The following is a 144179-nucleotide window of genomic DNA, read 5'->3' as shown; positions in this document are numbered from 1 at the left end:
ATGATATTCCCACTAGTAATTGATGATTCTGTGGACTCACCATATCCGGAAAGAAATTAATTTATCAGGTAAGCATCAATTATGTTTTTTTCCTCTCTTCCTCTAAAAAACAAAGGCCACGATCTGATATACGGCGCAGATTTTGGCGCCAGCGTGGAAACCTGCGCCGCCCGTAGTTTCAGCTCGCAACTCGAGCTATCACATATACGGCGCCGTCAGATGCTAAAGTACCGTAAGTCTGACAAACCAGCGATGTCCAAAAATCTGCGTAAGTACAAATTTCTGGAGTCACCAGTGACTTAAGGCACTTTAGAAACTGCCGCCGCATAAAAAACCTGACTAAGTTATTAAATCTTCCGTTACTGTCTAACACGCCTCCCAAACATAGCCCGACATGTATACCGCTCTATCCGCAATCCCCCCTCTCACTCCTAACAATAAATGTATTAACCCCTAAACCGCCGCTCCCGGACAGCGCCGCCAGCTACATTATCTATATTACCCCCTAATCTGAGCCCCCTACACTGCCACCACCTATTTAAACTATATTACCCCTAATGTGAGCCCCCTACCCCGCCGCCACCTACATTAACTATATTACCCCCTAATATGATCCCCCTACACCGCCACCACCTATTTAAACTATATTATCCCCTAATATGATCCCCCTACACCGCCACCACCTATTTAAACTACAATATAATTAATAATTACATTGTAGCTATTTTAGGGTTTATATTTATTTTACAGGTAACTTGGTATTTATTTTAACTAGGTACAATAGCTATTAAATAGTTAATAATTATTTAATAGCTAACTAGTTAAAATAATTACCAATTTACCTGTAAAATAAATCCTAACCTAAGTTACAAATACACCTACACTATCAATAAATTAAATAAACTACAAATATCTAAACTAAAATACAATTAAATACACTAAACTAAATTACAAAAAAAAACAAACACTAAATTACAAAAATAAAAAAAGATTACAAGAATTTTAAGCTAATTACACCTATTCTAAGCCCCCTAATAAAATAACAAAGCCCCCCAAAATAAAAAAAATTCCCTACCCTAATCTAAATTACAAAAGTAAACAGCTCTATTACCAGCCCTTAATAGGGCCTTTTGTGGGGCATTGCCCCAAAGTAATCAGCTCTTTTATCTGTAAAAAAACAACAACCCCCCTATTACAACCCACCACCCACATACCCCTATTCTAACCCACCCAATCACCCCTTAAAAAAACCTAAGTCTAACCCCCAAGTGCTCCTTACCTGTCCTGAAGACCCGCAGAGAAGGTCCTGTTCCAGGCGGAGAAGTCTTCTTCCAGGCGGCGACCTCTTCTTCTTCCAGGATCCAGCCGGCGCAAAGCGGAGGAGTTGAAGACCGATGACCGCGGAGCTGAAGACCGTCCATGTGGAACTGAAGACCGGCGATGCTGGAACTGAAGATCGGCGATGCTGGAACTGAAGACCGCTGGAACTGAAGACCGGAGCCGGAGCGTGGAGGATCCTCTTCATACGATCGCCGCCGTACACTGAATAGGAATTCAAGGTACGCAATAAAAAATGGCGTCCCTTGAATTCCTATTGGCTGATTTGAGCCTTCAAATTCAAATCAGCCAATCGGATGCGAGCTACTTTTATTCTATTGGCTGATTTGAATAGCCAATAGAATAAGAGCTACTTTAATTCTATTGGCTATTCAAATCAGCCAATAGAATTAAAGTAGTTCGCATCCGATTGGCTGATTTGAATTTGAAGGCTCAAATCAGCCAATAGGAATTCAAGGGACGCCATTTTTAATCGCGTACCTTGAATTCCTATTCAGTGTACGGCGGCGATCGTATGAAGAGGATCCTCCACGCTCTGGCTCCGGTCTTCAGTTCCATCGGTCTTCAGTTCCAGCGTCGCGATCTTCAGTTCCAGCATCGCCGGTCTTCAGTTCCACATGGACGGTCTTCAACTCCTCCGCTCCGCACCGGCTGGATCCTGGAAGAAGAAGAGGTCACCACCTGGAAGAAGACTTCTCCGCCTGGAACAGGACCTTCTCCGCCGGTCTTCAGGACAGGTAAGGAGCACTTGGGGGTTAGACTTAGGTTTTTTTAAGGGGGAATTTAGATTAGGGTAGGGAATTTTTTTTATTTTGGGGGGCTTTGTTATTTTATTAGGGGGCTTAGAATAGGTGTAATTAGCTTAAAATTCTTGTAATTTTTTTATTTTTTGTAATTTAGTGGGGTTTTTTTTGTAATTTAGTTTAGTGTATTTTATTGTATTTTAGTTTAGATATTTGTAGTTTATTTAATTTATTGATAGTGTAGGTGTATTTGTAACTTAGGTTAGGATTTATTTTACAGGTAAATTGGTAATTATTTTAACTAGGTAGCTATTAAATAGTTATTAACTATTTAATAGCTATTGTACCTAGTTAAAATAAATACCAAGTTACCTGTAAAATAAATATAAACCCTAAAATAGCTACAATGTAATTATTAATTATATTGTAGCTATCTTAGGGTTTATTTTATAGGTATTTAGTTTTAAACAGGAATAATTTAGTTAATATTATTAATATTATTTAGATTTATTTTAATAATAATTAAGTTAGGGGAGTTAGAGCTAGATAGGGTTAATATAGTTAATATATATAATAACTATATTAACTATATTAACCCTAATATAATTATGGTTAATATAGTTAATATAGGTGGCAGCGGTGTAGGGGGGTCAGATTAGGGGTTAATATATTTAATATAGGTGGCGGCGGTGTAGGGGGATTAGATTAGGGGGCAATACATTTATTATAGGTGGCGGCGGTATAGGGGGATTTAGATTACAGGCAAAAGAGCTGATTACTTTGTGACAATGCCCCGCAAAAAGCCCTTTTAAGGGCTGGTAAAAGTGCTGATTACTTTGGGGCAATGCCCCACAAAAAGCCCTTTTAAGGGCTGGCAATAGAGCTGGTTACTTTGGGGCAATGCCACGCAAAAAGCCCTTTTCAGGGCTATTTGTAGGGTTAGACTTAGAAATTTTAGTATTTTAGGGGTTAATTAATTTAATATAGGTGGCGGCAGTATAGGGGATTAGATTAGGGGTTAATTAATTTAATATAGGTGACGGCGGTATAGGGGGATTAGATTAGGGGTTAATAATTTTAATATAGGTGGCGGCGGTGTAGGGGGCTCACATTAGGGGTTAATATAGTTTAAATAGGTGGCGGCGGTGTAGGGGGCTCACATTAGGGGGTAATAATTTTTATATAGATGGTGGCGGTGTAGGGGGATTACATTAGGGGTTAATAATTTTAATGTAGGTGGCGACGGTGTAGGGGGCTCACATTAGGGGGTTAGACATTTAATGTAGGTGGCGGCAGGGTCCGAGAGCGGCGGTTTAGGGGTTAAACACTTTATTAGGGATTGCGGCGGGGGATCGCGGTTGACAGGTAGATAGACATCGTGCATGCGTTAGGTGTTAGGTTTTATTTTGAAGTTTGTGGTTGACAGGTAGATAGACATTGCGCATGCGTTAGGTGTTAGGTTTTATTTTGCAGCTAGTTTAGGGAGTTACGGGGGTCCAATACACAGCGTAAGGCTTATTACGCCTGCAATTTGTGGCGAGGTGAAAATGGAGTAAGATTTCTCCATTTTCGCCACGTAAGTCCTTACGCTGTATATTGGATACCAAACTGCGATGTTTTGGTATACCTGTCTATGGGCCAAAAAACTACGGCCAAAGGCAGAAATATATTAGCGTAACTTCTATGTTACGCCGTATATGTGATACCAAACCAGCAGAAAAATTTGGCGCCGCCAGCTTTTGCAGGTGACGCTGCATATCGGATCGAGGCCAAAATTCGGCTTTCCAAAATAATCAATATGCTTTATATTCGTTGAGATGTTGCCAGTATGAATGTATTGTTTACAAGCACATTATTGAGTTACTGTAACTGTTAAAATAAAATAGATTTGTACCTTTTTTTTTTTTTTTTTAAATATTTTTTATTGAGGTTTTGCATGTCAAACATAGAACATAATAAGCCTGTTATGAAAAAAAAAGAAAAAGATACAAACAAAATTGAACAAAACACTTTGATAGTTATACAAAGCATTAATAGTAGGCTAATGAAACCTCGATTTTTCAATAAAATAGCATACCAAACTGACCAAATGAAAACACAGTTGTAGGCCCAATGGACCAGAATTGTAAAAAAAAGAGAAAACTAATGGTCAGGTAAACAGCTCTTTAGGAGCTTCCAGAAGCAAAGGAATATGTATATAGTAAGGGGGGGGGGGATATTCAGCGGGTAAGCACCGCTCTAAATATGGGGGGGTGGAGGGCGGAGCCATAAGATATATTGAAACTAACATACCTCCCAGGTTGCTCCCATTATATCTGTATTTTTTGAGTATCCTTGAGTAGAGACCTAATAAAGGGCTCTAGGCGTTTGTGTGTACAATGAGTAAGATTAACTCCTAATACAGTTATGCTCAAGGAGGGATATTAGTATATATGTAATATGAAATATTAGATATAAGAGCCTTCTGGATGGGCTCCTCTCCTAGGGAAATGCCAGTTATAGGCGATTTGGGAAAAGGGAGTGGGGATATGACCCGCAGGCAAGAAGTACCAGCGGGAAAGGGAGGAGAGGGGCCCAATAGGAAAAGATGATTCGCTCTAGTAATGAAATCAGCATAGGGAGCACCCTTAACTATAATAAGACTGACAGTGTAGGGTATGTAAACTATGCATTAATAGGGCATTTGACTCATATAATAAGAAAAACAGAAAAAGGGATACCAGACATTGCATGTACTCTCACTGAGTAGTATAGGCATTGCAAAGCTTTGTTATGAGCAAGTAACCGTAGCTTCGATATGCAGGTAATCACAAAACACTTGAACATTAAGTAAAACTATAGCAATTGCATAACAATTCCTAACCCTATATATACTAACATTTGTGTTATGAAGTTAATCATAAGTAGAGGTAGGATAAATATGGTAGATAACATATTCATAAAAAAACGTGGTAGCTTATGAAATAGGGTAAGCAATTATAGTGTGCGACAGTTGCTTTAAGTTAGAACTGAAAGGGTTAACCCATACTAGGCATGAGCACATTTTAGTTAGCCCAGTAATCATAAGTTTAGGTTGTTAAATAGTTATGTTATTCTCAAGCTTTTAAAATACAATAACTCAATGAGTAGTAGAACTTAGCCAAGTAGTAGGAATTAAGTAGCGTGTAACTAATGCTGTCCAGTACAGGCTATTCACCAGTTTGCATATTGATAAGTAAATTGCTGCTAAGCCCCTGTAGAGATTGATCTTGATAATCTGATATAAGCGTAAAGCACTATTCTCTTTGCAGGTGAGTGTACATATATACATATATGCAAGCAGACCACAAACAATACAAAAACATTACAGATAACACAGTTCTATGCTAGGGGTTTAGCTATAAAAGAATAACTGATATTGAGATATATAACTCTGCACTGACAGAGTAAAACTATAGCAATTGCATAACAATTCCTAACCCTATATATACTAACATTTGTGTTATGAAGTTAATCATAAGTAGAGGTAGGATAAATATGGTAGATAACATATTCATAAAAAAACGTGGTAGCTTATGAAATAGGGTAAGCAATTATAGTGTGCGACAGTTGCTTTAAGTTAGAACTGAAAGGGTTAACCCATACTAGGCATGAGCACATTTTAGTTAGCCCAGTAATCATAAGTTTAGGTTGTTAAATAGTTATGTTATTCTCAAGCTTTTAAAATACAATAACTCAATGAGTAGTAGAACTTAGCCAAGTAGTAGGAATTAAGTAGCGTGTAACTAATGCTGTCCAGTACAGGCTATTCACCAGTTTGCATATTGATAAGTAAATTGCTGCTAAGCCCCTGTAGAGATTGATCTTGATAATCTGATATAAGCGTAAAGCACTATTCTCTTTGCAGGTGAGTGTACATATATACATATATGCAAGCAGACCACAAACAATACAAAAACATTACAGATAACACAGTTCTATGCTAGGGGTTTAGCTATAAAAGAATAACTGATATTGAGATATATAACTCTGCACTGACAAAGCCATAATCAGTCCATATTGATGTACTTGTCTGAGCAACAGCATCAGTGGGACATTAAAACTTCTATGAGGGAGCCTTTTGTTATAAATTCACAGGAGAGCTTTTCCCTATGGTCCTAGTATGTGTTATGTGTGTTCAGAAGCTTATATAAGGTGGTATATAAGTGGAGAGCCCTGAAGGCATGTAAGAGCAACATCAAACAATAAGAATGTTAGCGACTTGTATATCAAACAGAATAGTTATTATGGGAGACTGAGAGTTCATATAGCTGATACACGTCTGTAAAGTAAAATGTGGACGTGTGAAGGCTTAATATTTAAAACAAAGGGCTATTCAAGACTGAACTAAAGACACATGCGATTAAACTAGCATATTTAAGGAAGTCCATCCAAAAATAAAGTTAGAACCTAAAGACGGAATATATATGTCAGATAAACCCATCTGGATCTAGTACCTGCTATATTTAGCTATTTGTGAGATATTAGTGTCACAGTAGTGAAAATATAATAAATTAGCTATCCAATTAAGGGAATAGAGCCTCAAATTACGTAGGCACTGTTCTTCTAATATAAACAGTACATCATGTATTCTATATCTGAAGATGTGGTAGGTTAATGTAGTTGTCCCTTATTATAGAGTATGCACTAGCAATTGTACATTGAACAAAGAACCTAAAAGGTGTGATAAGTTTGTGTAAGTTGTAAGAGCCTATAGGGCTGCAGTAGAAGCCTAACTGACATGCAGAGTTATAGACAATCTAACCACGTTAGTATCAAGCAATATGCGGCATGTTAAACTAAACACTGACATCATAAATGACATGTTTTATCAGGTAGCATAGAGGCAAATAAAGTTAAACAAAAATAACTTGGCGGTAAATATATGAGGAGAAACTGTTCAAGACTATCCATTAACAGGAGGTCTGCCAGGGCAAAAATTGCTGTCAACGTTAGAAGGGTAGCTTTAGGTCTTTTGCGGCAAACAGCCAGATAATTCCCCAATACCGACTTTCTGAGGGACCTGAACGGTATATATACATACAGTGTACAAAATATTTGGCATCTTAATATAGTTTGTATCACGCAACGCAGAGGGGTCTCATTACATATATCCTCAGGTTCAGCTTGGGCTATCATCTACAGCCCTGGGATCTGTCTTTTAACTAATGCCAATTGCAGGTGTAACTCCCGTCTCTGACAGTCTTACTTGGGTAGAGGAGAAATAGAGCCAGCTACCTAAGTCGTGTAGTATGCTTCCATGACACTTTCTTAGAGAGTTGTAAACATCTAACCACCGATAAGATGGAGAGCCCAGATCAGCTATGCTAGCGTGGCGGTGGCAAGACCAAACTATTTGGCTGCTCATAGAAAGAAAGTCACTCATGGTCTTCTCATATATTGCAGTCAGAAAATCTTCACGATCCTTAAACATTCTGGTAAAGAGGTCATATTGGAAGCAGAGCTCGTGGGTCTGCACACAGAGGGCTGTATGGTCTCCCAAAGGCATCTCAGGCTTAACAGGCTTTGAGGGTCCGGCAAAAGAGAGATCATGCAATTCCATGCCTTGGGTGTTCTTGGTTGCTAGTGTCTTAATGTCAGCGCTCCCCTGCTTATAAATAAACATATCCCCTATAGCTGAATCTGGGGGCGAAAAAAAAACTAAAACAAAAAAACATAAAAATAGCACACTTTCAACTTATAATACCAACGCTAACCCAGAGGAACGCTATTTTTTTATCGCTCATTAATGCTAACTGTGGTCAAGGTAAAAAATGAGCTCTGTTGACTTAGCGTTGGTATTATAAGTTGAAAGTAAAAGTTAGTGCGAGAGCGAAAGACTCAGGCGTGCTAATTTCAGGACTTCAGGGGATATTGCGACCGCATTAACTCTCTCTCCCCATAGACTTCCATGGGGCATGCTAAAGAAAGCCTTTTCCCTTTATCGTTAACCGGAAACTGCACTAAATCAACTGTGCTACAGCTGAAGGTGCCTTAATTATACTTTAAATTCCTATGTTCAACATTTAGAAGAAAATATTCTTTTTAATTTTAAATATATATATATATATCAAAATAACAAGAGTATTGCATTGAGCAATGATACTTTTTTTATTGGACTAACTATACATTTATAAGATGACAAGCTTTCGGAAGAGTTCCTTCCTTTATCAAGTCTGAAGCAATACTGACCAATTCAATGGAATTTACAGATTATATCTTAAAACACAGAATAGCTAAGAAGACAGTGCAGGGAGAGGAGGAGGTGTCGTAAAAATCATGAGGGGGGCTTAGGTAACAGGCAGACAGTGTCCAGTGTAGGAGAACAGACAGGGGAAATATATAGCTTTACATAGAGCATATACTGACATAAAGTTATATATCAACATTAAATCAATATCTATAAAGATGTGAAATTGTATATACAGCCAGGGGAATACAAAAGTTAAAAAAAGACAAAAGTGTGGACATAGGCTTACCTGTGTACCTATGTATAAAGAATGTGGAATATACAATGTAATTGACTAAATGAAAGTACATTACAAAAATTTTTGATAATGTGTTAAGATTCCAGAGTCCGTATTTAGTCCAGAATTAAACAGGTTAAAGTACATTATCATTTTCATTTCAAAGGTTTTTCTTTCCATGGTGTTTTTGAAGTTGCCTCTGAGAATTTTGATTTTGAGGTTTTGGATGGAGTGGTCAGGTTGGGTGAAATGGTGACCAACAGGGGTGCAGTATTTTGTTTCACAGTGGTTTTTGATTGAGTGTCTGTGTAAGTTCATCCGAACGTGCAGTTTTTGGCTTGTTTCTCCTTGACAAAGCATACCAGCGAAACGTACGTCGGAACTGAACTGTTCTATATTGAGTTTTATTGCGTCTCTACACTAGCCAGGACACCTGTGGGCTTAGCGCTATTGTCTTGCTACTAAAAAGGTTTTGGTTTCAGCGGTCACACTCCTGCTGATCCATTTACCTCTTTGCAAGTTTGGCGATTTGAAGCATTTGTTACAGCATATCTGCTTTTGTACCCTTACATTGTGGTGTTATCAAGGCTTATGTGACGCTTTTATATATTTTAAAATAAATTTGTATCCAAGTTTTGCCTAGTGTACTGTTTTCCCATCAGTATAAAGTGGGAGTGCGCATATCCTTGAGCTTAGTGGAAAGCTCCAACAAATGTGAGTAGTCATTTGTTACAAAACAACTACTTCCTCAAAGTGCCATTACAGATTCACACTATGTTGCAATTTTCTGTTTCCTTTTTTATGGGATCTCACTGAGGAATGCTAACAGGCTGAAAAACTCATCCAGAGGACACAGACATATCCTTGATTCAGAACTTTATTTGGTTTTCCTTTTATGATTTTTGTTATCACATTTATTTCACACTTGTTTCTCCAATATAGCATCCCACTTCACATGCAGCGCAATGTATCATGAATATGCCTCTTTAATGTTATAGGATTTATTATTATGATTTGGTGTGCTGCTTTCACAAACGTGTTGGCACAGTTTGCAGAGAGCTTTATAGCAGCACTTGGTTCCAGTGTTCTTTTTCTCAAGTGGTAGCTTCCTATGTATCAGTTTCTGCTTTAGGTTAGGTGGTTGTCTGTATGCCAGGATTGGGGGTTTTGTGTGGGATCCTCTAAGAGTAGTGGCTGTAAGTCTTTTATGTTTTTTCATATCCCTTCCACAGCAGGGTTGTATTTGACTACTAGTGGGATACGTGATATGTTTTTCTTCTCCCTGTATTGTAGTAAGAGTTCACGTGGAGTATTGAGGGTGAGTTATTTTTTTTTATTTATAATCCTTGTTTTGTAACCTTTTTCTCTGAATGATTGGGACAGTGTGATGAGGTGTTTGTCACGGTCCTTGGTATCTGAGCAAATTAGAAGAATTCTTCAGGAGATTGCGGCTAAAATAATTCTTCTATGACAAAGAAAATACCAGCACTATGGAGGACTACAATGGAAGGAAAAAGAACACAATCTTCACACCTGCCCCAGGACGCAACACAAAATCTCTGTTCTAAGTCAGCCATGAAGAGGTTTGCGTACTGTGGTGCCATTTTGGTGCCCATGGCTGTTCCCGTGGTTTTTAAGTAGATGGAGTGGTTGAAGATGAAATAATTGTAAGTATAAATTATGTAAGTTTACTGACTGTAGAAGCACTTTGGGGCCCATTTATCAAAGGGCTTGCGGACCTGATCCGACACTGCGGATCAGGTCCGCAAGACCTCGCTAAATGCGGAGAGCAATACGCTCTCCACATTTAACATTGCACCAGCAGCTCTTGTGAGTCAATTGGCCGCCAGCAGGGAGGTGTCAATCAACCCGATCGTATTCGATCGGGTTGATTTCCGGCGATTCCTGTCCGCCTGCTCAGAGCAGGCGGACAGGGTTATGAAGCAGCGGTCTTTAGGGGTTTTTTTTGGTTACCTTTTGTGGTGTGTGTAACCAAAAAAAACCCCTCTGTTGTATTTCTTAAATAGGGAGCTGACCAAATCCCTCCCCTTTGGTTACTGCACGCCACCCAGCCCAGGTGTGTTCCTGATAAATGTACTCAATAAGCTAGAAAGCTTCACACTGTGTAGACATGACTTGCTGCAGTGTGGAAACTGGTTAGTATAGGACCGGTCTGATGTGGGACACCTTGAAAGTGGTAGACTGGCTTAGCAGAATATGATCATATTGCGTGACTAAGATCCCATTTCATTTAAAGGCATTTTTTAAAAAGCAAAAAAATTTTTGCAGCATAAATATAAGTCAATACTATTGCAAGATGTTAATCTCAATTTTATTTGAACTATGTAAATATATTTAGCAGATAGAAGTATATTTGTTTTTGCAGCACAAATATAAGCTCATATTATTGTGAGATGTTTATCCCAATCTTATTAGAAGCTATGTAAGTATATTTGGCAGACAGAAGCATATACTAATATGCCATGAAAGAGTGGACTTAAGTGGTTGGATGTGCACCAATATATCTTTTGTTGTTTTGTAATTATTTTGGTCACTTTGGTAGCACTCCCACAATATGTGTGTTAAGTTTAAACAGTCCTTTTGTGGTGTGCGTAACCAAAAAAAAACCCTCTGTTGTATATTTACATATATAAACACATAAATAAACATAGACATATACTGTGTATGGGAGTTTGTGTGTGTCTATATATATATATATATATATATATATATATATATACATATACACAGTCGTATGCAAAAGTTTAGGCACCCTGACAATTTCCATGATTTTCATTTATAAATAATTGGGTGTTTGGATCAGCAATTTAATTTTGATCTATCAAATAACTGAAGGACACAGGAATATTTCAGTAGTGAAATGAGGTTTATTGGATTAACAGAAAATGTGCAATATGCATAAAAACGAAATTAGACAGGTGCATAAATTTGGGCACCCTTGTCATTTTGTTGATTTGAATACCTGTAACTACCTAGCACTGATTAATTGTAACACACAATTGGTTTGGTGAGCCCATTAAGCCTTGAACTTTATAGACAGGTGCATCCAATCATGAGAAAAGGTATTTAAGGTGGCCAATTGCAAGTTGTTGTTCTCTTTGACTCTCCTCTGAAGAGTGGCAAAATGGGGGCCTCAAAACACCTCTCAAATGATCTGAAAACAAAGATTGTTCAACATTATGATTTGGGGAAGGCTACAAAAAGCTATAGCAGAGATTTAAGCTGTCAGTGCCCCCAGTGAGGAGCATAGTGAGGAAATGGAAGACCACAGGCACAGTTCTTGTTAAGGCCAGAAGTAAAATATAGGAGAGGCAAAGGATGATAACGGTCAAAAACAGCGCACAGACCACCTCCAAAGACCTACAACATCATCTTGCTGCAGATGGTGTGTATGTGCATCGTTCAACAATTCAGCGTATGGGAGAAAGATGCGGAAAAAGCTTTTCTGCACACAAGCCACAAACAGAGTCGCTTGAGGTATGCAAACGCACATTTGGACAAGCCAGCTTCATTTTGGAAGAAGGTGCTGGGGACTGATGAAACAAAGATTGAGTTATTTGGTCATAACAACAGGCGTTATGCATGGCAGCAAAAGAACACAGTGTTCCAAGACAAACACTTGCTAGCCACAGTAAAATTTAGTGGATGTTCCATCATTCTGTGGGGCTGTGTGGCCATTGCCGGTACTGGGAATCTTGTTAAAGTTGAGGGTCGCATGGATTCCACTCAATATCAGCAGATACTTGAGAATAATGTTGAGAGATCAGTCACAAACTTGAAGTTACGCCGGAGCTGTATATTTTAACAAGACAACGACCCAAAACACTGCTCAAAATCTACTCTGGCATTTATGCAGAGGAACAAGTACAATGTTCTGGAATGGCCATCCCAGTCCCCAGACCTGAATATCATTGAAAATCTGTGGGTTGATTTGAAGCGGGCTGTCCATGCTCAGCAACCATCAAACCTAACTGAACTGGAGATGTTTTGCAAGGAGGAATGATCCAAAATACCTTCATCCAGAATTCAGACACTCATTACAGGCTATAGGAAGCGCCTAGGGGCTGTTATTTCTGCAAAAGGAGGCTCTACTATATAATGATGCAATATTCCTGTTGGGGTGCCCAAATTTATGCACCTGTCTAATTTTGTTTTGATGCATATTGCACATTTTCTGTTATTCCAATAAACCTCATTTCACTATTGAAATATTACTGTGTCCTTCAGCAGGACCGCCATCAGGGGGTGAAAGGAGTGACTCCTGTCAGGGGCCCAATGGGCCAGGGGGGCCCCATGAGGGTACTACAGCAGAGTGCTAATTGAGCATGGGAAATGTTATTACAAGGAGTAAAGTATTAGCATTTGAGAGGATTTCTGAGTGTGCACTAAACCACTATGCACAGTGTGAGACAGACTTGGCACTTTGTTTGTACAGTGTGTGCCTGAGTCAGACGGAAGATCATTTTCATTTGCAGAGGATGTAGGACTTACTTAGTTTTTTATTTCTTTGTGCAATTTCGGATTGTAACTTCAGCGCGGTAGTAGTTGTATGGTGGGCCCAGGGGTCCATAAAACACATTTTTTTAGCAGCAGTGTATTTATGATTATTTGACAATGCTGTAGAAATTCTATATTTAATTTAAAAACCATGCAGAAATGTTTCCTCCTCAATACACAAATGGTAGGTGCCCTTTTGGCAGATATGCATTTTTATATATATATATATATATATATATATATATATATATATATATATATATATATAAAACATTCCAGTTTACTGCCAATTTATGCAAGGACCTTCCAGATGCAAGGAGGCATTTTATCTAAGATTTTTACATCTGCATAAAACGTTATACTCTCAGACTAAGATTGTTCAGTGTTTGAAATGAGACAGGTTAACTTAAAACTGTTCAGTTTACACTACAGCTGACTTAATTTTGAAATACATACCAACAAGCCTAAATCCTGCATTTAACCAGATCTAATGGTATGAGTACCATAGCTTATTGGTTCCACCAAGACCATATAGAGTACAGCATTTTCAAAATCCATAAGTACAGCTGACAGATGGGAACATTTGTACACTATATTTGAAGTGGTGCTCTTGGTTGGGGAAAATGGGTGTGGGGGGGGGGGGGGAACAAACATATGTCAACCTTTCAAAAGTACTTTTCTTCATCTAGCCATCTACCCAGATCAATAATGTACAATTTTGAATTCACAGAATTATTTTTGTTTGCACATTTACAAATATGATTCTTTTTTATCATGCATGTCACACTCTGTTGATTTAGGGGATGCAAGGTGCATACATGTTTCCTACTGTGAGTGTTTCTGTGGGTGTCTGTGTTTATGTCTTTGTGCTTTGGTTTGTGTCTCTATGAGTGTGTACTTTTTTCTGTGGGTCTCTCTGTGAGGGTGGGTGTGTATGTCTTTGTGCATTTTCTGTGGATGTCTGTGAGGGTGTGTGCATATGTCTTTGAGCTTTTTCTATGGGTATCTCTGTGAGGGTGTGTGTATGTTTATCTTTGTGTATTTTCTCTGGATGCCTCTGTGAGGGTGGGTGTGTATGTCTGTGTTTTCTGTGGATGTCTCTGTGAGGGTGTGTGTGTGTATGTATGTATGTCTGTGTTTTCTGTGGATGTCTCTGTAAGGGTGTGTGTTTTCTGTGGGTGTCTCTGTGAGGGTGTGTGTATGTATGTCTTTCTGTGTTTTATGTGGTTGTCTCTCTGTGTGTGTATGTATTTGTGTGTTTTCTGTGGGTATCTCTGTGTCTGTATGTGTGTGTTTTCTGTGGATGTCTCAGTGAGGGTGTGTGTATGTATGTCTTTCTGTGTTTTATGTGGTTGTCTCTCTGTGTGTGTATGTATTTGTGTGTTTTCTGTGAGTATCTCTGTGTCTGTGTGTATGTCTTCATGTGTTTTCTGAGGCTCTGTCGGTGTTTCCTTGGGTGTATGTGCAAGTTTGAGTTTGTGTGTGAGTGTGTGTCCATTGTCTGTTCCTTTTTAGGACATTTTGACCTTACTACTGATTATTCACATCTTTCTACAGACTTTGAGACTAATGAGACCTTTCCGGAAGTCACCAATCCACAATTGAACCTTTAAATTAATGTTTAGGCAGTTCAGGGCCCTTTCTTTTCAGCCACTGCATGCTGTTGTCATCATTTAGTTGGCATCTTCCTTTACAAAAATATAATCAGAACTCCATATTTTGTTTTCGAAATCTTCTTTTTTTATAAAACTGTAGTTTACCTCATTACTTGTCAGGTCAATGTAAACAAGTGCTGAGTGTCTGGGTGTCTGTGTCTGAGTGTGCTTCTTTGCGTGTCTGCTAGAGTGTCTATATGTGAATCCTTATGTGTGAGTGTGTGTGTGTTTCAGTGTATGAGTGTGTCTGTGTGTTTGTATGTTACTACCTTTACAACATTTCCAAGTTTAGATAGACACTTAAGAATAAAGTGCGGGGCTACATGAAGATGTATGACATTGTGCACACTCGAATGACTAGAGAGACTTCCTGTTGGAGGCGGGGCATGCAGGTGGTTGCAGGTAGCTGCAGGTGCTGAGGACGCTCCGTGCCTCTGAGAGGCCCAAACCAATTTCCAGCATATGCACTGGTTTCCCTTGGCCACATTTAGGCTTGGGAACATGGATCACGATCCAGCATGGGAAGTCCGAGTCGCAGCCTAAAAGTGCACGGTGGCTGGTGCACACCATTTCTATAACTATTTCCATCCATCAAGCTATCTCTACTGCAAGATAAGCCCGCTGTAATATTTTGGCTTTACATCAGTGTTTGACAATGCCTATACCTATTACACCTGTCCCCTGAAAGGCGTCTGCAGAGAGGCTTTAAACTCACTTGCACAAAATCTGTCCCCTCGAACGAACATACCTACACGCTGAGATACGCCAATATACAGAGTTCAGTCTGAGGAGTCTGGCACTCACCTGGTTGAGCGTGTGTTGGCGCGGTGGCGATCTCTCCGCCTGTTGGCGGTGCTGTACGGGACTTTTGAAGGTTTCGGTGTAGGTGAGGAGGGTGTCTTTTTCCGGGGTTGAAGTGGAGCGGTGGCGGCTTGGAGACCGGCGCAAGGATCCTCGGGCCCCCTGGTTGGGCAGATGCCGTAGATGACCCCGCCCCCTTCAACCGAAGTCATCGGGGGGCGACGTAGCACATCAGGCCCTGGGTGCCGGCACCGCAGCTGAGAGGGAGGAGTGTCAAGGGTGCACACTGGTCTGGTCGCAAGTTTCCTTGACGTGGGCGTGCAGCACTCCCCCTGCAGAGGATCGCCTATTCGGAAAATCAGCGGGGATTTGTTGTGAGCCCAGGGCCTTGGAAAGGCTGAAGTTTGGTCGGTCATGCAAGGTACCTGAGTGGAGCGACAGTGATAAGGTACTGTGCTTTGTTATTCTTGTACATACTGGCCCGGATTACCCTCCTTGTGGGAACTTTGTCCGTAGATATGCAGCCTGCTTAAGTAGCCTTAAACTTTTTTTCGTCTCACTGGGCTGTGTGTTTGGAGCTACAGAGCGACTTGACAGCGCAAGATCGTCTGAGTAGGCTGGCAGTGAGGCTAGTAAAGACTTTGCTGCAAAACATCATTATTTTGACCTGGACTGCACTATATGAAAAATTATTATTTGCTGAGGCCTGGACTGTTTGATTACGTTGCCTTATCACAAATTTTTCCTATCTAGGCGTTGTGGTGTTACTTATATATATATACCCTGTAGTAATAACAATCTCCCTTTTGTTGCAAGTTATTGTTTTTTTTTATTGCAGGTTGTTGGGGGATACTATAGGCATAAAAAGGTGATCACTGAAGGTTATTAGACAGTAGACTACAGTGCCTACATGGAAGTCTTTCTTATTAGCTAACAGCTGATTGAGCTTTTCCAGACTGAGAAGCATACATATCTGAGTTATACAATATAGAGTAAGTTCCTAGTTGAACTCACGCTGACAGATTTATATCACCAAGGCTCCTATAGTGGTATCCTTGACGAATCAATAGCCCTAAATACTAGGTACTGCTCTATATTGTATCAAAGTAAGTCTAGCATTATATAGCAGAGTGCTCACACATATATATGCTGGGAACTTTGTCCGTAGATATACAGCCTGCTTAAGTAGCCTTAAACTTTTTTTCGTCTCACTGGGCTGTGTGTTCGGAGCTACAGAGCGACTTGACAGCGCAAGACCGCCTGAATAGGCTGGCAGTGAGGCCAGTAAAGACTTTGCTGCAAAACATCATTATTTTGACCTGGACTGCACTATATGAAAAATTATTATTTGCTGAGGCCTGGGCTGTTTGAATACGCTGCCTTATCACAAAAAAATTTCCCATCTAGGCGTTGTGGTGTTACTTATATATATACCCTGTAGTAATAACAATCTCCCTTTTGTTGCAAGTTATTGTTTTTTTTGATTGCAGGTTGTTGGGGGATATTATAGGCAAAGGTGATCACTGAAGGTTATTAGACAGTAGACTATAGTGCCTACATGGAAGTCTTTCTTATTAGCTAACAGCTGAGTGAGCTTTTCCAGACTGAGAAGCATAAATATCTGAGATATACAATATAGAGTAAGTTCCTAGTTGAACTCGCGGTGACAGATTTATATCACCAAGGCTCCTATAGTGGTATCTTTGACGAATCAATAGCCCTAAATACTAGGCACTGTTCTATATTGTATCAAAGTAAGTCTAGCAATATATAGTAGAGTGCTCACACATACATATGCTGTATTGGGTATCACTTATGGTGTTGTTTTAGGTTTGAATTTGAGTACTTACATTGATATACTTTTTTTTTTTTTTTCCTCTCCCTTGATCTTTTTCCTATCTGTTTTTCATTTTATTAAGTTAAAAGGGTCTAGAAGCAAGGAATAATTCACCCACATTTTGGATTAGATTAAATCACAGAGAGTGGTAGTTCAATAAGGATTCTTGATTTAAAATATTGTGTCACTTTTTGAGAATAAATTGTTGTAATTTATTTTTTTTTTTTTATTTTTTTTCTCCCCGAAAATTTCGCACTTAAAGTAGGGTTTCATAAGAGTCTCACTTAAAGATAATCTAGTAAGATACTACCAGGGTAAACCTTTCAGATAAATACCTAGTGTTGTTTAAGATAAACACTAGCTGTTCTCCGTTCATGGATAAGTACATGCAGCAAAGGAGTTCTCCTTCTAATATGGCCCCCAAATCCCGAGAAAAGAAAGGGAGCAGCAGGAACCTGGACTCTAGCACTGTATCCCCTTTGGATAAAAGTGTCTCCAATCCCTCCCCTAGTAATTTGATGGAATTTGCAGCCGAAGTAGCTAAAATATTGACGCCACAATTCGATTCGATCAAACAGGAGATTAGAAATGAGATATCAATCCTCACTTCAGAGGTTAGACAGTTCTCAACCAGACTAGATGAAATAGAAAATCGGATCTCAGATCTGGAAGATAGACTTAATGTCAGTGATCCGATAATGGACACCCATAGCAAATCCATTCTCGCGCTGCAAGCCAAGGTTGAAGACCTTGAGGATCGGTCGAGGCGAAACAACCTCAAAGTAATTGGCTTACCCGAGTCTCCTGAGTTTCAAGATTTGATGAATTTTGTCACTGTTACATTACCACAAGCCCTGCAGATCCCGGCTCCTGCTACTCCCTTCCTGATTGAAAGGGCTCATAGGATAGGCCAAAGACGTGAACAGAACGAGCTAACGAGACCTAGGCCGGTAATTTTCAAGTTTGTTAACTTTCAGGATAAATTAACATTCCTTAAGTATTATAGGAAATGTGGCTCTCTCTCTTTGGATTCACATAAACTACTATTGTTTCAGGATTTCTCTTCAGAAACATTAACCAAAAGAAGAGATATGTCCTTTTTTTATGGGAGGCTACTGAAAGAGAACTACAATATTAGGTTAATTTACCCAGCAAAGCTAATAGTGCAGAAAGATGGTAACACACATACACTTAACAATGTTATGGAGGCTGAGACATTCTGTAGGGAGGCAGGGGTCCCATGATTATGCTTCCTTCACTATGAGATGATAGCTTGGCTCACAGAAGCTGAACATTATATTATGTAGAGTTAATGGAAGGGGGATTATGGGTTTTTGAATTTAAGAATATGATAATTTTAGAAATGGTGTTTTTTTATGTTGTCACGGGACTTGTGTGGGGGAGGGCTGCGCCCCCCCCTTTTCTCCTTACTTTTTTTTTTTTCTCTCTCCCCCCTTCTCCCTCACTCCCTAGGTCCTTGTTATGGCCCACTATGGGGAAGGGTTTACTTTACATTGCTGTGTGAAGAAAGGTGTTGTGAATCCTTTACTCTCCTTGATAGATATGAGTCCAACAAGATGAATAGTATTGAGGATGTCTAATCTTAATTTCTTGTCTTGGAATATAGGGGGCATCAATTCACCTATTAAAAGGAAATCTATAATAAAACATTTGGGTAAATTTAAACCGGATATAGTCTTCCTACAAGAATTACATCTCGAGGCTAGTGAAATACCCAAACTTAAATCTAAGTGGGTGGGGGAAGTGGTGGCGGCTCCATTCACTTCTAGGAAGAGGGGGGTGGCATTATTATTGGATCGTAGGTTAGATTACACGATAGGTAATATTGAACGTGACCCCGACGGGAGATTTTCAATAGTGGAATTAGCAATTAAAGGTATTAAATATACACTCTGCAATATATATGGCCCTAATCAAGTTGACCAAAATTTTTGGTCTGTCCTATTAGTTAAATTACATAGTTTCATAGGAACGAATTTAATCATTGCAGGTGATTTTAACCTAATAGCAGATCCCTCCCTGGATAATGCCAATAATAAGATGCTAAACACCAGAGGTAGGAAAATGAGAATATTTCAGAGATTATGTTTCCATCTGGGAATGGTTGATTTATGGCGAGTTCAGAACCCGGATGTCCGCTCTTATACTTGTATTTCGCATGCGCAGAGATCGTTCTCTAGACTAGATTATTTTTTGATTTCAGAAACCATGCTAACGCAGAATTGGTCCACCAGAATTGAAGATATAGTCATTTCTGACCATGCGGTTATATCATTGGGACTTAGGACCGTAGGCAGACGGCTTGGTCAGAACTATATTTCCTTTCCTAGACATTTGACTAATAACATTAAATTTCAGAACCATCTCCGATTGAAATGGGCTGAATATCTTAATAATAATCATAATTACATAGATAAGGTTGAGATATTCTGGGAGGCTTCTAAAGCCGTCTTACGCGGAGAGATCAAGTCCTATACACTTTACTTATCAAAAAGCAGTAGTCTAGGGATTAGACAACTAGCCAACCGTGTGAAGAATTCATATAGAGCGTATATTACTAGGCGCACGAAAGAACGTTGGGATACCTACGTTACAGCGAAGACACTCCGGGACTCATTCCTGAAGCAGATTAGTGCCCAGGAAGAACTCAGAATGAAAGCAAGGTATGGAGGGTTTACGGGTAGATCAGCAAAGTTCCTAGCAAGGTTAGCCAAAGCTTCCCCTAGATGTGCAATCACCTCTATTAAACAGGGAACCTTGAGATACACAAGTCACACAGATATAGAAAAGGTATTTTTTGACTTTTTCCAGGATCTATATACTCAAGAGCCTATCAATCTACAGACAAAAGAGACATTCTGGAGGAAGATTAAAATCCCACGTATAGCCATAGAAGCCAGAGATGCCATCAATGCTCCTATTACGGAAGAGGAAATAATGTGGGCAATTAAGAACGCGAAACCCAATAAAGCAGCTGGTCCAGATGCTCTCCCTATAGAATATTATAGAATCCTCCAACCCCAGGTGATTCCCATATTAGTTAAGTTATTTAATTTTTACTTTTCCGAAAATAAGAGCTGTTCTACATCCTTTACAGCTGCAAATATCTCACTGATCCTTAAAAAGGGGAAAGATCCCGAATTACCAAGTTCCTATAGACCTATTTCGGTCTTAAATACCGACTATAAGTTGCTTGCGTCCATCATAGCCTTACGATTAAAACCCTATATGGGTGATTTAATTCATGAGAATCAATCTGGCTTTATGCATGGTCGTAAATCGACAAGGAACATAAGGAAGCTATTAATCCTGATTGAATCTTTCTGGAATATATATAAAACTAAGGAATCTTATGGAAGCGTTGATAAGGCTATTCTGACAGTCGATGCGGAAAAGGCTTTCGACAGGGTCAGTTGGGATCATTTGTTCTCCACATTAGATGAATTTGGGTTCTCGGGCTCTTTTAACAATTATATACGTTTAATTTACAGTTCCCCTTCCTCCGCGGTTATTATTAATAATACCTCTACACAGCGATTTAAACTTTTCAGAGGGACCAGGCAGGGTTGCCCACTTTCCCCCTTCCTGTTTAATCTTAGCATAGAACCACTGGCCATTTTAATACGGCAAGAATTGGAGGGGATCGCATTAGCGCGGGAGAAACTGATTCTTCTTCTCTACGCGGATGATTTACTCCTATTTCTATCTAATCTTGCAGTGTCATTACCTACACTACAGAATATTACCCGAGAGTTCGGGGAAATCTCAGGGTTTAAGATTAATACATCTAAATCTGAACTTATGTGGATAGATAAAAATCCTGTACTGCAGCTGGATCATCCCTTCAGGGAGGTCACACAGATTACTTACCTGGGCTTACGATTATCTAGAAACCCGGAGGAATGGTATGGATTAAACTATAGGTCAGTAATGGATTCCTGTAAGAGTAAACTAGATGAATGGACTAGGCTTCCCATCTCACTAACAGCTTGAGTGACTTTGATTAAAACAATCATCTTCCCAAAGCTCCTTTATATTATGCAAAACATCCCATGGTTCCTACATAAGAGAGATATCACCATATATAATAAGGCCTGCTCCAAATTTTTATGGAATGGCAAAAGACCGCGGATTGCTGTAGGTAGGCTCATGAATTCCAAGACATCAGCAGGTTTGGCTCTCCCCGATATCCAGACATATAATCTGGTTATAATAGCTAGATTCGCATTTGACTGGCTAACGGGGAAGGAGCAAATTACGTCGTTTATGTGGGAATCACAGCTTGTGGCCCCATTTAAACTGAAAGCCCTGTTACACTGTCCACTTACTTCACTCCCTTCTAATATATTCTATCTAGACACGCTGAAGAATGTCATTATTGCTTGGCAAAGACTCTGTACAGAAATGGGCAACTCGCCCCATGTTTCACAATACCTACCTATAGTGGGTAATCCAGAATTTATCCCTGGTCTATTGAATCGGATATTCATAGATTGGGAAGATAAAGGTCTCCAGACCTTATGCCAGCTGCGGGATACGGGAGGGCATACATTGTTATTCCAAGATTTGGTGTCCCGGTTTGATATAGGGCCACGGGAGTTTTATGCCTACCTTCAAGTTAGGCACTTTCTCCAAGAGATAACTACGAAATATGGGAATGACTGGTCCCTGGGTGAGCTGCAGACTAGGATCTCAATATATGCAGCAGGAATATATTCAATTTCCCCCTTATACCTACTATTAAAACAAAAATCATCAAAAGCACAAGTAGACGAGATGGTGGTTAGATGGGCTAATCTATTCTCGGATATAGATGAGCAGACTATCATAGAGAGCTTTAAAATAACGCAACAGTCCTGGGTCCCGACATCCTGGAGGGAGTCCCAGATAAAAATCGGGCTACAGAGATATCTTACGCCTGCTGCGTTAGCCAAATGGTATAAAAAAGAAGCCCTTTGCTCTAGATGTTCAAATACCGGTGCTGACCTCTTTCATTGTCTATGGAGTTGTCCTAAGGTATCTCAATATTGGGGGAAAATTATATATTGGATGACAGCTGTCTTGAAGTTGGACTATAAAATATCCCCTATTGAGATCTTCTTCTTGGTAAAATATCGGCACTCAATTAAGAATCATAAGTTGATAAATACTATCATCTTATCTGCACGGAATCTTATATTTAAGATATGGAAAGCAACTGCCTTACCCACAATGGCACAATTTAAAAGGGCCTTGACTGATCAGTTCATAATAGAACAGATTAATCTACCTTATCCACAAGAAAAACATCTAGTAGTATTTTTTAAAAAATGGGAGATATTTCTGAGATCGCTACCCCTATTGCACCAAAAAAAATTAATTAAACCATTTAGTAACTCGGAATATCTACAGTTGAATGTATTAGCAGATCACTTCCCTGGCGAATGGGCAATGGACTTTGAGTAAGTGTTTGGGGGTGAGATGAAGGGGGGGGGGGGGACGGAGAAGAGCGTTTCCCGTTTCCTTTTTTTTGGGTTTTTTTTTTTTTTTTTTTTTTTTTTTTTTTTTGTTTTGTTTTGTTTTGTTTTGTTTGTTTGTCTTTGTGGTGTCCTGTTTGTGGTTTGGGTTGGGGGGTCCGGATACTGGCCATACTGTAATTTTGGTAGCGTACATATAATGTGAGGATAGAAGGCAAGAAAATAACTGAATCGAAGAAAGCATAGCGAGTTTACCAAGGGCCATCTGGTTACACTACACAATTTTAGCTAAATCTGAATGTTCACTTTAAAAGACAGCACTGAGAACTGTTTTCAACCAGTCACGGCCACTGTTGACTCATTGGTTTGGTTCACCTTGATTGTATCTAATTATGTATGGATTTGTGTATAATCACTGTTTCCCATTACCTTTAGTTTAAGAAAGAAGGTAAACTTTTAATTATAAATGTCTTTTCATATTTTAATATACAGACATATGCACTTATGGATAAAGGTTTTTTTTTTTTTTTTTTAGTTGATGTCTATACAGCACATTATTTTCCCCATAAAGGATTCATGACAAATATGTTTTTTTTTATTGGTTCTCAAATAGCACAGTTTATGATGCACTATATTAACTCGAATATTGTATGTATGTGTTTTTTGTTCTTTTTGTCTTCTTTCCACTGTCACTGTATGTGGACAAAGCATTTGTTTGTAATTATCTATAACTTCAATAAAAAAATGATTAAAAAAAAAAAAGAATAAAGTGCATATACATTTTAGTCACTTGGTCAAAAATTGCACATGTCAAAGGGGGGGGGGGGCTGATCAATGGTTAAGTCAGGGGCCCCAACATCGCTAGTGGTGACCCTGTCCTTCAGTTATTGCTGAACCAAAACACCCAATTATTTATAAATGAAAATCATGGAAATTGTCAGGGGTGCCTAAACTTTTTCATATAACTGTATATATACAGTATCTCACAAAAGTGAGTACACCCCTTACATTTTTGTAAATATTTTATTATATCTTTTCATGTGACAACATTGAAGAAATGACACTTTGCTACAATGTAAAGTAGTGAGTATACAGCCTGTATAACAATACAATAACATTTGCTGTCCCCTCAAAATAACTCAACACACACCCATAAATGTCTAAACCGTTGGCAACAAAAGTTAGTACACCCCTAAGTGGAAATATCCAAATTGGGCCCAAAGTGTCAATATTTTGTGTGGCACCATTATTTTCCAGCACTGCCTTAACCCTCTTGGGCATGGAGTTCACCAGAGCTTCACAGGTTGCCACTGTAGCCCTATTCCACTCCTCTATAATGACATCATGGAGTTGGTGAATGTTAGAGACCTTGCGCTCCTCCTTCCGTTTTGAGGATACCCCACAGATGCTCAATAGGGTTTAGGTCTGGAGACATGCTTGGCTAGTCCATCACCTTAACCCCCAGCTTCTTTAGCAAGGCAGTGGTCATGTTGGAAGAAAAAAAAGCTGTATGTTGTTGTGTGTATATATATATATACACACATACATATATACATACACACACACTTTTGAGCCCTCCCCAGTCAAATACCTTAAAAATACAATATCAATTTTAATGTTTTTTTTACTAGAAATACTTTGCATTCCTATGTTCTTCACTTAGAAACATATATTTTTAATATAATAATGTATATATTCATAAAGAAATAGGTATAGATATAACGTTTACAAAAAAGGTTTTATAGGGGTATAATATAAATGCACACAATGTTTTTGACACATATTGTCTGTACAATGTTTGGATTATGCGATCTGTATTATCAATGTTGTATGAATGAATTCTATTCACTGGAAGTGACGTATGGACACTTCCAGTTTCACTGAGACGGTAGAACGCAAGTGTGCATTCCAATGCAGCAGTTTGGCGCCACTGTTTGAGAAAGAGGTATTTACTATGGCTTTAAGTGTTTGTATATTTAAGAGTGAATTTCACATTTGTTTGACATGCTGATGAAGGAGATCATCTCTCCGTAAACGTTACATTAAATTGTGGCTTTGTTTTGTGCAATATATACATAGTTTTTTTATTTATTTATTGAAGCCCTTCCCAGTCAACCACCTTGCCATATGCCAAATACCTTTTTAACCAAATTTAAACTTTTTTATCAATATAAATTTTATGGGCCAAATTACAAGTGGAGCGCTAAATATCGCTTTCATGAAATATATATGTATATAAGCATATATATATATATATATATATATATATATATATATATATATATATATATATATATATATATATATATATATACTGTATTTACAGGGAACACACAGTTCCCATAGACTGCATTATAAAGGCACTTTACAGTGCTGTTTTTTTTTCTAACACCCCCCTTCTGCCAACTTTACCCCCCAAAATACTGCCTAGTGCAGTTATTTTATTAAAAAATAAAGATGCTGCTATCTTTATTTTTTAATAAAATAAACTATACTGTATTTTGAGGGCATTTGGGAACATTTATAAAATTAACTAGAAATCTGATTTCTGGTTAATTTTATAAGCGTTAATTGCTACCGCTGTGCTCTGGTTGCGCTGTGAAAATTTTCCATAACAGTGCAACCAGAGAGCAGCATTATTTGAAGAGGACAGTCAAATATACAGCAGGACCAGCTCTTATGGATATTTACAACCCCGCCAAGCCTTTCCTGGTCTACATTTTTATAAGCAATGCACCTTTTTTATTATTACATTTTACCTTATTGTTATGTGATATTAGACCAAGAGCAGGGGAAACAAATGTATTCAAGAGACTCCTGAAGTCCGGCGGAGAAGGTCTTCTTCCAGGCGGCTTTATCATCTTCTATCTTCATCCGGAGCAAAGGCGGCTCAGAGCTTGATTCCCCCATGCACGGATCCTCAACGGCGGTTCTCATCGGCGGTCCTCAGCAGCGGTCTTCAGCGGCGGCAGTCCAAAGCAGCGTGGATATTTATTGGGGTACCTTGCATTCCTATTGGCTGAAATTTTGAAATCAGCCAATAGGATGAGAGCTACTGAAATCTTATTGGCTGATATGAACAGCCAATAGGATTTCAGTAGCTCTATTTCTATTGGCTGATTTCAACATTTCAGCCAATAGGAATGCAAGGTACCCCAAATTGAATGCGGTACCTTGCATTCAATCTTCAGTGTACAACGGACAATTTTATTTTTTATGTAATTTAAACATTTTTATTTTGTGTAATTTTAGATTTGGGGTTTGTATTTTTTTTTTTTTTTTTTAAATAGACTGCCCTCTGGGCAGGCTTATTGCCTAGTATAAATTAAGTTTCATTTAAAAAAAAAAAATTCACAAAAAAAAATCTCATCGCAGAAAGTGGAAAAAAGTTCTGCTTCTGGGAAATGTAATACTTTTTAAAATTTATTTTACATTTTCATGCACGATGCCTACGAAATCGGTAGCGATTAATTGAATGTCTGGTACTTCCACTTCTGCCATACATCATTACATTACATTTTTGTTATGGAAAATATAACATCTCATTTTTTTTTAAATCTAATTTAAAAATATTGTAGCAAGTAACAAAGCAAATTACTATGCTCACCGTTAGGCTCATCACTGAAAGTCCAATTTTATAATCTTCAGATGAAAAAACTGCTTTGAAAGGGACATTAAACACAAAATACATTTTATTAGCATAGTATTGAGGCTATACCCCGCTATATTCCACTACTGATGTGTTTGCACATGTGAAGTGACTCTCCTTCAGATACCTGCAGTGTATGCTAATGTGTTTGCACATGTGCAGTGACTCTCCTTCAGATATCTACAGTGTATGCTAATGTGTTTGCACATGTGCAGTGACTATCCTTCAGATACCTGCAGTGTATGCTAATGTGTTTACACATGTGCAGTGACTCTCCTTCAGGTACCTGCAGTGTATACTAATGTGTTTGCACATGTGCAGTGACTCTCCTTTAGATACTTGGAGTGTATACTGACGTGTTTGCACATGTGTAGTGACTCTCCATCAGATACCTGCAGTGTATGCTAATGTGTTTGCACATGTGCAGTGACTCTCCTTCAGATACCTGCAGTGTATGCTAATGTGTTTGCACATGTGCAGTGACTCTCCTTCAGATACTTGCAGTGTATACTGACGTGTTTGCACATGTGCAGTGACTCTCCATCAGATACCTGCAGTGTATGATAATGTGTTTGCACATGTGCAGTGACTCTCCTTCAGATACCTGCAGTGTATGCTAATGTGTTTGCACATGTGCAATGACTCTCCTTCAGGTACCTGCAGTGTATACTAATGTGTTTGCACATGTGCAGTGACTCTCCTTTAGATACCTGCAGTGTATGCTAATGTGTTTGCACATGTGCAGTGACTCTCCTTCAGATACCTACAGTGTATGCTGATGTGTTTGCACATGTGCAGTGACTCTCCTTTAGATACCTGCAGAGTATGCTGATGTCTTTGCACATGTGCAGTGACTCTCCTTCAGATACCTGCAGTGTATGCTGCTGTGTTTGCACATGTGCAGTGACTCTCCTTCAGATACCTGCAGTGTATGCTAATGTGTTTGCACATGTGCAGTAACTCTCCTTCAGATACCTGCAGTGTCTGCTAATGTGTTTGCACATGTGCAGTGATTCTCCTTCAGATACCTGCAGTGTATGCTGACGTATTTGCACATGTACAGTGACTCTCCTTCAGATACCTGCAGTGTATGCTAATGTGTTTGCACATGTGAAGTGACTCTCCTTCAGATACCTGCAGTGTATGCTAATGTGTTTGCATATGTGCAGTGACTCTCCTTCAGGTACCTGCAGTGTATACTAATGTGTTTGCACATGTGCAGTGACTCTCCTTTAGACACCTGCAGTGTATGCTAATGTGTTTGCACATGTGCAGTGACTCTCCTTCAGATACCTACAGTGTATGCTGATGTGTTTGCACATGTGCAGTGACTCTCCTTTAGATACCTGCAGAGTATGCTGATGTCTTTGCACATGTGCAGTGACTCTCCTTCAGATACCTGCAGTGTATGCTGCTGTGTTTGCACATGTGCAGTGACTCTCCTTCAGATACCTGCAGTGTATGCTAATGTGTTTGCACATGTGCAGTATCTCTCCTTCAGATACCTGCAGTGTATGCTAATGTGTTTGCACATGTGCAGTGATTCTCCTTCAGATACATGCAGTGTATGCTGATGTATTTGCACATGTACAGTGACTCTCCTTCAGATACCTGCAGTGTATGCTAATGTGTTTGCACATGTGCAGTGATTCTCCTTCAGATACTTACAGTGTATGCTGCTGTGTTTGCACATGTGCAGTGACTCTCCTTCAGATACCTGCAGTGTATGCTAATGTGTTTGCACATGTGCAGTAACTCTCCTTCAGATACCGGCAGTGTATGCTAATGTGTTTGCACATGTGCAGTGATTCTCCTTCAGATACATGCAGTGTATGCTGATGTATTTGCACATGTACAGTGATTCTCCTTCAGATACCTGCAGTGTATGCTAATGTGTTTGCACATGTGCAGTGATTCTCCTTCAGATACCTACAGTGTATGCTGATGTGTTTGCACATGTGCAGTGACTCTCCTTCAGATACCTGCAGTGTATGCTAATGTGTTTGCACATGTGAAGTGACTCTCCTTCAGGTACCTGCAGTGTATGCTAATGCGTTTGCACATGTGCAGTGACTCTCCTTCAGATACCTAGAGTGTATGCTGATGTGTTTGCACATGTGCAGTGACTCTCCTTCAGATACTTGCAGTGTATACTGACGTGTTTGCACATGTGCAGTGACTCTCCATCAGATACCTGCAGTGTATGCTAATGTGTTTGCACATGTGCAGTGACTCTCCTTCAGATACCTGCAGTGTATGCTAATGTGTTTGCACATGTGCAGTGACTCTCCTTCAGGTACCTGCAGTGTATACTAATGTGTTTGCACATGTGCAGTGACTCTCCTTTAGATACCTGCAGTGTATGCTAATGTGTTTGCACGTGTGCAGTGACTCTCCTTCAGATACTTGCAGTATATACTGACGTGTTTGCACATGTGCAGTGACTCTCCATCAGATACATGCAATGTATGCTAATGTATTTGCACATGTGCAGTGACTCCCCTTCAGATACCTGCAGTGTATAATGATGTCTTTGCACATGTGCAGTGACTCTTCTTCAGGTACCTCCAGTGTATACTGATGTGTTTGCACATGTGCAGTGACTCTCCTTCAGATACCTACAGTGTATGCTGACGTGTTTGCACATGTGCAGTGACTCTCCTTCAGATACCTGCAGTGTATACTAATGTGTTTTCACACGTGCAGTGACTCTCCTTCAGATACCTGCAGTGTATGCTAATGTGTTTGCACATGTGCAGTGACTCTCCTTCAGATACCTGCAGTGTATGCTGATGTCTTTGCACATGTGCAGTGACTCTCCAGGTACCTGCAGTGTATACTGACGTGTTTGCACATGTGCAGTGATTCTCCTTCAGATACCTGCAGTGTATGCTGATGTGTTTGCACATGTGCAGTGACTCTCCTTCAGATACCTGCAGTGTATGCTAATGTGTTTGCACATGTGCAGTGACTCTCCTTCAGATACCTGCAGTGTTTGCTAATTTGTTTGCACATGTGCAGTGACTCTCCTTCAGGTACTTGCAGTGTATACTGACGTGTTTGCACATGTGCAGTAACACTCCTTCAGGTACTTGCAGTGTATACTGATGTGTTTGCACATGTACAGTAACTCTCCTTCAGATACCTGCAGTGTATGCTGCTGTGTTTGCACATGTGCAGTGACTCTCCTTCAGGTACCTGCAGTGTATGCTGATGTGTTTGCACATGTGCAGTGACTCTCCTTCAAATACCTGCAGTGTATGCTAATGTGTTTGCACATGTGCAGTAACTCTCCTTCAGGTACTTGCAGTGTATGCTGACGTGTTTGCACATGTGCAGTGACTCTCCATCAGATACCTGCAGTGTATGCTAATGTGTTTGCACATGTACAGTAACTCTCCTGCAGATACCTGCAGTGTATGCTAATGTGTTTGCACATGTGCAGTGACTCTCCTTCAGATATCTACAGTGTATGCTGATGTGTTTGCACATGTACAGTAACTCACCTGCAGATACCTGCAGTGTATGCTAATGTGTTTGCACATGTACAGTAACTCTCCTTCAGATACCTGCAATGTATACTAATATGTTTGCACATGTGCAGTGACTCTCCATCAGATACCTGCAGTGTATGCTAATGTGTTTGCATGTGCAGTGACTGTCCTTCAGATACCTGCAGTGTATCATAATGTGTTTGCACATGTACAGTAACTCTCCTGCAGATACCTGCAGTGTATGCTAATGTGTTTGCACATGTGCAGTGACTCTCCTTCAGATATCTACAGTGTATGCTGATGTGTTTGCACATGTACAGTAACTCACCTGCAGATACCTGCAGTGTATGCTAATGTGTTTGCACATGTACAGTAACTCTCCTTCAGATACCTGCAATGTATACTAATATGTTTGCACATGTGCAGTGACTCTCCTTCAGATATCTACAGTGTATGCTGACGTGTTTGCACATGTGCAGTGACTCTCCTTCAGATACCTGCAGTGTATGCTGATGTGTTTGCACATGTGCAGTGACTCTCCGTCAGATACCTGCAGTGTATGCTGATGTGTTTGCACATGTGCAGTGACTCTCCTTCAGATACCTGCAGTGTATGATATTGTGTTTGCACATGTGCAGTAACTCTCCTTCAGATACCTGCAGTGTATGATAATATGTTTGCACATGTGCAGTGACTCTCCTTCAGATACCTGCAGTGTATGCTAATGTGTTTGCACATGTGAAGTGACTCTCCTTCAGATACCTGCAGTATATGCTAATGTGTTTGCACATGTGCAGTCTCTCTCCTTCAGATACTTTAAGTGTATACTGACGTGTTTGCACATGTGCAGTGACTCTCCTTCAGATACCTGCAGTGTTTGCTAATTTGTATGCACATGTGCAGTAACTCTCCTTCAGGTACTTGCAGTGTATACTGACGTGTTTGCACATGTGCAGTAACTCTCCTGCAGATACCTGCAGTGTATGCTAATGTGTTTGCACATGTGCAGTGACTCTCCTTCAGATACCTGCAGTGTATGCGGATGTGTTTGCACATGTGCCGTGACTCTCCTGAGATACCTGCAGTATATGCTGACATGTTGGCACATGTGCAGTGACTCTCCTTCAGATACCTGCAGTGTATGCTGATGTGTTTGCACATGTGCAGAGACTCTCCTTCAGATACCTACAGTGTATGCTGACGTGTTGGCACATGTGCAGTAACTCTTCTTCAGATACCTGCAGTGCATGCTGATGTGTTTGCACATGTGCAGTGACTCTCCAGGTACCTGCAGTGAATCCTGATGTGTTTGCACATGTGCAGTGACTCTCCATCAGATACCTGCAGTGTATGCTGATATGTTTGCACATGTGCAGTGACTCTCCAGGTACCTGCAGTGTATGATGATGTGTTTGCACATGTGCAGTGACTCTCCTTCAGGTACCTGCAGTGTATGCTGATGTGTTTGCACATGTGCAGTGACTCTCCTTCAAATACCTGCAGTGTATGCTAATGTGTTTGCACATGTGCAGTGACTCTCCTTCAGATACCTGCAGTGTATGCTTACGTGTTTGCACATGTACAGTAACTCTCCTGCAGATGCCTGCAGTATATGCTAATGTGTTTGCACATGTGCAGTAACTCTCCTTCAGATATCTGCAGTGTTTGCTGACGTGTTTGCACATGTGCAGTGACTCTCCATCAGATACCTGCAGTGTATGCTGTGCTTGCACGTGCAGTGACTGTCCTTCAGATACCTGCAGTGTATGATAATGTGTTTGCACATGTACAGTAACTCTCCTGCAGATACCTGCAGTGTATGCTAATGTGTTTGCACATGTGCAGTGACTCTCCTTCAGATACCTGCAGTGTATGCTAATGTGTTTGCACATGTGCAGTGACTCTCCTTCAGATATCTACAGTGTATGCTGATGTGTTTGCACATGTACAGTAATCATTTAGTTGGCATCTTCCTTTACAAAAAGATAATCAGAACTCCATATTTTGTTTTCTAAATCTTCTTTTTTTATAAAACTGTAGTTTACCTCATTACTTGTCAGGTCAATGTAAACAAGTGCTGAGTGTCTGGGTGTCTGTGTCTGAGTGTGCTTCTTTGCGTGTCTGCTAGAGTGTCTATATGTGAATCCGTATGTGTGAGTTAGTGTGTGTTTCAGTGTATGAGTGAGTCTGTGTGTTTGTATGTTACTACCTTTACAACATTTCCAAGTTTAGATAGACACTTAAGAATAAAGTGCATATACATTTTAGTCACTTGGTCAAAAATTGCACATGTCAAAGGGGGGGGGGCTGATCAATGGTTAAGTCAGGGGCCCCAACATCTCTAGTGGTGACCCTGTCCTTCAGTTATTGCTGAACCAAAACACCCAATTATTTATAAATGAAAATCATGGAAATTATCAGGGGTGCCTAAACTTTTTCATATAACTGTATATATACAGTATCTCACAAAAGTGAGTACACCCCTTACATTTTTGTAAATATTTTATTATATCTTTTCATGTGACAACATTGAAGAAATGACACTTTGCTACAATGTAAATTAGTGAGTGTACAGCCTGTATAACAATACAATAACATTTGCTGTCCCCTCAAAATAACTCAACACACACCCATAAATGTCTAAACCGTTGGCAACAAAAGTTAGTACACCCCTAAGTGGAAATGTCCAAATTGGGCCCAAAGTGTCAATATTTTGTGTGGCACCATTATTTTCCAGCACTGCCTTAACCCTCTTGGGCATGGAGTTCACCAGAGCTTCACAGGTTGCCACTGTAGCCCTATTCCACTCCTCTATAATGACATCATGGAGTTGGTGAATGTTAGAGACCTTGCGCTCCTCCTTCCGTTTTGAGGATACCCCACAGATGCTCAATAGGGTTTAGGTCTGGAGACATGCTTGGCTAGTCCATCACCTTAACCCCCAGCTTCTTTAGCAAGGCAGTGGTCATGTTGGAAGAAAAAAAAGCTGTATGTTGTTGTGTGTATATATATATATACACACATACATATATACATACACACACACTTTTGAGCCCTCCCCAGTCAAATACCTTAAAAATACAATATCAATTTTAATGTTTTTTTTACTAGAAATACTTTGCATTCCTATGTTCTTCACTTAGAAACATATATTTTTAATATAATAATGTATATATTCATAAAGAAATAGGTATAGATATAACGTTTACAAAAAAGGTTTTATAGGGGTATAATATAAATGCACACAATGTTTTTGACACATATTGTCTGTACAATGTTTGGATTATGCGATCTGTATTATCAATGTTGTATGAATGAATTCTATTCACTGGAAGTGACGTATGGACACTTCCAGTTTCACTGAGACGGTAGAACGCAAGTGTGCATTCCAATGCAGCAGTTTGGCGCCACTGTTTGAGAAAGAGGTATTTACTATGGCTTTATGTGTTTGTATATCACTATTTAAGAGTGAATTTCACATTTGTTTGACATGCTGATGAAGGAGATCATCTCTCCGTAAACGTTACATTAAATTGTGGCTTTGTTTTGTGCAATATATACATAGTTTTTTTTATTTATTTATTGAAGCCCTTCCCAGTCAACCACCTTGCCATATGCCAAATACCTTTTTAACCAAATTTAAACTTTTTTATCAATATAAATTTTATGGGCCAAATTACAAGTGGAGCGCTAAATATCGCTTTCATGAAATATATATGTATATAAGCATATATATATATATATATATATATATATATATATATATATATATATATATATATATATATATATACTGTATTTACAGGGAACACACAGTTCCCATAGACTGCATTATAAAGGCACTTTACAGTGCTGTTTTTTTTTTCTAACACCCCCCTTCTGCCAACTTTACCCCCCAAAATACTGCCTAGTGCAGTTATTTTATTAAAAAATAAAGATGCTGCTATATTTATTTTTTAATAAAATAAACTATACTGTATTTTGAGGGCATTTGGGAACATTTATAAAATTAACTAGAAATCTGATTTCTGGTTAATTTTATAAGCGTTAATTGCTACCGCTGTGCTCTGGTTGCGCTGTGAAAATTTTCCATAACAGTGCAACCAGAGAGCAGCATTATTTGAAGAGGACAGTCAAATATACAGCAGGACCAGCTCTTATGGATATTTACAACCCCGCCAAGCCTTTCCTGGTCTACATTTTTATAAGCAATGCACCTTTTTTATTATTACATTTTACCTTATTGTTATGTGATATTAGACCAAGAGCAGGGGAAACAAATGTATTCAAGAGACTCCTGAAGTCCGGCGGAGAAGGTCTTCTTCCAGGCGGCTTCATCATCTTCTATCTTCATCCGGAGCAAAGGCGGCTCAGAGCTTGCTTCCCCCATGCACGGATCCTCAACGGCGGTTCTCATCGGCGGTCCTCAGCAGCGGTCTTCAGCGGCGGCAGTCCAAAGCAGCGTGGAGCTCCTCTTCATGCGATAGTCCACCGCACACTGAAGATTAAATGCAAGATACCCCATATTTATTGGGGTACCTTGCATTCCTATTGCCTATTTGAAATCAGCCAATAGGATGAGAGCTACTGAAATCTTATTGGCTGATATGAACAGCCAATAGGATTTCAGTAGCTCTATTTCTATTGGCTGATTTCAACATTTCAGCCAATAGGAATGCAAGGTACCCCAAATTGAATGCGGTACCTTGCATTCAATCTTCAGTGTACAACGGACAATTTTATTTTTTATGTAATTTAAAATTTTTTATTTTGTGTAATTTTAGATTTGGGGTTTGTATTTTTTTTTTTTTAAATAGACTGCCCTCTGGGCAGGCTTATCGCCTAGTATAAATTAAGTTTCATTTAAAAAAAAAAAAATCACAAAAAAAAAACTCATCGCAGAAAGTGGAAAAAAGTTCTGCTTCTGGGAAATGTAATACTTTTTAAAATTTATTTTACATGTGATTCTTGACTGTTTTTCTTAGCCCTTACACTTTACGTCAAGTCATGCTAATTCTTCTAGCGGTATTTGGGCTTTTGCTCAAGCGCAACCTTTAACTTTCAACTTGTAAATAATATCTGCACAATTTAGCAAAACCTTCTCTAGTAAATCTGATTTACTAAAGACTTGAAATATCAAGTTACGTGCTAATGTTACCGTGGTCTAGTGATATTGTTTTTAACGTATTGTACTATCATTAGCGCCCCACTTGTAACTGGCATTTATTTTTATGAAACAAAAACTGCATTTTCATGCACGATGGCTACGAAATCGGTAGCGATTAATTGAATGTCTGGTACTTCCACTTCTCCCATACATCATTACATTACATTTTTGTTATGGAAAATATATCATCTCATTTTTTTTAAAATCTAATTTAAAAATATTGTAGCAAGTAACAAAGCAAATTACTATGCTCACCGTTAGGCTCATCACTGAAAGTCCAATTTTATAATTTTCAGATGAAAAAACTGCTTTGAAAGGGACATTAAACACAAAATACATTTTATTAGCATAGTATTGAGGGTATACCCAGCTATATTCCACTACTGATGTGTTTGCACATGTGAAGTGACTCTCCTTCAGATACCTGCAGTGTATGCTAATGTGTTTGTACATGTGCAGTGACTCTCCTTCAGATACCTGCAGTGTATGCTAATGTGTTTGCACATGTGCAGTGACTCTCCTTCAGATATCTACAGTGTATGCTAATGTGTTTGCACATGTGCAGTGACTATCCTTCAGATACCTGCAGTGTATGCTAATGTGTTTGCACATGTGCAGTGACTCTCCTTCAGGTACCTGCAGTGTATACTAATGTGTTTGCACATGTGCAGTGACTTTCCTTTAGATACTTGCAGTGTATACTGACGTGTTTGCACATGTGCAGTGACTCTCCATCAGATACCTGCAGTGTATGCTAATGTGTTTGCACATGTGCAGTGACTCTCCTTCAGATACCTGCAGTGTATGCTAATGTGTTTGCACATGTGCAGTGACTCTCCTTCAGGTACCTGCAGTGTATACTAATGTGTTTGCACATGTGCAGTGACTCTCCTTTAGATACCTGCAGTGTATGCTAATGTGTTTGCACATGTGCAGTGACTCTCCTTCAGATACCTACAGTGTATGCTGATGTCTTTGCACGTGTGCAGTGACTCTCCTTCAGATACCTGCAGTATATACTGACGTGTTTGCACATGTGCAGTGACTCTCCATCAGATACATGCAATGTATGCTAATGTGTTTGCACATGTGCAGTAACTCTCCTTCAGATACCTGCAGTGTATGCTAATGTGTTTGCACATGTGCAGTAACTCTCCTTCAGATACCTGCAGTGTATGCTAATGTGTTTGCAGATGTGCAGTGATTCTCCTTCAGATACCTGCAGTGTATGCTGATGTATTTGCACATGTACAGTGACTCTACTTCAAATACCTGCAGTGTATGGTAATGTGTTTGCACATGTGCAGTGATTCTCCTTCAGATACCTACAGTGTATGCTGCTGTGTTTGCACATGTGCAGTGACTCTCCTTCAGATACCTGCAGTGTATGCTAATGTGTTTGCACATGTGCAGTAACTCTCCTTTAGATACCTGCAGTGTATGCTAATGTGTTTGCATATGTGCAGTGATTCTCCTTCAGATACCTGCAGTGTATGCTGATGTATTTGCACATGTACAGTGACTCTCCTTCAGATACCTGCAGTGTATGCTAATGTGTTTGCACATGTGCAGTGATTCTCCTTCAGATACCTACAGTGTATGCTGATGTGTTTGCACATGTGCAGTGACTCTCCTTCAGATACCTGTAGTGTATGCTAATGTGTTTGCACATGTGAAGTGACTCTCCTTCAGGTACCTGCAGTGTATGCTGATGTGTTTGCACATGTGCAGTGACTCTCCTTCAGATACCTAGAGTATATGCTGATGTGTTTGCACATGTGCAGTGACTCTCCTTCAGATACTTGCAGTGTATACTGACGTGTTTGCACATGTGCAGTGTCTCTCCATCAGATACCTGCAGTGTATGCTAATGTGTTTGCACATGTGCAGTGACTCTCCTTCAGATACCTGCAGTGTATGCTAATGTGTTTGCACATGTGCAGTGACTCTCCTTCAGGTACCTGCAGTGTATACTAATGTGTTTGCACATGTGCAGTGACTCTCCTTTAGATACCTGCAGTGTATGCTAATGTGTTTGCACATGTGCAGTGACTCTCCTTCAGATACCTACAGTGTATGCTGATGTCTTTGCACGTGTGCAGTGACTCTCCTTCAGATACCTGCAGTATATACTGACGTGTTTGCACATGTGCAGTGACTCTCCATCAGATACATGCAATGTATGCTAATGTATTTGCACATGTGCAGTGACTCCCCATCAGATACCTGCAGTGTATAATGATGTATTTGCACATGTGCAGTAACTCTCCTTCAGGTACCTCCAGTGTATACTGATGTGTTTGCACATGTGCAGTGACTCTCCTTCAGATACCTACAGTGTATGCTGACGTGTTTGCACATGTGCAGTGACTCTCCTTCAGATACCTGCAGTGTATACTAATGTGTTTTCACACGTGCAGTGACTCTCCTTCAGATACTTGCAGTGTATGCTAATGTGTTTGCACATGTGCAGTGACTCTCCTTCAGATACCTGCAGTGTATGCTGATGTCTTTGCACATGTGCAGTGACTCTCCAGGTACCTGCAGTGTATACTGACGTGTTTGCACATGTGCAGTGATTCTCCTTCAGATACCTGCAGTGTATGCTGATGTGTTTGCACATGTGCAGTGACTCTCCTTCAGATACCTGCAGTGTATGCTAATGTGTTTGCACATGTGCAGTGACTCTCCTTCAGATACCTGCAGTGCTTGCTAATTTGTTTGCACATGTGCAGTGACTCTCCTTCAGGTACTTGCAGTGTATACTGACGTGTTTGCACATGTGCAGTAACACTCCTTCAGGTACTTGCAGTGTATACTGATGTGTTTGCACATGTACAGTAACTCTCCTTCAGATACCTGCAGTGTATGCTGCTGTGTTTGCACATGTGCAGTGACTCTCCTTCAGGTACCTGCAGTGTATGCTGATGTGTTTGCACATGTGCAGTGACTCTCCTTCAAATACCTGCAGTGTATGCTAATGTGTTTGCACATGTGCAGTAACTCTCCTTCAGGTACTTGCAGTGTATGCTGACGTGTTTGCACATGTGCAGTGACTCTCCATCAGATACCTGCAGTGTATGCTAATGTGTTTGCACATGTACAGTAACTCTCCTGCAGATGCCTGCAGTGTATGCTAATGTGTTTGCACATGTGCAGTGACTCTCCTTCAGATACCTGCAGTGTTTGCTGACGTGTTTGCACATGTGCAGTGACTCTCCATCAGATACCTGCAGTGTATGCTAATGTGTTTGCATGTGCAGTGACTGTCCTTCAGATACCTGCAGTGTATCATAATGTGTTTGCACATGTACAGTAACTCTCCTGCAGATATCTACAGTGTATGCTGATGTGTTTGCACATGTACAGTAACTCACCTGCAGATACCTGCAGTGTATGCTAATGTGTTTGCACATGTACAGTAACTCTCCTTCAGATACCTGCAATGTATACTAATATGTTTGCACATGTGCAGTGACTCTCCTTCGGTTATCTACAGTGTATGCTGACGTGTTTGCACATGTGCAGTGACTCTCCTTCAGATACCTGCAGTGTATGCTGATGTGTTTGCACATGTGCAGTGACTCTCCGTCAGATACCTGCAGTGTATGCTGATGTGTTTGCACATGTGCAGTGACTCTCCTTCAGATACCTGCAGTGTATGATATTGTGTTTGCACATGTGCAGTAACTCTCCTTCAGATACCTGCAGTGTATGATAATGTGTTTGCACATGTGCAGTGACTCTCCTTCAGATACCTGCAGTGTATGCTAATGTGTTTGCACATGTACAGTGACTCTCCTTCAGATACCTGCAGTATATGCTAATGTGTTTGCACATGTGCAGTCTCTCTCCTTCAGATACTTTAAGTGTATACTGACGTGTTTGCACATGTGCAGTGACTCTCCTTCAGATACCTGCAGTGTTTGCTAATTTGTATGCACATGTGCAGTAACTCTCCTTCAGGTACTTGCAGTGTATACTGACGTGTTTGCACATGTGCAGTAACTCTCCTGCAGATACCTGCAGTGTATGCTAATGTGTTTGCACATGTGCAGTGACTCTCCTTCAGATACCTGCAGTGTATGCGGATGTGTTTGCACATGTGCCGTGACTCTCCTGAGATACCTGCAGTATATGCTGACATGTTGGCACATGTGCAGTGACTCTCCTTCAGATACCTGAAGTGTATGCTGATGTGTTTGCACATGTGCAGAGACTCTCCTTCAGATACCTACAGTGTATGCTGACGTGTTGGCACATGTGCAGTAACTCTTCTTCAGATACCTGCAGTGCATGCTGATGTGTTTGCACATGTGCAGTGACTCTTCAGGTACCTGCAGTGAATCCTGATGTGTTTGCACATGTGCAGTGACTCTCCATCAGATACCTGCAGTGTATGCTGATGTGTTTGCACATGTGCAGTGACTCTCCAGGTACCTGCAGTGTATGATGATGTGTTTGCACATGTGCAGTGACTCTCCTTCAGGTACCTGCAGTGTATGCTGATGTGTTTGCACATGTGCAGTGACTCTCCTTCAAATACCTGCAGTGTATGCTAATGTGTTTGCACATGTGCAGTAACTCTCCTTCAGGTACTTGCAGTGTATGCTGACGTGTTTGCACATGTGCAGTGACTCTCCATCAGATACCTGCAGTGTATGCTGTGCTTGCACGTGCAGTGACTGTCCTTCAGATACCTGCAGTGTATGATAATGTGTTTGCACATGTACAGTAACTCTCCTGCAGATACCTGCAGTGTATGCTAATGTGTTTGCACAAGTGCAGTGACTCTCCTTCAGATATCTACAGTGGATGCTGATGTGTTTGCACATGTACAGTAACTCTCCTGCAGATACCAGCAGTGTATGCTAATGTGTTTGCACATGTACAGTAACTTTCCTTCAGATACCTGCTATGTATACTAATATGTTTGCACATGTGAAGTGACTCTCCTTCAGATATCTACAGTGTATGCTGACGTGTTTGCACATGTGCAGTGACTCTCCTTCAGATACCTGCAGTGTATGCTGATGTGTTTGCACATGTGCAGTGACTCTCCTTCAGATACCTGCAGTGTATGATATTGTGTTTGCACATGTGCAGTGACTCTCCATCAGATACCTGCAGTGTATGCTAATGTGTTTGCACATGTACAGTAACTCTCCTGCAGATGCCTGCAGTGTATGCTAATGTGTTTGCACATGTGCAGTGACTCTCCTTCAGATACCTGCAGTGTTTGCTGACGTGTTTGCACATGTGCAGTGACTCTCCATCAGATACCTGCAGTGTATGCTAATGTGTTTGCATGTGCAGTGACTGTCCTTCAGATACCTGCAGTGTATCATAATGTGTTTGCACATGTACAGTAACTCTCCTGCAGATATCTACAGTGTATGCTGATGTGTTTGCACATGTACAGTAACTCACCTGCAGATACCTGCAGTGTATGCTAATGTGTTTGCACATGTACAGTAACTCTCCTTCAGATACCTGCAATGTATACTAATATGTTTGCACATGTGCAGTGACTCTCCTTCGGTTATCTACAGTGTATGCTGACGTGTTTGCACATGTGCAGTGACTCTCCTTCAGATACCTGCAGTGTATGCTGATGTGTTTGCACATGTGCAGTGACTCTCCGTCAGATACCTGCAGTGTATGCTGATGTGTTTGCACATGTGCAGTGACTCTCCTTCAGATACCTGCAGTGTATGATATTGTGTTTGCACATGTGCAGTAACTCTCCTTCAGATACCTGCAGTGTATGATAATGTGTTTGCACATGTGCAGTGACTCTCCTTCAGATACCTGCAGTGTATGCTAATGTGTTTGCACATGTACAGTGACTCTCCTTCAGATACCTGCAGTATATGCTAATGTGTTTGCACATGTGCAGTCTCTCTCCTTCAGATACTTTAAGTGTATACTGACGTGTTTGCACATGTGCAGTGACTCTCCTTCAGATACCTGCAGTGTTTGCTAATTTGTATGCACATGTGCAGTAACTCTCCTTCAGGTACTTGCAGTGTATACTGACATGTTTGCACATGTGCAGTAACTCTCCTGCAGATACCTGCAGTGTATGCTAATGTGTTTGCACATGTGCAGTGACTCTCCTTCAGATACCTGCAGTGTATGCTGATGTGTTTGCACATGTGCCGTGACTCTCCTGAGATACCTGCAGTATATGCTGACATGTTGGCACATGTGCAGTGACTCTCCTTCAGATACCTGAAGTGTATGCTGATGTGTTTGCACATGTGCAGAGACTCTCCTTCAGATACCTACAGTGTATGCTGACGTGTTGGCACATGTGCAGTAACTCTTCTTCAGATACCTGCAGTGCATGCTGATGTGTTTGCACATGTGCAGTGACTCTCCAGGTACCTGCAGTGTATGATGATGTGTTTGCACATGTGCAGTGACTCTCCTTCAGGTACCTGCAGTGTATGCTGATGTGTTTGCACATGTGCAGTGACTCTCCTTCAAATACCTGCAGTGTATGCTAATGTGTTTGCACATGTGCAGTAACTCTCCTTCAGGTACTTGCAGTGTATGCTGACGTGTTTGCACATGTGCAGTGACTCTCCATCAGATACCTGCAGTGTATGCTGTGCTTGCACGTGCAGTGACTGTCCTTCAGATACCTGCAGTGTATGATAATGTGTTTGCACATGTACAGTAACTCTCCTGCAGATACCTGCAGTGTATGCTAATGTGTTTGCACATGTGCAGTGACTCTCCTTCAGATATCTACAGTGTATGCTGATGTGTTTGCACATGTACAGTAACTCTCCTGCAGATACCAGCAGTGTATGCTAATGTGTTTGCACATGTACAGTAACTTTCCTTCAGATACCTGCAATGTATACTAATATGTTTGCACATGTGAAGTGACTCTCCTTCAGATATCTACAGTGTATGCTGACGTGTTTGCACATGTGCAGTGACTCTCCTTCAGATACCTGCAGTGTATGCTGATGTGTTTGCACATGTGCAGTGACTCTCCTTCAGATACCTGCAGTGTATGATATTGTGTTTGCACATGTGCAGTAACTCTCCTTCAGATACCTGCAGTGTATGATAATGTGTTTGCACATGTGCAGTGACTCTCCTTCAGATACCTGCAGTGTATGCTAATGTGTTTGCACATGTACAGTGACTCTCCTTCAGATACCTGCAGTGTATGCTAATGTGTTTGCACATGTGCAGTGACTCTCCTTCAGATACTATAAGTGTATACTGACGTGTTTGCACATGTGCAGTGATTCTCCTTCAGATACCTGCAGTGTTTGCTAATTTGTTTGCACATGTGCAGTAACTCTCCTTCAGGTACTTGCAGTGTATACTAACGTGTGTGCACATGTGCAGTAACTCTCCTGCAGATACCTGCAGTGTATGCTAATCTGTTTGCACATGTGCAGTGACTCTCCTTCAGATACCTGCAGTGTATGCTGATGTGTTTGCACATGTGCAGTGACTCTCCTTCAGATACCTGCAGTATATGCTGACATGTTGGCACATGTGCAGTAACTCTCCTGCAGATACCTGCAGTGTATGCTAATCTGTTTGCACATGTGCAGTGACTCTCCTTCAGATACCTGCAGTGTATGCTGATGTGTTTGCACATGTGCAGTGACTCTCCTTCAGATACCTGCAGTATATGCTGACATGTTGGCACATGTGCAGTGACTCTCCTTCATATACCTGCAGTGTATGCTGATGTGTTTGCACATGTGCAGTGACTCTCCTTCAGATACCTGCAGTGTATGCTGATGTGTTTGCACATGTGCAGTGACTCTCCTTCAGATACCTGCAGTGTATGATATTGTGTTTGCACATGTGCAGTAACTCTCCTTCAGATACCTGCAGTGTATGATAATGTGTTTGCACATGTGCAGTGACTCTCCTTCAGATACCTGCAGTGTATGCTAATGTGTTTGCACATGTACAGTGACTCTCCTTCAGATACCTGCAGTGTATGCTAATGTGTTTGCACATGTGCAGTGACTCTCCTTCAGATACTATAAGTGTATACTGACATGTTTGCACATGTGCAGTGACTCTCCTTCAGATACCTGCAGTGTTTGCTAATTTGTTTGCACATGTGCAGTAACTCTCCTTCAGGTACTTGCAGTGTATACTAACGTGTGTGCACATGTGCAGTAACTCTCCTGCAGATACCTGCAGTGTATGCTAATCTGTTTGCACATGTGCAGTGACTCTCCTTCAGATACCTGCAGTGTATGCTGATGTGTTTGCACATGTGCAGTGACTCTCCTTCAGATACCTGCAGTATATGCTGACATGTTGGCACATGTGCAGTGACTCTCCTTCATATACCTGCAGTGTATGCTGATGTGTTTGCACATGTGCAATGACTCTCCTTCAGATACCTACAGTGTATGCTGACGTGTTGGCACATGTGCAGTAACTCTTCTTCAGATACCTGCAGTGCATGCTGATGTGCTTGCACATGTGCAGTGACTCTCCAGGTACCTGCAGTGAATTCTGATGTGTTTGCACATGTGCAGTGACTCTCCTTCAGGTACCTGCAGTGTATGCTGATGTGTTTGCACATGTGCAGTGACTCTCCTTCAGATACCTGCAGTGTATGCTGATGTCTTTGCACATGTGCAGTGACTTTCCTTCAGGTACCTGCAGTGTATACTGAAGTGTTTGCACATGTGAAGTGACTCTCCTTCAGATACCTACAGTGTATGCTGACGTGTTTGCACATGTGCAGTGACTCTCCTTCAGATACCTGCAGTGTATACTAATGTGTTTGCACATGTGCAGTGACTCTCCTTCAGATACCTGCAGTGTATGCTAATGTGTTTGCACATGTGCAGTAACTCTCCTTCAGATAACTGCAGTGTATGCTGATGTCTTTGCACATGTGCAGTGACTCTCCTTCAGGTACCTGCAGTGTATACTGACGTGTTTGCACATGTGCAGTGACTCTCCTTCAGGTACCTGGAGTGAATGCTGATGTGCTTGCACATGTGCAGTGACTCTCCTTCAGATACCTGCAGTGTATGCTAATGTGTTTGCAGATGTGCAGTGACTCTCCTTCAGATACCTGCAGTGTATACTGACATGTTTGTACATGTGCAGTAACTCTCCTTCAAGTACTTGCAGTGTATATTGATGTGTTTGTACATGTGCAGTAACTCTCCATCGGATACCTGCAGTGTATGCTAATGTGTTTGCACATGTGCAGTGACTCTCCTTCAGATACCTGCAGTGTATACTGACGTGTTTGCACATGTGCAGTGACTCTCCAGATACCTGCAGTGTTTGCTAATTTGTTTGCACATGTGCAGTGACTCTCCTTCAGGTACTTGCAGTGTATACTGACGTGTTTGCACATGTGCAGTAACTCTCCTTCAAGTACTTGCAGTGTATACTGACGTGTTTGCAAATGTGCAGTACCTCTCCTTCAGATACCTGCAGTGTATGCTGCTGTGTTTGCACATGTGCAGTGACTCTCCTTCAGGTACCTGCAGGGTATGCTGATGTGTTTGCACATGTGCAGTGAATCTCCTTCAGATACCTGCAGTGTATGCTAATGTGTTTGCACATGTGCAATAACTCTCCCTCAGGTACTTGCAGTGTATGCTGACATGTTTGCACATGTGCAGTGACTCTCCATCAGATACCTGCAGTGTATGCTGTGTTTGCACATGTGCAGTGACTCTCCTTCAGATACCTGCAGTGTATGCTGACGTGTTTACACATGTACAGTAACTCTCCTGCAGATACCTGCAGTGTATGCTAATGTGTTTGCACATGTGCAGTGACTCTCCTTCAGATACCTGCAGTGTATGCTGACGTGTGTGCACATGTGCAGTGACTCTCCATCAGATACCTGCAGTGTATGCTAATGTGTTTGCACGTGCAGTGACTGTCCTTCAGATATCTACAGTGTATGCTGATGTGTTTGCACATGTACAGTAACTCTCCTGCAGATACCTGCAGTGTATGCTAATGTGCTTGCACATGTGCAGTGACTCTCCTTCAGATATCTACAGTGTATGCTGATGTGTTTGCACATGTACAGTAACTCTCCTGCAGATACCTGCAATGTATGCTAATGTGTTTGCATATGTACAGTAACTCTCCTTCAGATACCTCAATGTATACTAATGTGTTTGCACATGTGCAGTGATTCTCCTTTAGATATCTACAGTGTATGCTGACGTGTTTGCACATGTGCAGTGACTCTCCTTCAGATACCTACAGTGTATGCTGATGTGTTTGCACATGTGCAGTAACTCTCCTTCAGATACCTGCAGTGTATGATATGTTTGCACATGTGCAGTGACTCTCCTTCAGATACTTGCAGTGTATGATAATGTGTTTGCACATGTGCAGTGACTCTCCTTCAGATACCTGCAGTGTATGCTGACGTGTTTACACATGTACAGTAACTCTCCTGCAGATACCTGCAGTGTATGCTAATGTGTTTGCACATGTGCAGTGACTCTCCTTCAGATACCTGCAGTGTATGCTGACGTGTGTGCACATGTGCAGTGACTCTCCATCAGATACCTGCAGTGTATGCTAATGTGTTTGCACGTGCAGTGACTGTCCTTCAGATATCTACAGTGTATGCTGATGTGTTTGCACATGTACAGTAACTCTCCTGCAGATACCTGCAGTGTATGCTAATGTGCTTGCACATGTGCAGTGACTCTCCTTCAGATATCTACAGTGTATGCTGATGTGTTTGCACATGTACAGTAACTCTCCTGCAGATACCTGCAATGTATGCTAATGTGTTTGCATATGTACAGTAACTCTCCTTCAGATACCTCAATGTATACTAATGTGTTTGCACATGTGCAGTGATTCTCCTTTAGATATCTACAGTGTATGCTGACGTGTTTGCACATGTGCAGTGACTCTCCTTCAGATACCTACAGTGTATGCTGATGTGTTTGCACATGTGCAGTAACTCTCCTTCAGATACCTGCAGTGTATGATATGTTTGCACATGTGCAGTGACTCTCCTTCAGATACTTGCAGTGTATGATAATGTGTTTGCACATGTGCAGTGACTCTCCTTCAGATATCTACAGTGTATGCTGACGTGTTTGCACATGTGCAGTGACTCTCCTTCAGATACCTGCAGTGTATGATGATGTGTTTGCACATGTGCAGTGACTCTCCTTCAGATACCTGCAGTGTATGCTACTGTGTTTGCACATGTGCAGTGACTCTCCTTCAGATACCTACAGTGTATACTGATGTGTTTGCACATGTGCAGTAACTCTCCTTCAGATACCTGCAGTGTATGATATGTTTGCACATGTGCAGTGACTCTCCTTCAGATACTTGCAGTGTATGATAATGTGTTTGCACATGTGCAGTGACTCTCCTTCAGATACCTGCAGAGTATGCTGATGTCTTTGCACATGTGCAGTGACTCTCCTTCAGATACCTGCAGTGTATGCTAATGTGTTTGCACATGTGCAGTGACTCTCCTTCAGATACCTGCAGTGAATGCTAATGTGTTTGCACATGTGCAGTGACTCTCCTTCAGATACCTACAGTGTATGCTGATGTGTTTGCACATGTGCAGTGACTCTCCTTTAGATACCTGCAGAGTATGCTGATGTATTTGCACATGTGCAGTGACTCTCCTTCAGATACCTGCAGTGTATGCTGATGTCTTTGCACATGTGCAGTGACTCTCCTTCAGATACCTGCAGTGTATGCTGATGTCTTTGCACATGTGCAGTGACTCTCCTTCAGATACCTGCAGTGTATGCTGATGTCTTTGCACAAGTGCAGTGACTCTCCTTCAGATACCTGCAGTGTATGCTGATGTCTTTGCACATGTGCAGTGACTCTCCTTCAGATACCTGCAGTGTATGCTGATGTCTTTGCATATGTGCAGTAGCTCTCTTTCGGAATCATGCAGGGTAACCTAGGTTCCAAAATGACAGCACCCATAATTAGAGTGAGGGGCAAAAAAGTATTTAGTGTCCCTTTAATGACAAGGAGTATTCAGAAGAGGAAGACATTTCTCCTTATATCTTAAAAATACAGAATGAGCACACACCCCTCCTACACCACTGGCCATCCTCCTTTGAACTTTTACGGTCAGCAACACTTTGAGAAATTGCTTCACAGTTTTCAAGTTCTCAGAAACTACTGCTCACTGTTTTTCTAGCTGATGCTTTAAATGTCAGCAACCCTTTGTGAAATTGCTTCACAGTTTTTAAGTTTTCAGAAAATAAGTTTACATTTTCTGTGATTTTTCTTAAATCCTCTCCCTGCTCCTCAAACGTGTTTCTTCTCTGAAACCAAAGAGCTACTCTCATATTCTGCAACTGAATATCTTGAAGCCACTATTATTATGTTGTCCTGTCAAATACAGATTAAAATGACACTTAAAGGGACAGTAACACCTTGTAATTACAATACATTTCTGTTATGTTTCCATAGAATAACATATCAGGCCTAAACAGGTGAGGAAGGGACGTGGATCTCAAACACATTGTGGTTACTGTTTGGCCATTGTGGCTTTTTTTAAATGAAAATATAACTTTTTTGCATTTCATTTTGCTTTATGCTTTTTATAATTTAATTATAATATTTCTTAATTATTTATGCAATAGAGTATGAAACACCATCGGCTAGATTACGAGTCGTGCGTTAGGGTTAAAAAGCAGCGTTGGCCGGTCCCAACGCTGCTTTTTAACCGCTCACATTTTTGGCCAGACTCGGAAATACCGCAAATCCACTTACGTCAATTGCGTATCCTATATTTTCAATGGGACTTGCATAGCGCCGGAATTACGAGTCTGACCAAAAGTGAGCGGTAGACCCTCTCCTGTCAAGACTGGTACCACATTTTAAAGTCAGTAGTTAAGAGTTTTACACTACAACGCTGTAGCATAAAACTCTTAACTAAAGTGCTAAAAAGTACACTAACATCCATAAACTACATATTAACCCCTAAACTGAGGCCCCCTACAAACACTAAAATAAATTTTTTAACCCCTAATCTGATGAACCGGACATCGCCACCACTATAATAAACATATTAACCCCTAAACCGCCGCACTCCTGCCTCACAAACACTAGTTAAATATTATTAACCCCTAATCTGCCGTCCCTAACATCGCCGACACCTACCTACATTTATTAACCCCTAATCTTCCGCCCCAACGTCGTCGCCACTATATTAAATGTATTAACCCCTAAACCTAAGTCTAACCCTAACCCCCCCTAACTTAAATATAATTACAATACATCTAAATAAAATTACTACAATTACCTAAATAATTCCTATTTAAAACTAAATACTTACCTATAAAATAAACCCTAAGATAGCTACAATATAACTAATAGTTACATTGTAGCTATCTTACGGCTAGATTTAGAGTTCTGCGGCCAAAGGGGTGCATTAGCTACGCGTGCTTTTTTCCCCCCGCACCTTTTAAATACCGCTGGTATTTAGAGTTCACAGAATGGCTGCGTTAGGCTCCAAAAAAGGGAGCGTAGAGCATATTTACCGCCACTGCAACTCTAAATACCAGCGTTGCTTACGGACGCGGCCAGCTTCAAAAACGTGCTCGTGCACGATTCCCCCATAGAAAACAATGGGGCCATTTGAGTTGGAAAAAAAACTTAACACCTGCAAAAAAGCAGCGTTCAGCTCCTAACGCAGCCCCATTGTTTTCTATGGGGAAACACTTCCTACGTCTGCACCTAACACTCTAACATGTACCCCGAGTCTAAACACCCCTAACCTTACACTTATTAACCCCTAATCTGCCGCCCCCGCTATCGCTGACCCCTGCATATTTTTTTAACCCCTAATCTGCCGCTCCGTACACCGTCGCAACCTACATTATACCTATGTACCCCTAATCTGCTGCCCCTAACACCGCCGACCCCTATATTATATGTATTAACCCCTAATCTGCCACCCCTGCTATCGCTGACCCCTGCATATTATTATTAACCCCTAATCTGCCGTCCCTAACATTGCCGACACCTACCTACATTTATTAACCCCTAATCTGCCACCCCAACGTCGTCGCCACTATATTAAATGTATTAACCCCTAAACCTAAGTCTAACCCTAACCCCCCCTAACTTAAATATAATTACAATACATCTAAATAAAATTACTACAATTACCTAAATAATTCCTATTTAAAACTAAATACTTACCTATAAAATAAACCCTAAGATAGCTACAATATAACTAATAGTTACATTGTAGCTATCTTACGGCTAGATTTAGAGTTCTGCGGCCAAAGGGGTGCGTTAGCTACGCATGCTTTTTTCCACCCGCACCTTTTAAATACCGCTGGTATTTAGAGTTCACAGAAGGGCTGCGTTAGGCTCCAAAAAAGGGAGCGTAGAGCATATTTACCACCACTACAACTCTAAATACCAGCGTTGCTTACGGACGCGGCCAGCTTCAAAAACGTGCTCGTGCACGATTCCCCCATAGAAAACAATGGGGCCATTTGAGTTGGAAAAAAAACCTAACACCTGCAAAAAAGCAGCGTTCAGCTCCTAACGCAGCCCCGTTGTTTTCTATGGGGAAACACTTCCTACGTCTGCACCTAACACTCTAACATGTACCCCGAGTCTAAACACCCCTAACCTTACACTTATTAACCCCTAATCTGCCGCCCCCGCTATCGCTGACCCCTGCATATTTTTTTAACCCCTAATCTGCCGCTCCGTACACCGTCGCAACCTACATTATACCTATGTACCCCTAATCTGCTGCCCCTAACACCGCCGACCCCTATATTATATGTATTAACCCCTAATCTGCCACCCCTGCTATCGTTGACCCCTGCATATTATTATTAACCCCTAATCTGCCGCTCCGTACACCGCCGCAACCTACATTAAACCTATGTACCCCTAATCTGCTGCCCCTAACACCGCCGACCCCTATATTATATTTATTAACCCCTAATCTGCCCCCACAACGTCGCCGCCAGCTACCTACAATAATTAACCCCTAATCTGCCGACCGGATCTCGCCGCTACTCTAATAAATGGATTAATTCCTAAAGCTAAGTCTAACCCTAACACTAACACCCCCCTAAGTTAAATATAATTTAAATCTAACAAAATAAATTAACTCTTATTATATAAATTATTCCTATTTAAAGCTAAATACTTACCTGTAAAATAAACCCTAATATAGCTACAATATAAATAATAATTATATTGTAGCTATTTAGGATTAATATTTATTTTACAGGCAACTTTGTAATTATTTTAACCAGGTACAATAGCTATTAAATAGTTAATAACTATTTAATAGCTAAAATAGTTAAAATAATTACAAAATTACCTGTAAAATAAATCCTAACCTAAGTTACAATTAAACCTAACACTACACTATCAATAAATTAATTAAATAAACTACCTACAATTACCTACAATTAAACCTAACACTACACTATCAATAAATTAATTAAATACAATACCTACAAATAACTACAATTAAATAAACTAACTAAAGTACAAAAAATAAAAAAGAACTAAGTTTCAAAAAATAAAAAAATATTTACAAACATTAGAAAAATAATACAACAATTTTAAACTAATTACACCTACTCTAAGCCCCCTAATAAAATAACAAAGACCCCCAAAATAAAAAAATGCCCTACCCTATTCTAAATTAAAAAAGTTCAAAGCTCTTTTACCTTACCAGCCCTGAAAAGGGCCATTTGCGGGGCATGCCCCAAAGAATTCAGCTCTTTTGCCTGTAAAAAAAAACATACAATACCCCCCCCAACATTACAACCCACCACCCACATACCCCTAATCTAACCCAAACCCCCCTTAAATAAACCTAACACTAAGCCCCTGAAGATCTTCCTACCTTATCTTCACCATGCCAGGTTCACCGATCCGTCATCCGAAGTCTTGATCCAAGCCCAAGCAGGGGCTGGCGATCCATAATCCGGCTGAAGTCTTCTATCAAGCCGCGGCTGAAGAGGTCCAGAAGAGGCTCCAAAGGCTTCATCCTATCCGGGAAGAAGAGGAGATCCAGACCGGCAACCATCTTGATCCAAGCGGCATCTTCTATCTTCATCCGATGACGAACGGCTCCATCTTGAAGACCTTCAACGCGGATCCATCTTCTTCTTCCGACGTCCAACTGAAGAATGAAGGTTCCTTTAAAGGAAGTCATCCAAGATAGCGTTCCTCGAATTCCGATTGGCTGATAGGATTCTATCAGCCAATCGGAATTAAGGTAGGAAAATTCTGATTGGCTGATGCAATCAGCCAATCAGAATCAAGTTCAATCCGATTGGCTGATCCAATGAGCCAATCAGATTGAGCTCGCATTCTATATGCTGATCGGAACAGCCAATAGAATGCAAGCACAATCTGATTGGCTGATCCAATAAGCCAATCGGATTGAACTTGAATCTGATTGGCTGATTCCATCAGCCAATCAGAATTTTCCTACCTTAATTCCGATTGGCTGATAGAATCCTACCAGCCAATTGGAATTCGAGGGACGCCATCTTGGATGACGTCCCTTAAAGGAACCGTCATTCTTCAGTTGGACATAGGAAGAAGAAGATGGATCCGCGCTGAAGGTCTTCAAGATGGAGCCGTTCGTCATCGGATGAAGATAGAAGATGCCGCTTGGATCAAGATGGTTGCCGGTCCGGATCTCCTCTTCTTCCCGGATAGGATGAAGACTTTGGAGCCTCTTCTGGACCTCTTCAGCCGCAGCTTGATAGAAGACTTCAGCCGGATTATGGATCGCCAGCCCCGCTTGGGCTTGGATCAAGACTTCGGAGGACGGATCGGTGAACCTGGCATGGTGAAGATAAGGTAGGAAGATCTTCAGGGGCTTAGTGTTAGGTTTATTTAAGGGGGGTTTGGGTTAGATTAGGGGTATGTGGGTGGTGGGTTGTAATGTTGGGGGGGTATTGTATGTTTTTTTTTACAGGCAAAAGAGCTGAATTCTTTGGGGCATGCCCCGCAAATGGCCCTTTTCAGGGCTGGTAAGGTAAAAGAGCTTTGAACTTTTTTAATTTAGGATAGGGTAGGGCATTTTTTTATTTTGGGGGTCTTTGTTATTTTATTAGGGGGCTTAGAGTAGGTGTAATTAGTTTAAAATTGTTGTAATATTTTTCTAATGTTTGTAAATATTTTTTTATTTTTTGTAACTTAGTTCTTTTTTATTTTTTGTACTTTAGTTAGTTTATTTAATTGTAGTTATTTGTAGGCATTGTATTTAATTAATTTATTGATAGTGTAGTGTTAGGTTTAATTGTAGGTAATTGTAGGTAGTTTATTTAATTAATTTATTGATAGTGTAGTGTTAGGTTTAATTGTAACTTAGGTTAGGATTTATTTTACAGGTAATTTTGTAATTATTTTAACTATTTTAGCTATTAAATAGTTAATAACTATTTAATAGCTATTGTACCTGGTTAAAATAATTACAAAGTTGCCTGTAAAATAAATATTAATCCTAAAATAGCTACAATAAAATTATTATTTATATTGTAGCTATATTAGGGTTTATTTTACACGTAAGTATTTAGCTTTAAATAGGAATAATTTATTTAATAAGAGTTAATTTATTTCGTTAGATTTAAATTATATTTAACTTAGGGGGGTGTTAGGGTTAGGGTTAGACTTAGCTTTAGGGGTTAATACATTTATTATAGTAGCGGTGTGGTCCGGTCGGCAGATTAGGGGTTAATAATTGTAGGTAGGTGGAGGCGACGTTGGGGGCGTCAGATTAGGGGTTAATAAATATAATATAGGGGTCGGCTGTGTTAGGGGCAGCAGATTAGTGGTACATAGGTATAATGTAGGTTGCGGCGGTGTACGGAGCGGCAGATTAGGGGTTAAAAAAAATATGCAGGGGTCAGCGATAGCGGGGGCGGCAGATTAGGGGTTAATAAATATTATGTAGGGGTCGGCGGTATTAGGGGCAGCAGATTAGGGGTACATAAGGATAACGTAAGTGGCGGCGGTGTACGGAGCGGCAGATTAGGGGTTAAAAAATTTTAATAGAGTGGCGGCGATGTGGGGGGACCTCGGTTTAGGGGTACATAGGTAGTTTATGGGTGTTAGTGTACTTTAGAGCACAGTAGTTAAGAGCTTTATAAACCGGAGTTAGCCCAGAAAGCTCTTAACTACTGACTTTTTTCTGCTGCTGGAGTTTTGTTGTTAGATTTCTAACGCTCACTTCAGCCAAGACTCTAAATACTAGCGTTAGAAAGATCCCATTGAAAAGAAAGGATACGCAAATGGCGTAGGGGGATCTGCGGTATGGAAAAGTCGCAGCTGCAAAGTGAGCGTTAGACCCTTTCCTGACTGACTCCAAATACCAGCGGGCGGTAAAAACCAGCGTTAGGAGCCTCTAACGCTGGTTTTGACGGCTTACGCCAAACTCTAAATCTAGGCCTATGGGTTTATTTTTATTTTACAGGCAACTTTGTATATATTTTAACTAGGTAGAATAGTTATTAAATAGTTATTAACTATTTAATAACTACCTAGTTAAAATAAAGACAAATTTACCTGTAAAATAAAACCTAACCTAAGTTACACTAACACCTAACACTACACTATAATTAAATAAATTAACTAAATGAAATACAATTAATTACAAATAAATAACATTTTCTAAAGTACGAAACCCCCCCACTAAATTACAGAAAATAATAAAATAATTGCAAGATTTTTAAACTAATTACACCTAATCTAATCCCCCTAACAAAATAAAAAAGCCCCCCAAAATAAAAAAGCCCTACCCTACGCTAAATTACAAATAGCCCTTAAAAGGGCCTTTTGCGAGGCATTGCCCCAAAGTAATCAGCTCTTTTACCTGTAAAACAAAAGTACAAATACCCCCCCAACATTAAAACCCACCACCCACACAACCAACCCTACTCTAAAACCCACCCAAAATCACCCTACCGTGAGAAGTCTTCATCCAAGCCAGGCAGAAGAGGTCCTCCAAATGGGCAGAAGTCTTCATGCAGACGGCATCTTCTATCTTCATCCATCCGGCACGGAGTGGGTCCATCTTCAAGACATCCGACGCGGAGCATCCTTTTCATCCGGAGTCTTCTTCAACAATGACGGTACCTTTAAGTGACGTCATCCAAGATGGCGTCCCTTCAATTGGCTGATAGAATTCTATCAGCCATTCGGAATTAAGGTAGAAAAAAATCCTATTGGCTGATTACTTTGGGGCAATGCCCCGCAAAAGGCCCTTTTCAAGGGCTATTTGTAATTTAGTGTAGGGTAGGGCTTTTTTATTTTTGGGGGGCTTTTTTATTCTGTTAGGGGGATTAGAGTAGGTGTAATAGTTTAAAAATCTTGTAATTATTTTATTATTTTCTGTAATTTAGTGGGTTTTTTTTCGTACTTTAGATAATTTTATTTAATTGTAATTAATTGTATTTAATTTAATTAACTTATTTAATTATAGTGTAGTGTTAGGTGTTAGTGTAACTTAGGTTAGGTTTTATTTTACAGGTAAATTTGTCTTTATTTTAACTAGGTAGTTAATAAATAGTTAATAACTATTTAGTAACTATTATACCTAGTTAAAATAAATACAAAATTGCCTGTAAAATAAAAATAAACCCTAAGATAGCTACAATGTAACTATTAGTTATATTGTAGCTATCTTAGGGTTTATTTTATAGATAAGTATTTAGTTTTAAATAGGAATTATTTAGTTAATTGTAGTAATTTTATTTAGATTTATTGTAATTATATTTAAGTTAGGGGGGGTTAGGGTTAGACTTAGGTTTAGGGGTTAATAACTTTATTATAGTGGTGGCGACGTTGTGGGCGGCAGATTAGGGGTTAATAAATGTAGTTAGGTTGCGGCGACATTGGGGGCGGCAGATTAGGGGTTAATAAATATAATGTAGGGTTCGGCGATGTTGGAGGCAGCAGATTAGGGGTTCATAAGTATAATGTAGGTGGCGGCGGTGTCCGGAGTGGCAGATTAGGGGTTAATAAAATAATGTAGGTGTCAGCGATGTCGGGGGGCGGCAGATTAGGGGTTAATAAGTGTAAGATTAGGGGTGTTTAGACTCGGGGTTCATGTTAGGGTGTTAGGTGTAAACATAAAAAGTATTTCCCCATAGGAATCAATGGGGCTGCGTTAGGAGCTTTACGCTGCTTTTTTGCAGGTGTTAGGATTTTTATCAGCCGGCTCTACCCCATTGATTCCTATGGGAAAATCGTGCATGAGCACGTTTTACCATCTCACCGCTAACATAAGCAGCGCTTAAAAAAATGTTAGGAAAGGGATCTGTGAGGGGGGTAGGGTTTTGAGGGGGGGGGGGGTAGCTACACTACAGAAAATGGGGTTTTAATTTATTTATTTTTATAAAAAAAGGCAATTTCTTTGTAAACTGGGTACTGGCAGACAGCTGCGAGTAACTAAGATGGCTACAATAGGTTGAGGGGGGAGGCTTAGCGAACTGTTTGGGGGGGGATCAGGGAGGTTGGGGGTAATGGGGGATCCTACACTTCAGATAAAATATATATATTTTTTAAAAAATTTTTTAAAAAAAACACACCAAAAAAAACACACTGTTTATTTTTTATACAAGCAGACTTTCTGCCAGTACTTCAGATGACGGTGACAATTGTGAGGTGGGGATGGGAAGAGAGCTGTTTGAGGGGGGGGGGCAGGGAGGGATGTCCGTGGGAGGCTGATCTTTACACTAAAGCTAAAATTAACCCTACAAGCGACCTAATTAACCCCTTCACTGCTGGGCATAATACAAGTGTGGTGCGCAGCGTGCATTTAGTGGCCTTCTAATTACCAAGAAAGCAATGCCAAAGCCATATATGTCTGCTATTTCTGAACAAAGGGGATCCCAGAGAAGCATTTGCAACCATTTGTGCCATAATTGGACAAACTGTTTTGTAAATAATTTCAGAGAGAAACCTAAAGTTAGCAAAAAAGCTAAAGTTTTTTTTTTATTTGTTTGCATTTGGCAGTGAAATGGTGGCATGAAATATACTAAAATGGGCCTAGATCAATACTCTGGGTTGTCTACTAAAAAAAAAAAAAATACATATGTGAAGGGTTATTCAGGGATTCCTGACAGATAGTGTTACAATGTAACTATCACTAATTTTGAAAAAAAAAATGGTTTGGAAATAGCAAAGTGCTACTTGTACTTATTGCCCTGTAACTTCCAAAAAAAGCAAAGAACATGTAAACATTGGGTTTCTTTCATGTAATTGGCAAGAGTCCATGAGCTAGTGACGTATGGGATATACAATCCTACCAGGAGGGACAAAGTTTCCCAAACCTCAAAATGCCTATATATACACCCCTCACCACACCCACAATTCAGTTTTACAAACTTTGCCTCCTATAGAGGTGGTGAAGTAAGTTTGTGCTAAGATTTCTACATTGATATGCACTTCTCAGCATTTTGAAGCCCGGTTCCTGTCAGAGTACACTGAATGCCAGAGGGATGTGAAGGGAGTATCACCTATTGAATGCAATGGTTTTCCTCACGGGAGATCTATTTCATAGGTTCTCTGTTATCGGTCGTAGAGATTCATCTCCTACCTCCCTTATTCAGATCGACGATATACTCATATTCCATTACCTCTACTGATAACTGTTTCCATACTGGTTTGGCTATTTGCTATATGTGGATGGATGGGTGTCTTTTGGTAAGTATGTTTTCATTACTTAAGACACTCTCAGCTAGGGTTTGGCACTTTATGCATTAATATAAAGTTTTAAATATATGTATTGTACTTATATTTGCCATGAGTCAGGTTTATTTATATTTCCTATTGCATTCTATTCAGTTTCATATTTGGGAAAAAAACATATTTAGGAAAATATTTTTCTTACCTGGGGTAGTCTTTTTTCATTTTGACTGCTTTTTCATTAAATTTCGCGGGCAAAATTATATTAGGCTCGTGAGGGCGCAAAATGCCAAAGTTTACTGTGTCATTCTTGGTGCAAGATTTTTTTTGGCGCTAAGGTACGTCCGATGACGTAAATTTGTCATTTCCGGCGTCTTAGTTGACGCCGAGTTCCTTGCACAAGGTTGCGTCTTCAATGACGCGAGTGTGTCATTTCCGGATGTTGTTAGCACCAAAAAAATTTCAGTTTGCATTGTGCGTCATACTAATTACACCTACTCTAAGCCCCCTAATAAAATAACAAAGACCCCCAAAATAAAAAAATGCCCTACCCTATTCTAAATTAAAAAAGTTCAAAGCTCTTTTACCTTACCAGCCCTGAAAAGGGCCATTTGCGGGGCATGCCCCAAAGAATTCAGCTCTTTTGCCTGTAAAAAAAAACATACAATACCCCCCCCAACATTACAACCCACATACCCCTAATCTAACCCAAACCCCCCTTAAATAAACCTAACACTAAGCCCCTGAAGATCTTCCTACCTTATCTTCACCATGCCAGGTTCACCGATCCGTCATCCGAAGTCTTGATCCAAGCCCAAGCAGGGGCTGGCGATCCATAATCCGGCTGAAGTCTTCTATCAAGCCGCGGCTGAAGAGGTCCAGAAGAGGCTCCAAAGGCTTCATCCTATCCGGGAAGAAGAGGAGATCCAGACCGGCAACCATCTTGATCCAAGCGGCATCTTCTATCTTCATCCGATGACGAACGGCTCCATCTTGAAGACCTTCAACGCGGATCCATCTTCTTCTTCCGACGTCCAACTGAAGAATGAAGGTTCCTTTAAAGGAAGTCATCCAAGATGGCGTTCCTCGAATTCCGATTGGCTGATAGGATTCTATCAGCCAATCGGAATTAAGGTAGGAAAATTCTGATTGGCTGATGGAATCAGCCAATCAGAATCAAGTTCAATCTGATTGGCTGATCCAATGAGCCAATCAGATTGAGCTCGCATTCTATTGGCTGATCGGAACAGCCAATAGAATGCAAGCTCAATCTGATTGGCTGATCCAATAAGCCAATCGGATTGAACTTGAATCTGATTGGCTGATTCCATCAGCCAATCAGAATTTTCCTACCTTAATTCCGATTGGCTGATAGAATCCTATCAGCCAATCGGAATTCGAGGGACGCCATCTTGGATGACGTCCCTTAAAGGAACCTTCATTCTTCAGTTGGACATAGGAAGAAGATGGATCCGCGCTGAAGGTCTTCAAGATGGAGCCGTTCGTCATCGGATGAAGATAGAAGATGCCGCTTGGATCAAGATGGTTGCCGGTCCGGATCTCCTCTTCTTCCCGGATAGGATGAAGACTTTGGAGCCTCTTCTGGACCTCTTCAGCCGCGGCTTGATAGAAGACTTCAGCCGGATTATGGATCGCCAGCCCCGCTTGGGCTTGGATCAAGACTTCGGAGGACGGATCGGTGAACCTGGCATGGTGAAGATAAGGTAGGAAGATCTTCAGGGGCTTAGTGTTAGGTTTATTTAAGGGGGGTTTGGGTTAGATTAGGGGTATGTGGGTGGTGGGTTGTAATGTTGGGGGGGTATTGTATGTTTTTTTTTTACAGGCAAAAGAGCTGAATTCTTTGGGGCATGCCCCGCAAATGGCCCTTTTCAGGGCTGGTAAGGTAAAAGAGCTTTGAACTTTTTTAATTTAGGATAGGGTAGGGCATTTTTTTATTTTGGGGGTCTTTGTTATTTTATTAGGGGGCTTAGAGTAGGTGTAATTAGTTTAAAATTGTTGTAATGTTTTTCTAATGTTTGTAAATATTTTTTTATTTTTTGTAACTTAGTTCTTTTTTTTTTTTTGTACTTTAGTTAGTTTATTTAATTGTAGTTATTTGTAGGCATTGTATTTAATTAATTTATTGATAGTGTAGTGTTAGGTTTAATTGTAGGTAATTGTAGGTAGTTTATTTAATTAATTTATTGATAGTGTAGTGTTAGGTTTAATTGTAACTTAGGTTAGGATTTATTTTACAGGTAATTTTGTAATTATTTAACTATTTTAGCTATTAAATAGTTAATAACTATTTAATAGCTATTGTACCTGGTTAAAATAATTACAAAGTTGCCTGTAAAATAAATATTAATCCTAAAATAGCTACAATAAAATTATTATTTATATTGTAGCTATATTAGGGTTTATTTTACACGTAAGTATTTAGCTTTAAATAGGAATAATTTATTTAATAAGAGTTAATTTATTTCGTTAGATTTAAATTATATTTAACTTAGGGGGGTGTTAGGGTTAGGGTTAGACTTAGCTTTAGGGGTTAATACAATTATTATAGTAGCGGTGTGGTCCGGTCGGCAGATTAGGGGTTAATAATTGTAGGTAGGTGGAGGCGACGTTGGGGGCGGCAGATTAGGGGTTAATAAATATAATATAGGGGTCGGCTGTGTTAGGGGCAGCAGATTAGTGGTACATAGGTATAATGTAGGTTGCGGCGGTGTACGGAGCGGCAGATTAGGGGTTAAAAAAATATGCAGGGGTCAGCGATAGCGGGGGCGGCAGATTAGGGGTTAATAAATATTATGTAGGGGTCGGCGGTATTAGGGGCAGCAGATTAGGGGTACATAAGGATAACGTAAGTGGCGGCGGTGTACGGAGCGGCAGATTAGGGGTTAAAAAATTTTAATAGAGTGGCGGCGATGTGGGGGGACCTCGGTTTAGTGGTACATAGGTAGTTTATGGGTGTTAGTGTACTTTAGAGCACAGTAGTTAAGAGCTTTATAAACTGGAGTTAGCCCAGAAAGCTCTTAACTACTGACTTTTTTCTGCTGCTGGAGTTTTGTTGTTAGATTTCTAACGCTCACTTCAGCCAAGACTCTAAATACCAGCGTTAGAAAGATCCCATTGAAAAGATAGGATACGCAAATGGCGTAGGGGGATCTGCGGTATGGAAAAGTCGCGGCTGCAAAGTGAGCGTTAGACCCTTTCCTGACTGACTCCAAATACCAGCGGGCGGTAAAAACCAGCGTTAGGAGCCTCTAACGCTGGTTTTGACGGCTTACGCCAAACTCTAAATCTAGGCCTATGGGTTTATTTTTATTTTACAGGCAACTTTGTATATATTTTAACTAGGTAGAATAGTTATTAAATAGTTATTAACTATTTAATAACTACCTAGTTAAAATAAAGACAAATTTACCTGTAAAATAAAACCTAACCTAAGTTACACTAACACCTAACACTACACTATAATTAAATAAATTAACTAAATGAAATACAATTAATTACAAATAAATAACATTTTCTAAAGTACGAAACCCCCCCACTAAATTACAGAAAATAATAAAATAATTGCAAGATTTTTAAACTAATTACACCTAATCTAATCCCCCTAACAAAATAAAAAAGCCCCCCAAAATAAAAAAGCCCTACCCTACGCTAAATTACAAATAGCCCTTAAAAGGGCCTTTTGCGAGGCATTGCCCCAAAGTAATCAGCTCTTTTACCTGTAAAACAAAAGTACAAATACCCCCCCAACATTAAAACCCACCACCCACACAACCAACCCTACTCTAAAACCCACCCAAAATCACCCTACCGTGAGAAGTCTTCATCCAAGCCAGGCAGAAGAGGTCCTCCAAATGGGCAGAAGTCTTCATGCAGACGGCATCTTCTATCTTCATCCATCCGGCACGGAGTGGGTCCATCTTCAAGACATCCGACGCGGAGCATCCTCTTCATCCGGAGTCTTCTTCAACAATGACGGTACCTTTAAGTGACGTCATCCAAGATGGCGTCCCTTCAATTGGCTGATAGAATTCTATCAGCCATTCGGAATTAAGGTAGAAAAAAATCCTATTGGCTGATTACTTTGGGGCAATGCCCCGCAAAAGGCCCTTTTCAAGGGCTATTTGTAATTTAGTGTAGGGTAGGGCTTTTTTATTTTTGGGGGGCTTTTTTATTCTGTTAGGGGGATTAGAGTAGGTGTAATAGTTTAAAAATCTTGTAATTATTTTATTATTTTCTGTAATTTAGTGTTTTTTTTTCCGTACTTTAGATAATTTTATTTAATTGTAATTAATTGTATTTAATTTAATTAACTTATTTAATTATAGTGTAGTGTTAGGTGTTAGTGTAACTTAGGTTAGGTTTTATTTTACAGGTAAATTTGTCTTTATTTTAACTAGGTAGTTAATAAATAGTTAATAACTATTTAGTAACTATTATACCTAGTTAAAATAAATACAAAATTGCCTGTAAAATAAAAATAAACCCTAAGATAGCTACAATGTAACTATTAGTTATATTGTAGCTATCTTAGGGTTTATTTTATAGATAAGTATTTAGTTTTAAATAGGAATTATTTAGTTAATTGTAGTAATTTTATTTAGATTTATTGTAATTATATTTAAGTTAGGGGGGGTTAGGGTTAGACTTAGGTTTAGGGGTTAATAACTTTATTATAGTGGTGGCGACGTTGTGGGCGGCAGATTAGGGGTTAATAAATGTAGTTAGGTTGCGGCGACATTGGGGGCGGCAGATTAGGGGTTAATAAATATAATGTAGGGTTCGGCGATGTTGGAGGCAGCAGATTAGGGGTTCATAAGTATAATGTAGGTGGCGGCGGTGTCCGGAGTGGCAGATTAGGGGTTAATAAAATAATGTAGGTGTCAGCGATGTCGGGGGGCGGCAGATTAGGGGTTAATAAGTGTAAGATTAGGGGTGTTTAGACTCGGGGTTCATGTTAGGGTGTTAGGTGTAAACATAAAAAGTATTTCCCCATAGGAATCAATGGGGCTGCGTTAGGAGCTTTACGCTGCTTTTTTGCAGGTGTTAGGATTTTTTTCCTATGGGAAAATCGTGCATGAGCACGTTTTACCAGCTCACCGCTAACATAAGCAGCGCTTAAAAAAATGTTAGGAAAGGGATCTGTGAGGGGGGTAGGGTTTTGAGGGGGGGGGGGTAGCTACACTACAGAAAATGGGGTTTTAATTTATTTATTTTTATAAAAAAAGGCAATTTCTTTGTAAACTGGGTACTGGCAGACAGCTGCGAGTAACTAAGATGGCTACAATAGGTTGAGGGGGGAGGCTTAGCGAACTGTTTGGGGGGGGATCAGGGAGGTTGGGGGTAATGGGGGATCCTACACTTCAGATAAAATATATATATTTTTAAAAAAAAACTTTAAAAAAAACACACCAAAAAAAACACACTGTTTATTTTTTATACAAGCAGACTTTCTGCCAGTACTTCAGATGACGGTGACAATTGTGAGGTGGGGATGGGAAGAGAGCTGTTTGAGGGGGGGGCAGGGAGGGATGTCCGTGGGAGGCTGATCTTTACACTAAAGCTAAAATTAACCCTACAAGCGACCTAATTAACCCCTTCACTGCTGGGCATAATACAAGTGTGGTGCGCAGCGTGCATTTAGTGGCCTTCTAATTACCAAGAAAGCAATGCCAAAGCCATATATGTCTGCTATTTCTGAACAAAGGGGATCCCAGAGAAGCATTTGCAACCATTTATGCCATAATTGGACAAACTGTTTTGTAAATAATTTCAGAGAGAAACCTAAAGTTAGCAAAAAAAGCTAAAGTTTTTTTTTTATTTGTTTGCATTTGGCAGTGAAATGGTGGCATGAAATATACTAAAATGGGCCTAGATCAATACTCTGGGTTGTCTACTAAAAAAAAAAAAAATACATATGTGAAGGGTTATTCAGGGATTCCTGACAGGTAGTGTTACAATGTAACTATCACTAATTTTGAAAAAAAAAAATGGTTTGGAAATAGCAAAGTGCTACTTGTACTTATTGCCCTGTAACTTCCAAAAAAAGCAAAGAACATGTAAACATTGGGTTTCTTTCATGTAATTGGCAAGAGTCCATGAGCTAGTGACGTATGGGATATACAATCCTACCAGGAGGGACAAAGTTTCCCAAACCTCAAAATGCCTATATATACACCCCTCACCACACCCACAATTCAGTTTTACAAACTTTGCCTCCTATGGAGGTGGTGAAGTAAGTTTGTGCTAAGATTTCTACATTGATATGCACTTCTCAGCATTTTGAAGCCCGGTTCCTGTCAGAGTACACTGAATGCCAGAGGGATGTGAAGGGAGTATCACCTATTGAATGCAATGGTTTTCCTCACGGGGGATCTATTTCATAGGTTCTCTGTTATCGGTCGTAGAGATTCATCTCCTACCTCCCTTATTCAGATCGACGATATACTCATATTCCATTACCTCTACTGATAACTGTTTCCATACTGGTTTGGCTATTTGCTATATGTGGATGGATGGGTGTCTTTTGGTAAGTATGTTTTCATTACTTAAGACACTCTCAGCTAGGGTTTGGCACTTTATGCATTAATATAAAGTTTTAAATATATGTATTGTACTTATATTTGCCATGAGTCAGGTTTATGTATATTTCCTTTTGCATTCTATTCAGTTTCATATTTGGGAAAAAAACATATTTAGGAAAATATTTTTCTTACCTGGGGTAGTCTTTTTTCATTTTGACTGCTTTTTCATTAAATTTCGCGGGCAAAATTATATTAGGCTCGTGAGGGCGCAAAATGCCAAAGTTTACTGTGTCATTCTTGGTGCAAGATTTTTTTTTGGCGCTAAGGTACGTCCGATGACGTAAATTTGTCATTTCTGGCGTCTTAGTTGACGCCGAGTTCCTTGCACAAGGTTGCGTCTTCAATGACGCGAGTGTGTCATTTCCGGATGTTGTTGGCACCAAAAAAATTTCAGTTTGCATTGTGCGTCATACTTCGCGCCAAATAATTCCATTATTTAAAACCCCATTCCTATATGCCTGTTGTTCCTTCAACATCTAATGTACATGCTATACCTGTAAATATAAAAGATTTTATTGCTGATGCGATTCAGAAGGCTTTGTCTGCCATCCCGCCTTCTAATAAACGTAAAAGGTCTTTTAAAACTTCTCATAAAGTTGATGAAATTTTAAATGACCGACAACATACTGAAATATCCTCCTCTGATGATGATCTATCTGATTCAGAAGATCCTTCCTCATATAATGACACTGACAAATCTACTTAATTTTTAATAATGGAGTATATTCGTTCCTTGTTAAAAGAGGTGTTGATTACATTGGATATTGAGGAAACTAGTCCTCTTGATATTAAAACTAGTAAACGTTTAAATTCTGTTTATAAATCTCCTGTGGTTACTCCAGAGGTTTTTCAAGTTCCTGGTGCTATTTCTGATATGATTTCTAAGGAATGGAATAGGCATGGTACTTATTTTATACCTTCTTCAAGGTTTAAAAAATTGTTTCCTTTGCCAGCAGTTAGATTGGAGTTTTGGGAAAAGATCCCCAAAGTAGATGGGGCTATTTCTACTCTTGCTAAACGTACTACTATTCCTATTCTTTTAAAGACCCTTTAGATAGGAAACTTGAATCTTATCTAAGGAAAGCTTATTTATATTCTGGTTATCTTCTCAGGCCTGCCATTTCTATAGCTGATGTTGCAGCTGCGTCAACTTTTGGTTGGAAAGTTTAGCACAACATGAAATGGATCCTGATTTGTCTAGCATTGTTCGCTTGCATCAAAATGCTAATCATTTTATCTGTGATGCCATTTTTTATATAATCAAAATTGATGTTAAATCTATGTATTTAGCTATTTTAGCTAGAAGAGCTTTGTGGCTCAAATATTAGAATGCTGACATGGTATCTAAGTCTAGATTACTATCTCTTTCTTTCCAAGGTAATAAGATATTTGGTTCTCAGTTGGATTTGATTATTTCAACTGTCACTGGGGGGAAGGAAGTTTTTTTGCCTCAGGATAAAAGACCTAAGGGTAAATCTAAAGTTTCTAACCGTTTTCGTTCCTTTTGACAAAATAAGGAACAGAAACCTAATCCTTCCCCCAAAGAATCTGGTTCCAATTGGAAACCTTCTTCAAGTTGGAGTGAATCCAAACTGTTTAAGAGACCAAAGCCAGTCCCCAAGTCTGCATGAAGGTGTGGCCCTCATTCCAACTCAGCTGGTAGGGGGCAGATTAAGATTCTTCCAAAACATTTGGGCAGATTCTGTCCAAAAGTATTGTCTCTCAAGGGTACCGAATAGGATTCAGAGTAAGACCTCCTGTGAGAAGATTTTTTCTCTCATGCATCCCAGAAAATTAAGTAGAGGCTCAGGCTTTCCTGAAGTGTGTTTCAGACCTGGAGCTTTCAGGGGTAATCATACCAGTTCTGTTTCAGGAACAGGGTCTGGGGTTTTATTCAAATCTATTAATTGTCCCAAAGAAAGAAAATTAATTCAGGTCAGTTCTGGATCTGAAAATTTTGAATCGTTATGTAAGAGTGCCAACTTTTAAAATGGTGACTATAAGTACTATTCTGCCTTTTGTTCATTAAGGGCATTATATGTCCACAATAGACTTACAGGATGCATATCTTCATATTCCGATTCATCCAGATCACTATCAGTTTCTAAGATTCTCTTTTCTAGACAAGCATTACCAATTTGTCGATCTTCCATTTGGCCTAGCGACAGCTCCAAGAATCTTTTCAAAGGTTCTCGGTGCCCTACTCTCTGTAATCAGAGAATGGGGTAATGCGGTATTTCCTTATTTGGACGATATCTTGGTACTATCTCAGTCTTTACATTCTGCAGAATCTCCCACAAATCAACTAGTGTTGTTTTTTCAAAGACATGGTTGGAGGATCAATTTACCAAAGAGTTCTTTGATTCCTCAGACAAGGGTCACATTTTTAAGTTTCCAGATAGATTCAGTGTCCATGACTCTGTCTCTAACAGACAAGAGCCGATTAAAATTGGTTTCCGCTTGTCGGAACCTTCAGTCTCAATCATTCCCTTCAGTAGCTATGTGCATGGAAGTTTTAGGTCTCCTGACTGCAGCATCAGACGCGATCCCCTTTGCTCGTTTTTATATGAGACCTCTCCAGCTTTGTATGCTGAACCAATGGTGCAGGGATTATACAAAGATATCACAATTAATATCCTTAAATCCCAATGTTCAACTCTCTCTGACTTGGTGGTTAGATCACCATTGTATAGTTCAAGGGACCTCTTTTGTTCGTCCAACCTGGACTGTGATCACAACAGATGCAAGTTTTTCAGGTTGGGGAGCTGTCTGGGGATTTCTGACAGCACGAGGGGTTTGGAAATCTCAAGAGGCGAGGTTACCAATCAATATTTTAGAACTCCGTACTATTTTCAGGGCTCTTCAGGTTTGTTTTCAGACAGACAATATAACAACTGTGGCTTAAGTCAATCATCAGGATGGGACTCACAGTCCCCAAGCTATGAAAGAAGTATCTCAGATACTTGCTTGGGCAGAATCCAGCTCCTGTCTAATTTCTGCGGTTCATATCCCAGGTATAGACAATTGGGAAGCGGATTATCTCAGCTGTCAGACTTTACATCCGGGGGAGTGGTCGCTCCATCCAGATGTGTTTTCTCAGATTGTTCAGATATGGGGTCTTCCAGAAATAGATCTGATGGCTTCCCATCTAAGCAAGAAACTACCTAGGTACCTGTCCAGGTCCAGGGATCCTCAGGCGGAAGTGGTGGATGCGTTAGCAGTTCCTTGATGTTACCAACCTGCTTATATCTTCCCGCCTCTGGTTCTTCTTCCAAGAGTGATTTCCAAAATCATCATGGAACAAACATCTGTGTTGCTGGTAGCTCCAGCATGGCCTCACAGGTTCTGGTATGCGGATCTTGTTCGGATGTCTAGTTGCCAACCTTGGCCACTTCCATTAAGGCCAGACCTTCTGTCTCAAGGTCCGTTTTTCCATCAGGATCTAAAATCCTTAAATTTGAAGGTATAGAAATTGAACGCCTAGTGCTTACTCATAGAGGTTTCTCTGACTCAGTGATTAATACTATATTACAGGCTCATAAATCTGTTTCTAGGAAGATTTATTATTGAGTTTGGAAGACTTATATTTCATGGTGTTCTTCTCATAAATTCTCCTGGCATTCTTTTAGAATTCCTAGACTTTTACGGTTTCTTCAGGATGGTTTGGATAAGGGTTTGTCTGCAAGTCCCTTGAAGGGACACATCTCTGCTCTTTCTGTTTTATTTCACAGAAAGATTGCTAAGCTTCCTGATATTCACTGTTTTGTACAGGCTTTGGTCCGTATTAAGTCTGTCTTTAAATCAATCTCTCCTCCTTGGAGTCTTAATTTGGTTTTGAAGGCTTTACAGGCTCCTCCATTTGAGCCTATGCATTCTTTGGACATTAAACTACTTTCTTGGAAAGTGTTGTTCCTTTTTGGCCATCTCTTCTGCTAGAAGAGTTTCCGAATTATCTGCTCTTTCTTGTGAATCTCCTTTTCTGATTTTCCATCAGGATAAGGAAGTTTTGTGGACTTCATTTAAATTTCTACCTAAGGTTGTGAATTCTAACAACATTAATAGAGAAATTGTTGTCCCTTCTTTGTGTCCTAATCCTGAGAATTTTTTTTGAGAGATCCTTGTATTCTTTGGATGTGGTAAGAGCTTTGAAATATTATGTTGAAGCTACTAAAGATTTCAGGAAGACTTCTAGTCTATTTGTTATCTTTTCTGGTTCTAGGAAAGGTCAGAAGGCTTCTGCCATTTCCTTGGCATCTTTGTTAAAGCTTTTGATTCATCAGGCTTATTTGGAGTCGGGTCAGGCCCTGCCTCAGAGAATTACAGCTCATTCTACTAGATCAGTCTCCACTTCGTGGGCTTTAAAGAATGAAGCTTCAGTTGATCAGATTTGCAAAGCAGCAACTTGGTCTTCTTTGCATACATTTACTAAATTCTACCATTTTGATGTATTTGCTTCTTCGGAAGCAGTTTCTGGTAGAAAAGTTTTTCAGGCAACTGTTTCAGTTTGATTCCTCTGTTTATGTTTAAGTTTTTTCTTTTCATTATGAAAATAAACTTATATTTTGGGTTTTGGATTAATTTTTTTTCAGCGGAAAATGGCTGTTATTAATTTATCCCTCCCTCTCTAGTGACTCTTCTGTGGAGTTCCACATCCTGGTTATTACTATCCCATACATCACTAGCTCATGGACTCTTGCCAATTACATGAAAGAAAACATAATTTATGTAAGAACTTACCTGACAAATTCATTTATTTCATATTGGCAAGAGTCCATGAGACCCACCCTTTTTATGGTGGTTATGAATTTTTGCATAAAGCACAATTATTTCCAAATTCCTTTGTTGATGCTTTTTACTCCTTTCTTTATCACCCCACTACTTGGCTATTCGTTAAACTGAATTGTGGGTGTGGTGAGAGGTGTATTTATAGGCATTTTGAGCTTTGGGAAACTTTTCCCCTTCTGGTAGGATTGTATATCACATACGTCACTCATGGACTCTTGCCAATATGAAAGAAATGAATTTATTAGGTAAGTTCTTACATAAATTATGTAATTTCTAAACTCAGGACAAAATTTTGAAACTAGCATAGGTGTTTTTTGGTGGTTGTAGATGTGTAACAGATTTTGGGGGTCAAAGTTAGAAAAAGTTTTTTTTTTCAATTTTTCATCATATTTTATAATTTTTTATAGTAAATTATAAGATATGATGAAAATAATGGTATTGTTTTAGAAAGTCCATTTAATAGCGAGAAAAACAGTATATAATATGTGTGGGTACAGTAAATGAGTAAGAGGAAAATTACAGCTAAACACAAACACCGCAGAAATGTAAAAATAGCCCTGGTCCCAAACGGTAAGAAAATTGAAAAATGGTCTGGTCACTAAGGGGTTAAAGGGACTTTCCAGCCAAAATTAAAATACACATGGATACATTTCAGATTTGAATAGAAGCATTTTTGGAATATACATGTATTAGCAAAAATGCTTCTAATAAAAGCTATAGCTGCTTCAAATGTGTATCTAAGTATACACTGTGCACCAGCATTTTAAATACAGCACTTGCTCAGAGAGCCTAAGGTGCTTGTACCATCTGGTAATGACTCAATTTGTTAATTGCTGACATGATACAAGCCCCACTGGCGCTCTGATCAGCGGCAGCACCTAACATGCTGGTGCACTGATATGTTTTTATTCAAAGATGTAATTCATCTAAGTGAAATTAAATTTTCACCGGAATGTCCCTTAAACCATTGATCAAGGGGGCCCTTTTGACATGGCAATTTTTGACTAAGTGACTAAAACGTATATGCACTTTATTCTTAAGTATAGTCAAACTTAGAAATGATGTAAAGGTAGTAACACACAAAACACAGAAACATGCAGACACTCTCATACACTGAAACACACACTCACACATAAGGACTCACATATAGCCACTCTAGCAGACACTCAGCACTTGTTTACATTGACCTGACAAGTAATGAGGTAGACTACAGTTTTGTCAAAAAGGAGATTTACAAGACAAAATATGGAGGAGTTCTTCTTGTTAAGGAAGATGCCAACTATATGATAACAGCATGCGGTGGCTGAAAGAAAGGGCCCTGAACTGCCTAAACAATAATTTAAAGGTTAAGTGGTGGATTGGTGACTTCCGGAAAGGTCTCATTAGTCTCAAGGTCTGTAGAAAGATGTGAATAATCAGTAGTAAGGTCAAAATATCCTAAAAAGAAACAGACACTGGACACACACACACAAACTTGCACATACACCCAAGGAAACACCCACAGAGACAGCCTCAGAAAACACATACCCTCACAGAGACACCCACAGAAAATGCACAAATACATACACACCCTCACAGAGACACCCACAGAAACACACAGACATATGCACACACCCTCACAGACACCCACAAAAAATACAGACATATGCACACACCCTCACAGAGACATCCACAGAAAACACACAGACAGACATACATACACACACACCCCCTCACAGACACCCACAAAAAATGCACAAAGACATATGCACATACCCTCACAGAGACATCCACAGAAAACACAGACATATATACACACCCTCACGGAGACATCCACAGAAAACACACAAAGACACACACCCACCCTCACAGAGGCATCCACAGAAAATACACAAAGAAGTGTGCATACACCCTCACAGAGACATCCACAGAAAATGCACAGACATACACACCCACCTTCACAGAGACACCCACAGAAAATGCACAGACATCCACAGAAAACACACACCCACCCTAACAGAGGCAGCCACAGAAAATACAGACATACACACCCTCACAGAGACACCCACAGAAAATGCACAAAGACATACTTACACAACCTTTACAGAGACATCCACAGAAAATGCACAAGGACCTACACAAACACCCTCTGCAATGTCTAATGAAATGTTTGTTTTTATTCCCTTATGCATATAATGTGTGTGTGTATATATATATATATATATATATATATGTAGAAGTTTTAAAGAGAGAATTGAACTAGAACACAACTGTGAAGCTTAGATAAATTGGTAGATGTTGCTGAACATTGGTATAAGAACTGAATAACGTATTTATACTTATACCAATGAGGAAGACAATAATATATGTTAAATACACACACACAACCCCTATTGATAGGAGTATGGTGGAACCGGAATATCAAGAGGTGTGGGTGAGTAGTAAACAAGATAAATTTTAAAATGCAGTTATAGAAGTAGTTGTGCACAAAGTTAAGTTTGAAAGGCAAATGTAGGATTACGGTAAGCTTACCGGAGTTCCAAGCTTGATGTTAAACAGAGGGAGAAGCAGCGATGTCAGAGACAGCCGTACACGCTGAGCGCCACTGAGAGAGGAGGAGAAGGCGTCTCCTGATGTCGAGGCAGGAACGCTAGGATACAGCCGACAGCTGAACAGAGCTAAGCAATGAGGAAGCCTGGGGCTGTAGATGACGTCACCCGCTATGCAGCAGAATGAGTAGACGTTGCGGGCAGAAATCTCAGCAATAGTCTGGATTTGGCAGATTTCGAAGAATCGCTCTGCTGCATAATTTGTTTGTTTATTTATTAACATCAGAACAATTTTTGCTACAGTTTAAATAGAATAATACACTATTACATTTGTTTTTGTATTGAATAATTTATATTGATTTTGTTGTATTATTTGTTCTGTTTATTATACTTGCACTTTATCACAGTTTTTTTGCCACTGCCTATCGTATACAACTGGTTTCTTCTTTTTAAATTGTACAAAGATCGCTATTGGGCACTGTCCCTTTAAAAGGAAGGGACAGTTCCATGAACTACAGTCCTATGAGTAAGTGCCGAGCATAGGCACGAAACATGTTAGGATGTTCATTGTGCTAGCCTCTATGTACCTTGTTTTTAAGGTATACTAATAAAGTTCAACTTTTTTACTTTTTATCTCCGCAAGTACAGCTGATTTTTTTCTTACTTTTTTCCTACAATACTTCCAGAAAATCCGTACCAACAGAGACAAATCAAAAGTTAGACAGAGAAAGGCTTAGAAGAAAAATCCACAGAGAGTAGAGCTCAAATGTGAGAGGCAGTCTCACATCCACAAATCAATACCAAGCAATGCTTGAATGAAATAGGCTGCTATTTATTGGTCTAAGAGTAATGTGAGGATAACACCCACTTAAAGGTACATAACCTTAAGGAACAGATGTTACACCCTCAAAGACACATCCACAGAAAATGCACAAAGACATACACACAAACCCTTACAGAGAGACCCACAGAAAAAAAAAATGCATACACACTCATAGAGACACCAACAAAAGCACAAAGACAAACACAGACACCCACATAAACACTCACAGGAGGTAACATTTCTTCACATTGCCATCCCCTAAATCAACAGTGTGTGACATGTATGATACGAAAATAGCAGAAATTAAGAGTTCACTTTTTAAAGAATCATATTTGTAAATGTGCAAACAAAAATACTTCTGTGAATTCAAAATTGTACATTAATGATATGTCAGAATGGGTAGATGATGAAGAAAAGTACTTTTGAAATGTTAGCATATGCTTGGGGGAGGGGTTTCCCCCATTTACCCCAACCAAGAGCACCACTTCAAATCTGGTGAACAAATGTTCCCATCTGTCAGCTGTACTTATGGATTTTGAAAATGCTCTACTCTATATGGTCTTGGTTGCCACCCGTCCCTTAAAATACAGAACACTTATAAGTTACACATGCTACAGGGTGTGCAGGGAGGAATATGAATAGTGCTGTCCAAAAACACAATTCATGTTCCATGTACTCAGTGTCATACCATTAGATCTGGTTAAATGCAGGATTTAGGCTTTTTTGTATGTATTTCAAAATTAAGTCAGCTGTAGTGTAAACTGAACAGTGTTAAGTTAACCTGTCTCACTTCAAACACTGAGCAATCTTAGCCTGAGAGTATAACATTTTATGCAGATGCAAAAATCTCAGATAAAATGCCTCATGGCATCTGGAAAGTCCTTGCATAAAGGGGCAGTAAACTAGAATGTAATTAAAATGTATATAAAAATAAAAAAAATCATATCTGCACTTACCATTTGTGTATTGAGGAGGAAACATTTCTGCATGGTTTTAAATATAGAAAAGCTACAGCATTGTCAAATAATCATAAATACACTGCTGCATATTGCTAAAATAAAATGTGTTTTTATGGACCCCTGGCCCTACCATACAACTACCACACTGAAGTTACAATCTGAAGTTTCACAAAGAAATAAAAAAGCCTTTACTAAGTCCTACCTCCTCTGCAAATGAAAGTGATCTGCCGTCTAACTCAGGCACACTTTGTACAAACTGAAGTTCCAAGTCTGTCTGACACTGTGTATAGTGGTTTAGTGCACACTCAAAAATCCTCTCAAATTGTAATGACATTTCCCACGCTCAATACCACTCTACTTTAGTGCCGTTTTTAATAATAGTTGTGCTTGCCTCATGGCCCTGGCCCAGTGGGCCCCTGACAGGGGTAACCCCTTTCACCCCCTGTTGGCGGCCCTGGTGACGCCTCATGAATAACTCCATGGGAGTAAGCAAAATGTTATCTATGTGGTACACATGAACTAACACTGTCTAGCTGTGAAAACTGTCAAAATGCACTTAGATCAGAGGTGGCCTGCATGGGCTATAAATGGTAAACCACTTGAGTCTGCTTCTGATCCAATAATGATTAGTATCTGTTAATTATAAATTATATTTTTTTACTTTAGGACAGCAAAAAAAAAGGGGGCAAAAAGTACTTCTATTCAAAACCTGCTGTTACCATTACCCTAGAAAAATGTTCAGCACTAATGGAAAAAATAGTGATGAGAATATCGTGCTGCATAAATATGTTACAAATAACAGGACTATAAACAACGCTGAGCGTAATAAAAAAGTCCCACTCCCACCGGTGTTGCTCTCATCCAGCTACTGCTCAGGTTGTCATATGCTGCTTTACCGAATATTTTATGGGATATATAAAGCGTTAAATGTGCGCGCTAGTAGAACTGGATATGTTTAATTCTTAGCTGTGTTGTTACGTACTATTTTACAGCATATTTTGTTTAAAATTAACGTGCACATATAAGCAAATGAGAAATGACTTCAAGGTAAAGCACTAAAACAGGGAATGGGATAACTTTGCCCACGCCCCGTTTGTCTTGTCTACAGAACTGCCCACCACTGCGCATGCGTCTTTGGGGTGGCCATTTCTAAAACGTCTTGGGAATTTGGGATTCAGTTGATGGGATTTATCCTATGCTGACCGTGACCTGAAACTAGTTGGTAAGGGGTAAGGAAGGTTAGTGGTTACTCGTGAGGTGAAGGATTCTTTAGAATAATTACAGCACGCGAAGGAAAAAGGTGACATGGCAGAAGGTCCTGTGTTTATAATCCCTGGAGACACCCGTGATCTGTCTGCATGATATCCCGGAGTTTAACTATGACAATGTTAATTTAAGTGGCAGGGGTGACATCTGGAATAAAAGTGTGGAACAGAATGTTTTATTGGTTAATTTAAGTGGCAGGGGTGACATCTGGGATTAAAGTGTGGAACTGAACGTTTTATGGGGAGATATTTCAAGTTTATATAACCACGTTTTTCTAGCATGTGGGTTTAGTGTCCAATTCTAGTCTAGTACTTTCCACTGCAAAGTGTGTTTATTACTAACGAAATGCACGGTGGGTAATATACATTGCAGGTGTTTGTGAGTTAATAAATATCTGTATTGTTGCGTACACATGTAGAATAGGTTTAGATGACACATTGAAAAACAACAACAGATTAACACCCCCACAACAGTAACAGCAGGTTGGTTGCTTATACAGGTAGCCCTCAGTTTACGCCGGGGTTAGGTTCCAGAAGGAATGGTTGTAAATTGAAACCCAGTTTATAATGTAAGTCAATGGGAAGTGAGGGAGATAGGTTCCAGGCCCCTCTCAAAATTGTCATAAGTAACACCTAATACATTTTTAAAGCTTTGAAATGAAGACTTTAAATGCTAAACAGCATTATAAACCTAATAAAATAATCACACAACACAGAATATATAATTAAACTAAGTTAAATGAACATAAACATTTGCTAAACAGCATTATAAACCTAATAAAATAATCACACAACACAGACTAAACTTGCATTTTTCTGCAAACATTTCTTTCTATGCATTCCAATCTGGACTGATTTATAGACAGGAAGATCTTGTTCCTTTTAAATCTGCTTGATAGCTCATGTCTGGTTAAACTGATTAATTTCAGCTTGCTTGGCTTTGCTGCAACACAAGCGGACAGCTCCACCTACTGGCTATTTTAATAAATGCACTGCTTCTCAATGCTTTTCAATAGCAGTCACATGACTGGAAAAAAAGGTTGTTATTCTGAAACAGTGTAAATTGAACCGTTGTAAAACGGGGGCCACCTGTATAATAATATCCTTTATATGAGCGATTTAGTTTATAATGCAGTCATTTCCTATTCAAGATCTACAAAATACCGTTCTTTTGAAAGCTACAGTACAGTATAACAAGAGCAAAAAGAAAATGCAACATTCTAGATATCAACCGAAATTGCACAGCTATAGTCAACAACAAATATTAGAGATGTTGGCAAAAACAATTTTGCAGACATTAAAGTGATGGTAAATCCTAGTGTTTCATGCTGAAAGCTCCTTTGTTTGCAGAGTTTGTGAGCGCACTGCAGAACGCTATTTGGCTGAGAGATGACGTTTCCACCTCTAAGCCAATAGTCGTGTGTAAAATCCGGCTTGGTGCGGACTGGCACTGAATTTCCCACACGGCTATTGGCTAAGAGGTGGAAAAATCACCCACCTCTCAGCCATATAGCGTTCTGCCGTGGGCTGCCTTAGCATCTCAGTGCAGCAAACGTTGCTAACAAATAAAGGAGCTTTCAGTATGAAGTATTTTATACTTAATGACTGAAAGTCTTCTTTAATTGTTCCAATGGTAAATCCTAGCGTTTTAGAAACGCAAGGATTTGCCATTGCTTTAATAAACAAGGGGAGAAATTAAACTGTAGGAGGATTCTAAATGTAGCCACCAATTAGCAAGCACTACCCTGGTGTTGAACCAAAAATGGGCCTGAGCTTAAATTCTTGCTTTTTCAAATAAAAATACCAAGAGAACAAAGAAAAAATAATAGGAGTAAATTAGAAATTTGCTTAAAATTGCATGCTCTATCTGAATCATGAAAGTTTAATTTTGACTAGACTATAATGTATTAAAGCCCAGCAGCTGATTGTTACAAGCACAATCTCTGTTTAAAGGAGATAATGATGGACCTTTGTAGTCCACTTACTGGACTAAAAATATTAAAGACTCTTTTGAATAGAGCTGTGCATTTTGCTAATTCGAGTTGTTTGATGTATGAACAGCAGAATACATTATTGGACAAAACAGATAATTGCTTGACAAAATCTATTCGCTCATTCATTCTGTTTGGCGTCAAAAAAGGTGCAGGAATGGGGGATTAGAGTTATATTGTTTGGTTAATAAGTTAATTTGTAATGTACAGGTTTAATTTTCCCCTGTCCAGTCTTGCTAATGCATTGCTGCAGAGCTTTCCAAACTTTTCATGTTGGTGACACTTTTTAGACCTACATCATTGCACAACACAGTAATTCAGTTGTACAAGCAAAAAGGAGGTTAAACTAACTTGTTTTAAGAGATACAGACACATACATAAATTATATAATAACTAAATGTATTTACAAGTAACAGTTTGTATGTGCAAGAATGAAAAAAAAGTTTAATATCACCAATAGCTACTTAGTATTTTAATGGGATGTATAAGGTTGATGGGATGAACACAGCTTCTGAATATTTGGTGGATTATTAGATAAAGACACTCGCATTTCATCATCAAGCATTTTTAAAGGGACAGTCTAGTCAAAAATAAACTTTCATGATTCAGATTGGGAATGCAATTTTAAACAACTTTCCAATTTACTTCTATTATCTAATTTGCTCAATTTGTTAGATATCCTTTGTTGAAGAAATAGCAATGCACATGTGTGAGCCAATCACACAAGTCCTCTATGTGCAGCAACCAATCAGCAGCTACTGAGCATATCTAGATATGCTTTTCAGCAAGTGATATCAAGAGAATGAAGCAAATTAGATAATAGAAGTAAATTAGAAAGTTGTTTAAAATGACACGCTCTTTCTAAATCACAAAAGAAAAAAATTGGGTTTCATGTCCCTTTAAGCTTCCACTTCCTATCCATATATCAAGAGCAGGAGCAGCAATGCACTACTGGGAGCTAGTTGCAAAAAACCCCCCACTGACTTCAGCTCAGCGTTTAATCTGCCGCCCTCAGAGCTCGGTGAGTCCAATTGACTACTGCCCGCGCTGCAAACACACTGCTGTCCCACTCACTGACTACACATGCAGTCACAAGCCAATTAAGGAGACTACACGTGCAGTCAGGAGCCAATGTGTCGCAAATGGGAATAGTTTGTTCCCACTGAGCTGCGCCAATAGGTTAAGATGATCTGTGACCCCCTAGGTATCAATCACGTGTCAACCATGTGATATGCGTAGCAGGCAGGTGGAAAGTCAGAAACCAAAAACAAAAATTTAAAAACATTTGTGCTGAAGCAGGGACACACCTACACACTGCTGCCGACACACAGTTTGGAAAGCACTGCATTGCTGACTGATGTTAGGAACAGCAGGTCAGGTACTAAATGCTCGATTTTATTCATAGTGGAGTTTTTTTTATTTTAAATTTAAAGCTAGGTTCTTAGAATTGTTCAAACCCCATGTTAGATTTCTTGTTAATATTAATTGTATATATTAGCTGTTCCATACATGATTTAGATAGGACATGCAATTTTATACAACTCTCCAATGTACTTCTATTATCTCATATACTTTGTTTTTATTTGGTATTCTTTTCTGAAAAGCATACCTAGGTAGGGTTTAGGAGCAGCAATGTGTTCAGCTGTATGTTCTATCTGAATCATTAATAAATTGTTTTTATTTGTATGTCTCTTTAAAGAAAAACCTTTTTAAAACCAGTACTGCTGTGGTCAGTAAATTGGGGCATACATCAAGTGTATAGATAAACAGGTTTTAAACTATTGCATGGGATATCGTCCCTGTATATAAGGCAAGCCCCCATATTCATTGTCCAGTTTGTATTACAATTAATCACCATTTTTCTGTGCGTCATAGGAACTTGAAATGGCACCATTAGCAGGTGCAGAATTGGTGCATAAACCTTTGCAACTTTATCGATATCTTCTTCGTTGCTGCAAACAACTTCCAGCTGAAAATCTCCAATTGCATTACAAGCATGCAATAAGACAGGTATGCATTTGGATATAAAAACGTTAAAGGGACACATAAACCAAATTTTGTCTTTCGTGATTCAGAAAGAGCATGCAATTTTAAGCAACTTTCTAATTTACTTCTATTATAATTTTTTCTTCGTTCTCTTGTTATCTTTATTTGAAAAAGAAGGCATATAAGCTTTTATTATTAGTTCATAACTCTGGAGAGCACTTTTTTATTGGTGGATGAATTTATCCACCAATCAGCAAGAACATCCCAGGTTGTTCACCAAAAATGGGCCGGCATCTAAACTTACATTCTTACATTTCAAATAAAGATTCCAAGAGAATGAAGAAAATTTTATAATAGGAGTAAATTAGAAAGTTGCTTAAAATGTCATGCTCTATCTGAATCATGAAAGAAAACATTTGGGTTCAGTGTCCCTTTAAGAGGAAAGGAAACACAAACTTAATTCATAGCAAATGAAATCCCACATGTAAAACTGAAAACACTCACAAAATGTTTACGGTGCTGAGGGTGCAAAGTGTCAAGAGAAAGAATTAAGTTAAAAAAACAGACAAAGCTATAACACTAATCTGGCACACAATTATAGGCTAAATTAAGGATACAAAATTGATAGAGCAGAAATAAAACTTAACTTCTAATAACTATATCACTATTTTTGAAATTTAATGTGTTTTTTTTAAAAAACTTTTATTTATAACCAATAATGGGTACAATAATATAAAGTATGTCATTAGTCCACCTTGCATGGTGTGTTAAAAGATAGAAATTGCAGTACAGTAAATTATATCGACATAATATATAACTGAGTATTTTCAATGGATCTACGAGTGTTCTAGTAGATATGTGCTTGTACCACAATATTGGGGTTTTATTAATATTAAATCTAATATAAAATACAGACACACAAACCAAACAAACAAGAAAAAAGCATTCCCCTCCACTAAGATGCTGAGAAACTCAGCATGAGTAGCAGACTGTACAGTGCTCCAATCTATGATAGTAACACAATTTCTAGAGGTATGGGATAGAAAATTAAGGTGCTAAGCAGTGTTCATATGCACCTGAGCTACATAAAACAATGATGAGATCTATGTTAGCTTAATACCGAGAATGTTGAGATAATTGTTACGCAAATCTTCAGCTTAAATCAGAGTGCTTCTACGGAGTTGGGAAGAGGCCTTAAGATTCAATACATACATAACTTAACTAAGCAGCTTTGCAATCTAAGTAGCAGATATGTTCAACATTAATAGTTTCCTTGATCAAGGTGAGAAAAACAAGTAGGATCAGATTGATAACCTCAAGCCAGTAACTGCACAAAATAAAAATATAAATAAAGCAAGAACAGCAAAGCCAGAATGTAAAACTTTCCCCTTATTCACTCTTCTAAAGTAGGGATTATTACGAGATAATATATTCATAAGGATCTGGAGTGTCATGAACGTGGGAGCATACCCAAATATGCCAACCACATCCATACCAGTTACAGTTTAATAGGAGGGGTGCATCACCTACCTTTTAATCAAGGTAGCAGGGTTCTCAACTATGTATGCGATATAAGAGAACATTTAGAGATGGCATAAGGTGATATATGGCGTCATTAATAAGAGTCTGCTCCAGTTTTAGGACATATATAGTTGTGATGTTCACTAGGAAGTATTATCAGGCATTGATAAATAAATACGTTTTTTATGCTTAAGAGATCAGCGTATGTGACAGGCTTCAATATCTTAGTGCACCCAAGTTAATATTGAGATGAGTGAAGCGGAACAAGTAGAATAAAAAAATAAAATAAAACAGCACATAGAGCACATCCACATAAAGAGGGGGATGGGGGGGAGAAAGTACAAGTGTAAACAAAAGAAAATTAGATAAACAACTTATCGTAACATTAACACACACACAAAACCTCACAAATCAAACAAGCATACCAAGCAGACAGACTAACCAGTCCTATTGATAATAATATTGCGAGGTTTAGCATGAGTGGCTGTCTGATCAAGCAATGCCCATATCTGTGTTTACAAAAGATTTCCTAAGGGTGAAGGCTAGCAGAGTGGGGTGCTGAGCAGCTTTCCTATGCAACTGAGCCACATAATATAATGATGGGTTCTATATTGTTAGTATAATACTAGAATTATTATGAAAGTTTACACAGTAACCGACATGTTCAAAATTAATAGCTTTCTTGATCAGGATAAAAGGAACATTGGGACTCAAATTGATATTCACTTTTCAAGAGCAGAGATTTTTACTAATTTATATCTGTACATAAGGAGCTGAAATATCCTGAGTGTGGAAATATAAATACATGTTACATAGCTACAACACCCACAGTTTTGTAGGAGAGATGTTATAAAGTAAAGTCTGGTATCAATAATGAGAGGTTGCTCCAGTTTTAATGCACTGATATTTGTTGTGTTCTCTAAGAAGTATTCTCAGGCGCTGCTGAATAAATAGTATGTTTATATGTTTAAGAAAGCTGCTTATGTGACGGGCTTTAACATCCTAGTTTACCCAGAATACCTCCTAGATAGGTGCAAAGTGTAACATGTCATGTTATAAATCTCTCGCTACTTTACCTGCAGTATCCCCTAGGAGGTTAAAAGAGCAATAATAATAAAGCTATTAAAACGAAGTATAACATTAACACACACACACATAACATAGCCAGGCTTAAAAACAAGTCATAGTAGCTGCTGGCCAACAAGTTAATATCTGGGTATATTACAATGGCGTAGAGACTAAACGAGGGAGTCAGCTCCTAAGGTTGTTTAGGTACACAGTCAGCTGGGACAGATGGCGGTAGACAAGAAACAAATTACCTGACTCCAGCCCGGGCTGAAGTCTGACATCTCTGTCCCAGAAGAGAGCAGCTTTTTTGCGGAGGGAAGGGGAACTGCTTCATAGCGATAGTCGAGGGCAGCAGCTCATTAAAAGGGCAGCTGCCCCCATCTCGAAACCAGCCTTGGGGTTTGCAGGGAGGTAATATCTTGCGGTGAATCAAATGTAGTTGCGGCTTGTCCGTTGCACTGTGCAGCATGGTTCCCATTGTCGCCGTCTTTTCCGTTTATATGTGATTCGACTTGAGTATAGGTAATCTCGTGAGATGCGGCACCCTTTTTCTCCAGCTGATTGAGGTATTGTTCAGCCATGTCGGCTGGGCACAGTAGGAAGTTAGCGGCAGGAGAGCAGGGCCAAGAAGGATTCTGAACATAGACTGTGGAGTCATCAGCGCTCACATTTTTACTAAGTGGCAAGAATCCTGAGATCTGGTCTTGGTCTGTGAGGCTAAGTATGGGATAGGTCTGTGCTTGGAAGACATTCATATCGTTTGTTAGTCTCGCTTCAAGCATGGTCATGTATTTCGGCTGGGGTATAAGGAAGTGCGGCTCCTCCACCCGTGTTGTGATGCCAGCACCCAAAGTGTCCGCTTCCAGGGCAGTCAGCAAGATCTGCCAAGGTTCATTTAGACAGACAGGAGCTGCCCCAGTGTGTTCGGGAGTGCAGTGATCTCGGACCTCACAGAGAAGTTCCCGCATAGCTGCTATTAGGGAATCCAACCGTGGTGCAAAGACGTTTATTAGGGCTTCAGTGATGTGCGCCATCTTGGTTATCAGAGTAAGCACGTCTGCAGGCCCAAAGGCGAAATTAAACTTTTAAATGACTTCTCAGAGGCCAGGAGTTGTAGTACCCTGATCCTGAGGTTTTCCCGGGCACTCTTGTTGGCAAGGGAGGAATGGATGGCTGGTGATTCTGCCACTTTGCCTTCATAAGCCAGATTCAATCACGGAGCTTTGTGAAGCTGTGGCCATCTTGGTGAGCCGCCAACCGGAAGTCGAAATGTTATGTTTTATTGTACAATATAATTATTTTCTACTTTTAAGTTGTAGGACAATATTTGACACACAATATGTGACACCTGGCAATTTTTTTAAAGGGACAGTCAACACCAGAATTTTTGTTGTTTTAAAAGATAATCTCTTAATTACCAATCTCATTTCCCAGTTTTGCATAACCAACAGTTATAAATATACATGTTTTACCTCTGTAATTACCTTGTATCTAAGCCTCAGCAGACTGCCCCCTTATTTCAGTTCTTTTAACAGACTTGCATTTTAGCCAATCAGATCTGTCTCCATGGTAAATTCACGTGCATGAACTAATGCCCTCTAGTGGTGAAAAACTATCCAAATGCATTTATATTAGAGGCTGCCTTCAAAGTCTAAGAAATTAGCATATGAACCTCCTAGGTTTAGCTTTCAACTAAGAATACCAAGAGAACAAAGCAAAATTGGTGATAAAAGTAAATTGGAAAGTTGTTTAAAATTACATGCCCTATTTGAATTATGAAAGTTTTTTTTTTTTTTTTTTTGGACTTGAATGTCCCTTTAATGCAAATAGCCCCATAGGTTCTTACACAACTTATGGATCTAAAAGGATTATTATTTATTATAGTTTTCATGTAAGTAAATTGGTGAATAATAGTAAGCATTTTAGCAAATTATGCTAGTTGCAAATATTTTTTTTTAATAATTTATTTTTGTCAAATGCTTAAAGGGACATGACACCCCAAATTTGTCTTTAATGATTCATATAGACCATGCATTTTAAAAAAAACTTAATTTATTTTTTGTCATCTTTGCACTTACTGGGAGCTTTGCTGAACACACCAAGTAAGTACCAATGACAAGAAGCATATATGTGCAGCCACCAATTAGCAGCTAGCTCTCAGCTCCTGAGCCTACCTAGGTATGCTTTTAACACCAAGAGAACTAAGCAAATTAGATAATAGAAGTAAATTGCAAAATTGTTAATTGCACGCTTTATCTGAATCATGAAGGAAAATATTGAGTTTCATGGCCCTTTAACTTTGACACTAATCTTTGATGTTCCTAGCTAAGTGATATGACACCCTGGCATAGAGTGTTAGATTAGTTGGACATCAATGGAAAGTCAGCTTTATTATTATTTATTATTATTTGAAGATGAAATAGTTTTTTTACTTTTCTCAGGGTTTTCGGGTTCATGCTGACGAGGATACTGAACAAAGAATACAACAGATCATTAAAAGGGCAATTGAGGATGCTGACTGGGTAATGAAAAAAGTAAGTTTAAAACAATTTGAAATATTTTTTTATTTCACAAATGTATTAAATAATTATAAAAAAAAACATATTTGTAATATTCTCTATTCAGTGCATAAAAGATGACATATGCACTTCCACACTCCTTTTAATATTTATAAACAAAAAATAAATAAGTTGAGTTCTTCAAGAGGATTGTCACTCTGGATAACTTCTAAAGAAATGTGGAATCTTTGAATGCACCATTGGAAAATCTGATGAGGGTGCTCTTAATGTCACTGAAGTCAAAATGAAAGTTTCATGATTCAGATATAGCAAGCAATTAAAAAAAAAAAAAAAAACCCTTTCAAATGTACTTCTATTATAAAAACGTGGACTGTAATTTTATATGCACATTATCTGAGGATTCAGCTCCTACTGAAAAAGTGCACAGTATATACCTATATGCATTTTGTGATTGGCTGATCATACAGGAGGAGGGAAAATTTAATTAACTTTAAAATTTGCCAGAGACTATTCTACTGCTTATTTCAAATTTAAAGTAAGTGGTATTACATTATCTTTTTTATTGTGCAATTATTAATTATTCAGTTAATCTGTATTTATCCTTACTTGTGGGAATATCACTTCCCCAACAGGAAATGGCAAAGAGTCCCAGCAAAGCTGGCCATATAGTCCCTCCTAGGCTCCGCCCACCCCAGTCATTCTCTTTGCCGTTGCACAGGCAACATCTCCACGGAGATGGTTAAGAGTTTTTTGGTGTTTAAATGTAGTTTTTTATTCTTCTATCAAGTGTTTGTTATTTTAAAATAGTGCTGGTATGTACTATTTACTCTGAAACAGAAAAGGATGAAGATTTCTGTTTGTGAGAGGAAGATGATTTTAGCAGACAGTAACTAAAATCGATTGCTGTTTCCACATAGGACTGTTGAGATGAAGTAACTTCAGTTGGGGGAAACAGTTAGCAGACTTTTCTGCTTAAGGTATGACTAGCCATATTTCTAACAAGACCATGTAATGCTGGAAAGCTGTCATTTCCCCTCATGGGGACCGGTAAGCCATTTTCTTAGTCAAGCAAACAGAATAAAGGGCTTAATATGGGCTATAAAACTGGTAGACACTTTTATGGGCTAAATCGATTGCTTTATTTGGGCATTTTATACATGTTTATGCTGATAATTCACATTTATAAACTTGGGGAACGTTTTTTAACGGCAGGCACTATGTTAGACACCTTTTCCAGTCAGGGAGGGCCTTCCCAGTTGTAGGCTGAGCCTCATTTTCGCGCCATTACTGCGCAGTTGTTTTTGAGAGCAAGACATGCAGATGCATGTGTGAGGATCTGAAAGTAGCTGGAAAAGTTTCTAGAAGGCGTCACTTGGTATCGTATTCCCCTCTGGGCTTGGTTAGGTCACAGCAAGGGCTATAGCTGGGACTGTATAGGGGTTAAATTTGTAAACGGCTCCTTATTTTAAGGGTTAAAGCTCTGAAAATTGGTGTGCAATACTCTTAATGCTTTAAGACACTGTGGTGAAATTTTGGTAATTTTTGAACAATTCCTTCATACTTTTTCACATATTCAGTAATAAAGTGTTTTCTGTTTAAAATTTAAAGAGACAGAAACGGTTTTGTTTTAAAACGTTTTTTTGTGCTTTATTGACAAGTTTAAGCCTGTTTAACATGTCTGTGCCTTCGGATAAGCTATGTTCTATATGTATGAGAGCCAATGTGTCTCCCCATTTAAATTTGTGTGATAATTGTGCCATAGCGTCCAATCAAAGTAAGGACAGTACTGCCACAGATAATGAAATTGCCCAAGATGATTCCTCAGATGAGGGGAGTAAACATGATACTACATCATCTCCTACTGTGTCTACACCAGTTTTGCCCACGCAGGAGGCCCCTAGTACATCTAGCGCGCCAATGCTTATTACCATGCAACAATTGACGGCTGTAATGGATAACTCCATAGCAAATATTTTATCCAAAATGCCTGCATATCAGAGAAAGCGCGATTGCTCTGTTTTAAACACTGAAGAGCAGGAGGGCGCTGATGATAATTGTTCTGTCATACCCTCACACCAATCTGAAGTGGCCATGAGGGAGGTTTTGTCAGATGGGGAAATTTCAGATTCAGGAAAAATTTCTCAACAAGCTGAACCTGATGTTGTGACATTTAAATTACAACATCTCAGCGCACTGCTTAAAGAGGTGTTATCTACTCTGGATGATTGTGACAACTTGGTCATTCCAGAGAAATTATGTAAGATGGACAAGTTCCTAGAGGTTCCGGTGCACCCTGACGCTTTTCCTATACCCAAGCGGGTGGCGGACATAGTGAAAAAGGAGTGGGAAAAGCCCGGCATACCTTTTTGTTCCCCCCCCTATATTTAAGAAATTATTTCCTATGGTCGACCCCAGAAAGGACTTATGGCAGACAGTCCCTAAGGTCGAGGGGGCAGTTTCTACTCTAAACAAGCGCACTACTATTCCTATCGAGGATAATTGTTCTTTCAAAGATCCTATGGATAAAAAATTGGAGGGTTTGCTTAAAAAGATTTTTGTACAGCAAGGTTACCTTCTACAACCCATTTCGTGCATTGTTCCTGTCACTACAGCAGCGTGGTTCTGGTTCGAGGAACTAGAAAAGTCGCTCAGTAGAGAGACTCCATATGAGGAGGTTATGGACAGAGTTCACGCACTTAAGTTGGCTAACTCTTTTATTTTAGATGCCGCTTTGCAATTAGCTAGATTAGCAGCGAAAAATTCAGGGTTTGCAATCGTGGCGCGCAGAGCGCTTTGGCTAAAGTCTTGGTCAGCGGATGTGTCATCCAAGACAAAATTGCTTAACATCCCTTTCAAAGGTAAAACTCTATTTGGACCAGAATTGAAAGAGATTATCTCAGACATCACTGGGGGAAAGGGCCACGCCCTTCCACAAGATAGGCCTTTCAAGGCCAAGAATAAGTCTAATTTTCGTTCCTTTCGCAATTTCAGGAATGGACCGGCCTCTAATTCTGCATCCTCTAAGCAAGAGGGTAATGCCTCACAACCCAAACCAGCCTGGAAACCAATGCAAGGCTAGAACAAGGGTAAGCAGGCCAAGAAGCCTGCTGCTGCTAACAAAACAGCATGAAGGAGTAGCCCCCGATCCGGGACCGGATCTAGTAGGGGGCAGACTCTCTCTCTTTGCTCAGGCTTGGGCAAGAGATGTTCAGGATCCCTGGGCACTAGAAATAGTTTCTCAGGGTTATCTTCTGGAATTCAGGGAACTACCCCCAAGGGGAAGGTTCCACATGTCTCACTTTCCTTAAACCAAATAAAGAGACAGGCGTTCTTACATTGTGTAGAAGACCTGTTAAAGATGGGAGTGATACACCCAGTTCCAATAAAGGAACAAGGAATGGGATTTTATTCAAATCTGTTCGTAGTTCCCAAAAAAGAGGGAACTTTCAGACCAATTTTGGATTTGAAGATCCTAAACAAATTTCTCAGGGTACCGTCGTTCAAGATGGAAACCATTCGAACGATTCTACCCACTATCCAGGAAGGTCAATTTATGACTACCGTGGATCTAAAGGATGCGTACCTACATATTCCTATCCACAAAGAACATCATCAGTTCCTAAGGTTCGCCTTTCTGGACAAACATTACCAGTTTGTGGCCCTCCCATTCGGGTTAGCCACTGCTCCAAGGATCACACGGATGGAAGGTGAACATAGAAAAAAGTTCTCTGTCTCCGTCAACAAGAGTTCCCTTCTTGGGAACAATAATAGATTCCTTAGAAATGAGGATTTTTCTGACAGAGGTCAGAAAGTCAAAACTTCTAAGCATTTGTCAAGTTCTTCATTCTGTTCCACGTCCTTCCATAGCGCAGTGCATGGAAGTAGTAGGGTTGATGGTTGCATCAATGGACATAGTTCCTTTTGCACGAATTCATCTAAGACCATTACAACTGTGCATGCTGAAACAGTGGAATGGGGACTATACAGACTTGTCTCCAATGATTCAGGTAGATCAGAAGACCAGAGATTCACTCCATTGGTGGCTGACCCTGGACCATCTATCCCAGGGAATGAGCTTCCGCAGACCAGAGTGGGTCATTGTCACGACCGACGCCAGTCTAGTGGGCTGGGGCGCGGTCTGGGAATCCCTGAAAGCTCAGGGACTATGGTCTCGGGAAGAGTCTCTTCTCCCGATAAACATTCTGGAACTAAGAGCGATCTTCAATGCTCTCAGGGCTTGGCCTCAGCTAGCAAAGGCCAGATTCATAAGATTCCAATCAGACAACATGACGACCGTTGCGTATATCAATCATCAGGGGGGAACAAGGAGTTCCCTGGCGATGAAAGAAGTGACCAAAATAATTCAATGGGCGGAGGATCACTCCTGCCACCTATCTGCGATCCACATCCCAGGTGTGGAAAACTGGGAAGCGGATTATCTGAGTCGTCAGACATTCCATCTGGGGGAGTGGGAACTCCACCCGGAGATCTTTGCCCAACTAACTCAATTATGGGGCATTCCGGACATGGATCTGATGGCGTGTCGTCAGAACTTCAAGGTTCCTTGCTACGGGTCCAGATCCAGGGATCCCAAGGCGACTCTAGTAGATGCACTAGTAGCACCTTGGACCTTCAACCTAGCTTATGTATTTCCACCGTTTCCTCTCATTCCCAGGCTGGTAGCCAGGATCAAACAGGAGAGGGCCTCGGTGATCTTGATAGCTCCTGCGTGGCCACGCAGGACTTGGTATGCAGACCTGGTGAATATGTCATCGGTTCCACCATGGAAGCTACCTTTGAGTCAGGACCTTCTTGTTCAGGGTCCATTCGAACATCCAAATCTGGTCTCCCTCCAGCTGACGGCTTGGAGATTGAACGCTTGATTCTATCAAAGCGTGGGTTTTCAGATTCTGTGATTCATACTCTGGTTCAGGCCAGAAAACCGGTAACTAGAAAGATTTACCATAAAAATAAAAATCACAAGATTCTCTCCTTTCTACAAGAAGGTTTGGAGAAAGGATTATCTGCAAGTTCTCTAAAGGGACAGATCTCTGCTTTATCTGTCTTACTACACAAAAGACTGGCAGCTGTGCCAGATGTTCAAGCATTTGTTCAGGCTCTGGTTAGGATCAAGCCTGTTTACAGACCTTTGACTCCTCCCTGGAGTCTAAATCTAGTTCTTTCAGTTCTTCAAGGGGTTCCGTTTGAACCTTTACATTCCATAGATATTAAGTTACTATCTTGGAAAGTTTTGTTTTTGGTTGCTATTTCTTCTGCTAGAAGAGTTTCAGAGTTATCTGCTCTGCAGTGTTCTCCGCCCTATCTGGTGTTCCATGCAGATAAGGTGGTTTTGCGTACTAAGCCTGGTTTTCTTCCAAAGGTTGTTTCTAACAAGAATATTAACCAGGAGATAGTTGTACCTTCTTTATGTCCGAATCCAGTTTCAAAGAAGGAACGTTTGTTACACAATTTGGACGTAGTCCGTGCTCTAAAATTCTATTTAGAGGCTACAAAAGATTTCAGACAAACATCTTCTTTGTTTGTTGTCTATTCTGGTAAAAGGAGTGGTCAAAAAGCGACTTCTACCTCTCTTTCCTTTTGGCTTAAAAGCATCATCCGATTGGCTTATGAGACTGCCGGACGGCAGCCTCCTGAAAGAATCACAGCTCACTCCACTAGGGCTGTGGCTTCCACATGGGCCTTCAAGAACGAGGCTTCTGTTGACCAGATATGTAAGGCAGCGACTTGGTCTTCACTGCACACTTTTGCCAAATTTTACAAATTTGATACTTTTGCTTCTTCGGAGGCTATTTTTGGGAGAAAGGCACCTCGGCTTGCAAAACCTTCCGTTTAGGTAACCTGATTTGCTCCCTCCCTTCATCCATGTCCTAAAGCTTTGGTATTGGTTCCCACAAGTAAGGATGACGCCGTGGACCGGACACACCAATGTTGGAGAAAACAGAATTTATGCTTACCTGATAAATTACTTTCTCCAACGGTGTGTCCGGTCCACAGCCCGCCCTGGTTTTTTTAATCAGGTCTGATGAATTATTTTCTCTAACTACAGTCACCACGGTACCATATGGTTTCTCCTATATTTCTCCTCCTGTCCGTCGGTCGAATGACTGGGGTTGGCGGAGCCTAGGAGGGACTATATGGCCAGCTTTGCTGGGACTCTTTGCCATTTCCTGTTGGGGAAGAGATATTCCCACAAGTAAGGATGACGCCGTGGACCGGACACACCGTTGGAGAAAGTAATTTATCAGGTAAGCATAAATTCTGTTTTTTCCCCCTAACACCATCCATATTTAGGCATTTTTTATGGCACTCAGTATTTGCCAAGCTCTCCCACCACAAATAAAACTGTTCACTGATTACATTGTTTGGTCCAGAGACATCATGAGGTTGACTACATCTGTTAATCAAGAGCTTGAACCTATTATTTGTGTTCTGAGGTATTTTGCATGAGGCTTGTTCTGTCCTCTCCAGGAAATATGTAGAGCCTGTAGAGATTTTTTTCCCCCCTGGTCCATTCTACAAGTGAATTTGCCAAATTAGTTTTGGTCATGTAAGGTTTAGTCTAGCACCATTTCTGCATGTCGGTTCCATCAGTGGTTTTAGTTTTATCTGATGAAAGCTCTATCTCCAGGACATGAAGCTGCAACGAGATAGAAGCTGTTCTCTTTCCTTATTGTCAGAATTCCTGTGATATCCTTCTGTATAACCTGGCATTTTCCATCTTTCTGCAGAAGCTTAATGTTGTGTAACTGTTATTTAGATCACTTGCATAATGCAGAAAGGTACATGATACTAAAAACATATTTAGTGTAGCATTTAAACATAACATTATTTTTGCTGGGGGAAAAAAAGTTAAATTTAAAATGCAGCGAATACAGCGCATTTTGTTCTAAGGCTCACTGGTGGATGAGGACGACACATACAGTTCTGACAGGTTAACAATGTTTTTTTTAAGACAGGAACATGTGTTTATTTTAAATTAACAAACAGCTAGATTACGAGTTTTGCGTTATGAGCGGCTCTGTGCTAACTTGCAAGTTATTTCCACCGCTCGCCTCCCTATAGTGCTGCTATTACAGGCTTTCATAAACCCGGCGTTAGCAGGCAATAAGTGAGCGTTGAGCAAAATGGAGCTCCATAACGCACTCCAGTACCAGCGCTGCTTTGAGCTGGTTTTATGTGCTCGTGCACGATTTCCCAATAGACATCAATGGGGAGAGCCGGCTGAAAAAAAGCCTAACACCTGCAATAAAGGAGCGTAAAGCTCTGTAACGCTGCCCCATTGATTCCTATGGGGAAAGAAAATGTATGTTTACACCTAACACCCTAACATAAACCCTGAGTCTAAACACCCCTATTCTGCTTCCCCTGACATCGCCTCCACCTACATTAGTTATTAACCCCTAATCTGCCGCCCCCGACATCGCCGACACCTACATTACACTTATTAACCCCTAATCTGCCACCCCCGATATTGCCGCCACCTACCTACAATTATTAACCCCTAATCTTCCGCCCCCAACGTCGCCGCCACTATACTAAAGTTATTAACCCCTAAGTCTAACCCTAACACCCACTAACTTTAATATAATTAAAATAAATCTAAATAACAATTACTATCATTAACTAATTACTTTTTAAAACTAAATACTTATAAAATAAACCCTAAGCTAGCTACAATATAACTAATAGTTACATTGTAGCTATCTTAGGTTTTATTTTTATTTCACAGGCAAGTTTGTATTTATTTTAACTAGGTATAATAGTTACTAAATAGTTATTAACTATTTATTAACTACCTAGTTAAAATAAAGACAAATTTACCTGTAAAATAAAACCTAACCTAAGTTACACTAACACCTAACACTACACTATAATTAAATAAGTTAATTAAATTAAATACAATTAATTACAATTAAATAAAATCTAAATCTGTGGCTCAGTGTATGGAGGTAATTGGTCTCATGGTGTCCAGCATGGACATAATTCCTTTTGCCAGGTTTCGTCTCAGACCACTACTGCTGTGCATGCTGAGACAGTGGAACAGCGATCATTTGGATCTGTCTCAACAGATTGCCCTGGACAACTGGTCGAGAGAATCGCTCTCTTGGTGGCGCTGTCCAGATCATCTGTCCCGAGGGACATCCTTTCTCAGACCATCCTGGGAGATTGTGACTACGGACGCGAGCCTCTCAGGATGGGGTGCTGTTTGGGGTGCCAAGAAGGCACAGGGCCTGTGGTCGTAGGAGGAACGCTCCCTCCTGATCAACATTTTGGAACTTCGAGCAATCTACAATGCTCTGAAGGCTTGGCCTCTTCTGGGTTCGTCCCGGTTTATCAGATTCCAATAAGACAATATAACCTTGTGGCTTACATCAGCCATCAGGGGGGGAATGAGAAGCTCCCTAGCGATGAGGGAAGTATCTCCGGTTCTGGAGTGGGCGGAGGCCCACAGCTGTTCGCTGTCAGCGATCCACATTCCGGGTGTGGACAACTGGGAAGCGGATTTTCTCAGCAGACAATCCTTTCATCTGGGGAATAGTCTCTCCATCCCAAAGTGTTTGCGGAGATATGCTTCAGGTGGGGGACGCCTGAGATAGATCTCATGGCGTCTCGCCTCAACACCAAGCTACCCAGATATGGTCAAGGTCCAGGGATCCTCAGGTGGAGGTAATAAATGCATTTGCGGTGCCTTGGCGGTTCAATCTAATCTTCCTTTTTCCGCCTTTACCACTCCTTCCTCGAGTAGTGGCCAGCATGATCAGGTGTCAGTTATACTGATTGCTCCATTGTGGCCACGAAGGACGTGGTTCGAGGACCTAGTGAGGATGTCATATTTTCCTCCATGGAAGTTACCTTGTCGCAGGGATCTGCTGGAACAAGGTCCTTTTTGTTCATCAAAATCTAGATTTTCTGAGGCTGACTGCGTGGAGATTGAACACTTAGTCCTAGCCAAAAGAGGTTTTTCTGAGAGAGTTATTAATACTCTCATTCAAGCCCATAAGCCGGTTACTCGTTGCATTTATCATAAGGTGTGGAGAACCTACTTATTCTGGTGTGAAGATTGTGGATTTCCTTGGTATTAGGTTAAGGTTGCTAGGATTCTGATGTTTCGCCAGGATGGTCTGGAGAAGGGTCTTTTGGTCAGTTCCCTGAGGGGACAGATTTCGGCCTTGTCTGTTTTACTGCACAAGAGGCTCTCTGAGCTTCCTGATGTTCAGTCTTTTGTTAAGGCTCTGATTAGGATCAGACCTGTGTTCAGATCTTCGGCTCCCCCTTGAAGTCTGATTCTGGTTCTTAAGGTTTTGCAACGGGTTCCGTTTGAGCCTATGCATGAAATTGATATTAAGTTGTTGTCCTGGAAAGTTCTCTTTCTACTATCTATTGCTTCGGCGCTCAGAGTAGCTGAAATTGCCGCCTTGCAATGTGAGCCTCCTTATCTGGTGTTTCATTCAGATAAGGCTGTCCTGTTGTGTCAGACCGCAACATCAATCAAGAGATTGTCGTTCCTTCTTTGTGTCCTAATCCTTCTTCTTCAAAGGAACGTTTACTTCATAATTTGGACGTGGTTCGTGCCTTGAAGTTTTATCTTCAAGCTACTAAGGATTTTAGACAAACTTCTTCCTTGTTTGTGGCATATTCTGGGAAGCGTAAGGGCCAGAAGGTCTATTCGACTTCCTTATCTTTTTTGTTGAGGAGTCTTATCTGCTTAGCTTATGAGACAGCGGGACATAGACCTCCTCAGAGAATTGTGGCTCATTCTACTAGAGCAGTGGCTTCCTCTTGGGCCTTTAAGAACGAGGCCTCTGGATCAGATTTGTAAGGCGGCTACCTGGTCTTCTTTACACACTTTTTCTAAATTTTACAAGTTTGATGTTTTTGCTTCAGCCGAATTAGCCTTCGGGAGAAAGGTTTTGCAGGCTGTGGTGCCCTCAGAATAGGGTCCACCTCTCTCTTTGTCCCTCCTCTAGAGCTTGGGTATATGTTTCCCAACAGTAAGGAATGAAGCTGTGGACTCTCATTGTATTAAGAAGGAAAACATAAATTATGCTTACCATATAATTTCATTTCCTTTTGTACAAGGAGAGTCCACAGCCCCCGCAATTAAAATTTTCTTCTGGCACCTTTTATACTCTGATATTTCTCCTACTGTTCCTTGTTCCCTTGGCAAAATGACTGGGGGAAGTGGGAGAGGTATTTAAGTCTTTGGCTGGGGTGTCTTTGCCTCCTCCTAGTGGCCAGGTTCGGTATTTCCCAACAGTAAGGAATGAAGCAGTGGACTCTCTTTGTACAGAAGGAAATTAAATTATCTGGTAAGCATAATTTGTTTTTTCTTCCTTGTCTCTTTAACTCTGATAATTTGATGTTATTCTCAGAGAATACACTGAATGGAAATAATAATGTGCAACTGACCTTTGAGCCTCTAATCCAGTCAGCAGCGCAAGTCACAGAACTCGGATGTGGAAGTAGCGCTGCTGTTCTGTTTTCTGGAATGTTAAAGGGCTGTAATTCATTAGAGCATATCATTTTAAGACTATCGGCCCTACACTTATTAGATCAGCGGCGGTTTCTGTACGGGTCCCAATGGGCACTTCTACTATGTGTTTAACTCCTTTTATGTGGGTTACATGCTCTAACAAATTAAAGCATGTCGTTGTTTTCTTTCGTTTTATTACTACACCATTTCGCTTTCTGTAGGTGGCTTGCTAAATTAGTTTCACCTATAAGTAATGTCTGCATGGCTTTGAAAGGGGTTTATCATGCCAGTAATAGGCATTTTTGAGGTTTTGCTATATAGGTTTACATTTACCATGAGTTTGGACAATAGTTGAATGGAAAGATTCTCTCGACATTCAAAATTCCAAGATATTCTTTATTTCCATGCTGTTTGAATGATGATAAATAACTTGCTAATGGGCAAACAGTTGCAGCACAATTGTAAATAACTTCCTATAATAATATTACTGCTGTTTTAACACCATTTTTATGTAAAGCCACTACACGGAATTAATTAAACAAACCTAACCACTGACATTTTGTCTCTGGGTGTGCCTATAGCACTTTTACCACTGCCATAGCATGTCTACATGCAGTGAGAACAATACGTTTCAAATAACAGTAACAGAATTTTTTTTTTCTCTTTTATAGAACAAAGATAATATTCTGCATCTGGTGACTGATGCAGTTTAGAGGTAGATTCTCAAAAACTCACCTTGGAATAAAATTATGAACATGGAAGTCCCTGTAAGCTGCTTCCCTCGAAAATAATAAAGTTTTCTGGATTAAAGAATATTTCAGGGGAATACAAGGTTAACATAGGAGTACTTTGCTCTGATAAAAAAAAAAAAAACTAACTAAAACAATCCACCTTTAAGCAAATAGATATACAATGGCAATGGCTTACCTAATATTTGTAATTTGCTTTATATTGCTTTTCTATCATATACGTTGAGACCTGTAAGAGAACTTCATGGCTCACCCAAGGTATGTCCATTTTCAACCTACTACCTGAAGATGAAGACTTGTTTCAGGGAGAAAAAAAATTACAAACAGTACTCAGAATTTGTAAAATATAGACTGAAGCGTGCAAATTACAATCCCAATTTGTTCTAATCATAATCCAAAGAACACAATGCGATGCCTAAATATATTAAATAACAATAACAGAGGTCCAGATTACAAGTGTGCTATTTAGCGTATTCACTCTCACGCAAACACTGCTAGAAGAAATCTTTTAATGCTTGTTGGTTTGTTCACGTATTACAAGTTGAAAGTAAAATGTTTGCACATAAATTAAACCTGATGCACACTAACTTCAGGACTTCTGATATCGCAACTATACTAACACAATCGCCCCATAGACTTTAATGGAGCTTGTTAACCAGACACCACATGTCACATTCCAATGTTGCTCACATAAAAGAATGTTCTTTTTATTTTGAAAATTCAGATATGATAGTAGTGCTTCTTAGTAAGCTATATAGTAAAATTTGTCTAACAGGCCAGATGTTAATGGTATCTGAACTAGAGCACAAGTGAAATAATCAGCTGATGGGTGAGAACAATTTAATTTTCATGGTTACTGATCAGTTTAGATATCATGAAAATGTGCCCTGTTAGGAGTCCAGAGGACGGGAATTGAGAAACACTGTAGGGGCTTTTTGGTATATATTTGTTTTAAATAATCTTGCCTAAATGTTTTGCTTTTGACAATTTACCCCTTAGTGTGAACAGTTGTTCTTTTGTCTATCTAATTCAGTAATGTTTACTTTGTAGAGAACATACCCATAGTGCTGTTTTTCTAGGGGCCCTCTTCTAAATGTAATATTTATTGGTCTGTAGATGGCTTTATGAACCTTCTTTACATAAACCAAGCAAGACTTTTAGTACCTCACAAATGCTTCAATCTTGATAGAATGTAAAAACAGAGGTGTGGTTAACCCAATCACCCAATAAGACGTATATATAAGTCTTGCAGTGCTCTGCCTATCAGAGCGATCAACACTCCAGTTCCATATGAGAACAGATGCGTGATCGTTATAGACTGCAACAATCTGTACTTGCAGACGGCTACCAGTACCTAAGATGGAAGCTAAAAGTTAGAGGGGGGAGGTATAGAGAGCTGTTTGGGGGGATCAGGGAGGTTGGGGGGTAAGGGGGATCCTACACTGCAGAAAACATCAAATTAAAATAAATATTTTATTTAAAAAAAGCCTTATTTTCATACTGGCAGACTGTCTGCCAGTACCTAAGATGGGGTGACAAGTGGGGGTTGTGGGTGAGAAGAGAGCTGTTTGGGAGGGATCAGGTAGGGATCAGGGGTTGGGAAGAGTCAGGTGGGAGGGTAATCTCTACACTAAAGCTAAAATTGACCTTTTAAACTACCTAATTAACCCCTTCACTGCCGGAAATAATAGAAGGTATGGTGCGCAGCTGCAATTAGCAGCCTTTTAATTACCAAAAAGCAATGGCAAAGCCATATATGTCTGCTATTTCTGAACACAGGGGATCCCATAGAAACTTTTTTACAACCATTTGAGCCATGATTGGACAAGCGGTATGTAAATAATTTCAGTGAGAAACCCAAAATTTGTGAAAAAATTAACATCATTTTTTTTTTTTATTGCATTTGGCAGTGAAATGGTGTCATGAAATATACCAAAATGGGCCTAGATCAATACCTTGGGTTGTCTACTTAAAAATATATATGTAATTTTGACAGGTAAATAAAAAAACCCTAAAAAAACAAGGTTTTATTTCTGTTTAAATGGAGTAATATCAAAAATGCTAAAAATTAGACCGTATTATGGATACGTTTTTCTCTGAAAGTCCCAGTAGTAAAGGGGTTAAAGGACCACTAAATACAATAGAATTGCATAATTAAAAAGTGCATAATAAAAAAACAAAGCGATAAAAACCTACTCTGAATTTCAAATAACAGAATTTTTTTTTTTCTGACAAATTATTTTTTTTTCTCCTATTTTGCCGGCACCCTGACAGCCAATCACAGACTAGTATACATATACCCTGTGAGCTTGTGCACATGCTCAGTAGGATCTTGTTTCACAGAAAGTGTGTACATAAAAAAGATTGTGCAAAATTTGATAACGAAAGTAAACTAGAAAGTGTTTTAAAACTTCATGATATATCTGAATCATAAATGTTTATTTTTACTTGAGTGACCCTTTAAGGAATGTCCGCTGTCCATTAAGTTGATTGTCAACTTTGAATATATTCTTTAGGGCCATGCTCTTCTTGATTTCTTCGGATTAAGTGTGTCTTATAATGTGCATGGCACTTTAAGTGAAGTCCAAAAATGTCTTACAAGCCAGAGATTAGCTTAAGTCTGTTATGAATAATGTCTTCTGTTTTTATTGGTATCATAGCTATGTACATAAAACCTTTTTGGCTATGCTTTTAGTGTTTTTTAAAAACATCTTGAATCAGACATACAGTTGCAAGAAAAAGTATGTGAACCCTTTGGAATGATATGGATTTCTGCACAAATTGGTCATAAAATGTGATCTGATCATCATCTAAGTCACAACAATAGACAATCACAGTCTGCTTAAACTAATAACACACAAAGAATGAAATGTTGCCATGTTTTTATTGAACACACCATGTAAACATTCACAGTGCAGGTGGAAAAAGTATGTGAACCCCTAGACTAATGACATCTATAAGAGCTAATTGGAGTGAGATCAATGAGATGAGATTAGAGGTGTTGGTTACAGCTGCCCTGCCCTATAAAAAACACACACCAGTTCTGGGTTTGCTTTTCACAAGAAGCATTGCCTGATGTGAATGATGCCTCGCACAAAAGAGCTCTCAGAAGACCTACGATTAAGAATTGTTGACTTGCATAAAACTGGAAAGGGTTATAAAAGTATCTCCAAAAGCCTTGCTGTTCATCAGTCCACGGTAAGACAAATTGTCTATAAATGGAGAAAGTTCAGCACTGCTGCTACTCTCCCTAGAAGTGTCCCTCCTGTAAAGATGACTGCAAGAGCACAGCGCAGACTGCTCAATGAGGTGAAGAAGAATCCTAGAGTGTCAGCTAAAGACTTACAAAAGTCACTGGCAAATGCTAACATCCCTGTTAGCGAATCTACAATACGTAAAACACTAAACAAGAATGGATTTCATGGGAGGATACCACAGAGGAAACCACTGCTGTCCGAACAAAACATTGCTGCACGTTTACCGTTTGCACAAGAGCACCTGGATGTTCCACAGCAGTACTGGCAAAATATTCTGTGGACAGATGAAACCAAAGTTGAGTTGTTTGGAAGAAACACACAACACTATGTGTGGCGAAAAAGAGGCACAGCACACCAACATCAAAACCTCATCCCAACTGTGAAGTATGGTGGTGGGGGCATCATGGTTTGGGGCTGCTTTGCTGCGTCAGGGCCTGGACGGATTGCTATCATCGAAGGAAAAATGAATTCCCAAGTTTATCAAGACATTTTGCAGGAGAACTTAAGGCCATCTGTCTACCAGCTGAAGCTCAACAGAAGATGTGTGTTGCAACAGGACAATGACCCAAAGCATAGAAGTAAATAAACAACAGAATGGCTTAAACAAGAAAATACGCCTTCTGAAGTGGCCAAGTCAGAGTCCTGACCTCAACCCGATTGAGATGCTGTGGCATGAGCTCAAGAAAGCGATTCACACCAGACATCCCAAAAATATTGCTGAACTGAAACAGTTCTGTAAAGAGGAATGGTCAAGAATTACTCCTGACCGTTATGCACGTCTGATCTGCAACTACAGGAAACGTTTGGTTGAAGTTATTGCTGCCAAAGGAGGTTCAACCAGTTATTAAATCCAAGGGTTCACATACTTTTTCCACCTGCACTGTGAATGTTTACATGGTGTGTTCAATAAAAACATGGCAACATTTCATTCTTTGTGTGTTATTAGTTTAAGAAGACTGTGATTGTCTATTGTTGTGACTTAGAAGATGATCAGATCACATTTTATGACCAATTTGTGCAGAAATCCATATAATTTCAAAGGGTTCACATACTTTTTCTTGCAACTGTATTCCACATATTGAAAACACAGAATGCAGCTTTAATATAGACCTTGCAATAAAGACTTTTTTGTTGGGGCAATAATACTCCAGCAGAGATTGACTGAAGTATATGTGGCATCAAGCTGATGGAAACATACACATAGAACCATGTATACATAAAATACCATTGATTGATAATGCATAGCGGCAGCATCCAGTAGACAACTGTTGCCTTCTAAGAAGAACTCTCTCAATAAAGGTATTTTATTTGTACCTGATTTTTGTGTGCACATTCCATTCCAATACACTGAGTGAACAGCTATGTCAGAACATATGCTTTTGATATATATATATATATATATATATATATATATATATATATATATATATATATATATATATATATATATATATATATATATATATATAATCAATATACATTTTTGCATAGAAAATTAGCACATTTAGGAAAGTTCCCCGCTTGCGATTCCCCAGTAAAACTCCACATACATTGTTATCAAAGATATGCAAAATCTCAGGTTTTTTGCTTCAAATACTGTTTTAACAAAGCGATCCCTTAACAGGATTATTGCAACAACACAGAAATCACTCACTAAACAAGCTTGTTTCGTTCTTTTTGGAACTCGTCAGTAGGAGATAGATTTCTGGTTGTTGCATTGGTAAAGCTAATTTCAGGGTTAAATCAAAATTCATTAAAATTATGGGGGAGATAAAAATCTGAGATTAAAATCCTCCATGTCTCAAAAGTAAATCAATATAAATTTTTGCATAGAAAATTAGCACATCTAGGCAAGTTCCCCGCTTGCGATTCCCCAGTAAAACCTTCATGTGCCAATATGAATAGTGGCCAGGTTCTGTATATCCCAACTGATCTCTCCGACATCGGGTCGAGGGAATCTCTCTCTTGGTGGCTCCGTCCAGATCAGCTGTCCCAGGGGACAAACTTCTTCAGACCATTTTGGGAGATTGTGACTACGGACGCTAGTCTCTCAGGTTGGGGAGCAGTTTGGGGTGCCAGGAAGGCACAGGGCAGGTGGAATCGGAAGGAGTCTCTTTTCTCGATCAATATCCTGGAACGTCAGCGATCTTTAATGCTCTGGGGGCTTGGCCTCTCCTGGGGTCGTCCAAGTTCATCAGATTCCAGTCGGACAACATTACCTCGGTGGCTTTCATCAACCATCAGGGGGAAACAAAAAGCTCTCTAGCCATGAGGGAAGTTTCTTGGATTCTGGAGTGGGCAGAGGCCCACGACTGCTCGCTATCAGCGATCCACATCCCGGGTGTGGACAACTGGAAAGCGGATTTTCTCAGCAGACAGTCGTTTCACCTGGGGGAATGGTCTCTTCACCCTGAAGTGTTTATGGAGATTTGCAACAGTTGGGGGACTTCGGAGATAAATCTCATGGTGTCCAGACTCAACTTCAAGCTACCCAGATACGGGTCGCGGTCCAGGGATCCCCAGGCAGAGCTGATAGATGCCTTAGCAGTTCTGTGGGGTTTTAACCTAGCTTACATATTTCCTCCGTTACCACTTCTACCTCGTGTTGTGGCACGCATCAAACAGAAGCAAACGTCAACTAACTATTCTGATTGCTCCGTCGTGGCTGCGGAGGACGTGGTTTGCAGATTTAGTGAGGATGTCATCATCCCCTCCGTGGAGCTTGCCCTTTCGCAGGGATCTGCTGATACAGGGTCCCTTTGTGCATCAGAATCTAGATTCTCTGAGGCTGACTGCGTAGAGATTGAAGCCTAGTCTTAGCCAGAAGAGGATTTTCTGAGAGGATGATTGATACTCTCATTCAAGCCAGAAAGCCGGTCACCCGTCGCATCTATCATAAGGTGTGAAGGACCTACTTACTCTGGTGTGAATCTCGTGGATATTCCTGGCATAAGGTCGGGGTATCCAGAATTCTTTCCTTTCTCCAAGATGGTTTGGAGAAGGGACTTGCCGCCAGTTCCTTAATGGGACAGATTTCGGCACTATATGTGTTCTTACACAAGAAGCTCGCTGAGCTCCCTTATATACAGTCTTTTGTTCAGGCTCTGTCCAGGAATCAGGCCTGTGTTTAGACATTCTGCTCCTCCTTGGAGTCTGAATCTGATTCTAAAGGTTTTCAGGGGGCTCCGTTCGAGCCTATGCATTCTTTTGACATTAAGACTCTGTTTTGGAAGGTTCTTTTTCTACTGGCCATTGCCTCGGCTCGCAGGGTGTCTGAATAAGCGGCCTTGCAATGTGAGCCTCCTTACCTGGTTTTCCATACAGATAAGGCCGTTCTTCGCACTGCACTGGGATTTCTCCCTAAGGTGGTGTCTGATCGTAATATTAATCAAGATATTGTGGTTCCTTCCTTGTGTCCTAATCCTCCTTCTTCGAAGGAACAGTTACTTCATAACTTGGATGTGGTTCGAGCCTTGAAATTCTATCTTCAGGCTACGAAGGATTTCAGACAAACCTCAGCTTTGTTTGTGGTCTATTCAGGGAAGCGTAAGGGGCAGAAAGCTTCTTCCACTTCTTTATCCTATTGGCTGAGGAGCTTGATTCGTTTGGCCTATGAGACAGCGGGACATAAGCCTCCTCAGGACTACAGCTCACTCAACTAGAGCTGTGGCTTCTTCTTTAGCCTTTAAGAATGAGGCATCTATGAAGCAGATTTGTAAGGCAGCTACCTGGTCCTCCTTACACACTTTCAAAAAGTTTTACAAATTTGACGTTTTTGCTTTGGCTGAAGCTGTTTTTCAGGTAAGCATAATTTATGTTTTTACTAGATATTTTGCCTGCTGTCTCTGTAATTTAAATGGAGATATTATTATTATTATTATTACAGACCAATACAGCAAAACAAGTTGGGGGAGGGGTGCGCTCAAATGCAGAGCTGTGAGTGGGACTTAGTCTATTATGTATAACTAATATATTTCTATATTGTCAACCTAGTTAGGGATAACATATGATTATATGGTGGGGGGATATTATATGTGAATCCTCAATAGGATAAGGTACAAGTGTGTGTGCAATGAGGTTCGTTACAATTGTGATACAATGTGTTGCAAGAAACAATGCTTAAAGTGCAATATATATATGGTGGAAACAAACAACAATATGTGGTGTAAAAAAACAGATACTTCCTAATTAAAACAAAACAAATATTCAATTGAATTGTTATTCAGTTTATAGATATAAGCAAATAAAAAATAAATAAATAAAAACAAATAAAATGAGCATATCTTTGCAATGGAGTATAACAAATAATTCACTAAGTTAGTGAAAATGGTGTCGGTAAAAATAACTTATCAGCATAGACAAAAATACTGGGATTTGGCTGATATGTTAATAGAAACTCTTAGACAAACTATGTCCTTGAAAGGATATGATGATTATGGTTCAGCGTAAAATATAAAAGTTAAAAGTTGTGGCCACAACTATTTGTAAGGGATCCAAAGAGCTCCAAAGAGCTGTTTCCTGTTAGGGTAGCTTGTGTAGCTTGTAATGTCCCGTTATTAAAAATGGAGTATACGGAGTTCTTATGATGCTCGCCCCTACCGGACTACCGATATCCCTTACCTCCTCTTCTACTAACGTGGGTTATGGGAAGGTTTGTAATTAACCCGGGATGTGTCTCAGTTCGGCGTGTTGCCGTGTAGCTGTGGTAGTATGTGAGCGTCTCGCCTTCAAATTTCCCGGTCAGTCCTTCCTACCCTGACGTCTACGTAGAGTAGTCACGTGGTCCTTGGAGGTCCAATCGGATAGCCGGGTCGTTGGGGGGAGTGGTGCGATAGCGGTTCTATCGGATTTGCTTGCTGGAGCCAAATTCGGTCACACTGGATTGTCAAAATCTACGCGTTTCAGCGCTGGATATGCGCCTTTATCAAGACTTCCTATTCTTGTGTGTTATCTGTGGCTCTATTTCTAGTATTCTGGACGTTGGAAAGCTCCTCCCAGGATATCATATATCAAGCGATGTTATCGCTTACTAGTCTATGCCTATATTTTTATTAAAATCAGTGATATTAAAAAATAATAATATCAGAATAGCACATTAATATGCATTTGAAGAACAACAGTGACAGTGTTACTCTCAAACATTATTGGAACTCAGTGATTAATGTTAATCCAAAATGTGGAATTTGTATGTATTTACTGTCACACAAATTGAAATATATGAAACCTATATGAGACATATAAAACATTTGGAATATATGAAACAACGTTAAGTAAAATTAAAGGAATAAGATGTTTTGAAAGGTGTTTAAAGTTGAAAGGTTATGATTAGGGTTTGTGTCTTTATGCCAAATAATTATAAAATGACCCAATGGGTTCCAATATGTGAGGATAGCAGTATTTGGGGATCTTAAATATTGCGATATGGATAGATGGAGATATATCTATATTTATTCATGATGGTGCAGATGGATGTAGAGGAGGGGGGGGGAAGAACCCACAGGAAATCACAAGAAATCGAGATAATAAATAATACTACTGCAATCAGTGAGGATAATACCCCCAATAATAATAAGCCCAATAATAATAACGGTATATTCAATCTGAGTGATAAAATACTAAACAAAGAACAAGAACATATCTTAACAAAAGGATTATCCTTCGCCCCATCTACAAGATTAAACAAATTCAATACCCTAATCAACGCTAATCAATTCATACGCAAATTAACCATTAAAAGACATTTTCTGAAAAATCCATTAGAAAGACAAACACCTAAAACAGAATATTTACATACATCACTTAAACCGAAATCACAATATTACCCAACACAGGATAAAGGGAAACATATTGAGATGTTTGAGAAACTGATAAAAGAAGATATACAAAAATGTGAAATTAATAAACGGAAACCATTAAATCTCACCAAGAAAGAAAGAACTATTCTGAAAGAACTTAAAGATGATCCATTAATTACAATAAAACAAGCTGACAAAGGAGGAGGAGTAGTAGTACTAAACACCAAAGATTATATAAAAGAAGCAGAAAGAATATTAGGAGATACAGACACTTACAAAAAACTACCATTTAATCCCATTCAAAAACAAATAAAAAAGTTTGCAAGTATCTTGAATGAAGCCAAACAAACAGAAATAATAAACAATCATGAATATCAATTTCTAACTATCACACATCCCAAAACTCCTGTTTTCTACTATCTTCCAAAAATACATAAGACCTTAGACCATCCGCCAGGACGACCCATAATTTCAGGGATAGGCAGTCTAACTTCCAACATGTCACAATACGTAGATACATTCTTACAAAAATATGTACACAATTTACCATCATACCTCAAGGACACAACTGATTTTTTAAATACAATAACAAATATAAACTGGCAAACAGACTACACATTAGTTACTTGCGACGTGAATTCGCTTTATACTAATATCCGACACGAATTGGGTATTGCAGCTTCAGAACATTACCTTAACTCAGATTATGAAATGAAAACACCACAAATAAAATTTATTACAGATTGCATAACATTTATTTTAGAAAATAACTATTTCAATTTCAACAACACTTTTTATTTACAATTAAAAGGCACCGCTATGGGCACGAGGTTTGCACCCAGCTATGCCAATTTATTCATGGGGAGGTTTGAAGAAGAACACATTTTACACTCCCCATGGGGTGCAAACCTCGTGCTCTATAAGCGATTTATCGATGATATATTTTTCATTTGGAAAGGTGATGTCGAATTACTGCACCTGTTCCTGGAGGACATCAACTCCAATAATTGGGGAATAAAATTCACTCATGAATACAGCAAAGAACACATACATTTTCTTGATGTCCAAATAAAGATTAGTAATAACACTATCACTACCGAAACATATTTCAAACCTACCGATACTAACAGTTACTTACATCCAGATAGTTGTCACTTTAACAAATGGATCAATAACATACCTAAAGGTCAATTTTACAGAATAAAGAAAAACTGCTCAGAAGATAAAACTTTCATTACACAAGCTAACACATTAGAAAAGAAATTTCAGGACAAAGGATATGGAGATAGCATAATCAAAGAAGCAAAAGCACAAGCAATAAGAAAAGATAGAACAGAATTATTAACATATAAGAAGAAGGATGCTAATAAAGATACAAATAATAAAATATCATTTATAACAGAATACAATGAAGACCATAAAATCATAAAAAAAATCCTAGACAAGCACTGGCACATTATTAAAAAAGATCCAATTCTGTCAGACATTATAGACCACCCTACTATAATATATAGAAAAACTAAAAATTTAAAGAGCATATTAGCACCTAGCCAGTTTAATAAAAATACTAAATCAAAACAACAAGATTTACTAGGAAACAATCTTCATGGCTTCTATCCTTGTAATAGCTGTAAAGCTTGCAAATTTGGTAAAAAAGACAAAGAAGTGACATCATCCAATAACAATTATAAGCATCTGATAAGAGAGACAATTAGATGTTCAGATATTAATGTAATCTATCTAATACAGTGCCAATGCAAATTACAGTATTTAGGACAAACTAGTAGACCTCTACATGACAGAATAAGGGAACATCTCTCAAATATTAGACGTGGTAACTGTAAGCATTTACTATCAAAACATTTTACAGAAATACATCACAAGAAACCAATAGGTTTCAAATATTGGGGTATCAAAAAAGTCTTTAATAATAGAGGAGGAGATATAGAAAATATTTTACTATTAAAAGAAGCAGAACTAATATTCAAATTCAATACATTGACACCTAATGGTCTCAATGCAGAACTTAACTTAAACCCCTTTATATAAAATCAAAACAGATATCCAATCGATACGAAATAGTTAAATTCATCTCTTTAAATATCCCAATAGAATTATTTTTATTTTTTATTAATCTATCAATCTGCACCATCATGAATAAATATAGATATAACACACACACTTGTACCTTATCCTATTGAGGATTCACATATAATATCCCCCCACCATATAATCATATGTTATCCCTAACTAGGTTGACAATATAGAAATATATTAGTTATACATAATAGACTAAGTCCCACTCACAGCTCTACATTTGAGCGCACCCCTCCCCCAACTTGTTTTAGACTTAACACTTTCTGATACTGGGAGCATATCAGAATTAGGGGCTGCACAGTTGAGTCCTGCACATATATCACCACACATCTTACTAGACCAATACAGCAAGCCATGTGTGTGAACATCCTCCACTTGTGTGCACACCCAGTGCTGGTGACTTCACTGCTGTACAAGGGTAGTGAATATACATGAATGTGTAAGGAAAAAAGACAAATCGGCGATTCTTATCCAGCACAAGGGTATTTATTGTGAATACTAAAAATTTATATACTAAGGCAGTGAGAGATAAAATACCCCGATATAGATAAATCAAAGAGACAAAACAATCAAATTTTACAAAATATATTGTAGGCAACATATAAAGTTCTAATTAGTGTCCCATAGTCCAAGGACCAAATGGTCCCAGTCAGTCAAACCAAACAGCTACGCGTGTTTCACCCGTAGGTTAGCGGACTTCTTCTGGCTAACCTTTAGGCCAGAAGAAGCCTGCTAACCTATGGGTGAAACGTGCGTAGCGGTTTGGTTTGACTGACCGGGGGGGTTACAGCTGTCTGCCTCCGGACCGTCTTGGGGCCTGTAGTATTGATTGCTGCTGTTTCCTTGTTTTACTATAGCAGCATATACGTTACCGGTGTAAGGGGTGTAGACTTCCACGAAGTGCCCAACTTCACCAGCATCAGAGATCTGAACTTGATCCACGGAAGGTATCGCAGCTGATATGAGAGGTACAGCTTCTATAATCTTCACTGTGTGGCTTCACTGATTTGTTAGGGATCATGTCCGATTGAAGTTTCCTTTGCGAAGAGCGGATTACAATTTGACCCTTAGTATGTTCTTGGGAGAGTTGCCCCTGATGGTGATATAGCCAACTATTTGAATTGCGGTTCTTTAACCTCTAGACTGCACATTTATCTTTCTGTCCCAGGATCTCAACCTTATTGTGCTGCAGTTTATCCACTGGAGTTATAGCCTACAATTGGAATGGTATATGGCTTGCAGTGTAACTCACAGAATTTGGCTCTTTACACTGTCTTGAATATAAGCCTGGAACCCAGACTATAATAGGCTTCTTGGAACTCACTTTATATTTTTGGGACCATATTTCTTTTTTGGTCCTTGGACTATGGGACTCTAATTAGAACTTTATATGTTGGCTATGATATATTTTGTAAAATTTGATTGTTTTTTCTTTTTGATTTATCTATATTGGGGCATTTTATCTCTCACTGCCTTGGTATATACATTTTTAGTATTCACAATAAATACCCTTGTGCTGGATAAGAATCGCTGATTTGTCTTTTTTCCTTACAGGTACATAAAACAAGTTGGGATAGAGACAAAATATAATATGTACTTTAATTACTTTACCTGCAAATTTATACTGCAGTGCCTCGCCATTAACCCTTTTAAGTTTCTGAATTGTAAAGATTTAACTCCCCCCCACACATTTCCTTCTATGGCTGTATCTATATCTATTGTAGCTTTGGTAGAATGCAAAAGTGCATAGGGATTATCTGCTGGATCATGCCTAGAAGCTGTGAACTCAGTTGAAATTCAATGCCTGTGTCTAAACACTGATATGGGGTGGGGGAATCTCAACCTGTTTTATGTCTCTTTAATTATTTCTAATTTTTTGATTCTCCTTGCACCAGGAGTGGTGATTAAGATATTTATTGCATCACTTTCACTTACTATTGGGTTTGTGATTTAAGGTTGTGTAGTGCTGGTTTAAGTTTTCAATACATGAATGTGTCATTCTGTATCCTGTTATGACAAACTACTTTTTTGTGAATTTAAACATTGCAGAAATGTGTGTTATGGAATTTAATCTCTTTTGTTTTTTTCCTTGGGCTTTTTACGTATGAGTCTGCATGCTTTTATAAAGCACTGCAACTTGTTTGTTAGAGCCTCAGCTGGTGCAATTTTGGGGCCTAGTTCTGTGATCATTATGACCATATAAAGTATTTACTAACCATCTTGCATTTTGTCACCAGTAAATAGCAGGCACATGCATGCAACATATGACTATCAGCAGCAAGGTGGCACGCTTAAAGGGATAGTAAAGGCAACATTAAACTTAAATGGATTAAATAGAGCATGACACTTTAGACAAATTTGCAGTTTTCTTGATTACTGGCTTCAACAGATAACTGCAAAACATAAAACTGTGGCCTTGTCTGCATATGTAAGCCCAGATTGGCACCTACAAATAAGACACATTATGGGCAGAGTTTTACTATTAAACAATGGCAGCTAACAATTTTTTTTAAAAAATGTTTAGACTTTGCTGGTATATGTTTAAAAATAAGATAACAGAAATATATTTGTAATTACAATGTATTTAGTGTCCCATCATTGTATCGTCATTTCTTTCATGTAATTGGCAAGAGTCCATGAGCTAGTGACGTATGGGATATACATTCCTACCAGGAGGGGGCACAGTTTCCCAAATCTCAAATGCCTATAAATACACCTCCCACCACACCTACAACTCAGTTTTACAAACTTTGCCTCCTATGGAGGTGGTGAAGTAAGTTTGTGCTTGATTTTTATGATTTATTCTATGATAAGCATTCTGAAGCCCAATTCCTCTCAGAGTACAGTGTTTGTCAGAGGGATGTGAAGAGAGTATCGCCTATTGATTTTTTGGTTTCCCTCACGGGAAATCTTTTTCAAGGGTTCTCTGTTATCGGTCGTAGGGATTCATCTCCTACCTCCCTTTTCAGATCGACGTTATACTCTTATATACCATTACCTCTGCTGATAGTTTTCAGTACTGGTTTGGCTATCTGCTATATGTGGATGGGTGTCTTTCGGGAAGTATGTATCTTTATTTAAGACACTCTCAGCTATGGTTTGGCTCTTTATGTATTAATATAAAGTTTTAAATATTTGTATTATACTTATATTTGCCATGAGTCTATGTGTATTTCCCTTTGCAGTCTAAACAGATTTAGTATAGGATTCATGTTTTTAGAAGTTTATTTAAACTTTTTTTCTTACCTGGGGTTCAGTCTTTTTCTAATTTGACTTAAAAAAAAATTTGCGGGCAAATCTAGGCTCGCGTGGACACAAAATGCTGTTTCTCCAACATTGGTGTGTCCGGTCCACGGCGTCATCCATAACTTGTGGGAATATTCTCTTCCCCAACAGGAAATGGCAAAGAGCACAGCAAAAGCTGTCCATATAGTCCCTCCTAGGCTCCGCCCTCCCCAGTCATTCTCTTTGCCGCTGAACAAGCAGCATCTCCACGGAGATGGTGAAGAGTATGTGGTGATGGTCATTCCAGAAAAATTGTGCAAGATGGACAAGTTCCTAGAGGTTCTGGTGCACCCTGACGCTTTTCCTATACCCAAGCGGGTGGCGGACATAGTGAATAAGGAGTGGGAGAAGCCCGGCATACCTTTTGTCCCCCCTCCTATATTTAAGAAATTATTTCCTATGGTCGACCCCAGAAAGGACTTATGGCAGACAGTCCCTAAGGTCGAGGGGGCAGTTTCTACACTAGCCAAGCGCACTACTATTCCTATCGAGGATAATTGTGCTTTCAAAGATCCTATGGATAAAAAATTGGAGGGTTTGCTTAAAAAAGATTTTTGTACAGCAAGGTTACCTCGTGCAACCTATTGCGTGCATTATTCCTGTCACTACAGCAGCGTGGTTCTGGTTCGAGGAACTAGAAAAGTCGCTCAGTAGAGAGGCTCCGTATGAGGAGGTTATGGACAGAATTCACGCAATTAAGTTAGCTAATACCTTTATTTTAGATGCCGCTTTGCAGTTAGCTAGATTAGCGGCGAAAAATTCAGGGTTTGCAATTGTGGCGCGCAGAGCTCTCTGGCTAAAGTCTTGGTCAGCGGATGTATCTTCCAAGACAAAATTGCTTAATATCCCTTTCAAGGGTAAAACCCTTTTTGGGCCAGAATTGAAAGAGATTATCTCAGACATCACTGGGGGTAAGGGCCATGCCCTACCACAAGATAGGCCTTTCAAGGCCAAGAATAAGTCTAATTTTCGTTCCTTTCGCAATTTCAGGAACGGACTGGCCTCCAACTCTGCAGCCTCTAGACAAGAGGGTAATGCTTCGCAAACCAAACCAGCTTGGAAACCGATGCAAGGCTGGAACAAGGTTAAGCAGGCCAAGAAGCCTGCTGCTGCTACCAAAACAGCATGAAGGAGTAGCCCCCGATCCGGGACCGGATCTAGTAGGGGGCAGACTCTCTCTCTTTGCTCAGGCTTGGGCAAGAGATGTTCAGGATCCCTGGGCACTAGAAATAGTTTCTCAGGGTTATCTTCTGAAATTCAAGGAACTACCCCCAAGGGGAAGGTTCCACATGTCTCACTTATCTTCAAACCAAATAAAGAGACAGACATTCTTACATTGTGTAGAAGACCTGTTAAAAATGGGAGTGATACACCCAGTTCCAACTGTGGAACAAGGAATGGGGTTTTACTCAAATCTGTTTGTAGTTCCCAAAAAAGAGGGAACCTTCAGACCAATTCTGGATTTAAAGATTCTAAACAAATTTCTCAGAGTGCCATCGTTCAAAATGGAAACTATTCGAACGATTTTGCCTACAATCCAGGAGGGTCAATTTATGACTACCGTGGATTTAAAGGATGCGTATCTACATATTCCTATCCACAAAGATCATCATCAGTTCCTAAGGTTCGCCTTTCTGGACAAACATTACCAGTTTGTGGCTCTCCCATTCGGGCTAGCCACTGCTCCAAGGATTTTCACAAAGGTACTCGGGTCCCTTCTAGCGGTTCTAAGACCAAGGGGCATTGCAGTGGCACCTTACTTGGACGACATTCTGATACAAGCGTCGTCTCTTTCAAAGGCAAAGGCTCACACAGACATCGTTCTGGCCTTTCTCAGATCTCACGGATGGAAGGTGAACATAGAAAAAAGTTCCCTGTCTCCGTCGACAAGAGTTCCTTTCTTGGGGACAATAATAGATTCTTTAGAAATGAAGATTTTTCTGACAGATGTCAGAAAGTCAAAACTTCTAAACGCTTGTCAAGTTCTTCACTCTGTTCCACGACCTTCCATAGCTCAGTGCATGGAAGTAGTAGGGTTGATGGTTGCAGCAATGGACATAGTTCCTTTTGCGCGAATTCATCTAAGACCATTACAACTGTGCATGCTGAAACAGTGGAATGGGGACTATACAGACTTGTCTCCAGTGATTCAAGTAGATCAGAAGACCAGAGACTCACTCCGTTGGTGGCTAACCCAGGATCACCTGTCCCAGGGAATGAGCTTCCGCAGACCAGAGTGGGTCATCGTCACGACTGACGCCAGTCTAGTGGGCTGGGGCGCGGTCTGGGACTCCCTGAAAGCTCAGGGTCTATGGTCTCGGGAAGAGTCTCTTCTCCCGATAAACATTCTGGAACTGAGAGCGATATTCAATACTCTCAGGGCTTGGCCTCAACTAGCAAAGGCCAGATTCATAAGATTCCAATCAGACAACATGACGACTGTTGCTTACATCAACCATCAGGGGGGAACAAGGAGTTCCCTGGCGATGAGAGAAGTGACCAAGATCATAAAATGGGCGGAGGATCACTCCTGCCACCTATCTGCGATCCACATCCCAGGAGTGGAAAACTGGGAGGCGGATTATCTGAGTCGTCAGACATTCCATTCGGGGGAGTGGGAACTCCACCCGGAGATATTTGCCCAGTTGACTCAATTATGGGGCATTCCAGACATGGATCTGATGGCGTCTCGTCAGAACTTCAAGGTTCCTTGCTACGGGTCCAGATCCAGGGATCCCAAGGCGACTCTAGTGGATGCATTAGTAGCGCCTTGAGCCTTCAACCTAGCTTATGTGTTCCCACCGTTTCCCTCTCATTCCCAGGCTGGTAGCCAGGATCAAACAGGAGAGGGCCTCGGTGATCTTGATAGCTCCTGCGTGGCCACGCAGGACTTGGTATGCAGACCTGGTGAATATGTCATCGGCTCCACCATGGAAGCTACCTTTGAGACAGGATTTTCTTGTACAGGGTCCATTCGAACATCCAAATCTAGTTTCCCTCCAGCTGACGGCTTGGAAATTGAACGCTTGATTTTATCTAAGCGTGGGTTTTCGGATTCTGTGATAGATACTCTGATACAAGCCAGAAAACCTGTAACTAGAAAAATTTACCATAAAATATGGAAGAGATATATCTGTTGGTGTGTGAATCCAAGGTATTCTCATGGAGTAAGATCAAAATTCCTAGGATCCTTTCTTTTCTTCAAGAAGGTTTGGATAAGGTATTATCAGCGAGTTCTCTAAAGGGACAGATTTCTGCTTTATCTGTCTTGTTACTCAAACGACTGGCAGCTGTGCCAGATGTTCAAGCTTTTGTTCAGGCTTTGGTCAGGATCAAGCCTGTTTACAGACCTTTGACTCCTCCCTGGAGTCTGAATTTAGTTCTTTCGGTTCTTCAAGGGGTTCCGTTTGAACCACTACATTCCATAGATATCAAGATGTTATCTTGGAAAGTTCTGTTTTTGGTTGCTATTTCTTCTGCTAGAAGAGTTTCTGAGTTATCTGCTCTGCAGTGTAATCCGCCCTATCTGGTGTTCCATTCAGATAAGGTTGTTTTGCGTACTAAACCTGGTTTCCTTCCAAAGGTTGTTTCCAACAAGAATATTAACCAGGAAATAGTTGTGCCTTCTTTGGGTCCGAATCCAGTTTCAAAGAAGGAACGTTTGTTACACAATTTAGATGTAGTTCGTGCTTTAAAGTTCTATTTAGAAGCAACAAAGGATTTCAGACAAACGTCTTCTCTGTTTGTCGTTTATTCTGGCAAGAGGAGAGGTCAAAAAGCTACTGCTACCTCTCTTTCCTTTTGGCTGAAAAGCATCATCCGATTGGCTTATGAGACTCACTCTACTAGGGCTGTGGCTTCCACATGGGCCTTCAAGAACGAGGCTTCTGTTGATCAGATATGTAAGGCAGCGACTTGGTCTTCCCTGCACACTTTTGCCAAATTCTACAAATTTGATACTTTTGCTTCTTCGGAGGCTATTTTTGGGAGAAAGGTTTTGCAAGCCGTGGTGCCTTCCGTTTAGGTAACCTGATTGGCTCCCTCCCTTCATCCGTGTCCTAAAGCTTTGGTATTGGTTCCCACAAGTTATGGATGACGCCGTGGAGCAGACACACCAATGTTGGAGAAAACAGAATTTATGCTTACCTGATAAATTACTTTCTCCAACGGTGTGTCCGGTCCACGGCCCGCCCTGGTTTTTTAATCAGGTTTGATGAATTTCTTTCTTTAACTACAGTCACCACGGCACCCTATGGTTTCTCCTGTTTTTCTCCTGTCCGTCGGTCGAATGACTGGGGTGGGCGGAGCCTAGGAGGGACTATATGGACAGCTTTTGCTGTGCTCTTTGCCATTTCCTGTTGGGGAAGAGAATATTCCCACAAGTTATGGATGACGCCGTGGACCGGACACACTGTTGGAGAAAGTAATTTAACAGGTAAGCATAAATTCTGTTTTTTTATTGCATCATTTTTGGCACAATTTTTTTTTGGCGCAAAGTTGCGCCTTTGGCAAAAATTTCTTTATTTCCTGCGCCTTTGTCGCTAGTTTTATTGGCGCGAAATCGCATTTGTTATGACGCGAGTGGTGTCATTTCCTGGTGGTGTTTTTGCGTTAAATTTTTTTTTTTGGCATAATGCGTCATTCTTGGCGCAAAATGTTATTTTACCCCTCTATTGCTCGCTGTTTTCATGAACTTGAAAGCTATTATGCCTGCTTTTGTTTTTCTCTACTGAAACTGTTACATTGTGGAAATTGAATGTTTTGCCTAATGTTGTTTTTCTTTTTCGGTTACATTTTGCGAAATGTCTCATTCTGATCCTGACTCTGATGTTACTGTAGAAACTATGATGCCCTGGAACACAATTCTACAAAGCTAAGTGTGTTCTTTTCATTTTTTTAAGCTGTTGTTATTTCTTCAGCTCAATTGTGGCATTTATTTATCATGTTTTATGCTAGCAATATTTGTACATGTACAATAACAATTACTGTTTTTTTACATATTCAGTTCATTTAAAAGATTTCATCTGCAAACATCACATGTTGTTGCATATTTCATAAAAGGTTTTGACTGCTATTATGCCTTTAAGTAAACTTACAAGGGCTTTTCAAAATTGTTAAGATTTAATTAATTTTGTTCTGACCGACAGCATACTTAAGTTTATTCTACTGATGAAGGTTTCTTTGTCTCAAAGGATCCTGTATCAGACAGTTTGTTAATAAGTCTCCTTATTTTTCATTTGAACATTTTATGTTCTTTGTTAAGGAAATTTTTCTGTTTATAGCTTTTAGGAGTCTAGTTCTCCTATTAACTATCGGCTAGATCACGATTTTTGCGGTAAGAGCTGCTCGGTGCTAACTTGCAAGTTATTGTCACCGCTCACCTCCCTATAGCGCTGCTATTACAGGTTTTCATAAACCCGACGTTGGCAGGCAAGAAGTGAGCGTTGAGCAAAATTGAACTCCATACCGCACTTCAATACCAGCACCGCGGTGAGCTGGTTTTACGTGCTCGTGCATAATTTCCCCATAGACATCAATGGGGAGAGCTGTCTGAAAAAAAAGCCTAACACCTGCAATAAAGGAGCGTAAAGCTCTGTAACGCAGCTCCATTGATTCCTATGGGGACACAAGTTATGTTTACACCCAACACCCTAACATGAACCCCGAGTCTAAACACTCCTAATCTGCTGCCCCAGACATCGCCGCCACCTACCTACACTTATTAACCCCTAATCTGCCGCCTCACTGTCGCCGCCACCTACATTAAAGTTATTAACCCCTAATCTGCCGCCCCGACACCGCCGCCACCTACATTATACTTATTAACCCCTAAGCCTGCCACCCCCGACATCGCCGCCACCTAGAGTACACTTATTAACCCCTAATCTGCCGCCCCCAACGTCGCCGCCACTATACTAAAGTTATAAACCCCTAAACCTAAGTCTAACCCTAACACCCCCTACTTTAATATAATTAAAATAAATCTAATAAAAAATTCCTATCATTAACTAAATAATTCCTATTTAAAACTAAATACTTACCTGTAGAAATAAACCCTAAGCTAGCTACAATATAAGTAATAGTTAAATGGTAGCTAGCTTAGGTTTTATTTTTATTTCACAGGCAAGTTTGTATTTATTTTAACTGGGTAGACTAGTTAGTAAATCGTTATTAACTATTTCTCTTGTAAGGTGTATCCAGTCCACGGATCATCCATTACTTGTGGGATATTCTCCATCCCAACAGGAAGCTGCAAGAGGATCACCCACAACAGAGCTGTCTATATAGCTCCTCCCCTAACTGCCCACCCCCAGTCATTCTCTTGCAGCTCTCGACAATGGAAGTAGCTAGAGAGATGTGGTGAATTAATGTAGTTTATCTTCAATCAAAAGTTTGTTATTTTCAAATGGTACCGGAGTTGTACTATTTTAGTCTCGGGCAGAAAGTTGAAGAAGAGTCTGCCTGTGGTCTTTGATGATCTTAGCAGGTTGTGACTAAGATCCATTGCTGTTCTCACACATAACTGAAGAGATGGGTAACTTCAGCTGGGGGAATAGCGTGCAGGGTCTCCTGCTCTGAGGTATGTGCAGTTTTTTAAATTTTTCTAGAGAAATGAATATGCTAGAAAATGCTGACAATACCGGATTTATTTAAGGTAAGCCTGATTACAGTGATTTAATAACGACTGGTATCATGCTTGCTGTAAAGGGTAATATTTTTATTATTTACTCACATTACTGAATAGATATAACGTTTGCTTGAAGTATATAAACGTTTTTTTTTTTACATTTTGGTGATAAAACTTTATTCTGGGGCCCAGTTTTTCCACATGGCTGTCTAGATTTTGCCTCGGGATAGTTTTTTTAATGCCCTCTCACTGTGAGTACAGGTTGGGAGGGACCTATTTTCGTGCCTAAATGCACATTAGTTTTTGCAGCTTGAGACATCCAGTTTCCCTGAAGGAGTCCCCTGAACATTTAGGACCTCTCTAAAGGGTTTTTGTGCCTTCCAAAGTCGTTGTAGGGGCAGGTAGGGCCACAGCACAGCTGTGGCAGTTTGTTGGGACTGTTTAAAAAACGTTTATCGTTTTTTTGATCCGTTTTTGAAACTAAGGGGTTAATCATCCATTTACAAGTGGGTGCAATGCTCTTTTAGCCTATTATACACACTGTAACAATTTCGTAAGATTTACTGCTTTTTTCACTGTTTTAGCAGTTTCTATGATTGTTTTTTTCTCTTAAAGGTACAGTACCGTTTTTATTATTTGCTTGTTCACAATTATTAAAGTGTTTTCCAAGCTTGCTGGTCTCATTACTAGTCTGTTTAAACATGTCTGACATAGAGTTAACTCATTGTTCATTATGTTTAGAAGCCATTGTGGAACCCCCTCTTAGAATGTGTACCAAATGCACTGATTTTACTATAGATTATAAAGACCATATTCTGGCTTTAAAAAATTTATCACCAGAAGAAATGGACAAGGGGGAAGTTATGCCGGCTAACTCTCCCCACGTCTCAGATTCTATAAATCCCGCTCAGGGGACGCCTAGTACTTCTAGCGCGCCCATTGCGTATACCTTGCAAGACATGGCGGCAGTTATGAATCATACCCTTACAGAGGTATTATCTAAACTGCCAGGATTGCAAGGAAAGCGAGACAGCTCTGGGAATAGAATAAATACAGAGCTCTCTGACGCTTTAGTAGCTAAGTCTGATACACCTTCACATTATACTGAAGCTGAAGCAGGGGAGCTTCAATCTGTGTGTGATTTTTCTGATTCAGGGAAGATACTTCACTCTGATCCTGATATGTCTACATTTAAATTTAAGCTTGAACACCTCCGCGTATTGCTCAGGGAGGTTTTAGCAACTCTGGATGACTGTGACACTATTGTATTCCCAGAGAAATTATGTAGATTGGATAAATACTATGCAGTACCTACTTACACTGATGTTTTTACAATCCCTAAAAGGTTTTCTGAAATTATTACTAAGGAATGGGATAGACCAGGTGTACTGTTCTCTCCCCCTCCTGTTTTTAAAAAGATGTTTCCTATAGACGCCGCTACACGGGACTTATGGCAGACGGTCCCTAAGGTGGAGGGAGCAGTTTCTACTCTAGCTAAGCGTACCACTATCCCTGTCGAGGACAGTTGTGCTTTTCTAGATCCAATGGACAAAAAATTAGAGAGTTACCTTAAAAAATGTTTTATTCAACAAGGGTTTATTCTCCAGCCCCTTGCATGCATTGCCCCCATCATTGCTGCTGCGGCCTTCTGGTTTGAGTCTCTCGAAGAGGCTCTACAGGTAGAAACCCCATTGGATGATATCCTTGACCAAGCTTAAAGCCCTTAAGCTAGCCAATTCATTTGTTTCTGATGCCGTTGTTCATTTAACCAAACTAACGGCTAAGAACTCAGGTTTTGCTATTCAGGCGCGTAGGGCGCTATGGCTTAAATCCTGGTCAGCTGACGTTACTTCAAAGTCTAAGCTTCTCAACATTCCCTTCAAGGTGCAGACCCTATTCGGGCCTGGGCTGAAGGAGATCATTTCTGATATTACTGGAGGAAAAGGTCACGCCCTTCCTCAGGATAGGTCCAGCAAATTAAGGACCAAACAGCCTAATTTTCGTGCCTTTCGAAATTTCAAGAGTGGTGCAGCTTCAACTTCCTCTAATACAAAACAGGAGGGAAATTTTGCCCAGTCCAAGACGGTCTGGAGACCTAACCAGGCTTGGAACAAAGGAAAGCAGGCCAAGAAGCCTGCTGCTGCCTCTAAGACAGCATGAAGGATCAGCCCCCAATCCGGTAACGGATCTAGTAGGGGGCAGACTTTCTCTCTTCGCCCAGGCTTGGGCAGGAGATGTCCAGGATCCCTGGGCATTGGAAATTGTGTCTCAGGGATACCTTCTGGAATTCAAAGCTTCTTCCCCAAAAGGAAGATTTCACCTCTCACAATTATCTGCAAACCAGATAAAGAGAGAGGCATTCTTACATTGTGTTCAAGACCTCCTAGTTATGGGAGTGATCCACCCAGTTCCAAAGGAGGAACAGGGGCAAGGCTTCTATTCAAATCTGTTTGTGGTTCCCAAGAAAGAGGGAACCTTCAGACCAATCTTAGATCTCAAGATCCTAAACAAATTTTTCAGAGTTCCATCCTTCAAGATGGAGACTATTCGAACCATCCTTCCTATGATCCAGGAGGGTCAGTATATGACTACCGTGGATTTAAAGGATGCTTATCTTCACATTCCGATACACAGAGATCATCATCGGTTTCTCAGGTTCGCCTTCCTAGACAGGCATTACCAGTTTGTGGCTCTTCCCTTTTAGTTAGCCACGGCACCAAGAATCTTTACAAAGGTTCTAGGGTCACTCTTGGCAGTCCTAAGGCCGCGGGGTATAGCAGTAGCCCCTTACCTAGACGACATTCTGATACAGGCGTCGAATTTTCAAATTGCCAAGTCCCATACGGACATTGTTCTGGCATTCCTGAGGTCTCATGGGTGGAAAGTGAACAAAGAAAAGAGTTCTCTATCCCCTCTCACAAGAGTTTCCTTCCTGGGAACTCTGATAGATTCTGTAGAAATGAAGATTTACCTGACAGAGGCCAGGTTGTCAAAACTTCTAAATTCCTGCCGTGTTCTTTATTCTACTTCTCGCCCTTCGGTGGCTCAGTGTATGGAAGTAATCGGCTTAATGGTAACGGCAATGGACATAGTGCTGTTTGCCCGTCTACATCTCAGACCGCTGCAACTCTGCATGCTCAGTCAGTGGAATGGGGATTACACAGATTTGTCCCCTCTACTAAATCTGGATCAAGAGACCAGGGATTCTCTTCTCTGGTGGCTATCTCGGGTCCATCTGTCCAAGGGTATGACCTTCCGTAGGCCAGATTGGACAATAGTAACAACAGATGCCAGCCTGCTGGGCTGGGGTGCAGTCTGGAACTCCCTGAAGGCTCAGCGGTTTGGTCCTTCAACCTGGCTTATGTGTTTCCACCGTTTCCTCTGCTCCCTCGCCTGATTGCCAAAATCAAGCAGGAGAGAGCATCAGTGATATTGATAGCACCTGCGTGGCCACGCAGGACTTGGTATGCAGATCTGGTGAACATGTCATCCTTTCCACCATGGACTCTGCCGCTGAGACAGGACCTTCTACTTCAGGGTCCTTTCAACCATCCAAATCTAATTTCTCTGTGTCTGACTGCTTGGAGATTGAACGCTTGATTTTATCAAAGCGTGGTTTCTCCGAGTCGGTCATTGATACCTTAAGACAGGCACGAAAGCCTGTCACCAGGAAAATCTATCATAAGATATGGTGTAAATATCTTCATTGGTGTGAATCCAAGGGTTACTCATGGAGTAAGGTCAGGATTCCTAAGATATTATCCTTTCTCCAAGAAGGATTGGAGAAAGGTTTGTCAGCTAGTTCCTTAAAGGGACAGATTTCTGCTCTGTCTATTCTTTTGCACAAACGTCTGGCTGAGGTTCCAGATGTTCAGGCCTTTTGTCAGGCTCTGGTTAGAATCAAGCCTGTGTTTAAACCTGTTGCTCCACCATGGAGTTTAAATTTAGTTCTTAAGGTTCTTCAAGGGGTTCCGTTTGAACCTTTGCATTCCATAGATATTAAGCTCTTATCTTGGAAAGTTCTGTTTTTAGTAGCTATCTCCTCGGCTCGAAGAGTTTCGGAGTTATCTGCTTTACAATGTGATTCCCCTCATCTCATTTTCCATGCAGATAAGGTAGTGTTACGTACCAAACCTGGGTTTCTACCTAAGGTGGTATCTAATAAAAATATCAATCAGGAGATTGTTGTACCGTCACTGTGTCCTAATCCTTCTTCTAAGAAGGAACGTCTTTTACACAATTTTGACGTGGTTCGTGCTTTAAAGTTTTATTTACAAGCTACTAAAGATTTTCGTCAAACATCTGCATTGTTTGCTGTCTATTCTGGACAGAGGAGAGGCCAAGAGGCTTCGGCAACTTCTCTTTCTTTTGGCTAAGGAGTATAATACGCTTAGCTTATGAGACTGCTGGCCAGCAGTCTCCTGAAAGAATTACAGCTCATTCTACTAGAGCGGTAGCTTCCACATGGGCTTTTAAAAATGAGGCTTCTGTTGAACAGATTTGTAAGGCGGCGACTTGGTCTTCGCTTCATACTTTTTCTAAATTCTATAAATTTGATACTTTTGCTTCTTCGGAGGCTATTTTTGGGAGAAAGGTCTTACAGGCAGTGGTGCCTTCCGTTTAAGCGCCTGCCTTGTCCCTCCCTTCATCCGTGTCCTGTAGCTTTGGTATTGGTATCCCACAAGTAATGGATGATCCGTGGACTGGATACACCTTACAAGAGAAAACTAAATTTATGCTTACCTGATAAATTTATTTCTCTTGTGGTGTATCCAGTCCACGGCCCGCCCTGTCATTTTCTGGCAGGTGTTTTTTTATTTTTAAACTACAGTCACCACTGCACCCTATAGTTTCTCCTTTCTCTTGCTTGTCTTCGGTCGAATGACTGGGGGTGGGCAGTTAGGGGAGGAGCTATATAGACAGCTCTGCTGTGGGTGATCCTCTTGCAGCTTCCTGTTGGGAAGGAGAATATCCCACAAGTAATGGATGATCCGTGGACTGGATACACCACAAGAGAAATAAATTTATCAGGTAAGCATAAATCTTGTTTTTCTAGCTACCTAGCTAAAATAAATACAAATGTACCTGTAAAATAAAACCTAACCTGACTTACACTAACACCTAACCTTACACTACAATTAAATAAATTACATTAATTAAATACAATTAACTAAATTACAAAAACAAACACTAAATTACACAAAATAAAAAAAGAAATTATCAAATATTTAAACTAATTACACCTACTCTAATAGCCCTATCAAAATAAAAAGCCCCCCAAAATAAAAAAAAACCTAGCCTACAATAAACTAACAATAGCCCTTAAAAGGTCCTTTTTCAGGGCATTGCCCCAAAGAAATCCGCTCTTTTATCTGTAAAAAAAAAAAATACAAACAACCCCCCACATAAAATCCTAACTAAAAAAACCTAAGCCCCCCATTGCCCTGAAAAGGGCATTTGGATGGGCATTGCCCTTAAATGGGCATTTAGCTCTTTTTTGTTCCCAAAACCCCTAATCTAAAAATAAAACCCACACAATAAACCCTTAAAAAAACCTAACACTAACGCCCGAAGATCCACTTACAGTTTTTGAAGACCCGACATCCATCCTCAACGAAGCGGCAGAAGTCCTCATCGAAGCCGGCAGAAGTCTTCATCCAAGCGGCGCGGAGCGGCTCCATCTTCAAGACATCTGGCGCGGAGCATCCTCTTCTTTCCACGGCGACTGAAGAATGAAGGTTCCTTAAAGTAACGTCATCCAAGATGGCGTCCCTTGAATTCCGATTGACAGAATTCTATCAGCCAATCGGAATTAAAGGTGAAAAAATCTTATTGGCTGATGCAATCAGCCAATAGGATTGAGCTTCAATCCTATTGGCTGATTGGAACAGCCAATAGTATGCGAGCTCAATCCTATTGGCTGATTGGCCGGCTTGGATGAAGACTTCTGCCGGCTTCGATGAGGACTTCTGCCGCTTCATTCAAGATAGATGTCGGGTCTTCAAAAACTGTAAGTGGATCTTCGGGGGTTAGTGTTTTTTTTTTTTTATTTATTTATTAGGTGGGGTTTATTAGGTGGGTTTTATTTTTAGCTTAGGGTTTGGGCAATGGGGAGCTTAGGTTTTTTAGTTAGGTTTTTATTTGGGGGGTTGGTTGTGTGGGGGTGGTGGGTTTTACTGTTGGGGGGTTGTTTGTATTTTTATTTACAGGTAAGAGCTGATTTCTTTGGGGCAATGCCCCGCAAAAGGCCCTTTTAAGGGCTATTGGTAGTTTAGTTTAGGCTAGGGTTTTTTATTTGGGGGGTGGGGCTTTTTTATTTTGATAGGACTATTAGATTAGGTGTAATTATTTTAAATATCTGATCATTTATTTTGTGTAATTTAGTGTTTCTTATTTGTAATTTAGTTAATTGGATTTAATTAATGTAATTTATTTAATTGTAGTGTAAGGTTAGGTGTTAGTGTAACTCAGGTTAGGTTTTATTTTACAGGTAAATTTGTATTTATTTTAGCTAGGTAGCTAGTAAATAGTTAATAGCTATTTACTAACTAGTCTACCTAGTTAAAATAAATACAAACTTGCCTGTGAAATAAAAATAAAACCTAAGATAGCTACAATGTAACTATTAGTTATATTGTAGCTAGCTAAGGGTTTATTTTACAGGTAAGTATTTAGTTTTAAATAGGAATTATTTAGTTAATGATAGGAATTTTTTATTAGATTTATTTTAATTATATTAAAGTAGGGGGTGTTAGGGTTAGACTTAGGGCTAGGTTTAGGGGTTTATAACTTTAGTATAGTGGCGGCGACGTTGGGGGCGGCACATTAGGGGTTAATAAGTGTAGGTAGGTAGCGGCGACGGGGTGGCAGATTAGGGGTTAATAATATTTAACTAGTGTTTGCGATGCGGGAGTACGGCGGTTTATGGGTTAATATGTTTATTATAGTGGCGGCGATGTCCGGAGCGCAGCAGATTAGGGGTTAATAATTTTATTTTAGTGTTTGCGATGCGGGAGGGCCTTGGTTTAGGGGTTAATAGGTAGTTTATGGGTGTTAGTGTACTTTTTAGCACTTTAGTTATGAGTTTTATGTTACGGCGTTGTAGCATAAAACCTATAACTACTGACTTTCAGTTAACGTTTTGGATCTTGTAGTTTTAGGCTGTACCGCTCACTTTTTGGCCTCCCAGGCAAACTCGTAATACCGGCGCTGTGGAAGTCCCATTGAAAAAGGTCTTTTTGAAAGATGCGGTATTTACGTTGCATTCCGGCCAAAAAAGTGTGCGGTGCAGTTAAACCTGCAAGACTCGTAATACCAGCGGTAGTGAAAAAGAGCCTTAACGCTGCTTTTTCACTCATACCGCAAAACTCGTAATCTAGCCTTGCGTTAATAATCCATTTCAAATCTGGATTTTACCATTTTTGCTTTTGAGGTTTTTTCCTATTCAATTTGAATATAACCTTAATAGAGCATATTCACTTACTGTTTATATTTTTAGCTCAGCTTTATCTGTGGCTGACTTTACTGTTCTCTCATCCTTTGTTGAACAGTTAGCATAAGCAGTTTCAGATTCTCAAGTATTTAAAGTGAAGGTAAACTTTGATGAATGAAAGCCTGTTTTTTTAAAAATATTATTAAAAACAGGGGCACTTTCATTCATCAAAGCTTAGAAAGCAGCCGTTTTGATTAAAAACTTACCTTTGTTTTTTTCACAGCCAGAGCAGCTTCCCACACCCTCTCTTCACAAGTCGCCAATGACTAATCCAGCTTCCTCCAATCACGGCTTTCCCCCCAGGGGTAGTCCTTGCCTGAGGCCATGCTGTGATTGGGTGAAGCTGGATTAGTCATCGATGACGTGTGAAGAGAGGATCTCCGGGTGGGGGAAGCTGCTCTGGCTGTGAAAAAAACAAAGGTAAGTTTTTAATCAAAACGGCTGCCTTCTAAACTTTGATGAAAGTGCCCCTGTTTTTAATAGTATTTTTAAAAATCAGGCTTTCATTCATCAAAGTTTACCTTCACTTTAAATACTTGAGAATCTGAAACTGCTTATGCTAACTGTTCAACAAAGGATGAGAGAACAGTATTTACTTTAGATGTATTCATTTAATTATGTTTACTATATCTATTATGATTTAAAATATATTTTATTATCTCTCTTGTTAGGATAATAATTTGTTTGATTTCTATTATCTACACTATTTCTGGATGTTTAGATCAGTTGGTGAATGTCCTGACTACAAACGCTTGTTCAAGATCCAAGGATCATAGATTCTTTCCCGGCAGGGTTAATACAGCCCTTTGGCCTTGGAGGTCAATTTATTGTGTACCATTTATTTGGGTAATAATAACTACTGTTTTTATCTGCTGCTAATTTAGTTAATTTCGAGTGTAAGCACTGAAGAAGCGTTTTTTTTGTATCCTCCTGGGAGAAAAACGCTATATAACTGCATGAAGGTGTGGTTCTCAAACCAGTCCTTCTGGTGGGGGTCAGATTAAATTGTTTTTGGATGAACTCAGTCCAAATTCTATATTATTCTTAGGGTTTGAATAGATTTTTAGAATGAGACTCCTATGGGAAGAATCTTTCTCAGTACACTATGTATTTTTTTTCAGGAGTGATTATGCCAGTTCTTTTTGCAGGAACAGGATTTGGGTTTCTATTCAATTCTATTCTTTGTCCCTAAGAAGAAAGGTTTATTTAGTCCATTCTTGGATCTGAAGACTTTTATATTGTTTTGTTAGAGTCTCAACTTTTAAGTTGGCGATTATAAGGACTATTATGCCTTTTTGTTAAGGTCATTTCATGTCCATTCCATTTTTCAGGATCTTTATCCTCATATTTTATTTCAGTCAGACCACTTGTGGATTCTGAGATTTTCTTTTTAAGCTTTGCGAATTTGTCGCTTTTCCATTTGGTTTAGTGACAGCTTTATGAATCTTTTCAAATGTTCTTGGTGCCCTTCTTTCTGTCTTTAGACAGTAGTTGTAAGGTGTATAATCCCACGGGGGGGTGTCAGCGCAGGCCAAAGCCTGGGGCCTAGTGTACCACCTGAGGCATATGTAGATTATCTGATAAGGGCCCCTTAGAATGACTCAGACCACGCAGCATTATGATCGAAAGCCAATTCTGTTTATTGCACAGTGCAAGCCTTTCTTATAGTGACATACAGGGTTAAGGGGATGACACGTTAGGACCGCGTCATCTTACACAATTATACAGAGCAAAGTACAAGGAAAAACTGGAACATGAGTTTCTCATAACAATACTTACAGAGTCATAACAAACTACCATCTGCGGAGACAACAAGGTTTTTGAACCATCTTGTTTACGTTATCTTATTCTATCTTATTTCTGGGCGTCAGGCCAGGGTACATTGGCAAGGCCGAACAGCTAAGGAAACTATCATAATATGCATATAGTTCTCACTGCATAATACCCCAGTATAATAAAGTCTATTCATTACAAAATGGCTGCGAGAAACAAGATGGCTGCGATCAGGTTCATATTACCCCTAACATACCATCCTTTTATTCCAACAGAATAACATAAAAATAGACAGGCATAGAAAATTAGTAAAGCCTTATATTATGGTAACAGAACTCTGTGAGAATACTAAAGAGAAAAATATTCCTGTGTCGTGATATACTTTTATAGGATAATTGTCACTGCATATAGGTACAGCCCCTCCAATACCTTCCATCTATCCTCCAGCCTTCCCAAAACTACCGGTCTACCAGCACAGAGACCCAACCAGCCCCCCATCTACCCCCAAACAACGCTGCATCGTCTATCTCTCCACCTGCATTGCTAGCACCCCCCAATATGTCCAACAGTTCCTTTTCCACAGTAAAGCATGACATAGCAACAGCACAACTGTCTCTAGGTGGCCTCTGAATACTTTAAGAACAGTCTTTGTCCATTTGAGAGCGCTGCACCTTGACACTTTGCTATAATACAGTTCTCCAACAGTTCATTTGCAGTAGGGGTGCTTATCCACGGTTCTTCCGCAGGGAGATACTGGAAATCTGATGGTTTGTTCATGGGGTAGACAAGGCAACCAGTGGATACCCATGGCAAGCAGACACTCGAGTCACAGGGAGTCTAGGAAGCAAACAGAAACAGTACAGAATGAGTACACACCGCAATACAATCACAATTATGTCCAAATAAACTGTTACTTTCATCCTATGTCATTTAAAATCAAACAAAACATTGTTGATATATAATACAAACTAAATACATTGACATTTCTCAGAGAATAATTTACAACTTCTCTATACACTTTTAAACGATACTTCATGAATACTACGCAAGTGAAATCCTGTCAGACTTCATCAAGGGCCTGAATGGTTATGCTAAAACTTATGCTAAGGCCTGCCCTGTAGTAAGAATGGAAAAAAATAAAACAGTCAATGAAAATAAATGAATTTCTTTACACTGTCACTTTGAACTTCTAAAAAAATAAAAGAACCTCGTGTTGCTTTATTCGGGATGGCTGCTATCTATAATGTTTATGATTCTCCAACCTAAATTCTCTCACACTCCTGTATGAGGAAAGCATACAAACAGAACATCATTTAAAACTACAAACTCTTTTAAAGGTAAACACATCTTTATGGTAAGAATTACTCTCTTTGACAAACATCAGGAATGACCAAATTCACTTTGCAGATACCATACTAAGTAATAAAAGGGAACAATACATTTGCTTTCATAAACTATAATTAGGCTATTCCCTGAAATATTTCTCTGTATATTTACTATAAACTTCTAGCTTAGACGTGTCCTCCTTATGTTCTAAAGGGTGAAGGGTCTAAGATATTATGATATATTGCAGCATCTTCCTTAAACATATCTTTATACTCAGTGGGCCATTCAATAGGGTACAATACTGTGAAGTTCACAGTTACCTTTATCTAAAAATTACTATGTTAAGCACATAAACTACAATGTGCACTAATACCAATGAAGCATATGATTTCTTATACCCAATATGATCAATAAAAAATAAAACAAATACAAGAGAATACAAAACAAGCAATATAAGGAATGGAGTTAAAACAATTCTCCCCTAATTTAATTGGTTGACCCTGTAACAGCATAACAGGACCTCCATATCGAGCGGTAAGGCACAGTCCAGAGAAGGATAGTCTTTATGTCCTGAAGACACACATCAGAGGAAACAGTCATGGATTACCCAGAGTCCAGTTCTAGGGCTGGTACCAGCATGCAAAGCAAAGAATGGATCCAAAGATAGTTCAACAACTTTTTTTACTGCAGTATGGTGGTTAAAACAAACTTGACAAAAGGTCTTTCATCTTCATCTTTTCTTTCTTTAAAGGTTTACTTGCTTTCAATCTTTAATCTTTTGAAGAGTGCACTTATGGAATTTTGCCTGTACAGATTTCACCTAAATATGGAAACTCAAAAATAATTCAGAATAGAAAAATACCCAAACAGAGTATAGTATAGGGGCGCTATCATAAAGAGTGTATAGTAGATATGACTAAATATATATATATACACAAAATATAATTGTTCTCCACAAGTAAAATTAAACCAATGGTAAATTATAAGTAAATTTAGCAGGGTTATATACACACATTAATATATGAGTACAAAAAGTCCCAAATATACAAAAGATGGTCACAATAGTATCCAAGATGAGATTATAACGATATCTGGCAGCTCTCCTCGAGGTATAAGGCCATCCACATCAAGAAATTTCTATAAAGAAGCAGAGAAGGCGCCACATAGCATAATTCTGTGAGATAAACCAAGTAAATGTAGATAACTCAGATGCACTCACGTTTAGTAAAGCATCAAGATGTGATGCAGGCTGGGCATGCCGGAACCTTAGAGTTGTCCGGTAAAACTCTCCTCACAGGCAAGATCTCCCCCAATGCCAGGTGGTGATCACAGGATAATGGTATTGTTAAAATAAAGGTGTTAAAATAAAGGTGTTTATTTTAACACATTTAAAAACACAGCAACGCGTTTCTCAGTATCCAGTACTGTTTCCTCAGCCTGAGGAAACAGTACTGGATACTGAGAAACGCGTTGCTGTGTTTTTAAATGTGTTAAAATAAACACCTTTATTTTATACTACTTGCTACCTTGTTTGTCTGGACATTCCTGCATGGTATTTACACTTGATATTGCTGGAGTTGACAAAACACCTGAATCAAACAATACCATTATCCTGTGATCACCACCTGGCATTGGGGGAGATCTTGCCTGTGAGGAGAGTTTTACCGGACAACTCTAAGGTTCCGGCATGCCCAGCCTGCATCACATCTTGATGCTTTACTAAACGTGAGTGCATCTGAGTTATCTACATTTACTTGGTTTATCTCACAGAATTATGCTATGTGGCGCCTTCTCTGCTTCTTTATAGAAATTTATCAAAAATAATTCAGTTAGTGTCTTTTAATCTCTGAAGACAGCTTCATGATCTCATCCTGCAAATACAAATATAGTGTTAAGAACCAAATAGAAAAATAAAACATTTTAGGCATCTGAAATATGAGAGCAAAATAAAACACAGAAAGACAATAAAAAGATCTAATCCACCAGGGAGGGGAAAAAAAAAGAGTGGGGTGTGGGTGTACAGGCTACGACCGGGGTGGCCAGCAAGGTAGATGCTTTTCCGTGGCCAGATTCCCAATGAAGGAAAGTTCTAGACAATCCTAGGTACGTAGTGCATCCTGCATAGGGGTAAGACAAGGCAATTTTAGGGCACAGCTGGTGGTTAGACAATAACATTGTACGAGGAGATTCAAAACGTTTTAGGTTCACCTCTTAAAAGCAATCACCCCCATTACATAACGATATTCATCAATACTCATCAATACTTCCCCCATGTTTGCGTGAAACATCTCATGTGACACGCAAACACAAGATAACAAGAAACTAAACGACAAATCATGCACTCCACTCATGCAGAGACAATTCTCAATAGCAAGGAAAATGAAATACACTTCACAATTCAATATGCTGTCCATACAGCACGCTTCCACACGTAGTCACAAAAGAGAAAAACATAACAAACAATGAAAACCAATCGTTCTTGTCTTTCACAAAACAAAACATTAGCTGCTGACACAAATTTCAAACAACCACAATTAACTTAGAATGCAACACATATTCTGACATTCACTGGAATGCAACACTCTCAGAACACTACAAACAATTAAAAACATCCACTATGTACAAACACGGCAGATGCACAAGAAACTTCAGTTGCAGATTATACAAATAAAATTGCGCTTATTTGGGAACGATCAGATAACCACGGTAGCCACTGTTAAAGGGACATTGTAGGATAAATGAAAATTTCATTATTCAGATAGGACTTTTAATTTTAACCAACCTTCCTGGATTAAACCAAACATAGGTAGGCTTATATGCTAATTTTTAAGCCTTTGAGGACTGCCTCTTATCACAGGCTGTATAAATCTCATTACAACACCAAGAGACAAAATACACGTAAGCCATATAAATAAAACTAAAACTGGGATCAGATAAATTAGCAAGTTATATAAATGCAGTAGAATCAGATAAAATGTGCATCATTTGTTTTAGGGGTGTTTATTTGTAGACACCTTATAGACCACGGCTTAGCTGTTAAGCAGCAATCAAAGTCATTGCAATAATAGTGGTAGACTAGTTAATAACCAAATAACTATATATATTTTAAAGTGTCACTAAAATCACTTCATTAAATAACATCTCATTTATTCATTGAACGCAGTGGGGGTTATTTTAAATAACAAAGAGTTATATCTGTGAGATACAGTTTGACAGCCACAGAAATAAAATTATCATTTCTCCAACATAGGTGTGTCCGGTCCACGGCGTCATCCTTACTTGTGGGATATTCTCTTCCCCAACAGGAAATGGCAAAGAGCCCAGCAAAGCTGGTCACATGATCCCTCCTAGGCTCCGCCTTCCCCAGTCATTCTCTTTGCCGTTGTACAGGCAACATCTCCACGGAGATGGCTTAGAGTTTTTTGGTGTTTAAATGTAGTTTTTATTCTTCAATCAAGAGTTTGTTATTTTAAAATAGTGCTGGTATGTACTATTTACTCTGAAACAGGAAAGAGATGAAGATTTCTGTTTGTAAGAGGAAAATGATTTTAGCAACAGTTACTAAAATCGATGGCTGTTTCCACACAGGACTGTTGAGAGGAATTAACTTCAGTTGGGGGAAACAGTGAGCAGACTTTTGCTGCTTGAGGTATGACACATTTCTAACAAGACTCGGTAATGCTGGAAGCTGTCATTTTCCCTATGGGAACCGGTAAGCCATTTTCTTTGTTTAAGTAAAAGAATAAAGGGCTTCATTAGGGCTTAAAAAACTGGTAGACATTTTTCTGGGCTAAAACGATTACTTTACTAAGTATATTTGGCAGATTATTACTTTTAATAGTTGTTAAATCTTGGGGATTGTTTTAATAAAAACGGCAGGCACTGTATTGGACACCTTTTTCACTGGGGGCCTTTTCTAGTCATAGACAGAGCCTCATTTTCGCGCCTCTAATGCGCAGTTGTTTTTGGAAAGCATGGCATGCAGATGCATGTGTGAGGAGCTAAGAACCACTGAAAAAGCTTATAGAAGGCATCATTTGGTATCGTATTCCCCTCTGGGCTTGGTTGGGTCTCAGCAAAGCAGATACCTGGGACTGTATAGGGGTTAAATGTAAAAACGGCTCCGGTTCCGTTATTTTAAGGGTTAAAGCTTTCAAATTTGGTGTGCAATACTTTTAAGGCTTTAAGTTACTGTGGTGAAATTTTGGTGAAATTTGAACAATTCCTTCATACTTTTTCACATATTCAGTAATAAAGTGTGTTCAGTTTAAAATTTAAAGGGACAGTAACGGTTTTATTGTAAAACGTTTTTTGTGCTTTGTTAACAAGTTTAAGCCTGTTTAACATGTCTGAACCATCAGATAACGATGTTCTATATGTATGAAAGCCAATGTGTCTCCCCATTTAAATATATGTGATATATTTGTGTCATAATGTCCAAACAAAGTAGGGATAATAATGCCATAGATATGATATTGCCCAAGATGATTCCTCTAATGAGGGGAGTAAGCATGGTACTGCATCATCCCCTTCTGTGTCTACACCAGTTTTGCCCACACAAGAGGCCCCTAGTACATCTAGTGCGCCAATACTTATTACCATACAACAATTAATGGCTGTAATGGATAATTCTATTGCATGCATTTTTTTCCAAAATGCCTACTTATCAGAAAGCGTGATTGCTCTGTTTTAAACACTGAGGAGCAAGAGGACGCTGATGATATCTTTTCTGACATACCCTCACACCTATCTGAAGGGGCCAGGAGGGAGGTTTTGTCTGAGGGAGAAATTTCAGATTCAGGGAAAATTTCTCAACAAGCAGAACCTGATATTGTAACTTTTAAATTTAAATTTCAACATCTCCACGCACTACTTAAGGAGGTATTATCTACTCTGGATGATTGTGACAATTTGGTCATTCCAGAGAAATTAGGTAAGATGGACAAGTTCCTAGAGGTTCCGGTGCCCCCCGATGTTTTTCCTATACCCAAGCGGGTGGCGGACATAGTAAATAAGGAGTGGGAAAGGCCCGGCATACCCTTTGTCCTCCCCCTATATTTAAGATATTAGTTTCCTATAGTCGACCCCAGAAAGGACTTATAGCATACAGTCCCCTAGGTCGAGGGGGCGGTTTCTACTCTAAACAAACGCACTTCTATTCCTATAGAAGATAGTTGTGCTTTCAAGATCCTATGGATTAAAGGTTAGAGGGTTTGCTTAAAAAGATGTTTGTTCAGCAAGGTTACCTTCTACAACCAATTTCATGCATTGTTCCTGTCACTACAGCTGCGTGTTTCTGGTTCGAAGAACTAGAAAAGTCGCTTAATAAAGAATCTTCGTACGAGGAGGTTTTGGACAGAGTTCAAGCTCTTAAATTGGCTAACTCTTTTTTATTTTAGATGCCGCTTTGCAATTAGCTAGATTAGCGGCGAATAATTCAGGGTTTGCTATCGTGGCGCGCAGAGCGCTTTTGCTTAACATCTTTCAAGGGTAAAACACTGTTTGGCCCTGACTTGAAAGAGATTATTTCAGACATCACTGGGGGAAAGGGCCACGCCCTCCCACAGGATAGGTCTTTTAAGGCTAAAAATAGGCCAAATTTTCGTCCCTTTCGCAGAAACGGACCAGCCTCAAATTCTACACCCTCTAAGCAAGAGGGTAATACTTCTCAAACCAAGCCAGCCTGGAGGCCGATGCAAGGCTGGAACAAGGGTAAGCAGGCCAAGTCACCTGCCACTGCTACCAAAACAGCATGAAGTGTTGGCCCCCGATCTGGGAAGGATCTGGTGGGGGGCAGACTTTCTCTCTTTGCTCAGGTTGGGGCAAGAGATGTTCAGGATCCTTGGGCGCTAGAAATAGTTTCTCAAGGTTATCTCCTGGAATTCAGGGAACTACTCCCAAGGGGAAGGTTCCACGGGTCTCAATTATCTTCGAACAGGCATTCTTACACTGTGTAGAAGACCTGTTAAGCATGGGAGTGATTCATCCTGTTCCATTAGGAGAACAAGGGATGGGTTTTTACTCCAACCTGTTCATAATTCCCAAATAAGAGGGAACATTCAGACCTATTTTAGATCTCAAGATTCTAAACAAGTTTCTAAGGGTTTCATCATTCAAAATGGAAACCATTCGAACGATCCTTTCTACCATCCAGGAAGGTCAATTCATGACCACGGTGGACTTAAAGGATGCGTACCTACGTATTCCTATCCACAAGGAACATTTTCGGTTCCTAAGGTTCGCCTTTCTGGACAAGCATTACCTGTGGCACTTCCATTTGGATTAGCCACTGCTCCAAGGATTTTCACAAGGGTACTAGGGTCCCTTCTAGCGGTGCTAAGACCAAGGGGCATTGCAGTAGTACCTTACTTGGACGACATCCTGATTCAGGTGTCGTCTCTGTCAAAAGCAAGGGCTCATACGGACATTGTCCTAGCCTTTCTCAGATCTCACAGGTGGAAAGTGAACATAGAAAAAAGTTCTCTGTCCCCGTCAACAAGAGTTCCCTTCTTGGGAACAATAATAGTTTCCTTAGAAATGAAGGTTTTTCTGACAGAGGCCAGAAAATCAAAACTTCTAAGCTCTTGTCAGGTACTTCATTCTGTTCTTATTCCTTCCATAGCGCATGGAAGTAATAGGGTTGATGGTTGCGGCAATGGACATAGTTCCTTTTGCACGAATTCATCTAAGACCATTGCACCTGGGCATGCTCAGACAGTGGAATGGGGATTATACAGTCTTGTCTCCGACGATACAAGTAGATCAAATAACCAGAGATTCACTCCGTTGGTGGCTGACCCTGGACAACCTGTCACAGGGAATGAGCTTCCGCAGACCAGAATAGGTCATTGTCACGACCGACGCCAGTCTGGTGGGCTGGGGCGCGGTCTGGGAACCCCTGAAAACTCAGGGTCTATGGTTTCGGGAAGACTCTCTTCTCCCGATAAACATAATGGAACTGAGAGCGATATTCAATGCTCTCAAGGCTTGGCCTAGACTAGCAAAGGCCAAATTCATAAGGTTTCAATCAGTCATCATGACGACTGTTACATATATCAACCATCAGGGGGTAACAAGGAGTTCCCTGGCGATGGAGGAGCATCCGGGGGAGTGGGAACTCCATCTGGAAATCTTTGCCCAAATAACTCAATTATGGGGCATTCCAGACTTGGTTCTGATGGCCTCTCGTCAGAACTTCATGGTCCCTTGTTACGGGTCCAAATCCAGGGATCCCAAGGCGACTCTATTGGATACAATAGTAGCACCTTGGATCTTCAACCTAGCTTATGTATTCCCACCGTTTCCTCTCATTCCCAGGCTGGTAGCCAGGATCAATCTGGAGAGGGCTTCGGTGACCTTGATAGTTCCTGTGTGGCCACGCAGGACTTGGTATGCAGACCTGGTGAATGTGTCATCGGCTCCACCATGGAAGCTACCTTTGAGACAGGACCTTCTTGTTCAAGGTCCATTTGAACATCCGAATCTGGTTTTCCTCCAACTGACTGCTTGGAGTTTGAACGCTTGATTTTATCAAAGCGTGGGTTTTCAGATTCTGTAGTAGATACTCTTATTCAGGCTAGAAAGCCTGTAACTAGAAAAATTTACCATAATATATGGAAAAAATATATCTGTTGGTGTGAATCTAAAGGATTCCCATGGAACAAGATAAAAATTCCTAAGATTCTTTCCTTTCTACAAGAAGGTTTGGAGAAAGGATTTTCTGCGAGTTCTCTGAAGGGACAGATCTCTGCTTTATCTGTTTTACTTCACAAAAGGCTGGCAGCTGTGCCAGACGTTTAAGCGTTTGTTCAGGCTCTGGTTAGAATCAAGCCTGTTTACAGACCTTTGACTCTTCCCTGGAGTCTTAATCTAGTTCTTTCAGTTCTTCAAGGGGTTCCGTTTGAACCCTTACATTCCATAGATATTAAGTTATTATCTTGGAAAGTTTTGTTTTAGGTTGCAATTTCTTCTGCTAGAAGAGTTTCAGAGTTATCTGCTCTGCAGTGTTCTCCGCCCTATCTGGTCCATGCAGATAAGGTGGTTTTTACGTACTGAGCCTGGTTTTCTTCCGAAGGTTGTTTCCAACAAAAATATTAACCAGGAGATAGTTGTACCTTCTTTGTGTCCGAATCCAGTTTCATAGAAGGAACGTTTGTTACACAATTTGGACGTTGTCCGTGCTCTAAAATTCTATTTAGATGCTACAAAGGATTTTAGACAAACATCTTCCTTGTTTGTTGTTTATTCTGGTAAAAGGAGAGGTCAAAAAGCAACTTCTACCTCTCTATCTTTTTGGCTTAAAAGCATCATCAGATTGGCTTATGGGACTGCCGGACGGCAGCCTCCTGAAAGAATCACAGCTCATTCCACTAGGGCCGTGGCTTCCACATGGGCCTTTAAGAATGAGGCTTCTGTTGATCAGATATGTAAGGCAGCGACTTGGTCTTCACTGCACACTTTTACCAAATTTTACAAATTTGATACTTTTGCTTCTTCTGAGGCTATTTTTGGGAGAAAGGTTTTGCAAACCGTGGTGCCTTCCATCTAGGTGACCTGATTTGCTCCCTCCCATCATCCGTGTCCTAAAGCTTTGGTATTGGTTCCCACAAGTAAGGATGACGCCGTGGACCGGACACACCTATGTTGGAGAAAACAGAATTTATGTTTACCTTATAAATTACTTTCTCCAACGGTGTGTCCGGTCCACGGCCCGCCCTGGTTTTTTAATCAGGTCTGATGATTTATTTTCTTTAACTACAGTCACCACGGTATCATATGATTTCTCCTATGCAAATATTCCTCCTTTACGTCGGTCGAATGACTGGGGAAGGCGGAGCCTAGGAGGGATCATGTGACCAGCTTTGCTGGGCTCTTTGCCATTTCCTGTTGGGGAAGAGAATATCCCACAAGTAAGGATGACGCCGTGGACCGGACACACCGTTGGAGAAAGTAATTTATCAGGTAAACATAAATTCTGTTTTTTAAGCTATATTCTGTGACAGAATATAATATAAATACTGGTTCCTTTGTAGTGAGCAATTTATATTTATCATTTTTTATAATATAGAACACCAGTACTGCCGCTTTAAATGTAAAGTGCAAATTGTTCTCTCTGCAACAAAGCCAAACAGAGAAACTTTTTTTTCAAAAGAAAAGCAAAACATGCACAGTGTTACATTCTTCTCAAGGATAGTGAGGCAAGCTCAAAGTTTTATTTCTACTTAAAGGAGAAACACTGTTTACTGCTTAAAAATATAAAATTCACACTAAAACTTGATAAATGCTAATTAGTTTAACCACAACAAAATTATTGGATTTAATATTATGTATAATTTGATATTCACCATTCGGCAGTTGTCCAGCCAAATATAACAACCGCATATAACACAAAAAAATAAGCTTTATGAAAAAGAATACTAATACAATTTCCCCTTTAAATTATTCCCAATGATCCTTATAATAAAAAATGCATACTGACGTTCATTAAATAGCCTAAACAAGCATAAGCAGCATAAGAATGCACTCACAGTGGGATGCAGGCTAATTAAAGGGACATTTTAACCAAACTAAAAATAATCTGTAATTGAAACTGCTAACACAGTGAAATATACTAGTGTTAGGCTTACAGTAAACCTCATCGTCTTTTATGTAAATATTCCCTTAAATTCTCAGATGTTATATCAGTTTTCCTGTATCCCTTTAAATATTTTCACTCCTCTGGTTTTTCTCGTTTTTTTTTTTCTTTTTCTGTCCACTAGTCTCCCGGATCCCTACACTAAAATTGTAAACAACTTATCACTTCAGTTTGCATTACAGAGAGAATTAAGTTATGCTGCAAAAAAAATATCTGCTATCTGAACAGCAAATTTAAAATAAATATATACAAAGAAAGGTCTCTTAAAATATATTTAGCAAACTACTAATACAGTGTTATTGCACTGGTTCTTTAAATAATAAAATGACAATTTTCTATTGCTCTGTCTACGCACTGAACTCTGATTTTACAGACAAATATAAGATAATGAGATATTCTTATTATCTAAAATGCAACCCATTGCAATCAACTGTGTTTTGAAAGCATAAGATCAGCTACTTCATATATATACAAATAAACTTGCAAATGCAATCTCTCCTATATGTTATACTATGCAGCTTGTATCACAAGTCATGGGCAATACATTAATAGCAACACCTTGTTACAGTGGACTGTCCCTTTAAGGACTAACCATTCATCACGTAAATTACATATGTATATCCTAACCATAATTTAGTCTGCTTGTATGATTTACCACACAAATTTCACCTCTGTACTGTAGCATGACCTGCAGATTAATTAACTTGCAACAAAAACGGACGCACTTTTAAATAAACTTTCAATTACAGCTTATAACTATATGTCATTGGGTGCACCAACTCTGTGCACAGACCTTACAAATACAACATACGTTAACCCATTAATCATACCAGAAACTGTTTCATATTTACCAGAGCGTGACAAAAATCACACACACCATCGCACTTTCAAAGCCACTTTCAAAGCCGTTACTTCACTTGCAAAAACAATATCATATCTTTACATGCCGAAAAACAATTATCCCTTAAAACTAAAACTGCATATGAATACCACATACTTAAAACATGCTGGTGACTTTAAAATACAGGTATATAAAATAACATTACAAAATATCTTCTTAAAACGTCTGATTTCCTAACAGAGAAACATAAGGAAACATTCTTACGATACAGACACACAAGTTCATTCCATCTCGCATACCAGAGATTCACTCCCTTTTTTTTCCTTTCGCAGAAAAACATCTATTGCATTGCGTACGACATATATATATTAAAGACCACCAGATTAACCTGTCACCAAGTCCAAAATGTATTTTTCTTTTCGATTCCACGCAAAATGGCAATTTTTTGCCTGGATTGGGATAATCATTTTCAAATAATACATTCTGTTTTTTGGTTTAAAGCAAATCTGTCACACGCATATCACAGTGAGAACCGACAGACAAAATGTCCTAAATTTCCTTACTGCAAATACAAAAAGTCTCACAAACGGAGCTGCTGTAACAGTTTCTTCTCTCTTTTTTTTTTTTTATTCTGATCTATGTGCGCGCTCAGTGGTGGCCCCCCTTCTTTGCCTGCTACATTTTTAAACACAGGGATTCCTCAATTTATCACACAGCAGTACTCACTGACAGTGTTTTAAAAAATATTTCTGTCTTTTGCAGAAACTATTAACTCTCCTTTTCTTTTACCTTTATACATGTAATTTTCTCTGTGCATTCTTATCTATAAGCAGTTCCCCTTTCTCAATACAATAATAGCCACAATAATAACATGCATAGCCACTTAATATTTTCTACGCACAGCATCAAAAACACAAACAAAGCAAAGCAAGCATCAGATATCAACATGAGCTTCAGGTGGGTAACAAAACTCTATTATGGGAATGAATATGGGAAACTTTAACACACGTGAGACTCACTCACTCTGCCACCTTGCCCGGGGGAGTTTTATCTTAAAAAAATCCTCCCGTCAACTGGCATTCATATATTTCTTGCGCGCTTATCACAGACAGGACTCACAATACCTGTCGTGTCCCAGCACAGGACTCTACACCTGTCTGGAGGGGTATCACAACTGCCGGCAGGACTATAACCTCCGCAAACCTGTGCTTCAACCACAGGAACCCCTTTAACCTTATATCATATATTACACCTTTTTTTTTTTTTTTTTTTAAAAAACACAACTAAATTTAGGTTCAGATTCACAGAAGGAAAGCAGCGTAATAAAAACACGATAGCTTACCTCCTGCGAATCCCACTGTCGTGACACCAAGAATTGTAAGGTGTATAATCCCACGGGGGGGTGTCAGCGCAGGCCAAAGCCTGGGGCCTAGTGTACCACCTGAGGCATATGTAGATTATCTGATAAGGGCCCCTTAGAATGACTCAGACCACGCAGCATTATGATCGAAAGCCAATTCTGTTTATTGCACAGTGCAAGCCTTTCTTATAGTGACATACAGGGTTAAGGGGATGACACGTTAGGACCGCGTCATCTTACACAATTATACAGAGCAAAGTACAAGGAAAAACTGGAACATGAGTTTCTCATAACAATACTTACAGAGTCATAACAAACTACCATCTGCGGAGACAACAAGGTTTTTGAACCATCTTGTTTACATTATCTTATTCTATCTTATTTCTGGGCGTCGGGCCAGGGTACATTGGCAAGGCCGAACAGCTAAGGAAACTATCATAATATGCATATAGTTCTCACTGCATAATACCCCAGTATAATAAAGTCTATTCATTACAAAATGGCTGCGAGAAACAAGATGGCTGCGATCAGGTTCATATTACCCCTAACAGTAGTGTATTGTGGTGCTTCCTTATTTGGTTGGTATATTGGTATTAGCTTAAACTTTTCTTTTATTAAAGCCGGACAGATAGCTCAGCATGCTAATGCACTGTGGCTGAGCTCTGTAGCAACCTGAGGGTTGCAGGTTTGATTCCCAGTGAGGACCATTCAGCCTTTCATCCTTCCGAGGTCGATTAAATGAGCAGCGTATTGAGTCCCTTACAGGTGATTAGATGCGCTTTACAAGTACCCAATACATACATATGAAAGAGCAGTATTCAAATATATGGACTTTTCTTTTTGTGTAATCCCTCATGAATCAACTGTTTTGTTTCTTCAAGACCTGGTTAGAGGATTTAATTTACCTAAGAGTTTCGCGATTCCTTAGACAAGGGTCACTTCTTAAGTTTCTAGATGGAATCTGTGTTCATGTCTTAGTCTTTATCGGACAAAAGTCAATTGTAATTGGCGTTAGCCTGTCTAACTTAGTCTAGAACATTTCTTTCAGTGGCTATGTGCATGGAAGTTTTAGGTCTCATAACTGCAGCATCGGGCATGGTTCCCTTTGCTCGTTTTTGTCTGAGATCTCTTTTTGCTTTGCATACTGAATCAATGATACAGGGATTGTTTTTAGATATCACAGTTGATATTTTTATATCCTAACACTCTACTCTCTCTGTTTTGGTGATTAGTCTATCATCATTTTATTCAGGAGGCCTCCTTTTGTTCATCCTTCCTTGACTGTATTCTTGATGGATGCAAGTCTTACAGGTTGGGGAGCTGTCTGAGGGTCTAATCACAGCACAAGTGGTTTGGAAACTTCAAGAGGCGAGGTTTCCAATCGATATTTTAAACTCCATGCTATTTTTCAGAGCTCTTTCAGGCTTGGCCTCCTTTAGGAGAGAACTTATTTCATTTTTTGCTTTCAGACAGACAATATCACAAGTGTGGCATATGTCAATTAACAATAGGGACTCGTAGTTCCTTAGCAATTAAGAAGTATCTTGAATAAGTTCTTAGATAGAATTCATCTCCTGTCTTTCTACGATTTTAGACATTTGGGAGGTGTATTATCTTAGCTGTCAGTCTTTACATCCGGGAGAGTGGTGTCTCTATACAGATGTGTGTTCTCAATTTCCCAGGTACCTTTTCAGGTCCAGGGATCCTCAGGTGGAGATGTTGGATGCGTTAGCAATGTCTTGGTTTTGCAACCTGACTACATCTTTCCGCCTCTGTTTTTTTTCTTCCAAAGGTGATTTCCAAGATCATATTGGAACAGTGTCATGTGTTTCTGATAGCATCAGCCTGGCCTCACAGGTTTGGTATGTGGATCTTGTTCGGGTGTCCAGTTGCCATCCTTGGCCGCTTTCTCTTTTGCCAGCCCTCTTGTTTTAGGGGCTATTTTTCCATCAGGATCTCAAATTTCTAATTTGGGGGTATGGAAATTGATTAGTGTTTAGTCATAGAGGTTTCTCTGACTCAGTTTTTATTGCTATGTTGCAGGCTTATAAGTCTGTTTTAATGAACATGTATTATCAGTTTTGGAAAACCTATATTTTATAGTGTTCTTCTCATAAATTCTCTTGGCATTCTTTTAGAATTCCTAGGATTTTACCGTTTTTCAGGATGGTCTGGATAAGTTTGTCTGCAAATTTTTTGAAGAGACAAATCTGTTCTTTCTGTTTTGTTTTCTAGAAAGCTTGTTTAAACTTCCTGATATTCACTGTTTTGTTCAGGCTTTGGTTGGTATTAAGCCTGTTCATTTATTAATTTCTCCTTTTTGGAGTCTTATTTGGTTTAAATATTTTGCAGGCTCTTTTCTTTTGAGCCTATATTTTCTTTGAAGATTATCTACTTTCTTGAAAAGTTTTTTTTTTTTTTTTTAACTATCTTTTGTGCTACAAGAGTTTCTGATTTATCAGCTCTCTGTCTACTTATCTGATTTTTTTCATCTAGATAAGTTGTTTTGTGGACTTCTTTTTCCCCCCCTAAAGTTGTGAATTTGAACAACATTAGTAGGGAAATTGTTGTTCTTTCTTCGTGTCCTTTTCCTAAATAATTCTTTGAGAGTTCTTTACATCCTATGTGGTAAGAGCTTTATAATTCTATATAGAGGTTACTAGGATTTCAGAAGACTTCTAGTCTATTTGCTGTTTTTCTGGTTCCAGAAAAGGTTAGGAAAGCCTCTGCCATTTCTTTTGCATCCTGATTAAAGCTTTTGTTTTTCAAGGCTTATTTGGAGGCAGGGCAGGCTCTGCCTCAGAGTTTTACAGCTCATTCTACTAAGTTCAGTTGCCATTTCTTGGGCTTTTTCAGAATGGAGCTTAGGTTGATCAAATTTGCAAATCAGTAATTTGGTCTTTGCATAATTGTATTGTTTTTACCATTTTGATGTATTTGCTTCTTCTGAAGCAGTCTTTGGTAGAAAAAGTTCTTCAGGCAGCTGTTTCAGTTTGATTCTACTGCTTTTGATTTAAGTTTTTTTGAGAAACTTAATTATTGTGTGGATTTAATTTCTCAGTGGAAATAGCTGTTATTTTATCCCTCCCTCTCTAGTGACTCTTCTGTGGACTTCCACATCTTGGGTATTTCTATCCCATACGTCACTAGCTACATGAAAGAAACATAATTTATGTAAGAACTTACCTGATAAATTCATTTCTTTCATATTGGCAAGAGTCCATGAGACCCACCCTTTTTATGGTGGTTTTCTGTCGAGAACCTCAATCTGTCAAGAACTCCAATCTGACTTCACTTCCGGTATTTCCATACATCTGATTGGCTGTGTCCAGTGAGTCACAGGATTCATAACCAATCAGATAGGCCCTGTAATCGCCTATCTTCACTATCTTATTTGCCTCCGCCTGGGGGGTTCAAGGGGGGCAAATTGGAGTTCTCGACAGAACAGTGGTTATGGTTTTTTTTTATAAAAGCACAATTATATTTCCAGTTCCTCTTTTTTTTTGCTTTTTTACTCCTTTGTGTTATCACCTCACTTTTTGGCTATTCGTTAAACTGAGTTGTGGGTGTGGTAGGAGGTGTATTTATTGGCATTTGTGGTTTGATAAACTTTGCCCTCTCCTGGTAGGAATGTATATCCCACTAGCTCATGGACTCTTGCCAATATGAAAGAAATTAATTTATCAGGTAAGTTCTTACATAAATGATGTTATTTTTAGCAAACAATGTATGTAAAAGTATTTGAAATACTGTTTACAAATGTTTGATTTGTTTTTAGCAATTTCCTGTTTAAAATTAAGCATTTTCCTTTTATTTCTTGCAGTATAAGAACCAAAACAGGTGACCAACAAAACCAAACCCACCTGCATCAGGATTGCAACTTAAATATCCGCTTCTTTGGTAGCTCCTGCAATGAAAATACATGATTGAAAATGATTTTGTGCAGATATAGAGTGGCTGTTTCTAAAATCCATGTTACAAAATGGTGCTGAAGAACATCATGTAATAAAGTAAAGATTACGCTGCGGGATATATTTCTGCCATACGGGGCTACTTTTTTTGGTGTTTTTTTTTTTTACATTTATTAAAAGTGTGTTTAAACCACGTTGTTATTGCATCATAAAAATATAAATGTTACACCTTAGTATATAGAAATGCAAACTCACTCTGTTTAAACTGTATGACACCTTATGATTATTTAGGTATATCCAGCTATACAGAGTTTTGCAGCGCTATACAAATGAGTGAAAAAATGAATAATATACTCCTTTTCATGTGCAAAAAGAAATGTTATGGTTATCTAATATTAATGTGTAGGTATTGTTACAGTGGAATGTCATTAGAAGGGTTGATTTACAGATGAATGAAGTATTGGAGTTAACGTAGGTTTTCTATTTACACTAACATAGGGTTATTCTGGGGTTATATCCATACTTAGTACTTCTAATGTCCCTTACTTATTAGTATTAATATGTAAAAATGCCACTCTTTTGTCAGTAGGAAGTAGCAACCTTATTATTGCTGACTGGCTTTGGGCCTGATATTCAAAACCTTGCTGCTCAGATGAGAAGTCTTGTCAGTACGGCAAGGCCCTTAGAATTTTTGTTTTTCTAATTTTCTTTTTTGAGAAATGTTTGTTTCCATTTTGTGTTCTTTTATTAACATTTATTTATATATTTTTTTTCTTTATGTGAAACAGAGACTCCTACATTATGATACAAGGTCTAAAAAAATCACAAAGATTTTGCGTGATTTCTTACCATGCCGCAAGGTTTTGAATATCAGGCCCTTTGTGAGAAGTTTACTGACGTTTCCATAAGACAGGCATAGTATCATCCTATAGCACTCACAATATTTAACCCAAGTTCAGACTTATTTTTTTTTCGGAGTCATTAAAGGACCAGTCAACACAGTATATTTGCATAATCAACAAATGCAAGATAACAAGACAATGCAATAGCACTTAGTCTAAACTTCAAATGAGTAGTAGATTTTTTATTATGACAATTTTAAGTTATGTCTTTTTCCACTCCCCCTGTACCATGTGACAGCCATCAGCCAATAACAAATGCATACACGTACCATGTGACAGCCATCAGCCATTCACAAATGCATACACACTTATTCTTGCACATGCTCAGTAGGAGCTGGTAACTCAAAAAGTTTAAATATAAAAAGACTGCACATTTTGTTAATGGAAGTAAATTTGAAAGTTGTTTAAAATGGCATGCTCTATCTAAATCATGACAGTTTAATTTTGATTGAGTGTCCCTTTAAGCAGTATAACTTAATAACAGCCAACAGGTTGTTATGGGGTTCCTGCTTTGACTAAAAATATCAAATAAAAGTATTCTGTTGACACTATAATAAGCTTACTATGCAAATACACTTAAATTGTAGAGCGATAGCTATTTGCAATATGTGACTAAAACAGCTTTTACATTTTTTCTTTTGCTAGTACAAGAAAACTGTACATTATTTTTGCATCATATTCCAACTGAATATATTTTTTTGTTTTTCCCACAGAAAACCTATGAATTACATTGTTTTCAATGCAGCAAAGGATTTCTGGGTAAGATATGCAAATTAGGTTTACAATGACTCACTTTTTTACTTCAATCTGCTTTTTACGCAGACTTCCTTTACGCCAAACCATCGCTGTTCACGCAGCTTATAAGCTTAGCTAGGGTTAGTACAGTGATTCTGAACCATCCCAGGACAGCCTGTTTCATGGTGTTTGCCACTCATTAGCTGGGAGTAGGTTTGAATCACTGCTGGGTGAAGATTTAAAATTATGGGGAGGCGAAAAGTAAGTTTAAAATCCTCCACTAAGCACAAAATATAGTGAAAATAACTCAGTGTAGTACATTAACAAATTAGACAAGCCAGAAGGATTTGTTAATGTACTACACAATGAGTTATTTTCTCTATATTTTGTGCTTAGTGGAGGATTTTAAACTCACTTTCTCTTGTTAAGTGTGTTCAGTCCACGGGTCATCCATTACTTATGGGATATATTCTTCCCAACAGGAAGTTGCAAGAGGATCACCCAAGCAGAGCTGCTATATAGCTCCTCCCCTCACATGTCATATCCAGTCATTCTCTTGCAACCCTCAACAAAGAAGGAGGTCGCGAGAGGAGCTGGAGTTTTTACTTAACTATTCTTCAATCAAAAGTTTGTTATTTTAAATGGCACCGGAGTGTGCTGTTTTTTCTATCTCAGGCAGTATTTGGAAGAAGAAACTGCCTGCGTTTTTTTCTATGATCTTAGCAGGCGTAACTAAGATCCACTGGCTGTTCTCGACATTCTGAGGAGTGGGGTAACTTCAGAAACTGGGAATAGCATGCGGGGTCCTCCGCAAATGAGGTATGTGCAGTACATTATTTTCTGGGAATGGAATTGACTAAGAAAATACTGCTGTTACCGTATGATGTAAGTACAGCCTTAAATGCAGTAGTGGCGACTGGTATCAGGCTGATAATGTATGCACAGTCTAGTTATTTTCTAGGGACTAGAATTTGACTGAGAAAATACTGTTAAAACTGAAATAATACTTA

At 39.6% G+C, this 144179-nt stretch overlaps 1 protein-coding gene across 1 annotated transcript; it reads left to right on the top strand.

The window, feature by feature from the left end:
- The first annotated feature begins 73672 nt into the window (after positions 1 to 73672).
- On the top strand, positions 73673 to 141725 carry LYRM9 (LYR motif containing 9). Its single transcript, XM_053706264.1, has 4 exons — positions 73673 to 73761; positions 77671 to 77805; positions 82812 to 82904; positions 141445 to 141725. The coding sequence occupies exons 2-4, from the start codon at positions 77680 to 77682 to the stop codon at positions 141463 to 141465; spliced, it is 240 nt and encodes a 79-aa protein (XP_053562239.1). The 5' UTR covers positions 73673 to 73761; positions 77671 to 77679; the 3' UTR covers positions 141466 to 141725.
- The last annotated feature ends 2454 nt before the right edge of the window (positions 141726 to 144179 follow it).

This window comes from Bombina bombina, chromosome 3 (genome assembly GCF_027579735.1).
Source record: "Bombina bombina isolate aBomBom1 chromosome 3, aBomBom1.pri, whole genome shotgun sequence".
In the NCBI taxonomy this organism is placed as follows: Eukaryota; Metazoa; Chordata; class Amphibia; order Anura; family Bombinatoridae; genus Bombina; species Bombina bombina.
This window is presented reverse-complemented; position numbering and strand designations above follow the sequence as displayed.

Excerpts from the sequence above, each read along its gene's own strand:
- LYRM9 (XM_053706264.1), top strand. The coding sequence starts at position 77,680 with ATGGCACCATTAGCAGGTGCAGAATTGGTGCATAAACCTTTGCAACTT. Across the intron at positions 77,806-82,811 it reads ACAAGCATGCAATAAGACAG|GGTTTTCGGGTTCATGCTGA; the intron begins GTATGCATTTGG and ends TACTTTTCTCAG. Across the intron at positions 82,905-141,444 it reads CTGACTGGGTAATGAAAAAA|TATAAGAACCAAAACAGGTG; the intron begins GTAAGTTTAAAA and ends TATTTCTTGCAG.